The sequence below is a fragment of the Saccopteryx bilineata genome, chromosome 5 (assembly GCF_036850765.1).
Source record: "Saccopteryx bilineata isolate mSacBil1 chromosome 5, mSacBil1_pri_phased_curated, whole genome shotgun sequence".
NCBI lineage: Eukaryota > Metazoa > Chordata > Mammalia > Chiroptera > Emballonuridae > Saccopteryx > Saccopteryx bilineata.
The window spans coordinates 34380851-34525029 of record NC_089494.1 but is presented as its reverse complement, the minus strand read 5'-3'; the positions used below and the strand labels follow the sequence as shown (position 1 = coordinate 34525029).

The 144179-nt window shown below is 42.8% G+C and overlaps 2 protein-coding genes across 4 annotated transcripts in view; both read left to right on the top strand.

Annotated features, from left to right (window-relative positions):
• Window positions 1–42404, top strand: part of LOC136338196 (aldehyde oxidase 4-like) — a 75333-nt gene extending 32929 nt beyond the window's left edge. The window contains exons 13-35 of one of the 2 annotated variants that reach the window (XM_066280314.1): window positions 371–480; window positions 5197–5378; window positions 7733–7895; window positions 11638–11730; window positions 12460–12629; window positions 12949–13063; window positions 13583–13705; window positions 15859–15955; window positions 17226–17350; window positions 19276–19409; window positions 21205–21292; window positions 21605–21691; window positions 21880–22071; window positions 23513–23740; window positions 26710–26805; window positions 28167–28295; window positions 33068–33142; window positions 34000–34052; window positions 34499–34613; window positions 34810–34875; window positions 37991–38176; window positions 40495–40662; window positions 42103–42404. In XM_066280314.1, the coding sequence (XP_066136411.1) occupies window positions 371–480; window positions 5197–5378; window positions 7733–7895; window positions 11638–11730; window positions 12460–12629; window positions 12949–13063; window positions 13583–13705; window positions 15859–15955; window positions 17226–17350; window positions 19276–19409; window positions 21205–21292; window positions 21605–21691; window positions 21880–22071; window positions 23513–23740; window positions 26710–26805; window positions 28167–28295; window positions 33068–33142; window positions 34000–34052; window positions 34499–34613; window positions 34810–34875; window positions 37991–38176; window positions 40495–40662; window positions 42103–42156 (2849 nt within the window). In that variant the 3' untranslated portion in view covers window positions 42157–42404. The remainder of the gene's footprint in view (window positions 1–370; window positions 481–5196; window positions 5379–7732; window positions 7896–11637; window positions 11731–12459; window positions 12630–12948; window positions 13064–13582; window positions 13706–15858; window positions 15956–17225; window positions 17351–19275; window positions 19410–21204; window positions 21293–21604; window positions 21692–21879; window positions 22072–23512; window positions 23741–26709; window positions 26806–28166; window positions 28296–33067; window positions 33143–33999; window positions 34053–34498; window positions 34614–34809; window positions 34876–37990; window positions 38177–40494; window positions 40663–42102) is intronic. The other variant, XM_066280315.1, reaches the window with a different exon arrangement.
• A 7223-nt stretch (window positions 42405–49627) lies between these two features.
• LOC136306390 (aldehyde oxidase 2) lies at window positions 49628–139817 on the top strand. Of its 2 annotated transcripts, none has more exons than XM_066232960.1 (36): window positions 49628–49833; window positions 52374–52431; window positions 54098–54194; window positions 55396–55504; window positions 57145–57271; window positions 59486–59547; window positions 62671–62760; window positions 65911–65991; window positions 67319–67463; window positions 69343–69435; window positions 75360–75511; window positions 77761–77854; window positions 79942–80051; window positions 81390–81574; window positions 82244–82427; window positions 84178–84270; window positions 85363–85532; window positions 86134–86248; window positions 88162–88284; window positions 91708–91804; window positions 92575–92699; window positions 93683–93816; window positions 95830–95917; window positions 99366–99452; window positions 99639–99830; window positions 104000–104227; window positions 108200–108295; window positions 113772–113900; window positions 115604–115678; window positions 116471–116523; window positions 117959–118073; window positions 121004–121069; window positions 121350–121538; window positions 123820–123987; window positions 135989–136065; window positions 138286–139817. In XM_066232960.1, the coding sequence occupies exons 1-35, from the start codon at window positions 49780–49782 to the stop codon at window positions 136040–136042; spliced, it is 4038 nt and encodes a 1345-aa protein (XP_066089057.1). In that variant the 5' UTR covers window positions 49628–49779; the 3' UTR covers window positions 136043–136065; window positions 138286–139817. The 2 variants fall into 2 exon arrangements, with proteins under 2 accessions (XP_066089057.1, XP_066089056.1); XM_066232959.1 differs by having other exon boundaries at window positions 117956–118073.
• The last annotated feature ends 4362 nt before the right edge of the window (window positions 139818–144179 follow it).

The following is a 144179-nucleotide window of genomic DNA, read 5'->3' as shown; positions in this document are numbered from 1 at the left end:
GCCTCAGTTCTCCCACTTCTGAAATACATTCTACCAATTTCCCATTTGTGAAACTGGGTTATTTCTATATAGCTTTAAAGTACTTCAAGGCTAACTAACACTTGTGAAAGACATATAAAGGTCTCTAAGAACCAGAAAATACTTTTCAGCTTATTTGGTCCAACTCTTTCATCTGCAAACGAGGAACCAGAAACCCCAAAGTTTCTGTGACTTGCCTAAGGTGATGCAGCTTGGAACCTGGAACTCGAACCCACCTCTTCTGGCTCCCTGCCTGCACTCTCTCTTTTTCCCCAGATACATCACATCAGCCCTTTGGTGGACAGTCTCCAATATGATAAGTTCATTCTAATCAAGGTCATTTCTCTGATAGAAGGAGAACGGCAGATTCCTTTAGACGGCCATTTCCTTGAGAGATCACCTGAAGCCAGCCTTAAGTCGGAAGAGATCCTGTTATCTGTTTATATTCCCTACTCTACTCAGGTAAGGGCTCCCTGGCCCAACCCCCACCCCTAGGGAACCCCACTTACCCTGTACCCCGTGCAGAAGCCACACACAGCCTCCCGGGACAGTGCCATCTCTGGTTCCAACCAACCGCTGCAGGGAGAATGTGGGGGCTGCTCTCAGGAAGGAGTAGATTCCCAGATGACTGCTTCATTCGCTTTCATCAGGCCCACATTGGGGCTTTTGTGGATCTTAGACACTTTTGCCTTCATGGTCCCTTTCGCTATAATGAATAATGAGAAAATCAATGACCATCCTATCATAAAGATGAATATAATCTAGGCTGGATTCAGTGTTTGTTGGGCAGATAAAATGTATTATGCTCACTTTGTTAGAGATAACACGAGGAGGCCGTGGCCCAGGTGATATTAATGTGTGTTGGGGTGGGCTAAAGGCAGGCAGAATCCTTGTAGCCTGGGGCTTGGTTTTGGGATTAAGCCTTTCCTACCCTTTTTGCTGTGGGGTGGTACAATCCAATCATGCCTCGGAGAGGTGACTTTGTATTGGAGACTTCCCTATTTTGTATATTGGATTAAGGGTTTGGATTTCTACACTATAAAATGGGGATGGAGCGGGAGCTTGCACTCTTGGTTCCTGGGATGATTAGCATGAGAGAGCAGAGGGAGCAGAGCAGAGAGCAGAAGGAGGCCACGTGGAGGAGGCCAGGAGAAGCAACCAAGATGGCGGAGTGCTGAGTGAGATGCCAGTTTGTGTAGAGTTTGTATCTGGGATAAGGAAGGAGATGGGGAACAGAGGTGAATAAGTCTGGTGAGCTAGAAACCTTTGATTCTAGGAAACTCGGATAAGTCAGTAGCTTTGTGAGCACTGAATGTGACTGGGTTTTGGAGCCCAGTGTGTATTTTTACTTGCCCACCGGGTGCAAGCTAGAATTAAAGACTATGGCCCATCAGTTTTTGGCTCCGCTGTTTCTTTACCGACTGTCCGAATCCAATGCGAACCTGCATGGGCCGGGCTGCTGTGATGGTGGCCCTGGCCGTGCCTACTGGCTTTACAGTGTTATATATTCATTGTTACTATACAGATTTTTTTATTTCTTATTTTTTAATTAAAATAAAAGTGTTTTGTGGGCCTTACCTCTCTGCAAAAGAAGAATCTTTTATGAGATAAGCTGATTTTTTGTTTTCAGATAAATATGCATCTTAGCCAAAATTGAGTCAAACTATTGTCAGTTTCATCTATATTAAGTTTCTGGTAAACTAAATGTTCATCATCATAAAATACTTCCAAGTCATACAACATCTATTAACCATACATTTTAAATAAAATTATTTGTTTATTATCTACCTCCCACTCTGCAAACCAGGCACAGGGCTAAATCCAGAAGGCACTACACAGGTTTCTAAGAGACAGAGTCCTTCTTCAAAGTTCTCTAAATCATAGAGGGAGGGCTTGAAAGAGGAAATATTCAATCCTCTTAGACAGGAAATAAATGGACAATTAGTTGGAGTAGTTCCAGGGATGGGGTGAGCCCTCCCCTGATGATGTTCAAAGGGGAAGAAAAGCAGTTGGAATCCAGCATAGATCAGAGGAAGGAAGGAGGTGGGAGTGCAGCAGGGAGGTGGGGGTTGGGGGAATGGCAGCTTGGAGACCAGGCAGCAGGGCAAGGTGGCTGGAGGAGGCCCAGGAAGCGAGGCTAGGCGGGAGGCTGGGACTCCGTATCAATTGCTTCAGCAGGCAGCTTGTACGTGTTCTAGCAGATCGCAGGCACCAGTGAAGGCTTTAAAGCAAGGTAAATCCTTAATGAAAGTGGCATTTTAGGAATATCAATCCACTGGAAATATAGAGGGAAAATTGGTTGGAGGATACGCTGAAGGTTGATGAATGGTTAGGAGACTAATGGAATATTTCAAGTTGAAAAAGTACCATATTCTCCCAAATACAAGATGCACTCTTTTTCAAAAAATTTGGAGTCTAAAAGCTGGGTGCATCCTATACAATCATTGTAGATTTTTTTACTTGGATTTCCCGCTTTCTGCGCTTGTTGTCTTTGTGCTCATTGTTTTGCGCTTGTTACTGGTATATTATGATAGGTTACGTTTTGCCATGTTCTGCCCAGAAATGGCTTAGAAAAGATTTTCATACAGTCCTGAATTCAAGTTAAAAGTGATCCAGTTTGCAAAAGTGAATGGAAATCGTGCTGCTGAACATAAATTTGGTCCTCCTCCCACTGAGAAATCAATCTGAGACTGGCTACAGGAAGAGGAAACCCTACTGAAAACACCAAGGCAGAAGGCAATGAAAGGCAAGTCAGCAAAATGGCCTGGTTTAGAGAGGACATTGAAGATACGGATTGAAGAGCAAAGGACAATTAGAATTCATGTGTCCACAGAGATGGTTCAGCATGAGGCAAGAAGAATTGCTGATGAAAAAGAAGTTACTGATTTCAAAAAAGGACACAATTGGTGCTTCAGGTTCATGAAATAGGATGGACTCAGCATGCGTACACACACCGGACTTGCCCAAAAGATGCCTGAAAGCTATGAGGAGAAGGTCCTTGAATTTCATCATTTTGTCATTCAATGTTGGAAAACACATCTGTTTGAGTTAGGACAGATTGCAAATATGGACAAAATCCCCCTTCAATTTGATGTCCCAAGTAACAGAACTGTTGATAAGAAGGGGGTGAAAACTGTAACTGTGAAGACAAGTGGACATGAAAAGAGCCATTATACAGTTGTTCTAGCTTGTCGTACTGACGGAACCAAGCTGCCTCACATGCTGATATTCAAACTCAAAACAATGCCAAAAAAAGACATTCCTCAAGGAGTGATTGTCCACGTTCATGACAAAGGTTGGATGAATTAGGATATGATGAATATCTGGTTTAAGAAAGTTTGGAGGAGACCAGATGGGCTCTTATGTCAACCTGCCTATTGGTGCTTGATCAGTTCAGGGTACACATAACAAAAAACATAAGGAAGGTTGCTGCAGAGCAAAAAGCAAAACTTGCCTATCATACCTGGAGGCTTGACATCCCAGCTCCAACCACTTGACATCAGCATTAACAAACCCTTCAAAGCTGCCATGAGAGATGAATGGAACCAATGGATGAAGTCTTCTGGGGACAACTTGACACTGGCAGGAAGAGTGAAGAAACCAATTGTAGGAGAAGTTTATAACTGGGTGAAAAGATCCTAGGATAATATCATGATTGAGATCGTTGTCAAGTCACTAGAGAAGTGTGGCATTTCAAATGCTATAGATGGAACTGAGGACAGGGCAATATATGAAGACAGTGATTCATCATCGGACACAGATGAGGACAAGCTAATGGATGGGAGTTTTGACAGTGATGAGGAGTTGTATGAATTTTATGTTCAATAAAACTTGAGTTCGCCTGACCAGGTGGTGGCGCAGTGGATAGAGCGTCGGACTGGGATGCGGAAGGACCCAGGTTCGAGACCCAGAGGTCACCAGCTTGAGCGCGGGCTCATCTGGCTTGAGCAAAGAGCTCACCAGCTTAGACCCAAGGTCGCTGGCTCCAGCAGGGGGTTACTCGGTCTGCTGAAGGCCCGCGGTCAAGGCACATGTGAGAAAGCAATCAATGAACAACTAAGAAGTCACAACGCGCAACGAGAAACTGCTGATTGATGCTTCTCATCTCTCTCCATTCCTGTCTGTCTGTCCCTGTCTATCTCTGCCTTTGTAAAAAAATAAATAAATAAAATAAAATGTAATGTTTAAAAAAACTTGAGTTCAATAACTTTATGTAATACATTTTTTTTTTCAAATTTTAGGCCCCAAAATTAAGGTGCGTCTTACATATGGGGAAAGACAAATGCTGACGTTGTTTGCATTTGTATTTCCCCATTCCTGTTGGCAGCAGGAATGGAGTACTCCACTAATTACAGTGCAGTAAAGGAGATGTGCATCTCAAACACTGCTTCATCACCTCTGCTTTCTGTATCAGAAATGTTTTATCCTTGATAGGGTCCGTGATGGTAAAGTTAACCTCCTTCTCACCCCCACAGAGACACTGGCCGCACAAATAAGTTTTCTCTCATTTTGTCACTCTAATGTTTAACACTAATAATAAGCTTAACTGAAAATGATAAAAGTAAACCGGGAAAACACTTTGGAAACCATTTGGTGTGGTGATTTTCAAGCTTTTTCTTTTTAACAGTAGAACTCTTTATTTGAATGAAATTGACACAGAACACTAAACTAGTTTAAAATGGAGGTTTGGCAGTTCTCTCTGAGAAACACTCCACCTCCTGATATTCCCCTCATCCCCTGAGACACTATCTGATCAAACCCAATCTTATTTTAAAGAAAATTAAGACCCAAGCATTTAAGTCACTTGCCCTAGGCCAACTGTGCTGATTTGAAGTTGGAAGTAGATAGTGTAGACTGTAGAGCCAGACTGCTTGGATTTGAACCCCAGCTGTCACTAACTATGCAACCTTGTGTAAGTTGCTTAACCTCTCAGTTTCCTCATGAGTATTTGGAAATAGTTTAGTTGTTATGATGATTAAATATTAATGAAGATTAAATATTAATATAAATCAAACACATAGGCCCGCACTCACATGTAGTCAGCACTAGAGTAAATAACCATGAGAATTCAAGTGCATTTACAGGATCCTTTTTATTATTAAGAATCATCTAAGTCATGTCTCTTTGTCAGACAGGAGAGCTAAGCATTAAACGTTCTGAGGGCTTTTCTATTTCCAGTGGCACTTTGTGTCGGGACAGCGAATGCCCCAAAGTCAGAATGCCTTTGCCACCATCAATGCCGGGATGAGTGTGAGGTTTGAAGATGACACAGACACAATCAAGGACCTTAAAATATTCTATGGAAGTGTTGGCCCCACTGTGATCTCTGCAAATGAAACCTGCAAGCGGCTCATTGGGAGGTATGTCGCAACACCTAGAACATAGAGTCAGACATTTCTATTTTAATATTTTAATACACTAGCACTTAGAAAATTTTCTATGATTATAAAATATACATATATAGTCATTTAAAAAATGTAAGCACTGCAAAAAAGTATAAAGACAATAAAAGTCACCCAAAATCCAATGTCTTTTGAGGTACTTTTATCATACTCTTTGTAATAAGATTAATACACAAATTGATATAAGTAGATATAACCTTCAAATTTTCATTTTTAATTAACCTGAAAAGTAAGTAAATATTTCTATTACAGTGTCCTAAGACATCTGAAAATCTCCTTAAACACATAAAAAGGATGAATGTGTTAAATGGCTGTCCAAATGGTTAAATGGCTGTCTTCTTGTCACTCTCATTTGGAGAGTAAATTTTTAAAATTCTCCTAACTAGTGTTTACACAATAATTTTTGTTCACCAATAATATTCATTGTCAACAATTGGAACTTAATGCAATTTTTTTCCCAGTCACTAAAATAACTTGATGCTTCCAAAGCATGATATAGAAACTTTTATTTGTGAAAAACCTCACAACTCTAATCAATATTCAGTCGTTTACCAGTCATTGCCTGTATAGTGTGTGTGCCGGGCCTGGTCAAGTTGCTAGAGATACAGCAGTGAACAAGATAAAGTCACAGACCTTGGGATTCTTGACTTTAGTACTTTTGTTACCCACGCTTATCTGAGGTAAATCAAAATTCCCAGGCCATGACGTTAAAAAATAATAAAAACATCCTGACCAGGCAGTGGCACAGTGTATAGAGCATTGGCCTGGATGCCAAGAACCCAGGATCGAAACCCCAGGATCGACAGTTTGAGTGTGGGCTCATCCAGCTTGAGTATGAGATCATAGACATGACCTTATGGTTGCTGGCTTGAGTCCATCGTCCTTGACTTGAGTACAAGGTGTCTGGCTTGAGCAAGGGGTCACTCATTCTGCTGGAGGCCTCTGCTAAAGGCACATATGACAAAGCAAACAATGAACAACTAAGATACTGCAATGAAGAATTAATGCTTCTCGTCTCTCTCCCCTTTTGTCTGTTTGTCCCTGTCTGTCTGTCTTTCTCTTTCTCTCTCTTTCTCTCACTAAGAAGAAAATAACAAATAAAATAATCCAATTTAAAAATCAGCAAATCTGAATAGACATTTCTTAAAAAAAACATACAGATTGCCAATAGGTACACAAAAAGGTGCTCAACATCACTAAATTATCAGAGAAATGCAAATCAAAACCACAATGAAATATCACTCACACCTATTTGAATGGCTGTCATCAAAAAGACAAGAACTAATAAGTGCTGGAGAGGGTTTATAGAAAAAGGCACCTTTGTGCTCTGTTGGGAATATATATATGGGAATATATATTGGTGTAACCACTATAAAAAATAGTATAAAGATTCCCCCAAAACTTAAAAACAGAACTACTTTATGATCCAATGATTTCATTTCTGACTATTTATCCAAAGAAAATAAGAACATTACCCCAAAAGATATATGCACCCTCATGTTCTAAATAATACCTTGATTATTTAGAATATTCAATATATGGAAGCAACCTAGGTGTCCATTGATGATGAATGGACAAAAAAATTTGTTCTATAGATATAATGGAATATTATTCAGTCATGAAAAGGAAAGAAATCTTGACATTTGCAACAATATGAATTGACTCTGAGAAATTACACTATGTGAAATAAGTCAGACAGAGAAGGACAAATATATAACCTCACTCATATGTAGAATACAAAACAAAACAAAAACTAAACTCATGGATACAGAGAACAGATTGGTAGTTGCAGCTCGGGAAGGGGGGAAAGATGGGTGAAGGAGGTTAACAAGTACAAACTTCCAGCTATAAAATAAGTAAGTCATGGGAATTTAATGTACAGCATGTATTTAAAGTTAATAATACTGTATTATATATTTAAAAGTTATTAAAAGAGAGTAGACCTTAAAAGTTCTAATCACAAGAAAGAAACTGTACTACATGTGATGATGGGTGTTATCTAGACTTATTGTGGTGATCATTATACAATATAGCATCCAACTATCGAATCATTATATTGTATACCTGAAATTAATATAATGTTTATGTCCATTATATCTCCATTAAAAAGTAAAAATAATAAAAAAGATTTAAATAATAAAAAGGAACTTGGTAAGGAAATTTGGGAACCACCGCATCAGATTCTAAAGAAAGCTAGTGAAACATTTGAGTTGAGTTCAAAGATGGATCCAGATTGCTGTCCACCTTCCTATGTTCTATCGCTTTAGTCTGTCTTTGCCGCTCCTGTGAAATGCTGACATCTTTCCTCCCAGGCAGTGGGATGACCAGATGCTGAGTGATGCGTGCCATTTGGTGCTGGATGAGATTCACATTCCACCGGACGCTGAGGGCGGCATGGTAGAATATAAGCGCACCCTCCTCATCAGCTTACTCTTCAAATTCTACCTCAAAGTGAGGCGAGGACTGCATAAAATGGTAAGTGACTTCTCGGAGCTCGGGGTGCCTTGCCGTTCCGAGTGCGAGTCCGCATATGAAGGCCTTCCCCTGCCTGGTTCTGATACTACAGCGTGGGTACCCGGGCTGTGTCCTCAGCGTAGTGCGCAGCTTCCTCCTCGCCCTCCTGCGTTCCTCTCCTTCCCTTCTCCTTCACTCCTGGGCTGAGAAGGGGGCCACCTCCTTACTCCATTTGCCCTATAATTGGTGTGACAAATATTAATATGCAATTTGACCTGCAGTAGCAAAAAAAACCAACCCCTTAATTATAACATCTTTCCTCACTTAATAACATTTTTGTTAAAATAATACCAATATTAATATTTAGAAAATGTGAATAAGCCAAAAAAGAGGAGAAAAGTAATTTGTAATCCTATCCCCATAGTGAACCACTATTAATATTTTGGTGTGTATTCTTCTAAACCCTTCCCTATGGATGTGTATGTAGATATGTCACACATGGCCATCAATAGAACTGTTTAGTATAGCTTAGTTCACTTAGTAACATATACATCTTTCAATGTCATTAAATATTGTTCAGTGACATCATGACATATGGTTGCATGGCAAGTTTATAAAACATGGATCATTATTTGCCCTATTCTTTATTTTTAGACATTTCCAGATTTTTGTTAACTATTTTCTTTCCTAGCCTAGTTTAAAGTGACTTCCACTGCAGTTTCTTAAAATATGGGCACATAACTGAGTGTCCCCTTGATACCCCTATGAGCTGACTCAAAATTAGAAAATGACTACAGCCACATTTCTTGTATGGCTGAGAATTTTACTATCTTAGTTCAGTCAGTCCTTTTTAAAATTATTTATTATTAGTAGTATCATATTCTGTTCTATTATATACTCTATTATGTGTTACATAATATTTCAGTAATTAATCTGTCATCAAGAAACACCTCAAAGACATACCCAGAAACAATGTTTGACCAGCTCTGTGGATATAATATACCCCAGCCAGGTGGACAGAAAATGAACCATCCCATAAGTTGCTGAATGGCTGAGTGAATCAATGAATGAATGGCTCCTGAAGAGGAGGGCCGAGGTGCCTGCAGCGATCCACCATTTCTTCGAGGCCTTGTGACATCCAGCGTCCATGGGCAGTGATGGGAACACAGACCCCATGAAGAGGAAGCTTTGGGCATCTCTATCCAGAGAGTCCGTGCTCTGCCCACAAGGACCTCTGAGCTCCGCAGCCTCCCTGATAGAAGAAAGAAGGAACTTTGCAACCCTCAAACTGACCCTCAGCAACTTCCCAAGCCAGTGACATGGAGTTCATTGGGGAAAAAACATTCTTGAAGGTTAAAGAAAGTGAGAGAAAGGAACTGAGTCCCTGGTGTGCACTTAAAGGATTTAGGGCTCTTACTGTTTTACTTAATTTCACAATATAGTGTTGGTTTCCATGTCTTTCTGCTCTTGTAAAGTATGAACATCTTGAGGGCGGGGCGGTTTGTCTGTGACTGTGTGCCTCCTCCTCTCCTGGCCTACAAGCTGTCCAAGAAAGCCAATTACTACCCCATTTCACAGATGAGGAGGCCACTGCTGAGAGAAGTGCCACCTGTCCAAGACGTAACACAAGTGCCAAAGTCAAGACTGGGTGCCAGACTGCTTAGCTCCAAACCAGTTCTTCCCAGTTTGACACAACAGGTGACAGGACACACTGGGGAACAGGAGAAGCTCCCTGCAGTGAGGAACTCTCAGCCTGAGGACCCAGACAGGGGAGGAAGACAGAGGATGGGCCCACGCCGAACCCTCCCTGAAAGCTCCGAGGGCTGCACCCCCCAGGACACCTACCCAGCACAGGTCCCGCCAGCCTCCCCAAAGCACATTCAGACTTCACTGTGGCTTCCGTCTCACCCTCTCCTGCTCAGTTCTCTGCATTGGGGAGAGAGCCGAGTCCCCAATTCTGGGTGACCAATAACAATAAAAAACATTAATAGCCACAATTAAAAATATAATCAGTATGTATCTAATATATTATTATATATAAAGGATGGGGTAAAAGTAGGTTTATAGGTATTCATATAAAAATAATACAATAATTTAAAAGTAATAATACAAGAATAAACTTTCACATACAACTGTAAACCTACTTTGCCCCACCCTGTAATCTATTAAATATATATTTCTTTTATATCTATTGTATATTATCATATATTCTCTAACATATCACATATTCTGTTATGTTATATATTCTATCATTAGAAAAGAATTTAAAATACAGAGAAGGAAAATTAAAAAAAATCAACACCAATTTAGTAATCTTACGATTAACATTTGAATGTATGCTTTTATACTTTTTAAATAAAGAAGATATCACTTCTTTAGCTATTAGAGAAATGCAAATCAAAACGGCAATGAGATACCACCTCACACCTGTTCGATTAGCTGTTATTAGCAAGTCAGGTAATAGCAAATGTTGGAGAGGCTGTGGAGAAAAAGGAACCCTCATACACTGTTGGTGGGAATGTAAAGTAGTACAACCATTATGGAAGAAAGTATGGTGGTTCCTCAAAAAACTGAAAATAGAACTACCTTATGACTCAGCAATCCCTCTACTGGGTATATATCCCCCAAACTCAGAAACATTGATACGTAAAGACACATGCAGCCCCATGTTTATTGCAGCATTGTTCACAGTGGCCAGGACATGGAAACAACCAAAAAGCCCATCAATAGATGACTGGATAAAGAAGATGTGGCACATATACACTATGGAATACTACTCAGCCATAAGAAATGATGACATCGGAACATTTACAGCAAAATGGTGGGATCTTGATAACATGATACGAAGCGAAATAAGTAAATCAGAAAAAAACAGGAACTGTATTATTCCATACGTAGGTGGGACATAATAGTGAAACTAAGAGACATTGATAAGAGTGTGGTGGTTATGGGGGGGAGGGGGGAATGGGAGAGGGATAGGGGGTGGGGAGGGGCACAAAGAAAACAAGATAGAAGGTGACAGAGGACAATCTGACTTTGGGTGGTGGGTATGCAACATAATTGAACGACAAGATAACCTGGACTTGTTATCTTTGAATATATGTATCCTGATTTATTGATGTCACCCCATTAAAAAAATAAAATTATTTAAAAAAATAAATAAATAAAGAAGATATCATACTGTAAACAAAGTTTTGTAATTATTTCTTTCACTTAACTGTATTTCATGAGCATTTTTCAATGTCAATAAATACACTTTTACAAAATCATTTTTAATGACTGCAGAATATTATATCTTATGGATATACCATAATTTGTTTAGCTATTTCCCTGTGGTTGGGTGTTTAGTTTAATTTTAGTTTCTTCACTATCACAAATCATCTGTTATTAGAAATCCTTGTGCATGGCTCACAAGTCATCTTTGTCCACTCCCTCGGTTGTGTCTTTGAGATACATGCCCAGGAGATTGGGGTGGATTTGAAATTACAGTCTATTTAAAAGTGTGCATACTTCCACTCATTCGAAAAGGTGACCTTGTTGTGATGTGAAACTCTTTACTTCCTGGATGTAACATTCACTTTATGGTGTGCATAAGTAGATGTAGTGTTCTTCAAACAACTGCTACCGACCTAGGAAACTTGAAGCTCAGGGCTCTCTCCCAACAGAACTAGAATCTAATTTCTCAGATAACCATATTTCTATATATGTTTTTAAGCAAGTCACTCAGAATGTAAAATTAAATGTGATAATAATCTTTTTTAAGGATCCCCAGAAGTTTCCTGATATCCCAGAAAAGTTCGTGAGTGCTCTAGAAAATTTCCCCATAGAAACACCCCAAGGAGTTCAGATGTTCCAGGTTGGTGGGTAGCGTTTTTGTTTTTTAATCTGTTTATTCATTCAGATGTATACATTATGCATGTACTTCCTTTTTTTCAATAGCTATATTTTGTATTACTTGTAAAGATAAAGTCTACTAACCGAAGTTGATGTTACCCAATGTCATCCACACGACATTTTTGGTTTAGCTTTTATGCTTTCACTTAAGACTAAACAAAGAATTCAATTGTGAATATCCTTTCTTCGCTAATTTCAGTTTTGTAGCTTAAAATTTCCTCCTTTTCCCAGCCAGTGTTGGTCCATTTTTTGAAACCTGACTCAACATTTACTACTTCTAAAAAGTCTTCCCTGTTTTATTACAGCCACCCTGAGTCTCCCAGGAAACTGTATTTTCCTTGCACCATATAAGTTATGTGCATTATTCTCTAGTACTCTATGAAACCGATCATATTATTTTAATGTATGTGTTCTTATTTCACAACAAAGTTGTAGAATTCTCGAGACAGGAACAATGTCTCCTTTTGGGAAGGAGAAGTGGGGGCCTGGAGAGATGAGGGGAAGAGGCTGTAACCAAGAATATATTCTTTACTGTAATTCTCAATGGGTATTTGTTAACTCTCACTCATGGATATGGATACACAATTGCCTCTAGCTTCTCATGACTTACATTTAAACCCAATATATCCGACCCAATTTTCAGTGCAAAAGCCTATCCGGCAGTGAAATAACATGCTCTGTTCATTAACAGTGTGTGGATCCCCACCAACCCCCACAAGATCCAATCGGCCACCCAATCATGCACCAGTCAGCCATTAAACACGCCACCGGGGAAGCTGTGTATGTTGATGACATGCCCCCCATCGCCCAAGAACTCTTCCTGGCTGTAGTTACCAGCACCAGAGCTCACGCAAAGATCACGTAAGGAAATCAAAGATGTTCCTATAAGTTACTGAAATGCGTTAACAATGTTATAAACAAATTGAGAACTTACTGAATATTTATGTCAATTTAAGAGTGTTTATTTCTTTTTCTGGATGGGACTCAGTCTTTTGAAAGTAGTTAAGATAAAAACAAAACAAGAAAACTTGTGACCAAGAGTCAGAACACCAACGTAGAATACTGCCCCATGATTTATATGAGGTCCATTGTAGTTTTACCATGTTTGAGAAATCATTTGTGCGTTACCCTGAACTTACCTTTGCAACTTTAATGTGTACTTTAAAATATCCTCTCCTAGATCCATTGATGTTTCAGAAGCCCTGGCACTTCCAGGTGTTGTTGATGTGATCACCGCAGACGATGTTCCGGGAGATAATAATTATCACGGAGAGGTTCTCTATGCACAGAATGAGGTGTGTGATTTGTATGCGGCTTGTGATTCAAATACTTTGCTGAAAATGGCATGTCATACATTCAGAGAACCAATGACTCCACCTCAGTGATGCTCAAATTTATTTGGAATTGTAGACCCTTGTGAGCTTCTAACAAAAACCATAATCCCTCTCAAGGGAGGTTTCTTTAAAAAGTCATAGGAGTCAGAGAAGCAATATAGGACAACATCGAAGCAATAAAAGAACCTTCAGAACTTCAAGAATTTCAGGAGGACTGGAGTACCATGGGTGATCTGGGAATGGGGAGGAATGCAGCAGAAGACAATCAAAGGCCAGATATTACTAAGTTCTGCATCCAATTTTTGTACCCCCTAAATCCCACTCAAGCCTCTGTTTTAAATTTATTCTCATAAGTAAAAAAATAATGTTTCTTTTGGTCACAGGAACCCAATGGGTAAACGTAAAAACTTGTAAACAATAGGTCCTTTTTAGTGATTCTATGTTCAGCTAATTAACATACTACATGTGGCTTTTCTGCAGGTCATTTGCGTGGGTCAGATCATCTGTACTGTCGCTGCTGATACCTATGCGCATGCGAAAAATGCCGCTGAAAAAGTGAAGATTGCTTATGAAGACATAGAACCTAAGATTATCACAATAGAGGTATTCAGGCCACTTTGTATTTTCAAGAATGACTAGACCTGACTAGGTGGTGGGGCAGTGGATAGAGCCTCAGACTGGGACACAGAAGACTCAAGTTTAAAACCCCAAGGTTGCCAGCTTGAGCATGGGTTCATTTTTCTTGAGTGTGGGCTCACCAGCTTTGGTGCAGCGTTGCTGGCTTGAGTGTGGGATCATAGACATGAACTCATGGTCTCTAACTTGAGCCCAAAAGTTGCTGGCTCAAAGCCCAAGGTCACTGGCTTAAGCCTAAGGTTGCTGGTTTGAGCAAGGGGTCACTCACTCTGCTGTAGCCCCCCAGTCAAGGTACATATGAGAAAGCAATCAATGAACTAAGGTGATGCAACAAAAAATTGATCACCTCTCTTCCTTCCTGTCTGTCCCTACCTGTCCCTCTCTCTGTCTGTCTCTGTCACACACACACACACACACACACACACATGATTAGGAGGGTGATGTACTTTCGGCATATTTCAATCCAGAGAGTCACAAAATAGTATAAGTTGGGCTCTGTCTATACTTTGTTTAGTGTCACCTGCAGTTTTAGGGAGAAAGCTTCAGCACTCTGCACCCTGAGACATAATACTAAGAATTTTCTTGCCTGGTGTTTCTTTCCTTCCTGTGTCCACTTCTCCTCTCATGGCCTCTGGCCAAAGCCTAATGTACAGATAAGCAACTCCAGAGGAAGGTCCTTATGGCCTCACATACAAAAGCAGTCAGTGGGAAAATTCAGAGCGCTGTGAAACTTAGAACATTGACCCTATTACAGCTTGGGTCTTCTCTGTCTCTTGCCTACTTCCTGCTTAAGCACAAGCTCTGGAGATAGAATACTCAGATTCACTTAATAGGCTATCAAGTCAAAGCTTTGACAAATTACTTTAAATCATCATATCTCAACTTTCTCATCTGTAAAATGGGAGCTATGAAAGTATCAATATCAAAATGTCATCACAATGAGAGAATACAAATAAAATGCTTAAAACATCACCTGGGATGTGCGATGCTTTGAAAAAAGGTTAGCTTTTATTTTGTTTCGCTTATTATTAATAAGGTCAAAAACATGTTCATGGTGTTTATATCTCTGGTGCTTAGCCAAACACTAAATGCACAGTAAGTATGCAGTAAATGGCTGCGGTGGAGGGATAGATGCATGCATAAGCAATATGAAACCCGGCCAAGTGGATACAGTCTCCATCATCCTCTTTGATTCTTCCTTGTTCTTCCCAACAGTTGCTAAGTTCAAGTCTTTTTCAGCTATCTTTTAAATGCCTCTTAAGTTGGCCCTTTCTTTTTATTCTCACTTTTACCCCTTCCCACCCTCCATCCCAGTCCTCACCACCTTTTTGTCAGATTTACTACAATAATCACTTAAAGAAGCTCTTGGACTTTATCTCAAAATATTTACCTACCACATTAACTTTCTAACCCACAAAGTTTATCACATGACTTAAAAAGACAGACAGACACACACACACACACACTCAGTATCCCTTAGATAAGGTTCTTGTATATGGAACTCAAGGTCTTTTATATCTAACCTCACTTCACCTTTGAAGCTCATCCAACTGCTTCTTAATAGAAAACCTCTCCCCAGCCAGCCTGGTCTTTTTCTCATCTTGGCCCCTCAGCTGAGCTTTAACCTCAAACCACTTATGAGGTGCCCTTGACTCTCGACTCTCGTAGTCTCTTCTTGAACTGTCCTAATCCTGTGCAGTTCAGCACCTAATTCAGGTCACCTACACAGGCCATTCCAGAGCATTCCCTGCCTCACCAGGCTCTTCCTTTTTGGCCTCTCTTTGATCTGTTATCTGCCCCTTCTCCACAAAGTTGGCACTTTAATACCAAACAGCCTAAGGTCATCACTCAGCAAACCAGAGGATAGGATTGTGTTTTGTAAATCCTTGTTCCTGGCCCTGCTTCCCCGCCAGCTCTTCCTCCAAGCCCTGCACAAGACTAAGTAGTCACCAATGCCTGTAAAGCATTGTAACCCAATTTCTGTGACTCCAGATTGCTCAGATTGTCTTGGTGTGTGAAGATCTGATAGAGCAGGAGCATGGCATTTTGATGGGTTTGAGTGGCTTGTTAGAATGTACAAAAAAAAGGGTATTTTGTTTTGGTTTATTTCTTCCCTACAGCAAGCCCTAGAATACAATTCATTTCTTTCTGCTGAGAAAAAAATTGAGCAAGGCAACGTAGAACAAGCCTTCAAATATGTTGATCAAATCATCGAAGGTAAGTGATGTTGAGCCAAAAAGTAACACTGAAACTCTAAGGCAGAACTTCTCAACCCTAGTATGATTTTTAAATCACAATTTAAAGTGCACAAATAATAAGTTTATTTACTTAATTAAATAAACTATTAATAAAGGGGGTACCATTTGATGAAATTTTACATATGTAAAAATCTATGTAAATACTGCCCATAAAAAGATATAGAACATTTTCAGCACCCTAGAAAGCTTCCTTGTGCCCCTTCTCACTCAGTAACCTTCCAAAAGGTCTTATTCTAACTATCATCACTGTAGATCAGTTTTAACTGTTTTGAACTTCCAATAAATGGAAACTAGTTTGTCTGTTTGTTTTGGGCAGCTTGCTTAACTTTTCCATGTCTCATTTTTCTAATATATGTTTCATAGGATTGGTATGAGGATTAAATGAATTAATTAACAGTAAAATGCTATACCTCAGAACAATATCTAGAATACTATAAAAACTATGAAATTGTTAAATAAGTTGGGGTTTAGATTAAAGTCAGTATCTGCCTACTAAAAACAAAGAGGTTTTTTGAAGCATTTTTTTGCATGACTCACATATATTGTCCCAAGAAATAATTTCAAGAATTCTTTGAATCCTGGAAAAACAATTCACTTATTTTAACTACATAAGAAATTTATGGTTAGATTTAAAATAAAAATACTGTCTTCCAATATTTAAAAATAAGTTCAAATACTTCTCTTGGTACAGCCAGCAAAATGATTAGGTTGTTTTAAACGAGTCAAAAACCTCAGATGAACCAGTAAGAACAGGCTGTCAAATGGGTAGGGAACAGTTCTGCCATTTTAAACCTTTATGTTCTTTAGCAAGCTACTTATCCTCAGTGTGACCCAATGATCCTAATGTGTCCTAATGGAGGTAACTATTATTATTACCCACATTTTACAGATGAAACTAGCCTTTAATAACTTGGAAAACTCCCTGAGCAAGAAGATGACAGAGCCTGAATATGTAGCCAGGTTGTCTGTTTGTCCGGGTCCAGCACATCATGATCTCACCACCAACTAGACAGAGGAAGAAACTGACACCAACAGAAGGGGATGAATTACCCATGATCACACAGCTGATTGGCATAGTGAGGATTAATTAGGAAAAGAGGTTTAGCCAAATGATATAAAGTCCAGTTCTCCATAAGCTGAAACAACTTGCTCTTTATAAACCAAACACCGTTGAGAGTCTCCAATGTGGGACTTCTAAGTAAACACTGTCCCTTGTTTATGCTTTTCAGGTGATGTCCACGTGGAAGGACAGGAACATTTTTACTTGGAAACACAAAGTATCCTGGCTATCCCAAAAGAAGAAGATAAAGAAATGGTGTTACACGTTGGAACACAGTATCCAGCCAATGTACAGGTAATAGGGTGTTTTGGAAAATGAGACTCCAGATGGCTCTGCGGGGTGAGGCCCTTAGAGCCAGGCATTGCGCTCCAGGGACCCTGTGATCTCTCACACTCCCACGTCTCACACTCCCTGAGCACTTGACTCTCGCTGACCTCCAGAACGAGAAAAGTGGGCGAATATTTTCCTAAAAGGGCAGACTTTTTAAAGAGATCTGAAATTTTGCTCCCTTCCAAATACAAGTCAAAGTTCATCTTACCCTATAACAATTGATGATGATGTAAAACTTAATCTCAGGGAGGTCAACACCTAGTGTGACATCTACATTTCCCCTTGTGGTTCATCTGCATTGTTTTTCTCTGTGAATTGGTAGTACATGTGTGTTTAAATTTTCTTCATGGTTCCTTTATGTTGCTCCTCTCTATGAATGTGTCCATGTATATGTATGTGGTGCACCTGTAAGGTCATTACATTTTAAGATATTTTATCCCAGCACAAGAGCATGTGAATGCCAGGCCTTTCTGGTAGTTGGCATATAAAGCATTGTGATACTCCCGAGTCTGTCGGCCAATACAGGCCAGCTATCCTGGCACTCTCTGGCTGGTCACAACACTAGCTGGCCCCCAGGAGCCTATTGTCACTGGCCCCTGGCCTGTCACTATACCAGCTGGACCACAGTTGCCTATGGCAATACTTCTGGCCCCTAGCTGCATATTGTGATATTTCCTGGCCTGTTGTGACATGGCCCACTTTATCTCTGCCTGTTGTGATGTTGTCCAGCCCCTAAGCAGCTACATGATCTACATCAAATCATTTTCTGTAAATTGAGGAAGGTGACAAAAATCACCTCTGATGTCCCTTTTAGTAGACAGTATGTGTCTCGAGGCTCTGACAGATAATGTGTACGTCCTAAGGTCACCATTAATATTGACCATCAACATGTCTTAGAGTACAACCAGTCAGTGCCATACCAGCAGGCATTTTCCAGGGGTGATCAGGACATTGGTACCCACAGCTCACAGCCCAGAACCTGGAGCAATATCAAAAGCAGGCTCAGCAAAGGATTTGAATAGACATTTTTCCCAAGATTTCCTGTGAATATCTAATAAGCACATGAAAAATCTTCGATATCATTACTAAGAAATTCAAATCAAAACCATAGCAATGCCATTTCACACCGCCTAGAACAGCTATAATGAAAAGGACAGACAATAACAAGTGTTGGTGAAGATGTAGGAATTTAGAAACTTTCTATGTTGCTTTTGGGCATACACAATATCACAGTTACTTCGGAAAATGTATTGCTGTTCCTCAGGATGTTAAAACAGAATGACCTTATAACCCAGCATTTCCACAACTAGGTATCTACCTAAAGGAAATGAAAACATATGCCCACAAAAAACCATACTAGTGAAATCCTATAACAGCATTATACACAGTAGCCAAAAGTAGAAACAAAACAAATGTCCATCAACTAATAAATGGATAAGAAATGTGATACTATCTATACAATGGGATACTATTCAGCCATACATGAAATGGAGTACTGCTACAGCATGGATGGAGCTCAGAAACAATGCTAAGTAAAAAAAGCCAGTCACAAAACACCACGTAATGCAATATTTTAAATAACATGTATATGAAATGTCCAGAACAGGCAAATATATAGAGAAACAAAGCAAGTTAGAAGTTGCTTAGTGCTGGGGCATTAGTGGAAATTCAGTTTGGGAGAGATTAGAAGTGACTGATTAATAAATTCAAGGTTTCTTTGAGAATGCTTAAACTATTCTAAAATTAGATTGTGACGATGGTTGCACAGTCTGTCCATACTGTATTTGTTGAATTACTGAATTTCCTTTACTAGGCAGAGGGAAGTATGTGGATGAGGAAGTAAACTATTCAATTGCACTTATGTGGCTTTGCGGACTTACCTCTTTCAGGAATTTGTGGCTGCAGCACTTAACGTCCCAAGCAATAGAATCGCCTGCCGCATGAAAAGAACCGGAGGAGCATTTGGGGGAAAAGCAACTAAGCCTTCTCTGCTAGGAGCTGTCAGTGCTGTGGCCGCCCACAAGTAAGAGCCGCAGTGACAGCTATCAATGTCAGAAGCGCTAGCAGGGCGGGGACCACTCACATCCTTCCAGCACTACAGCCCAGTGTTTATTCCACTGGTCATAGCCTTTCATTCCAAAGGGTGTGGTTAGCATGTGGGTGAAGGAACACGGGACCCGGAGCCAGAGGACCTGTGTTCAAGTTCCCACTCACTCACAAGGTTACCTCAGGCAAGTCGCCTCAGTTCTCTCACCTATCAAGTGAAGAAAGTAATATCTATCCATAAATTTCTTATGTAGTTAAAATAAGTGAATTGTTTTTCCAGGATTCAAAGAATTCTTGAAATTATTTCTTGGGACAATATATGTGAGTCATGCAAAAAATGCTTCAAAAACCCTCTTTATTTTTAGTAGGTAGATACTGACTTTAATCTAAACCCCAACTTATTTAACAATTTCATAGTTTTTACAGTATTCTAGATATTGTTCTGAGGTATAGCATTTTACTATTAATTAATTCATTTAATCCTCATACCAATCCTATGAAGCATATATCTATTTTACAAGAGAGTTGTGTAGAACAAATTTAATCATTATAAATGTTGACTGGTTGCACAGATATAACTGTGTATTATTTCTTCATGAACTGCATTGGCTTTCACTCTTTAAAATGTTTGTTTCAAATTGTTAAAATAGGCCCTGGCCGGTTGGCTCAGCGGTAGAGCATCGGCCTGGCGTGCAGGAGTCCCAGGTTCGATTCCCAACCAGGGCACACAGGAGAAGCGCCCATCTGCTTCTCCACCCCTCCCCCTCTCCTTCCTCTCTGTCTCTCTCTTCCCTTCCCGCAGCTGAGGCTCCATTGGAGCAAAGATGGCTCTGTGGCCTCTGCCTCAGGCGCTAGAATGGCTCTGGTTGCAACAGAGCGACGCCCCAGAGGGGCAAAGCATTGCCCCCTGGTGGGCATGCCGGGTGGATCCCAGTTGGGCGCATGTGGGAGTCTGTCTAACTACCTCCCCGTTTCCAGCTTCGAAAAAAAAAAATTGTTAAAATAAATCAAGGTGAGGTGGCTGAATGGAGGGAGAGTCAAAACCCCAGCCTTACATGGGACACATTCTGTCATGAAGCACAGCAGGGTCTGCTGCTGCCTGGGAACGTTCACTTAGCCTCCACGTCATCCGGATAGAATAACCAGACATAGTAATAGCCATGATTTTGTGAACCTTTTACATTCCAAAGTTCATTAAGTATGTTCAGGAAAAATTTAACGTATCCTAGGCTATAGCTATGAAAAGAAACCCATGAGCATCTGAGTTCACTGCGCTTTCCAACAATGACAAGGACTGAGCTGTAAGTGCAGGAGAGCAGGCCCTGGGAGCACTCCCGCAGAAGCCAGGGGAGTCCCTGATGGGCTTTATGAAAGGGGAGTGTGAACGAGAGGGGGTAGAGCTCAACAGAGCATTGGTTCTCAATCCTTTCAGCCTCACACTCCCCCTATGGCCAGTATTTTAATGCCCACTTTAATATCCAAAGTGACATCATAATTAAACAATGCTTTAATTTGATGTAAAAAAAATAAAAGTAAAGTAACTTGTAAGCAAAAAATGTATTATTTCAACATCAAAATTCTCAGACACAACTAAACTAGATGATAATAGTAATTGTTTGTTTTTACATTTTAATGTCACAACAAATGTTTAAGATATGTTACTTCCCCCACTGAAAACCACTAAGCTAGACTATTTCCAGTCCCCTTTCACCTTCTCCATATTTCTACAACTTTATGAAACATCAATGTATTAACAGAGTCACTTCCTGTAGGACTGGCCGGCCAATCCGGTTTGTTCTAGAGCGTGGTGATGACATGCTGATAACTGCTGGCCGCCACCCACTCCTCGGAAAATACAAAGTGAGTGAGAACAAAAATGCCAGGAAATTGCCTACAACCTTGTCCAGTGATAACCATCCAATAGTAAAGACAATTACTAACTACCATACTAATTGAAGAGGATATTTGGATGCTACTAAAGCTAATTAGAACTTTCTGTTGGGGTCATATGGTCAGCCTGGGTACCATCCTCAGTGTTCCTCTGTTCAGTGTCACATCCAGTCATGTTCATTAGCTATGCACGGACTGACAGTTCTGATCAGATGTATTTGTATACAGCATGGTCTGGTGTAAAGACTACTAAGAAAATGGTTTTATTATATCACTTTGCAGATTGGATTCATGAACAATGGAGTAATCAAGGCTGCTGATCTTGAACTTTATATCAATGGAGGGTGCACTCCTGATGAGTCTGAGACGGTAAATAAGAAATATGTCCTTCCTGTAGGTTACCAGTTGAGTTGTGTGTGCCATACTTGATTTGCATGAATATTTATCTTATAAATTGAATACATTCTGTGAAGGGCTTGCATTAGAGATAAAATTTAGATAAGTGGTTTTGAATATTTGATAGATGTGAAATTTTGTTTTGTTTTGTTTTAATTTAGGTGATAGACTTTATCGTGCTGAGATCTGAAAATGCATATTATATTCCTAATTACCGGTGCCGAGGTAGGGCTTGCAGAACAAATTTGCCATCCAACACTGCCTTCCGAGGATTTGGCTTTCCCCAAGTTTCAGTGGTAGTTGAAACTTACATCACTGCTGTGGCGTCTCAATGCAACTTACTCCCTGAAGAGGTAGGTAATCGGGTGAAATCCCCTAACTAAACTCTGACATCATTGGTTCCAATATATCTTGAGCACCTACATATAAAATTGTGTCAGATTGTAAGATTCAAAGAAATAAAGTATATTATTTATGTATCAGTAAACTTTTGCTATCTAACAAGTTAACAAAAACTTAGTGGATTAAAATAACAAATAGTATTTATTTCTGATTCTCTGGGTCAGCAAATGGGTAGCTCTTCTGATCTGAGTCAGCTAAATTAGAGTTTTATGGTTTAAGACAGTTTCACTTCCATGTCTAATGGTCATTCACTGATTAGTGTAAGCAATATCTCAGCTAGGAAGGCTAATATCTACTCCCCCGGGTCTCTCATCCTCCAGTAGGCCAGCCCAGATTAGTTCTCATGGTGATTCATAGATTTTCCAGGAGTGGAAAGAACATGGCAAGTCCTAGTGCATGAGCACTTTTCAAGTCTACGCCTGCATTGCATGTGTTGTCCTATTGCCAAAGCAAGTCACAGCACCAATTCCAAAGTTAGTGTGCAACCACCCAAGGGCATGTATTGGAAGATTGGTGTTATTACAGCCATTTGTGCAAATATTCTACCACAGTTCAGATTTTGAGGAGCCAATGTGAAAACAGTTAAGAATAAAAAACATTGTGTAGAAGTTTGAGCCAGGCTTGACCAGGCGATGACACAGTGGATAGAGTGTTGGTCTAGGATGCTGAAGACCCAGGTTTGAAACCCCAAAGTCACCAGCTTGAGCACAGAATCACCTGGCTTGAGCATGGTCTGACCAGCTTGAGCCCTGGGTTGTCGACTTGATCATGGGATCATAGACATGACCCCTGGCTTAAGCCCAAAAGTTGCTGGCTTGAAGCCCAAGGTCACTAGTTTGAGCCCAAGGTCTCTGGCTTGAGCTTAAGGTTACTGGCTTGTGCAACGGGTCACTGGTTCAGTTGGAGCCCACAAGTCAAGCCATAGATGAGAAAGCAATTAATGAATAACTGAAGTGCTGCGACAATGAGTTGATGCTTCGCATCTCTCTCTCTCTGTCTGCCCCTGTCTCTTCCTCTTTCTGTCTGTGACTCTTGCTCACTCACTAAAAAAAAGCACCAAACAAAAAAAAACGTTTGATTCAAAAAAATTGTCTCAACACTAACAAAATTTTTCACAACACTCATAAAATACCTACTATTTCTCAGGGTAATTATAAGGTTGATTGAGATAATATACTTAGTATACAACCTGGAGCATATATAGTGTTCAGTACTAGTTTTGTTATTGTTATCATTAAGTTTACATAGTTACATCTGCACTTGCATATTTACAACCATTTAAATAATTGTTTCCTTTTTAAGAAAGACTTTCTTTATATCAAGTACATAACAAAAACACATGCTTCACATATGGAATACCCTATATCCTTGAAATGCTTTTTTTTCTTACAGGTTAAAGAAATAAACATGTATAAGAGAATTAGCAAAACAGCCTACAAGGAAATATTTAATCCAGAGCCCTTGCGAAGATGCTGGAAAGAGTGTCTGGAGAAATCTTCCTTCTATGCTAGGAAAAGGGATGCTGAGGAATTTAACAAAAATAATTACTGGAAGAAGAGGGGACTTGCCGTGGTCCCCATGAAATTTACTGTTGGAATGCCCAAGACCTACTACAATCAGGTGAGGTTATGAGAGATGAGTTCCCAAAAAAAGCTCTTCTTCCCTTCATGGTTAGCTGTTAGAAAAAGGCTGTTATGAGCCACTAGCAGACATGACCACCAGACATGGAAATGAGGTGTCTTCCTCTCTGGAGAAAGAAAAAACTAGGAGAGTTTCTTATGAGAGAAAACAAAATGGGTTCAGACAAACATCAGAGACCATTAGTATCAGGGAAGACCTGGTGTGACACAGTGCTAGGGACCTCAGAGAGCAATCATCTGATATAGTCCAGCTCAGGGGGGTCTGGCCTTGGGGAGGGCTCCAAACATGAGCATTGAGGTATGGGGTCCATGAAAGGATTTTTGGGAAAAGAGGATCACTTTCTCTCATTCATAATTCCTTAGTGACAACAGTAAGGTCATTTGAAGACAGAGCTTTTCAAAACACATGAGAATAGACAGAGCTTCTCTATTTACACAGAAACCTGGAATTATAATTCTGAGGCTTCATGACTACTGTGCCTTCTTTTTAGTTTTTTTTTTTTTTTTTTTTTTTAATTTTTTTTTTTTTATCTTTTAATTATAGTTGATAACTTTATTTATTTATTTATTCATTTTAGAGAGGAGAGGGAGAGACAGAGAGAGAGAGAGGAGAGACAGAGAGAGAGAGAAGGGGGGAGGAGCTGGAAGCATCAACTCCCATATGTGCCTTGACCAGGCCAGCCCAGGGTTTCGAACCGGTGACCTCAGCATTTCCAGGTCGACGCTTTATCCACTGCGCCACCACAGGTCAGGCCTCTTTTTAGTTTTATCTTAAACAGTTTATTGTGAGTTTCTGTTTCTGATTCTACCATTTACTAACTTACTTACTTATTTCTAGTCCCATCAATCTCTGAAATATCCCCATAAACAAACCTACATAAAAAAATAAATACAGGTCCCCTCATGGTGTCAGTGAGAAATGCCTAAACTGTCTCTTACCAAAATTACCTTCTGGTCACTCCTTGGATTCCACTAACCAGGTCAAAAGCAAAATGATACGGAGGATGGGCGAGGTCAGAAGTGCTTCATGCCTGGAGCAGATAATCAGTACTTCTTTACCCGGGAATATTTCTGAAGCCAGAATAACATTCAAACCCCAATTGAAAAGAAAATTTCTGTGGACTCCCAACACTGCTTAAATTATTTATTTTAATGTTCTTTTATTGCTATGTATAATCACAAAGAATAAGTTTCTTAGCTCTCATATCTCTACAAAACACTAATGAATTAGGAAATTATATAAAAGTAGTACAAAAATGCCAGTAGTCTTCAATATAGTAACATTAAGTTAATATGGTGGGTGATGTTACTTTTCCAAAACTGAACCCTCACTCACAAAGGATAGTGGTCCTGGCTGCTGGCTGCTGCTGCAGTTCGAGTGATTCTAAGTCTTAATCTTAAGTGTTTGTGTAAGGTGTGATGACTCACTGTCCTAGCTCTTGTCTCTAATATGCCTCACCCATGAAAGTAGTCCTCCTAGGTACTTATACAATCATCTACATAAAGTCTAACGTGGGCTCTGAAAGCATGTGGCCATTACCGTTAAATATGCTCATCTATTACTCTTGTTAGGTGATCATGAGATGAAAATACCAACTTTAAAAGTTCCTTTAGAGACCTTGCTAGTTCTGAGACTATAAGTCTTACGTCCAGGAGAAAGGTGTAGCTAAACTAGCTGATATTTTGAATTTGTAGTGGTAAGAACACAGGCATCACCAGGAGGATGGAGGTTCCCAGAGGGGAGATGCAGGGTTCTGGGCCGTGTGCATGAGCATGTGATGAGGATTTCTAAAGACAAGTTCTAAAGACTTGCAGAACCACTGGACAAAGTGCAGCCTCCTCCTTCTCTTTCTAATCAGTCTGGTTACTGGAGCCTCACGCCCAGCCGCAGAGAGGGACAACAGCCGTGAATCTGAAGGAGGCAGCAGAGCGTAGATGTGGAGGACTCTGAGCTCAAGTTAGGACTTGCGGGCTCCATTCCTGACTTTACCACAAACGAGGCACTGGGTTTAGCCACGCCTCTTCTTCTTTAGGCCTCTGTTCCCTCACATACAACGTGAAGAATTGGGACTAAATCTGTTGATTCCAAATATGGCAAATCATCAAAATCACTTGGGAGCTTAAAAAAAGGGGGTGTTAGGCCCAACCAGGCAGTGACACAGTGGATAGAGCATCAAACTGGGGTGCGGAGGACCCAGGTTTAAGACCCCAAAGTCACCAGCTTGAGCGTGGGCTCATCTGGTTGGGCAAGGTTCGCCAGCTTGAGCCCAACGTTGCTGGCTTGAGCAAGGGGTCACTCAGTCTGCTGTAGTCCCACGGTCAAGGCACATAGAGAAAGCAATCAATGAACAACTAAGGTGCTGCAACAAAGAATTGATGCTTCTCATCTCTCTCCCTTCCTGTCTGTCTGTCTTTAACTGTCCCTCTCTCTGTCTCTCTCTGTCTCTGTCACACACACAAAAATTGGTATTGTGGTTCCACCTCCAACATTAAACCAAACTGGAATTTGGCTCTGAAGTCGAGCAGCATTTGTAAACTATTAAAACATCTCAAATTTCTTCCAGCTCCTTTAGGATCCAGTGGAGACTTTGCCTGGAAATTTACATATACAGGTTCCATTTGCTTTAAAATTAATTTTTGAGTTCAAGGAGAAAGAATAATAAAATATTCTATGAGTGGTGCTTTGGGGAGGTAGCTTCCGAGGCAACCACACAAGGCCTCCAGTAGCAGGAGATGGTGGGAGTGGAGGTGAGCCACCACTTTGATCTACAGTGGTGGTGTTCAAGTCTGGGGTCATTGAAAAGAGTTGTCTGTGGCCAACAATAATGGCTTTATTCTCCAGTATAAACAACAAGAAGGTGACTCAGTGAAGCAAACCATTCATCTGGCAACCTAAGCAATATCTGGCTGTATGGGTTTCCACACTGGTATTACAATTATCCCCAACAGGCCGCTGCTCTCGTCCACATCTATACTGACGGCTCTGTCTTGTTGACTCATGGAGGCTGTGAAATTGGACAAGGCCTCTACACCAAAATGGCCCAGGTGAGATAAGTATCCATTTTCTCTACTGTGGAAGAGTATAACTCTGTACAGTCAGTTTTACCGGCTTTTGTTGTTGTTGTTCTTGAGCAGTAGAAATACCATTACACCAAATACCATTACACAGGTCAATTATAAGATTCATTTTAATATCAGGAACATAAGAATACAGAGAGCTGATGAAATTGAGAAAATATGTTATAGTGTCCTGACTGCACTCTGAAGCACCAAGTCCATAAGTCTTCTGAGAACTGTGATTTCAGTTTTCAAAGATAAACTAGTTTTTATCTTTATGGCAACTGCCGAAAGCTATACAATATTAATTCAAATCTTCATTAGGCTGATGTGCTCCAATGGAGCTATCCTCAGCAACCAGGGCCACAATTGAAGCAATCAAACCACTAGCTGCCAGAGGGGTTAGGGAGAGAAGGGGGAAAGGTGGGGGAGTAGCAGATGGCTACTTCTCCTGTGTGCCCTGACCGGGAATCAAACACAGGTTATCCATATGCTCAGCGGTCCGTACGCTGGGCCAGTGCTCTTTCCACTGAGCCACCAGCCAGGGCCAGATCTTGCTTCTTTTAAATAAAACCTTTGTTTCTACAAAGTGTCCCATGAAAAATCTAATCTGCTAAGTGTCTCTAAACCATGAGGAGAAGATGAAGGTAAAGCAGTAAGACTGGGACCTCAGCCTGGCTTGTATGTGTCATACTAAACCAGATGTCCCAGGGTGACCGTACTGACATGTGGCTTCTATGAAACTGGTATGAAAGTAAACACATAGTTGGCCACCTGTCTCTGAAAAGGTATCTTTCACAGTGCCGTTTAAAAATTTTAAACTCATAGTCTACATATAAGACCCAAGATGCTACCTTAAATGTTCATGCTGAATGAATAGGCAGGTTTTATACTCTGTTCAAAAAAGAATGTAGCCTGACCAGGTGGTTTCACACTGCATAAAGCAGGGTATAAACCCTGAAGTCACCGGCTTGAGCGTGGGATCAGGGACATGACCCCATGGACACTGGGTTGAGCCCAAAATTTGCTGGAATGAACCCGACATTGCTGGCTTGAGCCCAGGGTCACTGGTTTGAGCAAGGGGTCACTGGCTCAGCTGGAGCCTCCCAGTGAAGATTTGTAAGAGAAAGGAATCAATGAACAAGTAAGGTGCCGCAATGAAAATTGATGTTTGTTATCTTCTCTCTCCTTGTCTATCTGTCCCTGTCTGTTTGTCTGTATGTCTGTCTCTCCCCACCCCCATCTTCCTAAAAGAGAAAAAGACAGAGAGAATGTAAAAGTTTTTAATTTGCAAGGAGGGAGACTCAGAGTCAATGACATCAATAATGTTTCTTTTCTGCTTCTGGCAGGTGGCTAGTCGAGAACTGAACATCCCCATGTCGTATATACACCTGTCAGAAACAAGCACTGTCACGGTGCCCAATGCCACCTTCACAGCAGCATCCATGGGAGCAGACATCTTCGGGAGAGCAGTGCAGGTGACTTTTCTTTCATGTCTCAGTCATCCAGTGACAGTGATGGAAATAACCTTGTCCCACTCCTTCTTATACGGGAACTGAAACTGAGGCCAGGAAAGGTCAAGTGGCTGGTTTTAGGTCACTCTGCTAAGTGGTTGAGACTTCAAATGTTTGAAGCTCCCTGTGTGTGCTTCTTCATCTATCCCTTTAAATAAAATCTACTTGGCATTCCTCTAACCACTCTAAGATAATTAAAACCCCACTGATCACATTTATTTGCATAAACATCTCATTCAATAATTAAAATGTCTAGTCCTAAATTCCAAAACATATTTCAGCTTGCAGTTTGGGCCTGCAGGTAGAAAGGGGGTGGGGAGCGTCTCTCCATTTCCTTCCTTGCACTCCCCCCCACACACACACACACAAGCTCCTTAGCCTTCATTTCAGATCCTTGTAAAATCGAAGGAAGAACCTGACCTGTGATGGCACAGTGGATAGAGCGCCAACCTGAAACGCTGAGGTCGCTGGTACGAAACCTTGGGCTTGCCTGGTCAAGTCACAGATGACAAGTAAACAATGAACTAAACTGAAGCAACTAATACTTAGTACTTCTCACTCCCCCTCCTCTCTCTGTAAAATTAATAAATAAAATCATTGAAGTCCAGGAAAGAGAGCACAGAAGAAAGGCAGAACTTTCTTGGCTGGCTCAGTGTCACTTGGCCTTGTTGTATTGGACGCCTTCCCTTGTGGATGCCATTGTGAGCTCCTTAGACAGTCTCTCAGAACAACCATGATATGGGCGGTGCCTCTCCTATGGATTTAACCACTTGTAACCTGTCCACCCCCGCCCTAGCCCCAGGTCACTCCCAGCCTCTTTCTACTGAGGCACCTCACCCCTTGCAGGAAGCCCTTATACATGGGGAACTTTCAAAATCTGGACACTAGAGGGTGCCAGCAGTCAGGATGAGGGGCAAATGGGGAGTTATAACTTAATGGTTAGAACAGGGGTCCCCAAACTATGGCCCATGGGCCGCATGCGGCCCCCTTAGGCCATTTATCCAGCCCTGCCTCATTTCCGGAAGGGGCACCTCTTTCTTTGGTGGTCAATGAGAGGAACACATTGACCATCTCATTAGCCAAAAGCAGGCCCATAGTTCCCATTGAAATACTGGTCAGTTTGTTGATTTAAATTTACTTGTTCTTTATTTTAAATATTGTATCTGTTCCCGTTTTGTTTTTTTACTTTAAAATAAGATGTGTGCAGTGTGCATAGGGATTTGTTCATAGTTTTTTTTATAGTCCGGCCCTCCAATGGTCTGAGGGCAAAGCTGTGTCCAGCAAATTCAGAGAGTGCTCCTTGTAGGGAAAGGAGCGACAGCTTGTCCTCTGTCTGAACGCTCTTCAGGCCTGCAGCTCTTCGATGGGCTTCCGTGATGGGTTGATTATGAAGAGCTTTTGAGGCTCCATAAGACTTCCCAAGGCTCTAGATTCTTTGTCAGTCAACCATAGCTGCAGATTTTCAAAGGAAACATGCTAAGGTCTTGATGACAGCAAAGACAACAGCGGCTCTAGCCTTGACATAGACTGTCCATCACGTGAGGAAGATGAAGCTATTAATTTCAGATCCCAGAATTCTTTTAAATTCTAAGTCATTTATATGGGAGTAAAGACCAGGAAATGTCTATAAAAGAAAAATATCTTTTAGAAAAATCTGAAATAATTCCAAATCAAATGCAACACTTAATGGACCAGGTAAATCAATAAGCATTAGTATGTTTATGTCTAAGGACTAAGTGTTAAACACCACAAAGTAGAGAGAGCAGGAAATTAAAAAAAAATGATTCCATTTTGGCTTTGCCTTTATAAATTTTTCTTAAGTTGAAATGGTTAAATATAGAGGATTCAATAATATAGAAAAATTTAGCCCACACAGCACCCACACCACAGGTTCTGCTCAGACACCTGCCCCTTTGAAGGCCGTCCGGGATACAGCATCCCTCTGCCCAGAGATGGTCCTCGACCAGCCTGGGCTGCTGCAGGCTGTCTCTCACCTATAGTCTGTGTTCAGAAGAAGATGCAGGTGTGGAGGGTACCCCAACTCCAGGGAGTTCCTGTCAAGCTCTCTGGGTAGCTTTGCTGTGTCTCTCACTGGGCTTGAGATGGAGAAAGCCCTTCCTGCCCCTCCTCCCTGAGAAGTTGATCCCGGCACACCAACAGCCATTTCCGGTGGAATCTTCTCCCTAATTCTAACCTTTCAGTCTCCTCAGTTTCAACTCTTTGATACCACTGAGGTGGGTGAGGAATAGCTTGTGGGTTTATTTGCAAGATCTGCTTAGAAGGTAGAGAACCCCCATTTGGAATAAGTTCTATTTGTCACCTATTGTGCCAATCTCATCCTTAGCGTAAAAGTCAGAAAGAGTCCTTTAATCTCCCATCAATAACTAATAAAGCATGAAATAATAATAAAGAAAAAATTTTAAAATATATAATGGCAGGGGTCATGAATCAAAATAATAGAAGCTATGGAAAGAGAAAGTACAAATGTTAGCGTGGCCTGCTGGGGCAGCAGAGAAACCAGGCCACGCACTGATTGGTGACCTTTGAGCCTGGTCCTCAATGCAGAAAAAAAAGGAGCCATCCGTGTGGGTGCTTAGTAGCAGAAACTCACCCCCTGTGCTTGAGGAGCTGCAAGGGGTCAGTGTGGCTGGAGCACAGAGAGTAAAAGGGAGGGAGGTGGAAGAAGAGGTTGCACAGGCTGCTCGGGCTATAAATGCTCATTGCTGAAGCCGGATAAAAGGTATAGCGGGAAATTGTCCTATTCTTTCTACTTCTGTGTATTTTGAAATTTTCTATAACACAGAAAAAGCTATAAAAATTAATGTCTGAGACTTGGAGTTTCATTTCAACAAGGAAAAACAAGTCCCTAAGGAATATAAGGCGAAAGATACTCCACACACAAAAAGGAGCTCAGCCTGACCAGGCGGTGGCGCAGTGGGTAGAGCATCGGACTGGGATGCGGAGGACCCAGGTTCGAGACCCCGAGGTCTCCAGCTTGAGCGTGGGCTCGTCTTGTTTCAGGAAAGCTCACCAACTTGGACCCAAGGTCGCTGGCTCAAGCAGTGGGTTGCTCGGTCTGCTGAAGGCCCACGGTCAAGGCACATATGAGAAAGCAATCAATGAACAGCTAAGTTGTCGCAACGAAAAAACTAATAATTGATGCTTCTCATCTCTTCGTTCCTGTCTGTCTATCCCTATCTATCCCTCTTTCTGACTCTCTCTCTGTCTCTGTAAAATAAATAAACAAAAAATTTAAAAAGGGGGGGGGGGCTCAGATGTCACAAAAGAACGACAAATTTTCTCCTAAAGTGAGAAGATATCTTAGGAGACCATTAGGCTATTGAGCATGAAGTTATGCACAAGAATATGTTGTCAGGTCGTGATAAGAGGAGGAACATCTGGTATCTGGACAGGCAGGAACGGTGCTACTTGAGTTTGCCCTGGATGTGGCACTGTCTGGGAAAGCGCCCATTTCTAATGAGGTCAGTCACTGACGACTGCATGAAGCAGCAGAGATAGATTTATGGGTGCGGGCATCTCCCTCCTGTGGGAGAAGCCACAGGCCATTTCCCAAAGAGGCAATGATAGAACAGGAGGCACAGAAACAAGAGAGGGCATGTAGGGTGTTCAGAAGCTGAGATGATTAAGGTAAGGGTACACATGTAATGAGATTTGTATTTAAATTAAGAGAGGAAGCCAAGCTGGGCTCACTGACACCCAGCGGTCTGCAGATGTAATCTCAGGGGATTGAGATTTCATCGTGAATTTTTATTTTTATTTCAATAAAAACCAGCACGTTTGCAATATCAGAATGACCCCTTTATAAGGGAAGTGCTACCATGAGCTGTCCTTGTCTGCATTTGGGACCATGAAGTATACTTTGTGTCAAGGCAATAAGCGGGACTTCATACGGAAATGATGTTTTCTTAAAGAGTAGGTGGTGACACGGCATAAAGTGCAAATGAAAATCTAATGGCAACAAAGGTGGAGAGAAAACGACCCTTTAACTGGCCCATAACAGGCACGCTGCACACAGAAGTATGTGTGCCTCAGCGGTCAGGACTGTTCCACATTCCAAGCAGCAGTGTAGCTGCAGAAAACACCATTGTCAATCAACTAAATTAACGTGATTTTGAATTTTATTGGCATGTAGATTGGTCTGTACACTTTGTCATTTTGATTTTTTTGTTTTATAGTCATAAAAGAGCTATAATTCTAAAAGGCTCTACCTAGTCTTATGTTACCATGTATGTAAACATTATCATAAAAACACTGCGACTCATGGACATAGATAAAAGTGAAGTGGTTCTCAGGGAGAAGGGAATGGGAGGGAGAGGGATGTGGGGAGGGCGTCGGGGAAGGGTGTAAAGAGAGACAAATACAAGGTGACAGGAAGTGACTTGACTTTGGGTGATGGGTACACAACATAATCAAAGTTCAAATGCTATAGAAATGTTTACCTGAAACCTATGTACACTTATTGATCAATGTCACCCCGTTAAAGTTAATTTTCTAAATAAATAAAAAATAATAATTTTAACAATTCAAGAACCACAGGAATATTTGTTTCATTTAAAAGGGTTCCATACAATGCTCAAGTTTAAGAAACCTTGCCTAGAGGACTTGGAAGCAGGTTCACAAACTGACAGTCTACATTTGAACTGATTTAAATATTGAACAATTTGCTATTTCCTGTGCCTTTTATTTCCGATATAATTTCAAATACTTATTTTTAGAATGCCTGCCAAATTCTCAGGGACCGTCTTCAGCCAGTCATCAGGAAAAACCCAAAGGGAACATGGGAGGACTGGGTGAGTGTTCCCATCAGCCCTGCCAGGGAAACGCAAACACATCCAGATAGGCCCAAGTCCTAGGCGGGTGATCTGGTTGCTGGTGCTCATTCAAGACACAAAGCATGCATTAGCATTTACCTCTGCTTTTCCAAATGAGAGCGGCAGAGATGTCTGTGTTCATTAAGAGGCTTCGTTAAGAGCTTAACTTCTCAGAGCATGATAACAGCATTGGCTCTAGAATACAGCTCCCGGGCTGCTGGCCCAGCTATGTGGCTCCCTGTGCTGTGGGACGTGCACTTCCCCCACGCCTCAGGGCCTGGGTTTCCCACCAGGGTGATGGAGATAATAGCAGTCCTAATAGCAAAGGATTACTCTGTTTTTAATAATTATTACAATTACCATTAGTGTTATTATTTCCAGCTCTACCCAGGGAAGCTGATATAATATACCGAGACAACCAATTGAATAATTTGGGGGGGAAAAGGCAGGGTCAAGATATGTACATGCATGCACACACATACACATATGTACATCCACATGTGTGTGTTTGTATGTGCATACACACATACCTGTGTACATGCCTGTGTAAATAACTACATAAATATGGCCTGGCTTCTCCTTAATGCAAAAAGCCAAAAAAGTTTAAAATAATAAACTTTACTTCGTGCAACTCCAAAAGTAGAGGTTCACAGAGCACAGGTAGCAGCTGCCATCAGCACTGCGCTTGAACATGACCTGAGGCTTGTACAAAGCATAAACCTCGCTCGAGGTGAATGTGCGGAGCTTGGTGCCAACAACAGGGGGCAAGCATAGCACAGAATTTTTCATCACTTTCCCTAAACTTATCTGTCTTTGTAACCAATCATCTCTTCCAGATCGCAACAGCCTACGAAGAATCCATTAACCTGTCAACTACTGGATATTTCAAGTAAAGGACGCTTTCACTGTGGGGTAGAGTACACTGGGCAGGGATGGCATATGCTCATCGATCTGAACAGATACCTGCAGAGCACTGGAGCTCTGCTGAGCCCTGTGTTAACCCTCCAGTCGTGGTCCTGGGGTGTGGGAGGAGATCTGGGGAAAACCTGGTCACTCCTTGGGGCCACAGGCATTTACCAACCAAGAGTGACACCACCTCTGACCCATCCCAGTGACTGTGTGCTGCAGGGCAGCGCTCAGACACCAGTGGACCTTCTCCCCGTGTGAGCACCGGCACTCCTACAACTCTGACCACTGTGCCCCCCTTGTAGGGAGGGGAAGAGGCCTTCAGCCATGGGACGGGAGCTCTGGTCATCTCTAGGACCCACAGCGCCACAGGTGATCAGACCACTAGTGGGGAAGTGCCTTTCCTTCACTCCTGATTTCTCTTCTCAGAGGCTACCAGACATATATGGACTGGGAGAAGGAGGAAGGTAATCCTTACCCCTATTTTGTTTATGGAGCATCCTGTTCTGAGGTTGAGGTCGACTGCCTGACTGGGGCTCACAAGGTGAGGGTCACACTGGTGTTCACCATCTTCAGTGTTCATTGTTTTCAGAGAATACAAATATGGACACGTTTTCTATGCTATAAATAATAATCAACGTGATCCTTCCTATGGAATAACCAGGGACAGGTATATAATTATAGTAAAGATCTACTTTAAATGAATAACATTTTCTATATTATATTTTATTTTGGCACAGCTCCTTAGGACTGACATCTTCATGGATGCTGCTTTCAGCATAAACCCAGCCCTGGACATTGGGCAGGTGCGTGGTATCAGAGAACTTCACAGGGACTGTTGGTCAATTCCATGCAGAATGCTATGTCCCAGAATTCCACTAATGTTTATACCTGGTACAAGTATTCTGCAATACATTTCATATATTAATTACACATAAAAATATAAGATAAAAAATTGAAAGAAAATTCAAGAAAAAGTTAACGCCTGACCAGGCAGTGACACATGGATAAAGCGTCAGCCTAGAACGCTGAGGATCCATGTTCAAAACCCCAAGGTCACCGTCTTAAGCAGGGGTCCCCAAACTATGGCCCGCGGGCCACATGCGGCCCCCTGAAGCCATTTATCCAGCCCCCGCCGCACTTCCGGAAGGGGCACCTCTTTCATTGGTGGTCAGTGAGAGGAGCATAGTTCCCAATGAAATACTGGTCAGTTTGTTGATTTAAATTTACTTGTTCTTTATTTTAAATATTATATTTGTTCCCATTTTGTTTTTTTACTTTAAAATAAGATATGTGCAGTGTGCATAGGAATTTGTTCATAGTTTTTTTTTTATAGTCCGGCCCTCCAACGGTCTGGGGGACAGTGAACTGGCCCCCTGTGTAAAAAGTTTGGGGACCCTTGGTCTTAAGCATAGACTCATCTGGCTTGAGTGTGGGCTCACTAGCTTAAGCTGGGGTCATAGATATGAACCTATGATTACTTGCTTGAAGCCCATGGTTGCTGGCTTGAGCCCAAGGTTGCTAGCTTGTGTAAGGGGTCACTGGGTTGGCTGGAGCCCCCAATCAAGGCACATATGAGAAAGCAATCAATAAACAACTAAGGTGCCACAACTATGAGTTGATGCTTCTCATCTCTCCTTCCTGTCTGTCTGTCTGTCTCTTACTCTCTTTCTCTCGCTAAAAAGAAAAGAAATAGAGAAAAGAGAAAGTTAACAATGGTTGTATATATGTGGCAGAAATATAATATATATGATTTGTTCTGCTTTATAATTAATTCTCGATGCCTTCTAATTTTTCTTCAATGAATGTGAATAAATGTTTATAATTAGGGAATATTATATATGTACACACATAATAATAAATCTGCATGAGCATTCTTATTAATATTGAATTTAAACAAAATGACCAATTTAGAGAAATATAAGGGAAAAACAAATGCTTAAAAACAATTTCTCCCTCTTGCTGAATTTCTGATTTTTATCTCACAAGTAAATATATTTTTAACACACCCAAAATTTTTTAAACTTTAAGTTCAAACCTTTCCAGCTGTTGGTGCTTTCTTTTTTCCTCCTAGCTTTGTCACTCAAAGTGGGGCCAATGGCCAGCCGCATCAGCTCACCCCACACTCGCCCACCAGTGAGGAGAGGCAGCTGGTCCACAGTTGACCTGTGTAGCTGGACAGGTTAGGAGCTTGGCATCAAACCCAGCAGGCATGTTGGTTTCATCTGCCAACAGCATCCCACCTTCCCAAGGCCTAAGGAACTGATTTGCCTGGATTGATCGATGGGCTTTCTAAAGAACAATTTTTTAGATTCTTCAATGTTTCTCAAAATGCAATCCTCAGACTCTTGCAACAAAAGCATCTATAATGTTTACCAGAAATGTGGATTCTTGTGCTCACCCAGGCCCAGACTGCTCCATCATGAGTTTGCTGGGCTGGGACTTAGAATCTGCATGTTGAACGTCACCTGACATTCATCTTAAATCTGTCAAGTGAGACCAGCACAGCTAGACTCAGCCCCACCTCTCCTTCCCCTTCCTGTTCCCTCCTAGCAGCTTGTTCCTGCCTCTTTATAGCTTAAGTAAAAGCAACAAGGGGAATGTTATAATTAGGAAAACACTACATCTGTCCCATTGGGAATAAAAAGAAAACCAGTGTTAGACTGGAACTCCTGGACTGTGATCTTTTCCTTTAGGGACAAGCATTTGGAAATATCCAAATTTAGCATTTAAATTTGTTTATTTTATTCTGTAATTTTAAGAATATTTCAAAGTGTAACTCTCCTTCAGTGATACAACCTTGAGGCAGATACTCTTTTAAACAGGACCTTAAACCTTTTTCCCTAAGAGCATAATAGTCTATAAATAGGACTCACCGTGGCTTTTAAAAAAAGATATTTCACTTAATAAAAATATTTCTTCCAACCCACCTCATTTAAGATTGATCTAATCTCCATCAAAATTTTTAAAAGAAGTAAAGAAATCCAGACAATAATAGCACAGTGTCCTGGTTCCATTTATTCTAGTTCACATTCCTTTAATGTTAGCTTCTTTTACATCTAATTCAGCGGACATTTATTGAGAATTTATGTACCAGGCCCCTTATTAAAAACAGAATACAAGAAAGCCAGTCCTCAGAATGCTTACCAATCGGTGAGAGATAAGGTGAAACAAGAGTAAGAGAGAGAGAGAAAGATGTGAACAAAGAAAATGCCCTCGGAGTGCCGCCTGATGGGGTTCAAATGCAATGAACCCGGAGGAAGCAGCCCCTAAGTCCACCTGGGGCAGGTGGTCGGAGGCTCCAAAAGGCTCCAAAATGGCAGTTACTTTTCAGCTGGAACTTGAAGGAGGGATAAGGGTTTGCCAAGTGGACAAACTGAGGTGGGGAACAGTGAAGACAGTCAGCAGGAGCTGCCTTTACAAAGAAGTTAAGGTCTGAACGCCTCTGGGGGGCTTGCAGACTTACCCAGAACTTGACAAGTGTTGAATCCCTGGACCATTGGGTACCTGGGCCAGAAGAGCTAAGGAGGAAGCCAGGCTGGATGACAAGGGCCAGATCCTGAAGAACACTTTGTCAGGTTCCCCACAATCCTTTCTAGAATGGCTTATTATGATTCCCAGCTCCATTTTAGATCACATTGCAATATTTTTTCAACCAACATCATATGCTTATACTATACTGTGATACATATTGCCTGTAGGCCTGACCTGTGGTGGTGCAGTGGATAAAGCGTCAACCTGGAAATGCTGAGGTTGCCGGTTCAAAACCGTGGGCTTGCCTGGTCAAGGCACATATGGGGAGTTGATGCTTCCTGCTCCTCCCCCTTCTCTCTCTCTCCCTCTCTTTCTCCTCCCTCTCTATAATGAATAAATAAAAAAATCTTTAATATATATATATATATATATATATATTGCCTGTAGGTTGAAGGAGCATTTACCCAAGGCATGGGATTTTATACCACAGAAGAACTGAAATACTCCCCAGAAGGTGTGCTTTATTCTCGGAGTCCAGATGACTACAAAATCCCCACTGTCACTCAAATACCAGAAGAGTTCTATGTCACCCTTGTGCGTTCCCGAAATCCCATTGCCATCTACTCATCCAAGGTAAGAACTCAAGACCTCTCTATTGGTTTGCTAGGGCGACCATAACAAAATACCAGATGGGATGACTTAAACAGCAGAGATTATTTGCTCACAGTTCTGGAGGCTGGAAGTCGGAGATCAAGGTCTTATCTCTGCAGAGTCTTCTCTTTGGCTTGCAACGGCCCCCTTCCTGCTGTGTCCTCACATGATCACCCTCTGTGCACACACGTCTGATGTCTCTCTGTGTGTCCTAATTTCTTTTCCTATAAGAAACCCTAAAGGCTTCATTTTCACTGTTATCTCTCTAAAGACACCTCCAAATACTAAGATACTGAGGTACCAGGACTATGATTTCAACAGATGAATTGGAGGGGAGCACAGTTTGCCCCATAACCACCAACTCCATCGAGAAATAATGAAACTGCTCCCTGAATTTGCTTATTCTTTGGAACTGCAGCTCACAAAGGGAGATGGGAAAAGAAAAGCAAACTCACCGTAGAGTGGTGCTCACTGCCTTCAGCAGCGCAAGTAGAATCTTCACTCTTGAGAGTGATCATGAAACATATTTAAATCAAAGAAGAAGTGATGAGATTCATGAGATTAAGTACCATGGTGAGATCAAGCTGAAGCTGTAGGCAAATTTCATCACCCAGCGCCTTCTCTGCGCCCTCCCTGCATGTCCTCCAGACTCAAGTCTTTCTTGCTCATGCAGCCTCTCCCCACACCCCGCCCAAGTCAAAAATGGGCTTTCAGACTAGTTTCTCACTGAGGATTGATTCTCTCTGAGGTGTTAGTAACCACTGATAGCCCCTGATACAAGGTGTTGACTTATGCTCCCTGGAAACCAGAGGGTCAAACTGGCCCATATAGACTTATGGTGAAGATTCTCAAATACAAGTCTACAAAAAACAAAACTTCTCCAACTTAAGTGCTATTCTGAATCCACATCTGGCCAGACAGATGGCAATCTAACCTCAGGTTTTCAGGGAATTACCAGTACCTGTCTTCTTCAGGAGTAGATCAATGTTGGGAGGAAGGTGAGACTTTCCACATGAATGGCCCCTATCTCCACTTCTGCACCAGACTTTGTCCAGGGATTTCTCTAAAGACTGTTCTGACAAAATCCTACCTCTCGGGGTCTAGCTGTCTCCCTCCCAGTTCTGCTCCACACAGGGCACGAGACCGCCCTGCTGTCCCCTCCTCCTCACCTCAGAGGTGTCTCCCTCCTCCTCACCTCAGAGGAGAACCCGCCTTCTGCCAGCTCCACCTTTTCCTCCACATTTGCTTCAGGGTAAAAAGTTTATCTGCTTTGGGTCCTTTGTCCCATCTCTCTAGAAAGACCCTAGACACAGACCAAGCAGAATACTTTAAAGGAAGAAAGAAGAAAAATCAGTACAAGCAGCATTGGTGAACTCTTCAAAATATAATGCCTCCCACACTGGTCATTCAAAAGCAACAAACACAGGCCTGAGAAGTGAGCACGTATGAGAACTTCAACATCCCACCCTCCAGAGGCAACCACCTCACTGTCCTTCAAGCTCAGTTACAACAATTGACACCCCTTTGTTGTGGTTTGGGTTAAACACAAATGGTCCAGAACAGCAATTTTCCACTGGTGTGCTACAAGAACTTCTAAAATATGCAATACCTGCCTATTTGCTCAGGAGCGCTGCAGCAAGAAGTTAGTGAAATATTCAAGTATTGCTTTTTTTTTTCTTTTTTGAGAGAGAGGAAGGAAACAAGAGAGAAAGAGAGAAATAGAGAAAGAGAAGCATCAACTCTTTGTTTCACTCTTTGTTGTGCCTTTGATTGCTTCTCACATGGGCCCTGACTTGGGCTCCAACCTGCACCTTCACGGTCGAGCTGGTGCCCTTGGAATGGAGCCGGCAAACCTGGAACTCCACGACAACTTTTCATCCACTGCACCATTGTCCAGATCATAGGTATTGCATGTTTTAAGAATTCTTGCTGCACATTGGTTGAAAATTGCTGATTTAAAAGTTGTTGGAGTAGAGGGCACCAAGTTTTTTTAATCTTTTGACCTGGTCAGAGGTACAGACATTTCTAGCTGCCCCGCTGTCCTGATGTCCTGGGCGTTTTCATTAACTACTCCGAAGAGGACTGGCGTCCACCCCTGCACAGATCGGCATGGAGGCACAGATTCTGGCGATTCAGATGCACTCGATTCCGGGGGTTCTAAAGCCAGAAGTGTGTGCCTGAGAGAGAGAGAGAGAGAGAGAGAGAGAGAGTACATGTGAACACGGATTAGTAGTCCTAAATAAACCATGCATTTCTGAAATGAACCATGCCTTTCTGATGGCCTTTGCCCTCCTTCTCAGGGACTGGGTGAGGCTGGAATGTTCATGGGATCCTCCGTGTTTTTCGCCATCCGTGATGCAGTGACTGCTGCCCGAAGAGAGAGGGGGCTGGCCAAGTCCTTCACCCTAAATAGCCCAGCAACTGCTGAGTCCATTAGGATGGCTTGTGGGGATCAGTTTACTGACATGGTAAGTGTGGTGAGGAGAGGCTCCTGTTGGAATCCCCCTCACATGGGTTTTCACTTCTTGGTCCGAATTGGATAACTGTGACAACATTAGAGAGCAGGTTCATCTTGTCTAGTGAAAAATCTCATACTTCCTCCACTTGCTACTCCTGTATGTCTTGAAGCAACTGCAAAGTGAGGAAACCTCTTTATATGATGGTTTGGTTCTTTCCAGCCCCACAGAGAAGCACACTCACTTGGGTCAGTGCTAATCGCAGATGGGCCTGGTAGGTCATTTCTTTAAACATTTGGTCAAAACAGAGTTGATGTATTTAATTACCTCAATAATCAAATTAGATTAAATAGATATCTGATTTGGTCAATTATTCAGAAAGTGTCTGTTACACACACTAATAAAAATAATTTAAATGAAACTATCACTATGCACACAGTGAAAGAACATAATTCCACTGTCCAGCTGCTAAAGATGCGTCTAGAAGTTCCACCGGAGACTGTTCCTCTATTCACTGCTCACTGCAGCCCTCGATGAGTCTGGTATAAATTTAGGTTGCACTCTGTGCCTTTGAAGTTACACGGCTTCTGAGTAAGATATATTTTATCCCAAACATTGTTTATGAGAATGAGAAGATTTATGACTCAAGGGTTAAAAGAAATGAGAAATGAGAAAATTATATGATTTTATAATATGGACATTCACTTGTTCTTTTTTAGAAATTAATGTTTTTCTGAATTACAATATATTTCATATAACAACATTTTTTTCAACAAAAAAGAATTTATTTTCCCGAAAGAAGAAGGAGGTCTGGAGCCCAGGGCGGCCCAATGACGCCATAAGGGACCCAGGCTGCTTCCATGTTCCTGCTCCACTCCCCCTGGAGTGTGGCTCCCAGCTCATGGTTACAGGAGGCTGGCTGCACCTCAGGGGTCATGACCGGGTTCCAGGCCCGATAAAGGGACAGGGACAAGAGGCTCTCAATTTTAATGGCTCTGAATTGTAGAAGCTTTTATTTTACTGCAATGATTAAACAGATTTTCTTCTTTGACCTATTTAATAAGTTTTTTGTTTTGTTTTGTTTTGTTTTTTTAGTTACAGTTAACATTCAATATTATATCAGTGTACAGCGCAGTGTACATACAGCACAGTGGTTAGACATTTATGACTTACAAAGTGGTCCCCAGATGAAACTAGATGTAATAACTAGAACATACATAGTTATTACAACACTACTGACTATGGTCCCTATGCTCTACTTTACATCCCCATGACTATTTTTTAACTGCCAGTTTGTACACCTTAATCACCTCCCCTTTTTCACCCATCCCCCACACCTCATCCCATCTAAGCCATCACTTTGTTCTCTGCACCTGTGAGTCTGTTCCTATTTTGTTTGTTCAATATAACAACAATTTTTGAAAACTATCTTCCTTCTTTTGATTTTTTCAGATTCCCAGAGATGATCCATCAACATTTATACCTTGGTCCATCCGTGTGTCTTAATCTTATGTTTTCCTTGGAAAATAAGATTTAATGATTGACCTTAAAAATTTCAAACCAGAGCAGTAACATAAGTTGGCTCTCAAACATCAAGGGTAATTTTAGCATCTTTTAATTATTCTCTGTAATTTTGGTCACTTCATGATCATGTTTTAGGATGCGAATTTTCACCAAAAGGTATAATAAAGAATCAAAATTCTTCTTTTCATTTGCATTATATTGAAGATCTGCAGCATCATGGGGGTCTCATCTTAGTCTATTTGGAACTATAACAATATACCATAGACTAGGTGACTTATAGAATACACAAACATTTACTTCTCACAGTTCTAAAGACCGGGAAGTCTAAGATCAAGTCGCCAGCAGATTTGGTGTCTGCTGAGAACCTGCTTCCTGGTTCACAGACTGCAATGCTCTGACTGTGCCCTGATTTGGAGCAAGGGGCAAGGGAGCTCTCTAGGGTCTCTTTTATAAGGGTACTGACCCCATAGATGAGGGCTTTGTCTTCTCTATCTAATTGCCTCCCCAATGCCCCACCTCCTAATACCATCACCTTGGGAGTTAAGAGTTAATATATGAATATGGGAAGGGCACAAAAAGTCAGACTGCAGCATTCTGCTCCTAGCCCCCCAAAATTCAGGTCCTTGTATGTAGGCAAATAGCTCTCCAACTGTGAACCTAGGAAATGAAACATGTCATGTGCTTCCAAAATACTGTACATAGTGGGACAAGCACAAGATACACATTCACATTCCAAAAGGAGAAATGGGATAGTAGAAAGGAATTACAAGGCCCAAGCAAGTTCAAATTCTTAAGGCTTGATGACATTCTTCTCTGTCCAGATGTTCTTTCCTCCAGGCCCACTCCTCATACTCACCCAGACCCAGGGCAGGAGGGGGTTCGGCAACTCATTTGGCACTCCTGCCCTCCTCTTCACACAAATGTCAAACTTTCTCCATGCCCCATTGATACCCCAAAGAGCCAAGCTCTCCTCCAGATTCATGGTTCTCAGGGTGCAAATTTCCAGAAACTAGAGAGGGCCCACAAACCCAACTGCCACCTGGCTCAGCAGAGACATAAGCCCAACTGCCACCTGGCCCAGCAGAGGCAGAATGATTAGAGCTGGGAGGGAGGAAAGAGGGCTCATAGTCAAAAAGGTTGAGAGTAGAGGGTCTGAAGTGGACATTTAATGACCAAACCAAGAGCCTTAAACCTGTCCCACTCTTAGGCTCTCACCTGTGTTTCATCAGCAAGCAGGATTTGTCACAGTGTTCTCCAGAAATAGGTTTGTCTGAGTTGTGGGGGAGGGCAGTGTCATGTTCAAATATTTTGTCATAGAGTAACAAGGTTCTTTGATGTAACTAACTCATCGGACCTTTCTTATACAAATAAACAAACTCCTGAGTCAATAGATGGGAGTTTCTCCCATCCCCCAGTACAGTTCATTTAAAAGTGAAGAAATTCAGTCTTCCCTTTTCACTAAAGAGAAAAAGAAAGCCGTGGTTGTATGCTTCCAATATCTGATAAGATCTGAGAGAAACACTAGGCAGAGACAGGAGCCTACCTTCTTACTGTGGTCAACCCTTTGCTCATTCTGCCGTGAGTGATTTTTACACCCTGGGGTTTCTGAAGGAGAAAAAACCCGAGGACTTCAGGCCTCACCTCCAGCCCATGCAACAAAGCAGTAACATTTCTATTTCATGTGTCCACACTCATAAGATTTCATTCAAATAAAATTTTCCCTGGTTGAAACAACTTTGAAAATGTTATTTTTATTGATTGAATTTATTAGGATGACATTGGTTCAGAAAATCTCACAGGTTTTCAGGGTACAGCTCAATAAACGCCATCTGCACACCACATCGTATACCCTTCGGCCCAAGCAAAGTCTCTTTCCATCCTCACATTTCTCCCTTTTTGCCCACCTCCACCTACCCCTTATCCCCCTTTCCTTCCGGCCATCGGCACACTGTTGTCTAGGCCCATGTGCTATGCATGTAGGTGTTTTGGGTAATCCAGTTATCCAGTTCCCTCACTCCCCTCCCCTCTGACAGCTGCGTCTGTTCCATGTGCCTATGTCTGTTTCTATTTGTCCATCAGTTTACTTTGTTCATTAGATTCCACATATAAGTGAGATCATATAGTATTTGTCTTTCTCTCACCGGCTTATTTCACTTAGCATAATAATTTCCAGGTCCATCCATGTTGTCACAGAAGGTAGATTGTCTTCTTTTTTATAGCCACATAGTATTCCATTGTGTCAATGCACCATAGCTTTTTTATCCTCTCATCTATTGATGGGCACTTGAGCTCTTTCCAAATCTTGACTATTGTAAGTAATGCAGCAACAAATATAGAGGTGAATATACTTTTTTTAATTAATGTTTTGGGATTCTTAGAGTATATTCACAGAAATAGGGTCACTAGCTAATAAGCAGTTCCATTTTAAATTTATTGAGGAAACTCCATATTGTCCTCCAAAGTGGTGCATGAGTCTGCATTCCCACCAATAGTGCATGAGTGTTCTCTTTTCTCCACATTGTCACCAGCACTTGTTATTTGTTGATTTATTGATGATAGGCTTTCTAACAGGTATAGGGTGGTATCTCATTGTGGTTTTAATTTGCACCTCTGGTGATTTATAACATTGAGCATTTTTTCATATGTCTATTGGCCATCTGTATGTCTTCTTTGGATTGTTCATCTTCCTGGTGTTGAGTGTATACATTCTTTAGGAATTTTGGATATTAACCTCCTATTGGATTATCATTGGTGAATATGTTCTCCCATTGAGTGGATTGTCTTTTCATTTTATTGATGGTTTCCTTTGCTGTGCAAAAGCTCTTTAGTTTGATGTAGTCCCATTTGTTTATTTTTTGCTTTGTTTCCCTTGCCCAAGAAAATTTATTGGCAAAAAATATTGCTACAAGAGATGTCTGAGATATTACTGCCTATGTTTTCTTCTAGGATATTTATGGTTTTGTGACTTACATTTAAATCTTTTATCCATTTTGAGAATTCTTGTGTATTGTGTAAGTTTGTGGTTAAGTTTCCCTTTTTTGCATGTACTTGTTCAATTTTCCCATAACCACTTATTGAACCTGTCTTTACTTCATTGTGTGCTCTGGCCTCCTTTGTCAAAGATTAATGACCATAAAGGCATGGGTTTATTTCTGGGCTCTCTGTTCTGTTCCAGTTTAAAAACATTCTTGAAAGTCGTTCAAGGTCAATATTCAATTTCCCAAAAATTAACATATTTAGTTCTTTTGATCCAAAGTACTTTTATGTTTTCTAACTTCAATACCATAATCTGATTATAGAACTCTAAAGTACTCTTCTACATTTAATGCTTGTATTTTATGTTGACACTGGAAGACTTCTTCCTATAAATACTGTGAAACACCACGATCCATGTTCTTCGTTGGCATCGTTCCTGCTACTGTAAGTGGGAAGTGTGTGCTTTTGTGCTCACTGGTTTCCCTCTGTTAAGTGGCAAAGGGAGATTGTGAGGAGATAGTGGATCCTTTAAGGCAGTCCCTGTATCTGTTTTCCCCTAAGTACAAGCAGCTATAAGAAGGGCCTTCACCTCCACTCTCTCTTTCCCTAGCCTGTCCCTCCTCCATTCCCAGTTCTCACCGAATCAACTCCTACTCATCTTTCAGGCCTAGCTGTCCCTTCCTCAGGCCTTCCTCAACCTCCTTCCCCCAAACATATCTCTTCTCCATGTTCTCTTCTTCTCACAATGGTAAATATTTAATCCAAAGTTAATTTTCTCTCTTATTAAGAATTAACCCCTTAGAGGAAGAAAACTTATAGATCTTGTTTCCACTGTTTCCTTACCACTCAGCATACTTCCTGGTGCAAAGTGGGTGCTCAATATCTAGTGTGTGAGTGAATGAATGAATGAATGAATGAGTGAATGAGTGAGGGAGCAATGCTTTCTTCATTTAAAGTATTTTAGATAATGAGTCAAGCATTTATTAACCCCTGCAAAGAACAAATTGTCATTCATGCTGACCACTGTGATTGATACAACTAGCTATTCTTACCTCTAGGAGCATATTCCTTAACTGGAAAAATGAGAGACAAACATTAAAAAGATTACCAACTAGTTTCCTGGTTGATTAAATGAAAAGTAAAAAAAAAGTGATCATTTGGATCTGCAGGTGTTTTTGGCATTGAGGAAAAGGACAGATGGGAGGCTTGATGCTGCTTTTTGATGGTAAAGAGGGAGGGAGGGTGATCACAGCAGGACAAGAACAGGGTTGTCCTTGCAGACTTGGAAGAGCCTCTTCAGTCATTCAACAAATATCTGTTAGGCATTTACTATGTGGTAAGCACCATTCTAGGCTCAGGGACACAGAAATGTCCCTGCCCTCATGGAGCTTACATTCCAGCTGAGAAGGCATATAAGGTGAATAAGGTACTACCATGTCAGGCGGTAATGAAAGCTATGAAGACAGTGAGACAGGGTGGAAGAAGAGAGCATGGCGGAGGTGTGACTTCACCTTCAAGAAAGAACTTAGACCCAAATAACAAGAAGGCACCAACCCTGCCAAAGTCTGAAGAAAAAGTCAAGGCAGAATACATAACATGCACCAAGGCCTTGGAACAGGAAATTACTTAGCACATTCAAGAGACAGGGAAAGGGTCAATATGGCAGAGATTGTGAACAATGAAGATAGTGGCTGACGATGTGCCCAGAGAAGGGGTGGTGCCGACCCCAAGGGGCCTCCATGGAAAGTTTATGGGCTTTGCTAAGTGTGATGGGAAGCCAGTAAATGGTGTCCAGTGGAGAAATGCCAGATAAATTAAGGCAGAAGAATGATGAGAAGAGTAGTTTGGCTGGAGCAGGAGTTGTTTGTGAAGAACAAAAGAGCCTGAGACCAGAAACAGACCCAGATTTCGAAGGGCTTTCAACACTGGGCCAAGGAATTTGGTCCTCATGCTCTCAGCCTCAGAGAGCTACTGGGGTTAATTTTAGCAAAATTAGCTTATGCAAAAAAAAAAAAAAAAAAAAAAAAAAACATCTGATCTGAGGCCCTCCCTATTCACAGCATCATCTCCAGCTTCTCCTCTCATAACCCTGTTGTGTATTTATTCAGCAATGTTATAACACATACGAAACGCTCACATACACGCACAAACACATGCACACATGTATGAACACTCATCTCCAGTTACACGAAGATAGGTATGCCTGGCTCTTGTGTAATCAGAAAACAAAGCCGAATTCTGGGTTACCCGTCACCCTTAATGCCAATAAAGAGAGACGAGGACCTGGAAGGAATAAGCTGTGTCATCAATTACAACAACTGAGAAGGCAGGTGAGTCCCGTTCAAAAACCTGCCTTAACACTCTCCTGGTGCTGGTGGGGTTTATGGGATTCAGGAGCAAAAGGAAAAAAAAGAAAAAAGTCCATGCTGTTAGTTACATAACAACATGCAAAAGGCGGGGGTTCAGCTGCAGAAACATCTCCTCTGCAAGGTCTTCTGTGTAGCACAGACCCAATCAGCATGGTCCCACCTAGTGTCCTTGGTAAATCCTCAAGACAGCCACGGGCAGGTGTCTCCCAGGAACAGCTGGGACCCGGAGCCTCTGAGACCGTTTGCCTCTGGGAATTATGTGTGAAAAGACTCCCTGTTTTCTTAGGATACAAAGTAAATATTTAAGATTGGTGAACTAAGGCCCTGGCTGGTTGGCTCAGTGGTAGAGCGTTGGCCCGGCACGTGGAAGTCCCAGGTTCAATTTGTGGTCAGGACACACAGGAGAAGCAACAATCTGCTTCTCTACCCCTCCCCCCTTTTCTCTCTCTCTCTCTCTCTCTCTCTCTCTCTCTCTCTCTCTCTTTTCTCTCTCTTCCCCTTCTGCAGGCATGGCTCAGTTTGAGCAAGTTGGCCCTGGCTGCTGAGGATGGCTCCACAGCCTCACTTCAGGCCTTAAGTGGTTTGGTTGCCAAGCAACAAAGCAGCAGCCCCAGATGGGCAGAGCATCACCCAGGAGGGGGCCTGCTGGTGGATCCCGGTCAGTAGGTCCACTGGGGCGCAGGCAGGAGTCTGTCTCTGCTTCCCTCTCACTTAGTAAAAAATAATTTTAAAAAAAGGATTGAACTAAATTTCTAAATAATTTACAGGCTTTAACTTTTCACAGTTAATCCTGTGGCAGGGATTTTATAAAAAACTATTGTGATGTAAACTCCAGTAATTGTCAGGTCCCTCCCCAATGTAAGCTTTTCCTGACATTCTTATAAAGGTAAACTTTGTGCTTCATTTCAAAGTAAAAGCCAGGGAGCCATTAGGAGAGACTAGCAAGCAGATGATCTAGTTCCTAACCCTTACATATCTCCCATTCACTACAACTAAAAGTTACTATTGCTGAAGCCAAATATTTAAGTTTTGGGCTCCCCTATCACCTAGGCATTAGAATTATAAAGACAGTTGGGAGCTTCCAACTGCATTTGATTAGAAATGATTCTGGACTAGCTCTGTAATGTAAAGAAGTCTGAAGCCAATTCTGGACCAAATGGGAAAGAGCTTCCTTAGTTAGCCAGGTCAAGAGGGACACCCCCGTATTTGCTGTCTCTGGCCTGAGGCACTGTCACACAAAGAGCTTGCCTGAAGACAAAGAATTGACTCTAATGAAGGCATGCAAAGGCTCCACACATGCATGAAGAAAGTATTGGGAACAGAGAGGTCAGTGTCCTCTGCCGAAACCGGACCACCTGAGTGGCTATCTGCACCATCCGCATGCAAGGCCAAGTCTCGGGCATTGCTTTAGCTGAAAGAATATGACCTGCTTGATTTTGTCTACAGATATCTAACTAGAGATAACCATAAGGATCAAAAATGATATTTTTATTTTTATCCAGGAACCTGTCTATACACTCACAGTTGATTTAATTCAGGAGATCTTGGTTTTAGTTCCCACTTTGCTACTTACTTTCTGCATGGTACTGAGTTACTGATCTTAGCTATCTGAGCCTCTGTTTATTTATCTATAAAATGGTTGCCTTGACTGGATCACTATTTTCCAATGGACTAACCCTGCAGGTGAGGGAGGAAGTAGGGAGGATATAGAGGGGCTGGATGGATGCAACACCTCACATCTCCACTTTAGGGCACAGATGGGAATTATCCCTATGTTTTCCTACGAGGAGACATTTCTGCAACTAGAATAAGATAAGAGCTGGGGAAAGTGGGAGATCAGCTTCTAGTTCTCTTTGAAAAGAAAGAAACCCATCCAGGGTATATTCCTGGGGCTAAGGCAGTGTACCTAGTGGGTTTAAGCTTAAATAGTTGTTTATGGCTTTTACACTGGAGCCTTGTCACTTCAAAGAAAACAAGAAGAGGTGGGGACCGTGCACAGAGCAAGCTCTGAGCCAGGATTGGTGGGAGGCAGGGTGAGCACGAGGTGAGAGGTGGAGCCACACAGCCACCGTTGACTTAAAAAGCCGGGAAGCCAAGGAGTCTCCTCTTCCTGTCCGGCTCCCTGGGACTCTTAACTGCCAGCTTCCAGATAAGAAAGAATTTCAGAGCTTGGACCTAAATTCTTTGTGCTCAGTTCCGTGGCTGATGCCAAAAAGCATTCCCAGCTAGAGTTGTAAGACGAAACCTATTTATAGGTGCAATGTCTTCTGTATCCAGATCGGATGAGTTGGTTTTCTTTGTGAATGGAAGGAAGGTAAGTGTTGGGTGTTACCACCATGGCTTGAGCCAGATGGAAACTACTAACTTGAGAGGAGTTTTTGTGGCCCGTTTGCATTGAAGCCCCTTCAATCAGGGACAAGAAGCCAGGGACTGGGAACCCATACTAATTGGGCCTGTTTCCCACTAAGCCGGGGCTCAGCCTCTGGGATGTGGGGAGGCAGTACAGAATGGGGTCCATTGCATGTGTCCTGGCTTCAATCCAGCTCTGCCATTTACTGTGTGAACTTACGCAAGTTCCTTCTCCTCCCTGAGCCTCAGAGCACCCACCCTCAGAATCCACTTCCAACAGTGGCTGTCAAGATTAAAAGAGAGATGCCCCTTTCACTGATTAGGAATCCCATCAATGTTTGTAAATCACTTTACACTGAGCCTGATATACTGGAAGCACTTTATGTAGTATTATCTAATAGGATATCTTTTTTTTTTTTTTTTTTTTTGCAACAGATGGGAAGGGAGAGAGATGAGAAGCATCAACTCATAATTGCAGCGCTTTAGTTGTTCATTGATTGCTTCTCTTAAATGCCTTGACCTGGGGGCTCCAGCCAAGCCACTGACCCCTTGCTCAAGCCAGTGACCTCAGGCTCAAACCAGCAACCTTGGGCTTCAACCCAGTGACCTTTGGGCTTAAGCCAGCAACCGTGGGATCATATCAATGATGCCACACTCAAGCTAGGAGCACATGCTCAAGCTGGTGAGCCCATGCTCAAGCTGGATGAGCCTGTGCTCAAGCCAGTGACCTCAAGGTTTCAAACCTAAGACCTCAATCTCCCGGTTCGGTGCTCTATTCACTGCACCACCACTGGTCAGGCTCCAGCAGTATATCTTGATCTTCAAATTCAGGAGGAGAAGAAACAGAGCATTCTTTTTTTTCTCTTAATCCACTTAATTTTTCTGTTGTGTCTCTGTTATACAGAATTGGTTGAAAGGTAATTGCCATCCATTTTGAGTACCCTCTTTCCCTGGGTTATGGTTAATTTTCAGGAGGAACCTATATGACAAGGAAAGGGGGGTCTCCCTTTGTCAGTTTCCCTGTCATCCTCCCCTCCAGTCCTCACCATCAGTCCACACAGGCCACTAGTTAACTCTCTGTCCTCTGCCAGGCCCCCTCCTCTCCTGAGTCCCTATCTGTTTCTCAGTGGGACCATTCTGTAGCTCCCAAAGCAGGTGGCTTCTCTGGGGTCTCACTCGCTGTCCTCCAGGGCCCCCAGCCTTCCCCTCCCACAAACCTGATTGGAATTTGGTCATGTCCCTAGAATTCCCCTTTCTCACACTCTATCCTGAATCCAGTCTCCACAGCCACAATACATCCACAAAACGATCACTTATGCGCTGGGCCTTACTCACTTGTCCACTGCCCTAGACTTCACAACGCCTTTCTCTTCCTCTATTTTCTGTTCCATATTCTCTGTGAGCATAAGCCCAAAATAAATTGGCTGCAACTAAAATAATGAATACGTCAGAAACTGGAGAAGATATAGGGGTGTGTGGTGGGAATAGGAGTCAGAGAGATAATAAAAAATATTATCCAACCATGTTGTCAGTAGACGTTTTTAAAGGACCTGAGGTGGCTGGCAAAGAGGGGCTTCTTCTTGTGTTGAGTAAGATCCCCCTATGGATCCAGAAAGCTGTTGAATTTCAATATCTTCACTTGAAAGCATCTTCCTGTACTGTTTTATTCTTTGAGGTCTACACAAGTTCATGTTTTTCTTCTGGAGAGAATGGAAGAACCTAACATGATTAGCTGTATCTTTCTTTCCTCCAGTGCAAGAGAATGGCTGGAGGTGTTTGCAGGACACCCCAATACAAAGTCAAAGGAAATATCCCCAAATAAGCAAATGGAAAGGAACTGCCAAGCAAGATCCCTCCATGGCTTTTAGTGCTAAACATCCACTGTTTAAGATGAGGGAGGGCGAAATTCTATTGTTCCACCAAAGCTGCCCTGGGTCCTGAGCTGGGGAAACAAGGTTCACCTCCAGCTCCTCTGCCATGCCAGCTCCCCCTGGGGCCTTTCCAGGACCTCAGTCCTCTGCACCGCCCCTTTCTGCCTCCAACTCTGTCATCCCTGATGTCAGCCAACGTACTCCCCACTAGAGGTGTCTCAGAGGCACCAGAGTAAGAAACTTTCTACCTATCTTTCTTTCCAGAACCCTCCATTAAACATACACACACACACACAGTTTAAACTATTTCAAGAGTATGAAAGACAGGGTTGGAAGATTCCATAAAAACTGATAGTGCGGCAAACATGAAGAACACAGCTCGCAGGCACCTTTCCACAGCAGTGGTTCCTAGCTCTCATCATGTCAAAGGGCATAGTTGCCGCACTTGCGTGCCAGACTCCTGCTCTGCGAATGTGTGTGAAGGCTGTAGGCCCTCAGATCACAAGAAAGCAGGGGCAGATGGAATCAGGCCATATATCATATCACAGCCCCTAAATCAAGCGGACCACGACAGACATTCCACTGGGCCGGTGATTGAGTCCCCATAACAATCTTTTTTCTGTCTTCGACACAGGTGATAGAGAAGAATGCAGACCCAGAAGTCACGCTGCTGACCTTCCTACGACAGAACTGAACCCTTTTGATCAAAGTTTGACCATGTCTATGTTTGCCTTAAAAATCAGGCCGACTGTGATTATGAAAGCTAAGCAAATTCTCCATTCCCAAACAGTCGGTCCCCCTTGACCCTTGCTCTCTCTCTCTTTGCTATTGGCAATGATTTTAGAGATATTAAGATAACTGAGCTATTTACAGAGGATGAAGTTTTCCCAGAGTTTCTTATATCTTGATTTAATTGCAGTGAAATAAAAACTAAGCTCTTTATTTCAGCACTAATTACCCCTTTAAGGGCCTTCCAGACCCCAGGAGAGTTGTTATGTAATAGAGGCTTGTGTTTCACGGTCTCTGCTCTGGAAAGAGACCAAATTTTTCAGATTCACAAAGACTCTATCGGAAAAAGACTGCCTTTTCCTACATCTGTTTCCTTGCAGCAGATTTTCCCCCATTTTATATTCTCAAATTTATTTATTTTTTTGGAAATATTTTTTAATTGATCTTTAGAGAGAGAAGACAGGAAAGAAACAAAGAGAAAGTGAAGCATCAGTCTGTTGTTTCATTTATTTATACATTCATTGGTTGACTCTTGTGTGTGCCCTGATCGGGAATCGAACTCACAATTTCCGCATGTTGGGACAACACTCCAACCAATTGAGCCACCCAGCCAGGGCCTTATATTCTGAAATTTAGATCTTTATCATAGTAAACATATTTCAATTGATAAATCTGATAGATCACTCAAGACAGCTTAAAAAGAAATTATAAATTAAGGGAATCGGCCCTTAAGCATTGGTTAAAAGCCCACATAGTTTTTAATTTAGTTGTCAATGTTTAGAAATTAGGAAATCTTATATTAGAAAAAACAAACAAACAAACAGGATTTTTAGCTTCTCATAAAATACGTGAAGATAATCATTCCTGCATGGCTACAGTCTTGTTTAAAGGTGAGTGGGGACTGTCCCTAGTCCCCAAAGTGCAGCATGATCTCTCCTGTTACACCTGCTCCACTCGTTCACATAATCTCTCTGATAAACATTTGAGATTATGACTCAATTTAAATGAATAAGCTCTGTGACCTTAAAAAGAAGTCAGCGATGCCAAATCCCCTAAATTTTGTGGAAATGGACCCACAATTAGAGAGAAGGCTGACTAAAGAGAGGGTGCAGATGTTGAGCCTACACCTAGAATTAAACCTGGACCACGCAGGCGGAAAGGGGTATTCAGGGTGGTATATGAAAATAAGTCTGGGAGTTCTCCCCGAAGGATCACTCTCATGCATACAGATCACTGGGCAAAACTAGCAATGCACTCGACTGCTCAGAACAAGCTCTCTTCTAACTATTTGATTAGACCCCCAAATAATACTTAAAATAAAATAGACTTTTTCAAAGGGCTTTTACTTTTACATCCCTTATCCTATGAGATGCTTATAAGCATGCAAAGATAAAGTAGGTATTGCTTGACCTCTCTGCAAGTGAGAAAACAGGCAGGGAGAGGACGATTAATGTCACACAGCTGGTAAGGTACGGAGTGGCTTTTACTGAGACTTGGAGGTGAATGACTTTTCAGACCCGGAACCCCCACACCCAAAGAAGACTTTCCCCACTCGTGACAGCCTAGGGGGCAGCTATAATGGATGCAACATGTCTACCTTCGCATCTTCTCCTTGACCACCTCCTCCAGTAGGTCTCACAGGAACCAAGTACGCCTGCGGAAGAGGAGGCTGTGGGGCCTGTACCGTGATGGTGTCTAAGTGTGACCCTGTGTCCAAGAAGATCAGGTATCCTGCCCAGAAACCCCGAGGCCAGAGAGGGCTTTGCTTCTTTGCCAGGCTTGTATTCTCATTTCACAACTAAAGCCGGTCTCCAAGGACCTCCCAGTCTTGTGATTCTCAGTATCTCTGGATCTTAGATCCCTCTTAAAATCTGATAAAAAGTATATACTCATACTCAGAAAATACACAAATTAATTATATCTTGCACACAGTTTCAGAGAGATCATGGATCTCCCAAGGCCCATCTATGCATCCTAAATGTAAAAACACCAATTTAGGTCAATCATTCATTTCCTCAATCATACAGATGAGGAAACTGAGGCTCAACAATATGTAGTGACTTGTTCAAGGTCATACAACTAGTAAGTCATAGAACAAGGATTTGAATGCATGACTTTTTGGCTGACACTAACGCCCTTCCTACAGTTGGACTTCACTAGACCAACCCTGCAGAGCAGGGGCCTGGGCCGTAATTCCATTGTAAGGACCAGATTCCAGGACTTGGGCTGCTCCCAAATCCACTGGCCCAGGAAATCAAGAAACGACCTCAGAACAGAAGCCATCCAATACTGTTGAGTGACCTTATCCAGCAGGGGTCCCCAAACTTGTTACACAGGGGGGCAGTTCACTGTCCCTCAGACTGTTGGAGGGCCGCCACATACAGTGCTCCTCTCACTGACCACCAATGAAAGAGGTGCCCCTTCCGGAAGTGTGGCAGGGGGGCCGGATAAATGACCTCAGGGGGCCGCATTAGGCCCGTGGGCCGTAGTTTGGGGACACCTGTTATACAGAGTTAAATTAACAAGCAAAAATATTTCACAAATATGGGTGAAAGATATAAGTGTGCTTTTTGCCTGTTATGGGATCAATGTCTTAATGAAAATCCTTTGAGGTCCAGCCCTACTCCTTGTAACACAAATCCACTCCCTTAAGCCCAGACCCAGGTAATCTGTTCTGGGCTGGGAAATTTTTTCTAAAGTTCAGAATGCCCATATTCCCGCTGAGGGTGCCCACCTCTCACAGATAGCACAGAGTCAGCAGAGGGGACTCTTAAGTTCTTCCTCCCTGTGGCCCCTTCAGTTCTCCATCTCCCAGGCTGAGTGATAGGCCTGGGGGCGGGGGTCCTGCTGCCCTTCTTGGTTCCCAGCTTCCCCAGGAGGCAGACTGTGCTGCTCCCCTTGATTTTCCTTGTCCTTCTCACCCAAAGGCACTTCTCCGTCACTGCGTGCCTGGTGCCCATCTGCTCTCTGCACGGAGCTGCTGTCACCACTGTGGAAGGTGTGGGAAGCACACAAACCAGGCTTCACCCCGTGCAGGTAAGAGCCTGTGCTGATATCCTCACTTCTTTACTGTCTCTTTGTAACCAATGCTGAACTGACAAGGCTGCCTCGGGCTGCTCGGTGGAGGCCAGGGGTGAGCAGAAACTTTGGCTGCCTGTTGGTCAAGATAATAGTATCTGTTAAGTGGTTTAAAGGAAAGCTGGAAATCCATCGTGTTTTCTTAATGATCATCTTTTTATTTACTTTTTCTACTTGAATGATAAGAAGGATTTTCAAAACCTTGATTAATGCCTACTGGACTATGATGCAGAATAAATAAAATAAATGTCTCAGAAGCTAACAGGATAAAATTCAGGACTATTCCCTGTGACATGGAAGTCTTGGGAGTAAATCTGGAATCAAGGGTGACTGCACCAGAGCACCTGCAATTGTTTCTCCAAAGCTGACCTCGAAGCTGGAGCACAGAGTCCGGCTTTAAGAGTCCTGTGACATGTGTTGGTAGAAACACATTGATTCTCGTGACATTGTCGCAGGGGTTTGGAGAGTCATAGGTCCAGACCCACCAACGCTTTGAGTCCTTCAAGGCAGGAGGAGCCTGGGTTTACTTAACCATGTGAAATCGATTTCAGGAAGATCAGCTGAAGCACACAACCACACAGAGTGCATGGAGGATGTTTACACCACGGTTGATAAACCTGACTGCTAGGGTGACATTACATTGTGAAATGTAGAGCAGGACTTCCCAAACTTTAATGTGCTTACAGATCAGCAGGGAGCTATTTAAAATGCAGATTATGAGTCAGAAGTTTAGAGCAGAGGTCTGAGTGAGCTTGCATTTCCTACAAGCTCCCAGGTGAGCCAACACCTCAGGTCCACGGAATACATTCCAAATAGTGAGCATCTGAAACACAGACCAAAATCTTGGACCTGTGAAAGTAAAGTTCTTTTTGAAATGAGACTCAGAGACCTGGACAAGAGTGTGGGGGTTACGAGGTTGGCGGGGGGGGGGGGGGGGGGGGGAGAGGGAAGGGGTTGGGGGAGGGGAAGGGCACAAAGAAAACCAGTTAGGTGACAGAAGACAATTGGACTTTGGGTGACGGGAATGCAGCATAATCATGTCAAAATAACCTAGAGATGTTTTCTCTGAACATATGTACCCTGATTTATCAATGTCACCCCATTAAAATAAAAAAAAAGCTCCTTTGAGCCAACAAAAAAGAATTTAAATAAGAAAGTACCATAAGGTTAACAGTATATAGTCTCCAAGTTAATAAAAAAGACATGACCTATGGTCAGAACTAAGCTGGTCAAAATGTAGAGGTGTTTAAGAAAACTGTTTTTTGAAACTTATAGTTTCCTTATAATTACTGATTTCTGGAGACTTCTTCTCACTCTGGAAAGAGAGGCTGCACACTGCTGATTCCCAATTAGAAGGATCTGGGCATCTGAGCTGGAGAAGTGAGTCTAATAACAGAAAATGGCTTCTGCATCACTTCTCCCAGGAGCAGAGTAGGAAAGGGGACACTGGCCATCTCTGGTCTGGGACGGAGTGGAGGGGTATCTACTTAGGGAGTGAGCTCTCCCCAGACGGATGAGGGAGATGCAGGATGTGGGCCCTGGTGAGAGGTGCTGGCAGCAGGAAGGCAGGGCCTGTGACCACGTGTGTGTCCTTCCAGGAGAGAATTGCCAAGAGCCACGGCACGCAGTGTGGGTTCTGCACGCCCGGGATGGTGATGTCCATGTACGCCCTGCTCAGGAACCACCCCCAGCCCTCCGAGGAGCAGGTCATGGACGCCCTGACAGGTAGGTTTGACACAGAGGACACTCACCACCCCCACGGTCAGGTGGGATGTGTGCCTCGGGCTGCTCCACCCCACCCACAATGTCACCCCAGCCCCACTCGGGAACCCCCTTGGTTGTTCCCAGAGTAGCTACAATGCACCCAGGAGAGAAGAATGTCAAGCTATACCCTGTTTACCAGAGCATTTGCTGAAGCGACCTGCACAGAACTAACACAGTGCATGGGGACCACGTCTCCATCTTGACACCCCCACTTCTCCACGCAGTGACTATTCTGGCTGTCTTCACCAGGGCTGTCATACCAAACTACCACAAACTGGGGGGGTTAACACAACAGGAGTTTATTCTCTCAGTGCTGGGAGCTGAGGTTCTGAAATCAAGTCTGAGGGCCCCAGAGGAGGATTCTTCCTTGCCTCTTCCTACTTTCTGGTGGGCAAGCATCCTGACTCACACAGAGTCATCACTCCAGTCTTCAGCTCCATCTTCTCACGGCCATCTCCCTGCATGTCAATGTCCAAAATCCCTTTTCTTTTCTTTTTTCTTTCTTTCTTTTTTTTGTATTTTTCTGGAGTGAGAGGAGGGGAGGTAGAGAGACAGACTACTGCATGCACCCAACCAGGATCCATCTGACATGCCCACCAGGGGGGCGATGTTCTGCCCATCTGGGGCATTGCTCCATTGCAACCAGAACCATTCTAGCACCTGAGGCAGAGGCCATAGAGCCATCCTCAGTGCCCGGGCCAACTCTTTGCTCCAATGGAGCCTTGGCTGCAGGAGGGGAAAAGAGAGATAAAGAAAAAGGAGAGAGGGGAGGGGAGAGAAGCAGATGGACGCTTCTCCTGTGTGCCCTGGCCAGAATCGAGCCCAGAACTTCCACATGCCAGGCCAATGCTATACCCCTGAGCCAACTGGCCAGGGCAAAAATCCCTTTTCTTATAAGGACACTAGTCACTGGATTAGGACATGCTCTAATCCAGTATGACCTCAGTTTAACATGAGTATATCTGCAGAGACCCCAGTTCCAAATAAGGTCACACTTACAGAGTCCAGAGGTTAGGATCTCAATATATCTCTTGAGGGGACACAATTCGAGTCATACCAGCCCTTCACATATAAAAAGAATCCTTTACTATTTGGAATGGGTTTAAGTTACTAATAGAGGAGTTCATAAACATATCCTTTCTACAGGATTAGTAACATCATTTTTCAAGTGTCAATAGCCCTTAAACTAATCATTTGTTAGACCCACCAATTCTTAGACTGAGGTCTGAAATGTGAGTGCAGACATACTCTCCTAACCTGCCAGTTGCCAGTGGACTTCCTTTACTCTCTCTGCTTCATTAGAGAAAATCAGACCACGTCATCTAAAATCTCTGCCTTCCATGGGTCCTTTCACTGTGTGGCCGCACTCCTCCCCCTCAAATGTGGCCAAGCCTACCTCCTACACCAGGCACTCAGAGAAGTCCAACTGGCCTCATTAATTCATGATTCCTCCTCTGCTACCCAACTCTCTCCTGGCCAGTCTCCTCTCAGCCCCCAATTACTTTGCACATTTTTACTTCTGCACCTTTATTCATCTGCTCCATGAACCCTGAATGTCCCCTTCCTGCTCTCCACCAACCTACTGCTTGCTTATCCTTCCAGCCCAGGCTTCTTTGTGAAGCCTTCTTAAATGAATCGTATTTCACATTGACCCTCCTCCACACCCACCTTATGCCTTTATCCTTGGAAACCTGAGTTTCTCCAGTGTTACCATAGAGTGGAATTATTCTCAGACCTCGTGAGTGCTGATTCCTGGACCCATTCCAGTTCAGGCGCATATTTAATAAACACTTCAGGAAATTATAATGCAGTGATCTAAAAACCACGGAGGAGCCCTACTAACAAACTGTTACTTTGCTCATATAGTGCTTTAAAAATGGCCTAAATTTTCTGGATTTTAGGGTCCCCGTATCTTCCATAGTGTCAGAGATATAGTTGTTGTCAATAGATACATGCTGAAATCACCAAATAGACTATCGTCTTCTCTAAGACAAAGAATAAAACTGGAATTGAGATAGCGAAAAAGATAATATTCTGAGAAGAGAAAAAAACATTGAACAATCTGGCAGATATTCAATATTTAAATAATCTGAAAAATACCTGCATCTGTTTTAACTTTCAATAAAACCCAGTAAATATAAAGCCTACTGATAATCATGTTTCTTATTTTATTAGGTAATCTATGCCGCTGCACTGGGTATCGGCCAATTCTTGAGAGTGGAAAGACCTTCTGCATGGTGAGTAGGTGACTATGGGAACACCTTCCAGAGTAAGAATGACAATGATAGCTGGTTAAGGCTGGAAATATAGGAGTTGAATTTTTAAAACTGTCTAAACAAACTGTAAGGGAGACAAGTGAGTTAGCTCCAGCTTGACCTAAGGGAGTCACACCATAGGGGGAAGTCAGGTAATAGAACCAGCCTTCCAGACATCTTCCATGAAAGTTTAGCAAGGTATTAGAACCGGACAAACCCAAAGCCACAAGTAAGGGCATGGAGTTTCTTTAAGAGAGGCAAGTTTTGTTCCAAAAATCCAGCTGCAAAAGTGTGAGCAAATAAGGAAGCCAAATATGCAGCCTAGAATCCAAACTTCACCCCATGTCCAGAAGCACAAAATGAGGACACCTCACTGGGCTGATGTGAGGATCAAATGAGAAATCGTGGCCAAGCATGTCGCAAAGTCCTGCTTGGCACTTCAGAAGGGCTCAACAAATAGGTCCTACTGTTATTAATAATGTTGCTGACACTGGGACTAGCGTTTGATGAGGGGACCAGCAGGGCACATCTGATCACCCACTCTTGAGGGCAGGACTGTTGTGGGCAGTACCAACCTTAGACCCAAGCAAGGTGGACACCACACTTTGAAAGATTCCTCCCTGGTCCTCTTTCAGCTACCCCCAAGAGGCCACGGGTTCAAGGTGACTTGTTCACCTGAAGCCTTCACCTCTTTTCTGGACCATGACCCAGATCTGGTCTTGACCCCATTCCCAGGCCTGACAGAAGTCTCTTCCTGCGTCCATCATCCTAGAGCAGATGATAACAGCCAGTGTGTGTACCCCTAGGTCAAAGGATGGCCAACCACTAGTTGTTTTGGGGGCAAATGGACAGAACTTGGTCATTCAGGCTGGGGTACTCACAAGGCTGGGTGAGGCCCCTCACAGTACAGAACAAAGTCAGGGTAGGGAGAGAAGGGCCCCACGCACACCCCAGACTTCTGCCACACGGGAGAGCTGAAATTGACAAGCTGAAAAAATAAATAGCTATAAACTCATCAGACTGCTAGTGTAAATGGAAAAGCACTTGTGAAATACAAATAAAGAATGTTAAAGAAAGCTCTCTCCTTATGGAATCAGATGTTATCACCTTTGCAGGCACAGCCATTGAGAATAAAGGCAAAAATGTGTTAGAGACCCACCCTGCAGCCAGCAGGCCCTAGAAACTTCAAGGGGTGAAAGGAACCAAGCCCTGCCAGGGACACTTGAGGTTCTTAGCTACTAGACCAAGAAGAGACTGGCTTTTTCTGGCATCATTGACTCATGGCCCATCTGGAAGCACTTAGAGCAGGGGTTGGGAACCTTTTTGGCTGAGAGAGCCATGAACGCCACATATTTTAAAATGTAATTCCATGAGAGCCATACAACGATCCATGTATGTTAGGCATTATCCGATAAAAATTTGCTGTTGTCCCGGAGGACAGCTGTGATTGGTTCCAGCCACCCACAACCATGAACATGAGCGGTAGGAAATGAATGGATTGTAATACATGAGAATGTTTTATATTTTTAACGTTATTATTTTTTATTAAAGATTTGTCTGCAAGCCAGATGCAGCCATCAAAAGTGCCACATCTGGCTCGCGAGCCATAGGTTCCTGACCCCTGTCTTAGAGCTTTGAGTAAACAGGGAAGCACTCGTTGCTACTATGGCTCAGCTCTCTTGCTTTTCTTTTCTTTTCTTTTTTTTTTTTTTCAGGGAGAGAGATGGGAAGGTAGAGAGAAAGACAGGCAAGAAGGGAGAGATGAGAAGCATCAACTCATAGTTGCAGGGCCTTAGTTGTTCATTGATTGCTTTCTCCTATATGCCTTGACTAGGGGACTCCAGTTGAGCCAGTGATCCCTTGCTCAAGCCAATAACCTTGGACTTTAAGCCAGTGACCTTTGGGGTCAAGTCAGTGACCATGGGGTCATATCTCTGATCCCATGCTCAAGCTGGCGACCCCATGAGACCACGCTCAAAGCAGAGGAGCCCACGCTCACGCCAGGTGTCCAGGGTTTTGAGCCTGGGTCTTCAGCATCTTAGGCCAATGCTCTAACCACTGTGCCACTGCCTGGTCAGGCCGTATTGCTTCTTGAACAGAATTAGGAAGATGGCAGCATGAGACATTTGGTCAGAAACTGAGACTTGAGTGTCTGGAAGTATTATTTTGTTAGATATTTAGGGAAAGTATGTAAAGAAAAGGATACAAGAGGTGAGTTAGGAGGAAATGGGAACCTGCTTTAAAATTCATTGTCCATTTATTCCCAGTGAGTCCCATGCAAATCCCAAATGTCTGGTTACCAACATGTTTTTTTTTCATCTCTGTTTTTTATTTTTACTTTTCATTTTTTTAAGATTCTTATATAATAATATTCAATGTTGTTGAGTCTTACATATGCTAGCCAGAGAATGGATAGTTATTGCTCTGAAAAGCATCTTATAAATTAATTCTTCCACTAGAATTTTGCCTAAAATTCAGAGATATACACAAAGTTGTATAAGTAATGAACAGAAATGTTTACTATAATGTTATTTATAGTTATGAAATGTAGGGAAAAAATCTAAGTATACCTCAACAACAAATTTTTCATACGTTCATAGATATCCAGAAGATGAATTATTATGCAATCAGCAAATTATATTTTAAAGACATTTTATGATATGGTAAAAGTCTCCCAATATAAATAAACAAGTAGGTAAATAACAAAACAAAGCAATAGGCAAATAAATGAACAAAAAGAAAAAATGAAAAGTATATTGTGTTATAAATATAGTACAAATATATATTCTGTAAAAATATTTCCATTGGAATAGGTAATGATAGTTTATTTTTTATGCTTCTCTATATTCTGTATATTGTTTTATACTATAATTACATATTCTTTATATGTTATATATCTATAATTTTATATATTCTATATGTATTATTTTACTTTAAAAATAAAGCAGAAAAGAAGAAAGGTCTGGGGTGATCCCTGTTCCAATAGAAACCATCACAGTGATGAAAAATGTTGTCTCATTTAAATTGTCAAACCTTTCAAGGCACATGCCCATTTACTATTAAAAAAAAAAAAAGATTTCATCTCAAGGCATTTTACCTTCTTAGGAGTCAAATGGCTGTGAACAGAAAGGGACAGGAAAATGCTGCTTGGATCGGGGAGAGAATGATTCTCCCTCACACGGCCAGCAGAGTGACGTGAGTCCCTTTCTTTTGTCCTCTCCCTGAGAGTGCTGCTTAGCGCTGGCCCAGTGTTGACGCTGTGCTTGTTAGTTCTGCTGGTCATTCTCTGCTCTACTTATAAATATCGAAGTGCCCACACAAGCAAAGCCCTTTCAGCTGGGAGGTGGGGAAAGTGGAGATGCAAACAAAGCCCAGGCCTTGGCTTTCCTCCCGGCTCTCTGAAATCCTGCAATGACAAAACAAAACCCAGCTCAGATGAGAAAAAAGACCAACCCCAGACATGACGAGTCCGCATCTCAGTGGAAGTGTGTTCCTGTGCCTGACCCTTCTTGTGCAGAGCTGTCCCCTATCACTGTTCCCTCCTTTGCATGGAAAGGCCACTGCAGCCTTGGGAAGGCTGAGGACCCTGTCCAAAGTCACGTGGTGACTTCATAGCCCCACAGCTGGGAGGGCCGGCCTGCAATGTTCCAGTCCCTGGCCCTGCTCTCTCAGAAGTACTGGTTTCCAAAAAAGACCCACTGCCAAGTTCTTAGATGAACTATTTAGAGAAGCTGGAAAACAGGACAGAGATGGCTCCCTCAGTGAGGAAAATGAGCCCATCATCTCCCTCCTGAACTATTTCTACCCCTTAGACCAGGGGTCCCCAAACTACGGCCCGCGGGCCGCATGCGGCCCCCCAAGGCTATTTATCCGGCCCCCGCAGCACTTCCAGAAGGGGCACCTCTTTCATTGGTGGTCAGTGAGAGGAGCATAGTTCCCATTGAAATATTGGTCAGTTTGTTGATTTAAATTTACTTGTTCTTTATTTTAAATATTGTATTTGTTCCCGTTTTGTTTTGTTTTTTATTTAAAATAAGATATGTGCAGTGTGCACAGGGATTTGTTCATAGTTTTTTTTATAGTCCGGCCCTCCAACAGTCTGAGGGACAGTGAACTGGCCCCCTGTGTAAAAAGTTTGGGACCCCTGCCTTAGACCTACCTTGTCCCCATACTTGGCCTCCCACTGTCTCTGTATTTTGGTCTGAATAGGTATGCAATGAACATAAGGGTGTTGCAAAGGAAAATAAGCTGCACTCCCCCCCTCCCCACCCCCTGCCCCATGACAGTTTCACAGAAAATTAGTGCCCTGGAGGGGCCAGTACATTCGAAAGTCTGATCCTCCATTCTATGGCCTTGGATTTCAATCTGGGCAATGATGAGGCTCTGGGGATCACCTGACTCACTTTAACCAGACTCAAAGAACATGATGTTCCCTGATAATCCTTTATAAAGAGAAACACAAATACAAAGTAAATCTTATGATCACTGAGCCACATGTTTTTTCTCAATTATAAAAAAAGAAAACAGAAAAAAACAAGGATCACAGGAAATAAGATATGAGAAAGCTATGTTTAATATGTAAAATGTTACAAAATGAGAGTTATTGTTACATCTCTGTGTATTGCCAAATACACTGGCCTTTCATATTGTTAAGTTTTAAAAAACACACACACATAGGAAACCACAATTTGAGAAGGTTGCTCGGTGAGCATGGAGGCAGAGCAACTGAATACTCTTAGGGGGCAACATTATAGAACAGTGGTCCCCAATCCCCGGGCCGCAGACCGGTACTGGTTCGTGGGCCATTTGGTACCGGTTTACAGAGAAAGAATAAATAACTTACATTATTTCCGTTTTATTTATATTTAAGTCTGAACGATATTTTATTTTTTAAAAATGATTAGATTTCCTCTGTTACATCCGGTCTAAGATTCACTCTTGACACTTGTCTCGTAAGTTCAACAGTTATATTTTAAAATACCACAGTTTTTACATCGGTCGCATAGTTTTATTTTGTGCATTTATCCGTCCCACCCTAAAGGCCAGTCCGTGAAAATATTTTCTGACATTAAACTGGTCTGTGGCCCAAAAAAGGTTGGGGACCACTGTTATAGAAGACCCCTCTCTTCCACAGGGTAGACCTGATGTCTGCTTCCAGACCCTCCCTTCTCTCTAAGCTGTGTTAACATCTTCTATTGGGTAACAGTTATCTAAGCCCAGCGCCTGACAAGGGGAACTTCTAATTCCTCATGATGTTTATTTTACACTTTAACTCTCAGGCACAATCTTATTTCTAGGTTTTAGAAATATATCACATTATTGCTCCCAGGTACTGCCTACACTTCTAATTCCAACTAATACATAGCCCAATCGTTCAGATACTGGCCTATAATGCTTCAATTGGGAGTCCTACTAAGAACTTTTACAAAGAACCATTACAATTTTTTTTTCTTTCTAGACCCTGAGAAGATCACAGAGTGATAGAAAAACATGGGGAGTGCTAGACAAATGTCAGACCATTTTACCTAATTGTGACACCTCTCAAAATATTCGTCCAATTCCACAGGAGGTGTTAGAGTCGTGGCAGAGCTGAGAAGGAGCCCATATCCGTCCGCCTCCATCTCTCCTCATACTCTACCCTGTTAAACAGACCTCTGGTCCTGCTCCCACAGTGCTCTCCCCGTCTTCCTGACCTCTTCGTGCATGTTTGCTGGGAATAAGGACTTCCAAAGCTAAAACATACTGATTCAAATAAGATCACTGTTTGGGTAACTTTTCACTGTGCTTTTGTTTCCTAAGTGTTTGAAATGGAGATGATAATTTGCTTTTTTTGTATAGTCAATGGGAGGATTCCATAAACTACTAATCCATGCAAAGCACTTAGAAAATAGGCACTCCATTAACATTAACTGTGGTTATTCGAGTGAGTGGGGCATGCATGTGTGCTTACACTTGGGTGTGTATATTTCGGCTTATTTTTATTTAAGCTACAGGACCTCTCAGAGCTTTGAGCATTTTGAATCCTGACTTGACAGATGAGAGGATACTGGTTTGAATCCCAAATTTATTTAACCTCTGATAGTTTTTCATAGACTCTCTTGATATTCCATGGGGTACTATTTGAAATATCTTATAGAATACTTTTTTTCAGTATCACAATAGTGTCAAATCAATATTTCTCTTACAATAAAATTCTTAAAACAATTTGGTTTGAATGACTTCCCTGTACAAGGTGAGTAGGAGAGTTATAACTAAGTTCATTCTGCCTGGTTAGTGTAAATAATTACAGTGCTGTTTCCAGTTGAACTGGGCTGACAAGGTCATCTTCTTCTGCCCTTTATAAAGATTTCCACAGGGTTATTTACAAAGGACGAGTTCCAGCCCTTGGACCCTACCCAGGAGCTCATATTTCCCCCAGAACTCTTGGTAAGATGAATTGGGTGTTTTATGTGATTGTTTAAATGTCACTGGTTGTCAACTCAGTTTCTAAAACCACCCCGTTCCTTCCTGTGAAACTGTCAAATTGTGGTAAGGTTTGATCAGATCAACATGCTTGTCCCTGATCAGCTCACCAAGCCCTGGCTGATGCCCTGGACACATACCCCGAAGTCTCAGCTGAGGCTATTTTTTAAGTGACATCATCATTATACTCATCATTGTCATCTACAGTGTGTCCCTGTTAACTGCCCCAAGCCATACAGCTTTGCTCAACTTCTAACTTGGTCTTTTTGGCCACTCCAGTCCATGAACCCTAAGGAGCACTTGCAGCCAGGCAGTGGGCGCAGCAAGTGAATAGGAGTGAAGGGTGGGAGAATGCCCCTCCTGGTGAAGGGACAGGGCAGGGGCCAGCCTGGCTGGGAGGGGTGGGGGAGACCATACCGGACTTACGGCCTTCACTCTATGTGAGATGAGAAGCTAGCAGGGAGGGTGGACAGAGAAGGGGTATGCTCTTAGCTGCGCTGTAACAGGATCCGAGGTCGGGTTGGCTGCTGGGATGGGAGAAGCGTGCGAAGGGGCGAGGACAGAAGCAGGGAGCCCAGTCAGGGCACTGAAGCCATCCTAAGAGACCACCAGGCTGCCGGGGGGCAGGTGGTGAGGAGGAGGTGGAGTCTGGATATATTTTGGAAGAAGAGCTGACAGGCTTCGCTAGTGGGTGTGACGTGGGGTGTAGGAGAGAGGAGTCAAGCCTGACTCGGGGCTTTGGGCAGCTGGAAGGTGGCCATTTACGGAGAAGGAGAAGACCTCCCTGGGAGCAGAGTAGTCTTTCTTTGGGAGGTTTTTGTGGGGCGTGGAAGTGGATGAAATATGAGGTCTTGGTTTTGAACATGTCAAATTTGAAATGCTTATTCCACATCTAAGAGCAGACATTGAGTACTCATTCAGATAAATGAGTTTGGACTTTAGAGGGAAAGTCCAGGCTGAATATATTAACTTAAGAGCATTAGTACAATTGTGCTTTTTAAAGCCATGATAATAAATTCTGTTACATTAATCTATACTGAAGGCTCAATGACAGGTGCCAGTTCATATTGTCACTTGTCTCAAAAGAGCTACATATTATAAACAAGTCTTAAGCTAAAAGAGTAAATATGTAATTATGAAACTTTAAGCCTTAATCGATGGGTGTAGTATCTTTTTGGTCAAGTGGACCTCCTGAATCTGGCTAGATGGAACAGACCTCCATCTGGGGTCTTGCCTAACCTGGGGGACTGGTGTGCACATGTGCTCACACACACTTGTTATTTGCTCTTAGAGAATCGCAGAGAGTCCAGAAACAAGAACTCTGACCTTTTATGGAGAGAGGGTTACCTGGATCTTCCCTGGGACCCTCAAGGATCTCTTGGAGCTGAAAGTGAAACACCCGGAAGCCCCTCTCATCCTGGGCAACACCTCACTGGGTGAGTGGTCACAGCGGTTCTTGTGCTACCATTAACACCAGGCTGGACTTACCTGCCCCTACTGTGCTTTCAGTCTAAAACACTGCTTTTAAGGATAAAAACCTCATCCTTTATGATAAAAATATTAACACATAATAATATATTATAATTACATATAATTATATAATTGTATATAAATTATACATATACATGAGTTGTAATAATTATAACAACAATATAAAAAGTATAATATAAGCATTGTTATGTTATACTACATTACATTATACTATAATGGTCTCCACAGTTCAAGACCCTGAGACTATGTGGGCAACCCCTTGAGGTGTGGAAAGAAAGTATTAGAGGATTTTTTTTTATTGTTTACTTTATCTTGTCCTTTTTTATGTTGATTTTGCTAAATAGTGAATAGATATAATAGAATGTTATAACATATGCATGAGTATATTAATGATGCACACCCAGTTATCACCCACCACTAGTTTAAGAATAAGAACTTGGCCTGACTAGGCGGTGGCACAGTGGATAGAGCATCGGCCTAGGAAACAGAGGACCCAGGTTCAAAACCCCGAGGTCACCAGCTTGAGAGCGGGCTCACCAGCTTGAGCACAGGGTCACGGGCTTGAGCATGGGATCATAAATATGACCCCATCCTCACTGGCTTGAGCCCAAAGGTCACTGGTTTAAAGCCCAAGGTCGCTGACTTGAGCCCCAGGTCTCTGGCTTTAGCAAAGGGGGCTGTAGCCCCCTTCCTCCATCAAGACACGTATGAGAAAGCAATCAATGAACAACTAAAGTGCTGCAATGAATTATTGATGCTTCTCATCTTTCTCCCTTCCTGTCTGTCAGTTCCTATCTGTCTCTCTCTGCCTCTCTCGCTAAAAAAAAAAAAAAGAACAAGAACTTGACTAACTTCCTCTCGAAGGGACTCATTAGCCCAAATGTGGTGCTGGTCAGTCTCTTCCTTGTTTTTACAGTTTTACCATATGTTTGAATCCCTAAGCCAGGGGTCGGGAACCTTTTTGGCTGAGAGAGCCATGAACACCACATATTTTAAAATGTATTGTAATTCTGTGAGAGCCATACAACGACCCATGTACGTTATGCATTATCCAATAAAAATTTGGTGTTGTCCCAGAGGACAGCTGTGATTGGCTCCAGCCACCAGCAACCATGAACATGAGCGGTAGAAAATGAATGGATTGTAATACATGAGAATGTTTTATATTTTTAACGTTATTTTTTTTTTATTAAAGATTTGTCTGCAAGCCAGATGCAGCCATCAAAAGAGCCACATCTGGCTTGCAATCCATAGGTTCCCGACCCCTGCCCTAAGCAATACATCATTTAGTTTTACATAATTTTGAACTTCACATAAATGGATTGACACAACATTATGCTTCTGCAGTTTGCTATGTTCATTGAACATTGTTGAGCTGAGATTCATTCACAGTGTAATCGTGCTTGATTTCATAGTATGACTATGGCACAACTGATGCATCCATTGTCTTATTCTATTGTTGAAGGACATGGAGTGCTTTTCAAGTTGTGACTATTCAGATATTCTAATATATGTCTCCTGTGTGCACATGTAAGAGCTTCCTCAGAACCTCTCATCCATTTTGCTTCCTATTTTTATATACATGCAGTGAATGTATAAATAAATGCACACACTGGAAGCGTATGTGCTATAAAATGACTTGGCTAGAAAAAATAAAAGAAAAAAAATTGACTTGGCTGGGTACGTAGCCACTTCTTCACATCTGTATACATTTATTATCAATTATAAAATTAGTACCTGAACATTTTTTATTAAAAACTTCCAATGCCAAAAAAGGCATTTTCTCTTTTCTAACTCTCTCTAAAATCTATATTTACTTTTCAGGACCTGCAATGAAATCTCAAGGACATTTTTACCCAATTGTCCTCTCTCCTGCCAGGATTTCTGAGCTGAGTATGGTGTCTAAAACCAGTGAGGGTGAGTTTCTGGTGATGTTGTAAAATATCAACGAACCAGTCCCTGCACTAAACTTCCACTTGCTAAATAGTTTGGAAATTCTTCATGCACTTATCTTGTCTGGCTTATTTCTAGCTCTTTATCTTTTTTCTGATGTACACCCCACTATGAAAATTTACCATCAAAACCCGTGCACAGAATATGAGGCATTCAGATAATATGTATATTATTCAAGACCTTGTAGTCACCCGCAGGGTTTTTGCCTGTTAAATGCCATAGTGACCTAGAAGCAATAAATCTGCTGTGTCACTTTGATGGAAAGACAGTAAGAGATAACTGGTGCTATCCATCGGTTGGTTGAATAGTCCATTCCAGCAACCAAGGCTGTTTGCAGAGAGAGAGTAGGAGAAATGTTGTCTAGCCATCAAATACTGTTTGTCTAGTGGGGACGATGGCAAGAAGCCAAATGGGACAAAAACCTGCCTGGGCAAGCATCCCCAGTCACTTACAATATCCTTAAGAGCCTACTGTGTGCATATATCATCAGGCAAGGTAGCACTCACAAAGTGGCGGAAGCCTGCAAGACTTTGCCTTCAAGATGCATGGTAATCCTCTGACAAAAGTAACTTCACTTTTCTCTTTTCTGCAACCTCCCAAAAGTTCTAGCATAAATGTACATGTCTGTGAATATTGTGCATGCATATAAGTGCCCAATGACTTAATGGGGAAAAGAAACAAATAAATGAGTTGGTCAGGAACTTGAATTTGGGATGCAGTGGTAATAATGACTTCCTGAACTTAGGTGACAGGGAGGGTGATTGAACTGAAAGCAAGCCACTGTGTGTTTGTGGGGTCAGTGGTGGGCAGCGGAGGGGACCTGCCTTGGCTCCATCACTGCCATCCAGGAGTCCTAGCTTCCTGGCCTCTAACCATCATCAGCCAAACTGGGACTGTGCTGCAGACCAGCAAGCCTGCCCCGCCCTAGCCTCACTCCACCCGACTGCAAGAGAGGGGACCCTTCCCGGTTCTGCTCAGCACCAGGGCTCCCCAGCTCAGCCTCGGACAATCAATGCAGTAGCACACCTGAGGAGCCTTTGACCCTCCCTTTATCTCCCCAAGAGATTCAGACAGAAACCTGCTTCAGGAAGGAGATCTTAAGATGCTGCCTTAGCCTAATTTGAATTAAGTATGGTAAATAAAGGGCTTCAAACAGGGGTTTGTTGGCTAGATACCCCCTGCGCCCCCTTTTTTCTGAGTTGCCCAGCAAGAACTCTCCTGCCTTATATGTTCCACTTTACTCAACCACCTGTAAATCACCCATTCTCGCTTCTGAAATCTTAAAACCCCTTTTACCTTTTTTCATGTTTGTCCAAAGTGTCTTACATACCCAGTGGTGCCTCTGTCTTTGGAGTTTTCCAACCTATGTGATTTCTCCATACGCATGTATTTATATTATACTTTGATTTTCTCCTGTTAATCTCTCTGTGCTAATTTAATTATTAGCCCAGCCTAGAAAAACTAAAAAGATGGGAGGACAAGTATTAATTTATTTTACCCCCCGCAGAGAGAAGAGGAAGAAAAAAAAATGGGTGGGTTGGGAGTTTAGCCAGCTGGCTTGAGCAGCAGGTTCGGATGGAAAGCCCTTCCTCTCATCTTCGCCCCGGGGCATCGCTTAGCCCATGTTTTTCAAACTTCTCTGTAGCACCACAACCCTGACTTCAAGCAAGTCTTAAATAACTAAATGAAAATAAGCAGCTTTGTTTGAAAAAACGAAAAGAGTTTCCACCATCACCCTGTCCCCAAGCTTCCTATATACCCAGTGGTGGGATTCAGCCGGTTCACACCAGTTCAGCAGAACAGACCGTATTTCCCATGTATAAGACGCACCCTGTTTTGAAAAATTTGGGGTCTAAGAACTGGGTGTGTCTTATACAGTGGTTGTAGATTTTTTTTTACTTGCCATTTCTCACTTTTTCATGTGGATGAGGAGTTGTATGAATTTTATGATGAATAAAACTTGAGTTCAATAACTTTATGTAATACTTTTTTTTCTAATTTGGGGCCCCGAAATTAAGGTGTGTCTTATACATGGGGAAATACAGTACCTAATTTTTTGTTGAGTTTGGCGAACCAGTTGTTAAAATGGCACTTGTCATCAGGGTTCTCTCTAACTAAGGTGGGCGCCTGGGCAGCTGCCCAATGTGGAAATCACAAATTTACATTCCTTACTCTTCTTTAATGTTCATCTGTGTAACAGTGTATTCTAAGCGCCCCTAGTAATGTTCATTCAATCCCTAGGTAAAAAAAACTGCAAGTGAGGATGCCAATCAAGAGGTAATGTGGAAATATCTTGGCCCTGGCCGGTTGGCTCAGTGGTAGAGTGTCGGCCTGGCGTGCAAGGGGTCCCAGGTTCGATTCCCAGCCAGGGCACACAGGAGAAGTGCCCATCTGCTTCTCCACCCCTCCCCCTCTCCTTCCTCTCTGTCTCTCTCTTCCCCTCCCGCAGCCAATGCTCCATTGGAGCAAAGATGGCCCAGGTGCTGGGGATGGCTCCTTGGCCTCTGCCCCAGGCGCTGGAGTGACTCTGGTCTCAACAGAGCAATGCCCCGGAGGGGCAGAGCATCAAAACTCTTTCTTATAACATAATCTAGTTTTGTGTACCTCTTTTATTGTTCTTTAATTTAATTAATTTATGAATTAAATGTATGAAATAATAAACTAACCATTCGGTATATCAATTTTTAAAACTTTAAACAGTCATTAGGGCAGAGAACTGGTTGTTGAATTATTTGAATCCCACCACTGTCTATACCTGCCCCTGGCTATTTGAAAGCCCCCTCAGTTTGGAGTCTGCAGGAAGCGGTAGAGCCAGATTCTGAAATCTGAGGAAACAAACCTGTGCCTTGTCCGTGGCCTCTTAAAATTAAAGTGTGAGTGCCCTCTAGTGGCCTCCAGGGAGGTTTCCCAGGATTCTTGCCCTTCCTGAGGCCCCAGAGTAAAGGCCACTGGTGGGGCAAGGGTACTCTGGAGCCAGATGTGCCTCCCTCCCCATCAGCACCCTCAGAAAGTACATTTTTGTGATGGAACATGCTTGTTGGATTTTGCATGCTAATTTATGATGTGTGTGTGTGTTTAGTTTACATTTTATTCCACCAAAATCTTTAGTATAGTAAGTGCTCCAGAAAGTCACGGCATCTTTATCCCATAGAGCCATGACCTCTGAGACGCATGGAGTTAAAGCAAAAACTCACATTCTGAGAAGCAAACCATGTTAAAGCTCTTTCCAATTCCACTAAAATACAAGCTAGGTTTTGTGACCAAAGACGAGATAAAGAGAATATTCTCAGGATAGAGGTGTGATGCCTAGCCCAAAGTGAGGGGGTTGCGTGAGCAATGGAAATGGCCGAACAAAAGCCCCAGCAGATTGCCTGGCTTGAACCTAAGTTTGAAATCTATACTTATGAGGACTTACAGAGCAGACAGCTGGTGTTGTACTCTCCCATGGGGCTGAACTGCCCTTTTCTACCTGTGTCCAATAAGGGATGGTCCCGTAGGTCTGTGTGATGCTTCTGACCTAAAAAGACAATAATAGCCTTTTTGTTTCTGGTTTCTTTCCTACTAATAGGATTCTGGGTAGGAGGAATTGTATGAAGCAAGCTCGGTCTTCCCAGCCCTCCTGTGGGCAAAGATAAGGCCAGGACTTTTGCAGAAGTGAAAGACCAAGCTCCAATGGAACCTGTAGTGGTAGGAACTAACAGAGCATAGCTGATGGGTCCGGGAAGGACCGTGTGTAATGGAGCGCCTTTTATGAGATGCTGAAACAGAAACAGGATGAGGACTCTAGGTGGAGACTTTCTATGAAGGAGCAGTTTATTGCTTTTCGGCAAGACTTGCTAAGCAAAAGGATAATAAGGAACAGCTCATGGTTTCCATAATCAAGTACAGCTGAGATTATTCAAGCATTGGGGGGTGTTGTATGGTTATGCTGGAAGAGGAGAGGGAAGTATTGTGCCAGGACATTTTTAATGTTGATTAAAAATAAAGTTATGTGAAGGGGGGTTAAATATTTTCAAAGATTAATCCACAAGAGAAAAATCAAAGACCAGCCTGCAACTGGCTGTTAGAACCCAGCCCTAGAAGTGATAAAATTAGACTCTATGTGCTAGTGACTCACTCTGCAAACCTCAGAGAAGTAAGGGTTGAATTTTTTTAATGACCAAGGCGATTTTATTTTAGGAATATAAGAAAGATTTTCCTTTCTTATATTCACAGAAATTCCACATAGGTGGAATATAAAACTGAGACTCATGGACAAAGATAAAAGTGAAATGGTTATCAGAAGGAGAGGGGTGAGGGGAGGAGAGTAAAAAGGGACAAATATATGGTGACTAACAATGATTTGATGTTAGGTGAGGGGCACACAAGATAACCAACAGTTCAAATGCTATAGAGATGTTCACCTGAAACCTTTGTACTCTGATTGATCAATGTCACCCCATTAAATTTAATTTCAAATTAAAAAAAAAAAAGAAAAATATTTTACATTAGAAAGTCATTCCCAAGGTCACCTGCTTGTGCATGGGCTCATCTGACTTGAGCTCAGGCTCAACAGCTTGAGCACCAGGTTGCTAGCTTGAGCACAGGATCATCAACATGATCCCAAGGTCACTGGCTTGAGCCCAAAAGTTGGGCTTCAAGCCCAAGGTTGCGGACTTGAGCAAGGGGTCACTGGCTCAGCTTGAGGGCACCTCTGACTCCATCCAGGCATGTACAAAAAGCATCAATGAACAATTAAAGTGACGCAACTATGAGTTGGTGCTTCCCGTCTTCCTTCCCCCCCCTCTCAAAATGAAAGAAAATCATTTCGTTTTTCACATTAACATAGTAAAAGATCAAAATTTTGTAATCACCTAAATAGATGGGAAAAAGCCTTTAATAAAAACTTACTCATTTATAATATAAATTCAGAGCAAACTAGGAATATAAGGAAACGTTCTGAACCTAATAGTGAATGTAGGATTAACTTTAAATGACTAAGTCATCTCCTAATGGTCTGGATGACTTCTTCACTTTCAAAGATTGACACGAACCCTTTACATCCTTGCTATACAGAAACCCCAAAGCAAGCTCTAATACCCTGCCACTAATCAAAAGTATGGTTGCAATGTTTATTAAAATTTTTAATTACTTCCTTGCCAGGTAGCAAATAACACTGCTCCGATCTTCCTGGATGCCCTCCCATTGTGGCTACTACTTTCCTGGGTCCTCTCTGGGAACCTTCCCAATGTCCCTACACCCAGCAACATCCAATGTAATACCTGGGGCAGCTGCTGCCATGGGCTGTATTCATTCTGATCAGCCAGAGCCCGTCATGCAAATGATTGCTGAGGATTTTGAGTATCAAGACTAGCTGTACAGGTACATATCAGCAGTCAGAGCATTTCCGATTTTTAGATAATGACCTAGGCGATTGAAAGCACTTTGTCATTATTTTAATGCCATCAAATTTGTCCCCCTTAATTACAAAATATTTTTGGATAGCATGACTGTAGTCAGCCAGTAGGCCATGGGAAGTTTCAGTAGGGTCTGCTACCTGCTAGTGGTTACTGTCATTCCTTCTCTCCAGCTTCTATTCCCTTGTGTTTATTCCAACAAGAATAGACCAGCCCAGAGGTCCTCGCCCTGGCTGCACAGGAGAACTGCCAGGGGAGCCTTGGAGAAAGCCCCAGGCCCAGAGATTCTGATTTAATTGCTCTTGGGAGGAGCCTCTGTGCTGTTTCAGTTCCCGGTGATTCTCTGGGCAGCCGGGGTGGGGAGCCACTGTGCAAGAAAACACTGTGGCCCTGGAGTCATGATTACAACTTAGCTGCTCCTTCCACGTGCTCTGTAAAAACAATTTTAAAAATGTTTGAATTGAATTTACCATGTAAAAATCTGCTTTCCAGGACTGACAATAGGTGCTGGCTGCAGTCTGGCCCAGGTGGAGGCCATCCTGGCTGAGAGGGTTTCGGAGCTCCCAGAGGAGAAAACACAGACGTACCGAGCCCTCCTGAAACACCTGAGGAGTCTGGTGGGCCAGCAGATCCGGAATATGGCGGTATGTCCTCCAGCCCACCATCAGGCACCCCGTACCTGTTCCTTAATCTCACTGAAATGGTGAAGTGGGCATTGGCAGAATCTGTATGCAGAACGGTCTCAGCAGATTGAAATAACAGGCATGATAAACAAATATGATAAACTGCTCACAACATTAACTCAACATAAACAAACATAAACAACCTTTAAAAAAAAGGATAAACTCCTCACAAAAATTAAGGATATTTCAAAATGAACATGAAGCAATAAAAAAAGAAGCATTTGGGTTTTTTTTTTTTTATTAAACAACATAGAAAAGCAAACAAGTCAAAGAAAGTTGTTCAATTATGCAAATGAGATTCAAAACCAACTTTTATTTCATTGGTGAAAATGCACTACACAAAAGGCTGAAAGTACTGGAGTATCTGCACATTTTCTGAACCCCTAATTTTTGTGAGCAGTATAGTTAACTAACATTATTTAATAATGTATTTAAAGGGGGATTCGAAGTCAAGTTTAACTGAATAGCCAAGTAGTACTGTAGGTGGGAAAAGGACTTCATGGTTTTGCTAATTTTATGATAAGACTGTCAAAGAAGACCCTGGCTGGTTGGCTCAGCAGTAGAGCGTCGGCCTGGCGTGCGGGGGACCCGGGTTCGATTCCCAGCCAGGGCACACAGGAGAAGCGCCCATCTGCTTCTCCACCCCACCCCCCCCTCCTTCCTCTCTGTCTCTCTCTTCCCCTCCCGCAGCCAAGGCTCCATTGGAGCAAAAGATGGCCCGAGCGCTGGGGATGGCTCCTTGGCCTCTGCCCCAAGTGCTAGAGTGGCTCTGGTCGTGGCAGAGTGACCCCCCCCCCCCCCGAGGGGCAGAGCATCGCCCCCTGGTGGGCAGAGCATCGCCCCTGGTGGGCAGAGCATCGCCCCTGGTGGGCGTGCCGGGTGGATCCCGGTTGGGCGCATGCGGGAGTCTGTCTGACTGTCTCTCCCCATTTCCAGCTTCAGAAAAATACAAAAAAAAAAAAGACTGTCAAAGAACCTAATTTAGTTTAAGGCTGCATTAACAGAAGTGTAGTACCTACAATAAGGAGGATAACCTTCTCTGCTCCAGACTGTTAAGACCACCGCTGCAGAATAACGCTCAGATCTGGGAAACGCGGTTTCAGGTCTGCTTCCTTTTTACTGCAGGAGAAAGCAGAAGAGATATGATTCCACTTTCAAAATATACATGATCTCTCTCCTGCATATTCCAAATGGTGTATTAGAAATCATTGGGATCTAGGGAATTGGGGGAGGGCATATTTATTTGAAAAAGCTCAAGTGATTTCAAAATGTTCTGTCCCCGTCAAGAACGCTGACCAACACCCGGGGCCTGGCAAGGCGATGGTTGCAGGAACCTGAGGGGCTGGAAACCACGTCAGAAAGAGGAGTGGTGGGGGTGCGGCAGTCAGAGGGGTCCTGAGAGCTGCTCTCAGATACTTATAGGTTCCTGAGGACAGAGGGATTCACTCTGCAATCAAAAGTGAGAGTCCAGGGAGGCAGATTTCAGCTCAGTAGAAACAAAAACTTGCCCTGTCCTCACCAGTGTTACAGCCCAAACGCAGCACCCTGGGTGGTCACTGCAGATTCCATCACTACGGGAAGGAGGGTATTGAATTGAACGGCTGGTCATTACCCTCCCAAGTTCTGAGATACTATGCGCTCAACCCAACCCAAGTGGAGTCTTCCAAAAAGAAAGAGAAAAGGCACCTCACTTTCAATAGTATACGTGCCCAGAATCCAGACATGGCCCACATGAATTCCGCACTGTGGCCAACACTGAGGAGGGGATGAGGGATGATTCAGAACTGACCACGGAGCATCACTGCTTGGGTTTGAATCTCACTCCTGCCCCTTTCTAGCTGGTAGACCTTGGTCATATTTCACAATTTCTCCACACCCCAGTGTCTTCATCCATGGAAGGGAGAAATGGCATCAGTCTCACTGGGTTGTTGTGAGGATGAGTAAATACCTGTGGAAAGGTCAACAGCGGGTAGAACACACCAAAAGCTATATGAATGTTAGTCACCGTCAATTTTTCTCAACTCAGAGTAGCTAGTGGGAGGGGCCTCCGGAATGCGCTCCCAGGCGGTGTGGGTGTGAACTGAGTCCCCTCTGCGAAGGGGAACCTGGCTCCTCAGCACTCTTTCCCCGCCAGAGAGGACCATATGCAGATGCCTAAGGGGCAGAGGATTTGGGGTAGAATGACCCAGGCTGTAACTCCCTCTCCTTAGTCTTTAGGGGGACATATCATAAGTCGGCATTGCTATTCGGATCTGAATCCGGTTCTGGCTGTGGGCAACGCTACCCTCAATCTGATATCAAAAGGTAAGCTACCTCAGAACACTCGGAACAGCACCTAAAGATTTTTTTGTCTCTTTTTAAGGATTCTCTTTAAGTCAGAGCCCATGTCTCTGGCTCTCACTGACCATGGGAAGCTCAGGCTCCTGGAGGAAGGCACTTGGATGAAAGGGGGTAGCAGGTGCTTCCTTCGGGCTCTACCCAGACATGCCCACGACACCCACCCTGCACCACAGCTCAGTCAGCCACGTGTCAGCCAGGGGTGGGGGCACGGCTGAGGCAAAGGCTCTCTGTGGCTTGAGATCCGCTCCCTCCTCCTCTCCAGGCACCCCCACCTCCCGCCCCCAGCTGCTGTGTGAGAAACCACAAGTTGGGTGAGGACACACTGCAGACATCTCAGACCCTCTGAGGGCAGGAGGAAGGCAATGACTAGTTCTGCATGCTGGCTGAGAGGAGCATTCCTCTGGGGATGCTCCATGCTAAACTACCCGTGTCTCCCTGGAAGAGCTCAGCTCCCACACTGCCTCAGGCAGCTCCAAGGATGCCCTTAGTGGGCACTAACTGTATGCCAGGCTGACGGACACTTTACACACAGCATGTCTAATCCATCCAACTACCCACCTGAGGTCACCCGCAGAGAGAGGCACGTAGGGTGCGGACTCCAGCCTGTCCAATTTCCAAACAGGTGTGCCCGCCTCTTCTCCGTTGGGCCACCTCCTAGGGCCTCTAACTCGCCCTCCCTGTCCCTTCATACACAACCCATCACATCCTCACTCCTGCTGTCCATCCCATGCGGCCCAGCCATTATTTAGCCCTCCACGAGAGGACACGGGCCCAGGAACTGGGGTGCACAGGAACCATTATTTAGCCCTCCACGAGAGGACACGGGCCCAGAACTGGGGTGCACAGGAAGCAATCACAGCCTGCCCCCATGTGAACTTCGGGGGGAGTGTCTGACCAGGAATTCTGTCCCAGGCATCGTCAGCCTCCTAAGGGGTCTGCTGGCCAGCACTATCCCATCCCATCTCAGAGTGTTGGGAGAGACTTGGTGGCAGAGGAAAAGCTCTCCTGTCCCCATTCAGTCTTACATGGGGCTCTCCCAAAAAGACGGAGAAGACAGGCCTCACCCCTGCTGGCCCATCGGCCGTTTTGCAGAGTCCTCCAGGCCTGTGATCCAGGAGGACCCCAGCTAACCCTCAAAGACCAGGAGAGTAGAGCCCAAACTCTGGGGTATCCTGATAGGAAGACAGGTTGGCCAGCAGCAGGCCACCTCCTGCACTAGCAGTAGGAGTGGTGAGAGTGACTGAAGTGTTCTCCTCCAGGGCTGTTGGTTGTTACTCCCAGCCTAAGGTCTCTGTTCTCTCATCCCTGCCAACACACCTGTACCCCGAGCACAGCCCAGCTCCAGCAAGGCCAGTGTGGGAGCCCACTGACCAGCAGCAGGGCGGGCCAGCAAAGGTCCTCTGGGGAACCCTCAGGGAGCCCCGGCCTTCTTCTCTACTGCCCTGTCCCGGCCAGCATGGTGCTGCCTGTGTCCGGAATGGAACCCAGACTACTGGGCTGTAGTTTGATCTCCTCATTGAGCCTCCTGTGGAACCACAAGCCACCTGTCAAAGCCAGAAGGGACTGCTCAGACCACTCCAGGATAACAGTTGGGCTGAAAGAAGGTTAATGCATTGTTCCCTTTGCTTTAAAGGTGTATGCATCTAAATTAGGAGCCAACAATGGCAACAAGAACAAAAGTACACCCAATGGTTTGACCTCTGTAACAGTGGAAACAAACCCTGTCTCAGCAGAAATTATGCCTTTAACCTGATCACAGAATTGAGAAAGTTAGGTTTAGTTAACCAGCCTCTGAGGAAAGATGGAAAGCCACATGGGCCTGGCAGCCCTTGGAGGTGGGAAGAGCCCCGGTTCACATAACGTGTGTGCTGATTAGGGTAAATGTCATGAAGCTGCCACCACCCCTCCCTGTGAAGGGGACAGGAGAGTCCTGACTGTCGCACACTCATTCCTCTGTGTCACTTTCCTTCTTTGCTGCCAACATTTAGAAGTACAGAATAAATCTCGCGTTCTCTGTGGCAACAGTGCAGAAATGTCACTTTCTTCCACAGAAGGCGCACGGAAGATTCCTCTAAATGCAGATTTTCTTGCTGGGTTGGCACACGCAGGCCTCAAGCCAGAGGAAATTTTGGAATCTGTATACATCCCTCACTCTCAAAAGGTAAGAATTCCCCTGGTTGCTTTTGAGAGTTGTTTTCCCTTTTCATCACTGAGTCCAGTCAGCTTTACAACTTTGAAAACAGAAGAAACATAACTCTACCATGAGAATAATAACTTCCTGTTCACAGTGACCTGGCGCGGCTCCCGGGGCCTCAGACATCCTGAGCAGGCAGCTCCAGGGTGTGGACTGAGGGTGTTGTTTCAGCTGTGGGGTGGGGCTGGCCCAGGGCCTGCAGCCTGCTTCCTGTGTCCACAGATGGCCTCTGGGAAGCAGAAGCTGTAGAATGAGCTCTCCACCTGACCCACAAAGAGATGGAGGCTGGGCGGGGCCTCCCCGCTCCTCATTCCAGCTCACCCCAACAGTTGATGGAGCATCTGCTAACACAAGAGCCTGGGGGTGATGTGGCCACCACCACCCCCCAGCTAGGGAGGAGGCCCTCTGCCCTCGCTCTCTGTTCCCTGAGTCTCTCCCAAAACTGTACCTAAATCCAAGAGGATAATCTTCCCAGAGAGAAGCTATGTAACACACACACACACACACACACACACACACACACACACACTGATCAGCTGGGTTACACAGGAAATCTTATGGTAAGTCATGCTTTCAGCCATATATGATCTCCAGTTATTTTTCCTGTGGAATAAAAACTTTGAGTGTGCTCCCGGTCAAATGTGCATCTGTGTAAAGACCCCAGGCAGACTCAAACACAGCACCCACCGTGGCCACAGATGGAAACACGCTTGAGTTACAGGCTATCTCCGTTAACCCCGTGGCAGCACGCCAGTGGGCATGGCGCTAAGAGGTCAGAGGGGCACCCAACCCCCTCCTGACTCTTGTTCCTAACACGAGATTACTTAGCCCACTGTTGGAAAGGTCATTTTGATTCCCTTATGAGCTATAAAAAATGGAAAGTGGTAATTTCTGCAAACCAAGAAAGACAGTGGATCGTTTTTGCACTTTGGGCAAATCCTATTGAAAAGCACTGGTGTTGGAAGAGCTCCTCCCTCCTCCCTGAAGACTATGGGGAATGGCACCTGAAAATAAGAGCCTATGGAAATGATCCAGGAGTTCTGTGCGGAGGCATCCTGACTTCCGAAGAAAAGGGTACAGTGACCCCTGTCCCTTGAGGGGATCAGGCATTGGGGATGCACCCTCAGGAGGACACTATTTCAATCTGAGTGAGAAGGCAGCCAAGTTGCCCTCCAATCATGCCAAGTATCCTTTATGTCCCTTTAGATTGAGTCTAAGTGATTAATCAGTGGCACCAAGAAGCAGAAACCATGCTCTCAGTTTTGATGTATCAAATAACTCTAAACAGTTTTTTTGTCTCCACAGTGGGAATTTGTGTCAGCCTTCCGACAGGCTCAGTGCCAGCAAAATGCCTTGGCCGACGTGACTGCTGGCATGCGCGTCCTCCTCAAAGAAGGCACAGGCACCATTGAGGACCTGAGCATCGCCTGTGGAGGGATCGGGCTGGCCCCCATCAGTGCACACAAATCCTGCCAACAGCTCCGAGGGAGGTAAGCAGGGAACCCTGCACCTTGAGGATGAATCAACATCAAAAAAATAAAGGAGAAATTTGGCTCAAGCAAGTGTTGATAAAGCCCTAGGACGATGGAAACTCCTATCTGTAGAAACACTGCTTGTTCTTTCCGTAACTTTGCTAAATGAATTAAAATTTACTTGACTTTGATTAATTAGGTGGCGCTCTTTGGGTGACGAGTTCAACAAAAATGGTGAGGACTGCCTTGAGTCCCAGTCCTCTCAAGACATCAACACTCCAGCAAACGCACACCGGGCAGCGTGCAAGTGGCACCTGCCGCTCCCTCTGCTCGGGTGCGATCTATTTCTTCCTCAGTAAAAGCTGCACCAAGTCTGTGTCTTGTCCAGCTCAAAATGGAACTGGCCCTAATGGTCTATCTATTTAAGCCGAGGTGCCAGCATGTTCTGGCTCTTGAACATGTTTGGTTTGTGTTCAAGTAATAGGTCCCATCCACACAGTGCCATGACCCTCAGCCCACCCCTTGCCTTGGTTTTCCTGAAGGCCTTAGTTAGGTGATTTCTAAGTTCCCTTTCAACTCATTAAAATAGACTCCGGGTCTCTAAATGAACGCCATCCACTATCTAGCACCTGTCACGTGATTGAAACAGCCCTTTAACTGCTTCTTCCCCACCCACAACCCCGCCAGGTGCTGGAATGAGCTGATGCTAGATGAGGCTTGCAGGCTGCTTCTGGATGAAGTCTCCATCCCGGGCTCAGCTCCAGGCGGGAAGGTGGAGTTCAAAAGGACTCTGGTGGTCAGCTTCCTCTTCAAGTTCTACCTAGAAGTCCTGGAGAAACTGAAGAAGCTGGTGAAGCAGTCCTCGGCGCCTGTAAGTGCTCGGGCTTGCACGTGCTCCTGGCAGCCACAAGTGCCCAACTTCCTCACTGCTTTTGCAAACTGTCTTGTGTTTGGCCTGCACCATGACCTGCCACCTGTTCTGGATCAGGCCAGGTCTGTTCCCAGCCGTCCATCCTTCCGGATTCATGAGACTCAGATGCCAAACTGCCTTCAGTTCACAGACACTTAACGCCTGCCCCAAACAGTGCAACATTATGGCGCTCCTGCCTTGCTGTCCAATTATTTTTTCTTCAAAACCACTTTACGAAAGTGTAACTACATATAATAAAATGCACCTTTTTAAATCCAGTGAGTTTTGACAAATGTGTAAACCCATGTAGCCACCACCTCAAACAAGATATTTAGCATTTGTATTAACCCAAAAAGTATGCTTTTGCCCCATTTTAGTCAACCCTCCCATCCCTGCCCTCAGACAACTAAATTTCAATTTCAATATGGAGTGTAAACTAAGATTTTATTTTTCATATACCAACTATACTTAAATTAAAAATAAATTTTTTAAAATAAAAAATAAAGCCTGACCAGGCAATAGTGAAGTGGTTAGAGCATTGGACTGGGATGAGAAGGACCCATGTTCAAAACCCAAAGGTCGCTGGCTTGAGCACAGTCTCATCTAGATTGAGCATGGGCTCACCAGCTTGAACGTGGGATTGCTGGCTTGAGTGTAGGATCATAGACATGGCCGCATGGTCACTGGCTTGAGCCCAAAGGTGGCTGGTTTGAAGCCCAAGGTCACTGACTTGAATAAGGGATCACTCACTCTGCTGTAGCCCCCTGGTCAAGGCACATATGAAAGAGCAATCAATGAACAACTAAGGAGCTGCAATGAAGAATTGATGCTTCTCATCTCTCTCCTTTCCTGTCTGTCTGTCCCTATTTGTCCCTCTCTCTGACTTTCTCTCTGTTTCTGTCAAAAAAAATAAGAAATAATTTTCAAAAATACTAAATTTATTTGCATGTTAGTCTCTAAGTAGCTTCTTGCTAGATTTTCTGATTATAAATTTCTGGAGTAATTAAGCAAAGCCAAACATTCTTTTTCTCTCCCCTTCTCTCTCTCTCTCTCTCTCTCTCTCTCTCTTTCTCTCTCTCTCTCTTTCTCTCTCTCTCTCTCTCTCTCTCTTTCTCTCTTGCCCTACCTTACACTCCACCCCCAACCCAACCCAACCCAATAGTCCAGTGGTCCTAAAGTGTCTGATTTTCATTTACTAAGATGAAGACCCTCACCAACCACATTCCCCGGGATAATCCTTGCTGCTATTTAATTTCTGAAGAAGACATTTGATGTGTTTCAGTGACACACAGAGAACCTTCCCAATTTTACTGCTCTCCCGCAAAAGCCAGGCCACTGAGAAAAACAATTAGTGTATGAGCTCTTTTGCATACAGCAAACTCCAGCTCATTTTGCAATGGCTTGTTTAAACCCAAATGTTCTTGCTTCTTCAGTCTGCCAGCCAGCCCCCCAGACAGGCCCTCCCTTCTCAGGGTGGCTTGAAGATCAAATTCAAACCAGTCCGTGCGGTTCCTCAATATGTGGAAAGAGGGGGGACAAGAAACTCTTAACAAAAAGTAAAATCCTAGGAGGTGATGGGGATTAGGGTTATCCAGGTACACTGACCATACAGTTTTGCGGATACTTTAACCAAGTCATTTTCACATAAATCAAAGCCCACCTTAATCACAGACTAATCAGCTTATATGTATCATTTTGAATCTTCATTCAGGACTGCCTTCGTTATCCTGAAGTTTCAGATGGATTCCTAAGTGCTCTAGAAGATTTCCCGGTCACTGTACCCCAGGGAGTCCAAAGGTACCAGGTCAGTGAGTCTAATTTAACGGAAACTTAGATACTAAGAGATAAGCTGTAGCTGAGTGAACAAGCAGGCAGTTGAGAGTTGCGATTTTTAGTTCTGACTTTGCAGTTTTTGCCAGCACATTGGCCCTTTGTTTAGGCCAAGTCAGGGAGATACTGGATCTAAGATCAGGCTTGATTTACCTACCACTAGGTGCACTCAAGGCTGAACCAGCCCAGAACAGTTTGACATCTAATAATAGCCGATAGTCTCTTCAAACTAAAAAGCTGATGTTCTTTGGGCATATGATTGAAGAGCAGCTGAGCCTGGTGTGGGGCAAGGACAGCACGGGAGAGTGGCAAGGTTCAGCCTTCAGACCTGATTGCAAATGTTTAATCTCAACAGCAAAACAAGAGCCCTGCAAGTAAGGAACCCACGCTCCTTGAAGGACAACTTGGAAAGCATCGATTATTATATATTTACTAGAGCACAACCCTTCCCCCCACCCCATCTCCACACACCACACACAGATGTTCCTTGAGAAGAGTTTCAGAGTAAACATCTTCTGCATTGCCTTATACTCCCAGGGATGTGTTTATCCCCCTTAAAGGGGCAGCCAGGGCACCTTAGTCTGGATCTGGGCAGACCCCATTGCATTTGCTACCCCCCAACCCCTGGCCAGAGGTTCTGCTCAAGTAGATAAGTAGGCTTTGGCATGATTTTGGCCCTTCACCCTCAGGAATTATACCACGTTAGCCTTCATCATCACTTTATATGTGAACAGGTTGATTATTAGAAAGGTCAGTACACAGGACAGGAAGACCCTCTGAATTCCAGAAGAAAGGGGTACAGAAAAAAATTGCCAAAAGTAGAAGCTGGGGTATCCCTTCACCTATTTCACAAGTTTGCCAAAAATCTGGCCCTGTCTAAGGTGTTGCCACATAACTGAAATGACCAGTTACATTGTTAAATTGCCAGGCTCTTTATCTGACCCACTCAAGTGTTTGTTGCCCAAGGGTGACTGTTTTCTCAATTCTAGATCAGGGGTGTTGGTAATTGTCCAGGCCACTTCTGAAGATTGAACTTCTTCAGGATAACTCTTGTCTTCCTCTGTAGAGTGTGGATTCTCGCCAACCCCTCCAAGACCCAGTGGGGCGCCCTATAATGCACCTATCAGGTCTTAAACATGCCACAGGGGAAGCTACGTTTTGTGATGACATCCCTAAAGTGAATAAAGAACTTTTCATGGCTTTAGTGACCAGTACCAGAGCCCATGCAAAAATCAAGTAAGTAAATTAATAGCTTTCAAAAAGCCTTTTAAAAGCACACCTGGGGATTTCCTCAGAGGAATGTGCCCTTCTCCTGCAATGCCCTAAACCCAGAGAACCAAATATGGAAAGAGTCAAGGTCACCAGCCCCAGGAGGAGGAAGGGAGAGTATTTGGAAATGAACACTGTGGAAAATAGAACAAAAATTATAGTTATGGGTCTCTTGCTTCCATTCTAACTTCACAGCACCTCATCTCCCTGCTGTAGGCTTAGGCAAGGCTCAAAGGAATAACTCTAAGGAGAGCTAATATTAAGCTGGTGATAAATTACTGAAATACTTCATTACTGAATGATAAATTGCCTAAACTTCCTAAGGACGCCCCCTTGCAACAGACACACTGGTCCCTCCAACAGTTCCCCTCCCAGCAGCTAATGTATTACTTCCTGGCCCAGCAAGGGTCCTCCTGGCCCCTATTCTATGGCAAGTCAGCTATGATCAGGGCCTAAGCTGGACCAGTTGTTACATATTTTGATTTTCAACCATGCTCTATCCCTCTTTCAAGTTTGAGGCCCTCAAAGCTTGCTGATTTCTACCTCTTAAATATTTCTCTTTTTTCAGATCAATTGATTCGTCCAAAGCCCTTGAACTACCCGGCGTGGTTGATGTGATAACTGCTGAGGACATTCCAGGCACCAATGGTGCTGAAGATGACAGACTGTTGGCTGTAGATAAGGTACAGAACATGCCTCTCCAGATGACTTGTGTAGATAATCACTGCGGTACCACCTGCAGTGGGCTTCCTGCATCTCTCGGTCTCTCGGGGTAGAAGTGCCAGCTTCTTTCTACCTTTAACATCTTTATTCAAGCAGATCTACTCTTCTAGAGTCAGGAAATAACATAATAACAAGGAAAGTTATTCTGGAAAAACAAGTCTTGGTTTTCCTACTGTGAACTCTTGAGTCAATTTATCCTCATCTGAAAAAAATTAAAATGCAGGAACTGACTTATATCAGGATAGAATAGAAAGCTCTAGAAAAGAAAGTAAAAAACAAACAAAAAAAAACCCCAGCCACTCCCTGTTATTTACACTGAACTCCCTTGCTTCCTGGATCAACCCCTCCCCACTTTCCATTTACCTCACACCCTCCATTTTTAATAAAGTTGCTCTTGTCATCTTTGACCTTTGATCAATTCTATAATCATTCACTGAGTACTTGTGTCTGGAGCCAGACTACCTTGGTTCTTGTCCCAGCTCTGCCACTCGCTAGCTGTGTGTGTCCTTGGGTGTCATCACCTGTAAAGTGGGAATAATCATAGCACTCACCGCATTGTGTTGCTGTGAGATTTAAATAAGTCAATACACGTGAAGTGTTTGCAGCAGTGCTCGGCACACAAAGGCTCTGAGAGTTAGCTGTTATTGCCACATCTCAGTGAGTCCCACAAGACAGCTCCTCCTCCAGCCATGGAATGAATCACTGTTCTTTTGGTTGAACTCCAGATGAAGAAGTTGGCTGTCATTTAGAAATTGTATTATCTGCTCGGGCTGATGTAACAAAATACCACAGACTGAGTGCTTAAAATACAGAAATTTAGTTTCTCACAGTTCTGTAGGCTGAAAGTCCAAGATCAAGGTGTTGGCAGGTTTGTTTCTCCTGAGGCCTCTCTTCCTAGTTTGCAGATAGCCATCTTCTCCCTGCATCCTCATTCGGCCTTTTTGTCTGTGTGTGAGCCTCCTTGGTGTCTCTTCTTCTTATAAGGACATCAGTCATTGTGGATTAGAGCTCCACCCTTATGACCTCATTTAACCTTCATTACCTCTTTAAAGGCTCTATCTCCAATACAGTCACATTAGGAGTTAGGCCTTCAACATATGAATGGGGGAGGGAGAACCATGTTCTGCAAAAAATGTTTTCCTCACCTTTAAACTCTAATACGACACCATGAAGGTGATATCTATGAACCTAACTTGACAGGACAGAGCAGATTTAGGTCACAACCAGTCTCCCAGCCATTCTGGAGTTTACATTCATTGACTAAAATGGCCAATGGAAACATCTGTATTATTTATTTATTTTTATTTTTCCCAAAGTGAGAAGCGGGGAGGCAGACAGACTCCCACATGTGCCCGATGGGGTTACACCCGGCATGCCCACCAGGGGGTGATGCTCTGCCCATCTGGGGCGTTGCTCCACTGCAACTGGAGCCATTCTAGTGCCTCAGGCAGAGGCCATGGAGCCATCCTCAGCACCCGGGCCAACTTTTTGCTCCAATGGAGACTTGGCTGCAGGAAGGGAAGAGAAAGACAGAGAGAAAGGAGAGGGAAAAGGGTGGAGAAGCAGATGGGCGCTTCTCCTGTGTGCCCTGGCAGGGAATTGAACCCGGGACTTCCACATGCCAGGCTGACACTCTACCACTGAGCCAGCCGGCCAGGGCCCACATATGTATTATTTAAATTATTTTTTATTTAAATTATTTTTTAATTTAAAATTTTTTTTAATGTTTTAGCCAACTCGTGCAGTTGAATGTGACTTCAATGTGGTTATTATTACTCAACAATAACAACTAAGACCTTAGCCACTGGTAAGGTTGAACTAAGCCTACTCCGACCCAAAATTTTCTATCTGCTTTATGCATGTATTTCCACAGGTACTTTGCGTGGGCCAGATCGTCTGTGCTGTGGTTGCAGAGACAAAGGTACAGGCAAAGCATGCAATTGAAAAGATAAAGATCACCTATGAAGATCTGGAACCTGTAATCTTCACCATCGAGGTAGAGCTATCTGGTCTCTCTCTTAAGGTTATAAAATTGAAAGCACTTTTATAAATATCTTAGTTTTGGGCTGGTATTTTGTTTTTCTTTTTAAGTGAGAGGAGGGGAGACAGAGAGACAGACCCCCACAAGCATCCCACTGGGTCCACCTGGCAAGCTCCCTACTGGCAATACTCTGCCCACCTAGCTATTTTTAGCACCTGAGGCAGAGACTCCAGAGCCATTTTTAGAACCAGGGCCAACTTGCTCAAACAAATCAAGTCGTGGCTGCAGAAGAAGAAGAGGAGGAGGAGGAGGAAGAGGAGGAAGAAGAGGAGGAGAAAGAGGAGGAGGAAAGAGAGAGAGAGAGAGAGAGAGAGAGAGAGAGAGAGAAAGGGGGAAGGGTTGAGAAGCAGATAATGGCTTCTCCTGTGTGCCCTGACCAGGAATCAAACCTGGGACATCCACATTGCCAGGCAACACTTTAACACTAAGCAAATTGTCCAGGGCTACTATAAATACCTTAATGCAAGACTAATTCAGAGCTCTATTTTTTTTTAATTTTTTTTTTTTTTTTTTTTTGTCACTGGCTTGCTCTGAGAAACTCAGCTTTCTCTAAAAGTTATTACTTAAATTGAAATTAGCTTTGGCTCCAAAAAGCAGGAAATAATAATAATACAAATTTATTTTACATTCAAAAAGTCTAAAAGTAGTCACTCTTGGGCCCATATGAAATTCTATGTATCAGGGATCTGGCTGTTTCTAGCTAGTTGCTCATCACTCATGGTTTCCTTTCACACTCTGGCCCGTGATGGCTACTGAAGCTCTGGTCATTAAGTCCACATTCTGGATACCAGAGACAATGAGGTGATGACCTAGAGCATATCCCTCCCTTTAAGGACAGGCCTAGAAGTTGCACATACCTACTTATGCTTCATTGGTCATGCCATGCCTAACAGCAAGGGTTGCTGGGAAATAATAGATTTTATTTCAAGTGGTCAGGTATCTACCAAAAATCAAGGAAAATAATGAGATTGAATATTGGAAACAATCATGTTTTTAAAATGGAGCTCAAAAGCAGTGGGACTTTCATGATAGAATTCCACAGAAATTTTCAGTCTCATTTGTAGGTCTGGATGGTGGAATGCAAATGAAATCTAAGTAAGAATAGAAAAGCCTGGTGTGGGCTGGAGTCTGCAGTTTCTAACTCAATGAAGGACAAGTTCAGAGTAATTAAATTGAGAATAGCTTACTTATCTGTGTACTTATGACAGAAAATAACATTTTTTCAAAGTGAACAATTTGAACATTTTTAAAAATGTGTCTAAAAAGTACAATATGCTCAGTATTTAAACTGTTTCTTCATCTTTCTAAACTCTGATCTGAATTCCCATCTTGCCAAGTTTGCAAAAAGTCCAGGCCATTTTTCTTGGCTCTCTCCCCTTCCTAGGGTTGTATTGGGATCCTAATATGGGTTTTTCAATTTCTAATTCTAACCTCATTACCTCAAAGGGGAAATGACCCACCCATAGGACACACCCATGAAATATCCTGGGACTCAGAGGGGTTAGAGATCCAGAATTCCCTCAGACTAGGACTGTCTAGAGTCAGCAAAAAAATTCTTTTGTGCCTGACCAGGCCGTGGCGCAGTGGATAGAGCATCTGACTGAGATGCAAAGGACACAGGTTCGAGACCTCGAGGTTGCCAGCTTGAGCGCGGGCTCATCTGGTTTGAGCAAAGCTCACCAGGTTGGACCCAAGGTCGCTGGTTCCAGCAAGGGGTTACTTGGTCTGCTATAGCCCCACGGTCAAGGCACATATGAGAAAGCAATCAATGAACAACTAAGGTATTACAACGAAAAACTGAAGATTGATGCTTCTCATCTCTCTCCGTTCCTGTCTGTCTGTCCCTATCTATCCCTCCCTCTGACTCTGTAAAAAAAAAAAAAAAAAAAAAATTTAAATAAAAGTAAGTAACAAAATAGTCATATATACCAATATTTATTCATCCATTCATTCAGTTATTAAATGACTATACATATGTGAGAGGCAGGGTAGGGTAGTGGCTAAAAGCACAGATTCTAGACCAAACTGCCAGATTTGAATGCTGATTGTACCAATTATTAACTGTGTGACCCTAAGCAAATTACTTGGCTTCTCTGTACCATGGTTTCTTCATCTGTAAAATGGGGTTAATAATAATAATACTTACTTCATCAAGTTGTCCTAAAATTAAATGAGTTAATTCATGTAGAATAGTACTTGGTTTATGGTTAATGCTCACTAAATATAGCATATACTATAATAAAATTATATTATTTTATGACACATTATAATATGGCAATTAACATACTTCCACATGGGCTAAGGTGACTTATTGAGATCTTGGTATAGCAGAAAATGAAAATTTGACTATATTGTTTATTTTCTGCAAAATGTTTCTGAAAACTAAACCTGGCTTGAAAGCTGCTTCCATCGCTTACCGGTATTTTCAGCAACACTTGGAGAAAGTTTTATAACTTCTCTAAACCCAGTTTCTTCATCTGGAAGATGGAGATCATGATAGAAATTACATAAGAATGCGTGTAAATACACTGTATAATGGAGATCATGATAGAAATTACATAAGAATGCATGTAAATACACTGTATAGTGTACAGTGCTTGGCACAAAGCAAGCACTAAATAAATATTAGCTACTCTCACTATTCTCATTATCACCCTTAGCAAGAAAAGAAATGACTGGAAAGCTATTGGAGAGAAAGAATGCAGAGACAGGTGCCCTTCTGAAATATGGAAAATTATGTTGGTCTGAGGGTAAAGTGAGGATCAGCTGTCAGTAGGTTAATCCACAAAACCCCAAACAAGGTGGCTCCAGTCTTCATATGTGAGTTAGTTCATGTTATTATTAGAAAGAAAACAGAATAAAGAACTAGAAAGGCCCTGTGAGATATGCCAAATACTCAAAGAAATGAACAAACTTCCTACAGTGTCTATTGGGCCTGCCCAAAAATGCATTAGGACTTGAGTTTTCTCCCTCACCATGGCCTGTTCTTTCAGAGCCCAGAGTTAGAGGTTCTTGTACCTGAGGTACCTCAGTCTACCTATTTACCCATACTGCACTTGGACCTGTCACCTGTTCCATGGAGACACTGAAAGAGGAATGAGTCGTTATCATGCTGGACCATTATAGTGCCTCCAGATCTCAATTCTGAATGTTTCTCTAATCCTTGTTGGTTTCCTCTGCAACCTAGAAGACATTCTCCACCATCCTGCCTCTGCCGCAAGCCCACTACGCTTGGGCTTCCTTGCTTGCATGGCTTCTTTGATGTGTCCTAGTAGATGCCAACTTTGGGGAGTTTACTGACTTTTGATTAAGGGGAGGGGAACTGCCAGTGGAAGAAAAATACAAAGAATTGTCTTTGTGTTGTTTTCTGTCACTCAGGACGCCTTAAAACACAACTCATTCTTATGCCCTGAAAAAAAACTTGAACAAGGAAACGTTGAGGAGGCATTTGAGAAAGTGGATCAAATTGTTGAAGGTAAGAGACTCAAGATAGTTGATAGGATCTTTGCAGGATTCTATTCCAAAGCACACATTGAGAGCATGTGATTTCTCCCCAGAAAGACCACCTTCTAAAGCAGGGTTCGGGAACCTTTTTGGCTGAGAGAGCCATGAATGCCACATATTTTTAAATGTAATTCTGTGAGAGCCATACAACGACCCGTGTACATTACGCATTATCCAATAAAAATTTGGTGTTGTCCCAGAGGACAGCGGTGATTGGCTCCAGCCACCTGCAACCATGAACATGAGCAGTAGGAAATGAATGGATTGTAATACATGAGAATGTTTTACATTTTTAATGTTATTTTTTAATTAAAGATTTGTCTGCAGCCATCAAAAGAGCCACATCCGGCTCGCAAGCCATAGGTTCCCGACCCCTGTTCTAAAATCTTGGTACTTTGCCAAATTTCTGTTAGATCTCTTCTTTCCAAATTGGGGGGGGGGGAGCTTTTGATGGTGGGAGGTAAGGAACAACAGAATAAATGGAAGAAAAACTTCTAAGATTTTTGATGAGTTAAGGGAAGAGCGAGGAATAGAACCAGCCACTTTCAACTTGTTATCCAGAACTATAGTCTCTGAAACAGATTGTCAGTTGCCACAGAACAAATGCCTGATCTATCTACTCTTCGGTCGGGACAAATCCAGGCCGGCCAGTTCACATCTTGCCTGCTTTCGAATTCTCCAACATGGCAATTTCTAACCAGCACACACCTTCAGAAATTTCCCTGTGCTTGCACTTAACAGGAGAGGTCCATGTTGGAGGACAGGAACATTTTTACATGGAAACACAAAGAGTGCTTGTTATTCCAAAGACAGAGGACAAAGAGCTGGACATTTATGTGTCAACACAGGATCCAACCCACGTGCAGGTGAGGTCCAAGACCACCCCCACCTCTGTCACTTCCTAACTCTATCATGGCCTTTAATCCCCACAGGCTCGTCGCTGGCAGGCATTTTGCTTAGAATACAAGTATTGGACATCAGTAGAGAGCCAAGACCGCAGATCCCTTTTGTTTTTTTTCTGGTTTTGTGAAGTCAATAAAAGGACAGCCACAGTCACTTTAAGATTTAGAGAGTACACTCATGGACATAGATAAAAATAAAGTGGTTACCAGAAGGAGGAGGCTAAGAGAGGGTAGTAAAGAAGGACAAATATACTGTGACAGAAAATAATTTGACGTTAGGTGATGAGCACACAACACTATCAGCAGTTCAAATGCTATACAGATGTTTATCTGAAACCTGTGTACTCTTATTGATCAATGTCACCCCATTAAATTTAATTTGTAAATAAAAAAAGATTGAGAGAGTACATTCACTTAGAATATGCTGAAATGAACCCTATGATTGGATGAAAACACTAAGTTATGTCTGTATTTGCTTTTTCTCTGAAATAATTATTATAGTTAACCTTTGAAGTAAACACCTCAGTTTATAGTACAATTTCATTCCCCCAGTCACAGAGTGCTCTGGGTTTTAGCTACAAACATATATCTTATTCTTCAACAGGTGATCAGGATTTTTTGTTTCTCACCTTGTTGGGATGTTATGTCTAGGCATTTGTCTAGGATTTCAGCTTCTAATAGAAATCAAGGACTCTGACGGTTTCCCTTCTGAAAAATGCTATTTTTCTGCCGGAAAGGATGTTCTGTGACAATGAGTCATGTTTATGAACTCAATAGGGCTCCGCAAGACACATTCAGACTATGTTAGTCTTTTTTTTTTTTTTTTTTTTTTTTTACTAACAGTAGATGTGGGTGACTCTAGCTGTGATACTATGTTAGAACAGGAAAGCAAAGTGTTCTTTGCCATTTCACTCTTGTAAAACTTTCCTAATATCTAACTTTTACAGAAAACAGTGTCTTCCACTTTGAACATCCCAGTCAACAGGATCACCTGTCATGTAAAACGAGTGGGTGGAGGTTTTGGCGGGAAAATGGGAAGACCCGCTATATTTGGGGCTATTGCGGCTGTGGGCGCTATCAAGTAAGTGCCCTTAGGGCTACAGATGGGCGGGAAATGTCAGAGCTGAGGGCAGTTCAGTGGCCTGAGAAGTCACTTGGCCTGTTCTGGGGCAACTAAGCCTCCTGTCTCTTTTTCTTTTAAATCCTAGATATAATACCTACCCTCCTAGAGTAATTATAAAAGTTATATGCAGATAGGATTTTGAGTATACTAATTTCCTATAAAAAGAAAAAGTGGTATTATTCGTTGAACACCTCCAGAGACGGAGCTGCCCTGTCCCTGAGTTTCAGATAAGGTGACCCATTTGGAGGCAGGGCAAGTCACCTGCCCTAGTGGAGTGCCAAAGGGGAGAATGCTCCCCCACTTTTCCTTCCTACTCTCAGCTGAAGAAAGGTTGGAGTGAGGAAAGAAAGTCCCCTGCCTTCTACCTCCCTGCACCTGGGAAGGGCCGGCTTTTCAATGTGCATTCAGTGGATGGAATGGATGGATAACATCTACAAAAGAGAGCTCCCAGGCTAACCTCAACGGAAGGCTCGCTCTTTCACTGTTCAAGTTGTGCATGGTGCTGGCTTTGCTGTTCCTTGTTCACTTTCTCTCTTTCTCTCTCTCTCTTTCTCTCTTTCTTTCTTTCTCCTTCTTTTTCTGTACTTTGTCAGAGTCCCAATCAGTCTCTTAACAGCTAACATCCTGCCTCCTTTAGCAACTTCTGTCTAGTTCAGAGCTAAGTCCCAAGACACTCAGATATGTGTCTCTTTCCACACTTAGATATGTCTCCTTCTGCAATGAGAGGTAGGAAAATGCAGGATCTGAATATCACCTACAATTCTTTTCGTAATGAACCCTTCTCTATTCACATCCACCAGGGACCCAGGAAGGGAGAATCAGTTCATTGTATTCCCATCAGGCTTCATGCCCTTAAGACTTCTCAAGCATAACTGCACTTCAGAATCATCTCAGGAGTATTCAGATCTAGCTGCTTGGGATGCCCCCACCCCCACCCCCGCATACTGACCCAGCCATCATTATATTTTAAAACTTCCCAGTGGTTCTACTGTTCAGTCAAGTGTGAGAAACAGCATCTTAAGCCACACTGTACCTTAGCACACACCTGCCTTGTGTTAAGTGGTCCCCAGAACAATGCTAACAAAAAGCTGATCATAAGAGTCTCCTGGGCTCATAGAAATTCCTGCTTCCCCATTCCAGACCAACTGATTTAAAATCACCAAGGAATGAACCCAGAAACTGAACTTAACTGATGCCCAGGTGGTCCTCACCATTAAAGAAGACAAAGAAATTCTGTTAGAATCACAGTTTTCAACATATACTTGAAGACTCCATCAAAATCACCGAGGAAAATGCAGATTCTGGGGCTTCTCCCTAACCCATTAAATCAGAGTCCTAGCGCAAAGGCTCGGGCATCTGCATTTTCACCAGCACTCCACAGGACTCTTCCGCACTCCACATCCTGGGAACATGTGCCCCTGAGATACAGAAAGGCTGAGGCTCCTAGCTACCCAGAGGTCTAACTTTGCCAACATCATAGTAGTCACGGGTGAAAATGGAGATCCAAACCCAGACATCCTAAGACGACTGTTGGCCTTTTTTTGCAGTTGTGTTAGGTTTTTCATTTATCTGTTCACACTCTTTCTCCTTTGTTACTAGTGGTGGGGATATGCAAAAATGGCTGGATATGGATGATCGTCAGAATTAAAGCCATACAACACAAGTTAACTAGCATGTGAATTAACCACTTTAGCTAGATCTGAATTATAGGTCACAGAGACGATAGTAATTTAGTCATATATTAATTCAATAAATATATATATGGAATGGATGGGTGCTTAAATAAACGGTTAAATAAAATGAGTGGGAGGGTGGATAGGGGATAAATGACTAGAAAGGTGGATAGATGAGTAGTGGGTAGATAGTTAAATGAGGGAATGAATAAATAGGTGGGTGGATACTAGATGAGTAGATGAATGGATGGGTGAGTGGATGGGATGGAGAATTTGAGTAAGATTTGTTTTTTTTTAGAACTGGTCACCCCATTCGTCTTGTTCTTGATCGTGAAGATGACATGTTAATAACCGGAGGAAGACACCCATTTTTTGGAAAATATAAAGTGAGTGAATGTTAAATATGAAATTATCAAACATTTCATTTTATTTAAATGGTTTTATGTTTTATTATTTTGATTTTGCTGAATCCTGAAAACAATAATCTTTGCATCTAAAATATTAAATGAAGACGCTGTGTATTTGAATACTCATAATATTTTGTGAGGAACTTTTAATCTAGTATAGAATTATGAAGATGAATAATAAAGATACAGGATAAAAAACACTATTGAATGAATAAAGATTTACACTAGTTGTTCCTCAATGACAAAAAAACCTGCCTGACCAGGCGGTGGCGCAGTGGATAGAGCCTCGAACTGGGATGCAGAGGACCCAGGTTCGAGACCCTGAGATTGCCCACTTGAGCACAGGTTCATCTGGTTTGAGCAAAGCTCACCAGCTCAGACCCAAGGTCGCTGGCTCAAGCAAGGGGTTACTCAGTCTGCTGAAGGCCCGCAGTCAAGGCACATATGAGAAAGCAGTCAATGAACAACTAAGGTGTCGCAACGAAAAACTGATGATTGATGCTTCTCATCTCTCTCTGTTTCTGTCTGTCTGTCCCTATCTGTCCCTCTCTCTGACTCTCTCTCTCTGTCCTTGTAAAAAAAACACAAAACTGAAAGAAGCTACAAATATTGTTATGCCAAAACTTCGCTTTACAAGTGTTTCCACTTAGTGATTATGAAAACGTCACAAAAATTCTTTGCAGCCTCACCAGGCAGTGGTGCAGTGAATAGACCGTCCTCCTGGACTTAAGTTTGAAATCTTGGGGTCTCTGGCTTGAGCGTAGGATCATAGACATGACCCATGGTCGCTAGCTTGAGCCCAAAGGTCACCAGCTTGAAGCCCAAGGTCACTGGCTTGAATCCAAAGTCACTGGCTTGAGCAAGGAAGGGGTCACTCACTCTACTGAAGCCCCCTGGTTAAGGTACACATGAGAAAGCAATCAGTGAACAACTAAGGTGCCACAACTATGAGTTGATGCTTCTCATCTCTCTCCCTTCCTGTCTGTCTGTCCCTGTCTTCTATCCCTCTCTCTCTCACTTGCTAAAAAAAAAAAAAAAAATTACTTGCAAATAGAAAAATTAAGCCGCTAACAAGTAGTTTTAAATTGTTTTAAACTACATTAATTGTGTTTTTATGCAACTATAGCATAAACACTATTAAAAGATACTTGTTGACAACAATACTACTTTACAAATTTGTGACTGAGATCTTAGGATAGTTGTAATATAATGTTCTTATCAAATATGCTTTATTTGGGAATTGCTTATAGTGAACATACAGCTGAACCTTCTATCTAATTTTGTCATTGCCTTAGGTTGCTGAATTGTCACATTCTCTGGGTTAATAAAGTCACGACTTCCCACACCACAGCACAATTTTATTTCTTCCATTGGCATTAGTAATTCTTATTTTTCTTTATTTTTTAATATTTTTATAATTAGAGAGAAATAAACCATAGTTGGCAATTAAACTTTGTATTTGCCTTCAGATGCACAGGAATTAATACAGATAGTGTTAGATTCTAGTACCAAGAGCACTGCAGAGGCACATTCTGGGATTGTGGCAGTTGGTAATTATGGTGGTTAGTTGAGTTTTTTGGTTTAGGCCTAGATTATAAATCCTGATTTATTTATATTACGTTTATGAGACTGCTTTGGTATTAGTACTTCTTAAGAAGATTCTAGACTATAAGTATTTTGGTAATTATAGTAATATAAAATATAATTAAAAAGAGGGAAATAATCAAACTTTTTTTTAATTCATTTATTTATTTTATTTACTTATTTATTTATTTATTTATTATTTTTGTACTTTTCTAAAGTTGGAAACGGGGAGGCAGTCAGACAGACTCTTGCATGCACCTGACCGGGATCCACCTGGCATGCCCATGAGGGGGCGATGCTCTGCCCATCTGGGGCGTTGCTCTGTTGCAACCAGAGCCATTCTAGCGCCTGAGGCAGAGGCCATGGAGCCATCCTCAGTGCCCGGGCCAACTTTGCTCCATTGGAGCCTTGGCTGCGGGAGGGGAAAGAGAAAGACAGAGAGGAAGGAGAGGGGGAGAGATGGAGAAGCAGATGGGCACTTCTCCTGTGTGCCTTGGCCAGAAATCGAACCTGGGACTCCTGCACGCCAGGCTGACGCTCTACCACTGAGCCAACCTGCCAGGGCCCATTTTTTTTATTTTTAATGAAATATAACAATACGTGTGTATACATGTGTGTATATATCCCCATCAAACTTAGCTAACAAAGTTTTGCTTATTTGGAACTATTTGTAAATTAGTATAATAGGTATTTATGTGTGACAGGTTCTTACAAAATTCTTTAAAAGTTTTCAGACAACTTAAGAATTCTCACTGCTAGCTTTATTTAGCAATGCTTTCTTTATGAAAAGTTAAAAGTAAACTTCAACCTAGCTTTTCTCAAAATTACCATAAATTCTGAATTTTTGGATTATCCCACATGTCCTAACTGCTCTGGGTTACTATCCAACCTTTCTGTGGAGTAGATGGTAATAGCCATAGAGTTGTCTGGTTTCATCTATTGTATTTATGTATTTATCCCCATTTTCAGAAGGACTGAAGGACCAGAGCCGATCCTTTTTTGGTAGAAGTACAACAGGGACTGGAGATTTTTTCTTTTCAATCTGAGCTCTACAGACAAACTGGACTAGGTGCTGGGAGGGGAGTGGAAACTTCCAAAAAATCCCAGGGGCCTCTGTGAGTCCCAGTACGGACAGCAGCACTAGATCACATTTATGTCCATACCAATTACAAAGCACTGCCCAGCTCAGTACAACGAGAGCCGTCACTCCAGGGTCCATTTCCGACCTCCGCTTCCGAAGCTTTCCTGTAACAAAATGCACTGTGATTCATCCCAATACACTTTGGAATTTCAGAGACTTTTCTACAGGGGGAAACCACAGCCTAAATTAGAAGGAATACCAGTAAAAAGTGAAGGAGAATCTTCTAAGAATAAAGAAGAAGAGGGTAGTAATTACATGTCTAGAGATAAGCAGGGACTTTAGAATTTCATACTAACTGTGAAGCCAGAAAATTACACATTGAAAGGAAAGGGCTCAGCAGAATTCAGGTCCGAGGAGGCCTGTGTCAGCCAAGTGCTGAGAAACAAGGGAACAGCCACATCTAGGACCCCACTGAGACATGGGAGCGGTGTCTGACTGCAGTCCTGCCCAGGAGCGGAACTAGGCTGTGTTTCCAATTTGGCGTGTAAATTTTCTTTTAATTTTTTTAAATTTATTCATTTTAGAGAGGAAGGGGGGGAGGAGCAGGAAGCATCAACTGCTTTATGTGTCTTAACCAGGCAAGCCATGGTTTAGAACCAGCGACTTCAGCATTTCCAGGTTGATGCTTTATCCGCTGCGCCACCACAGGTCGGGCCTTGGCATGTAAATTTTAAACATAAAATGTCCATCATTTGATGACAGGTGGGATTCATGAACGACGGGCGAATCAAAGCTCTGGACGTTGAGTGTTTCATTAACGGCGGGTGCACACTGGATGACTCAGAGCAGGTACGTGCATCAGACACCAGTGTCCTGGATTGTGAGAGAATGCAGAATTTCTGAATGAGTCTTTACGGAGCATGCTTTCTCAAGAACGTAACAAGTTCCACAGCAGCTTGACTCTGTGTGCTTGACTTTTAGCAAAAAGAAAGAACTGTTTTCCACTATATATATGAATATCTTCTATTCCTTTAGGTAGCAGAATTTCTCTTACTAAAGCTGGAAAATGCGTATAAAATCCGAAACCGCAGGTTCCGGAGCCGTGCGTGTATGACCAATTTACCATCCAATACAGCCTTTCGTGGATTTGGCTTCCCGCAGGGAGGCCTGCTGGCAGAATCTTGCATCACAGCTGTGGCAGCCAAATGTGGCCTTCTTCCAGAAAAGGTAAGGTTGCAATCAAGGTCACAACCAAGACTGCTGAAGAATCAGACAAGGTGGGGGACCAGCTACTCAGGGAAATAGCCTAGAGCAGTGATTTTCAACTGGTGTGCCACAAGAATTTTTAAAACATGCAATACCTGACCATTTAGTCAGGAGCACTGACCTCTTTTCCCTTACAGTGTCAAATAAAAAATGACAACAGCCTGTACTCTGAGTGTGTTCTAGAGTGAAAACCATATGCAAATGACCTAACGATCTAACGCCTTCTGATTCAGAATTCATGCAAAGCTGCATACTATAGGGTAGAGCGAATCACAGCAGGGTGTATTCGCCTTGTAGGAGGATGGCCCAGGGGGCAGGGGGTTCATATCTAGGCCAAAAGGAACTGTGCAAAACTTCTTGCTTTTTCTGTTCCAGTGATCAAATGACTGAGGCCACCAACAGAGAGCTAATGTTGGAGATGGGCTAGAACAGCCCGATCCCAGGGTTTGCAGCAGTTGCCTAGTGTTAACAAGGAGCAGAGCAGGGACGTGTGGAGGGCCAGCTGAGACTTCTGCTGGGCTGTTGCTCAGGGTGGGGTAAAAAACACCCTCTTGGGCCCTGCTCTGTCAGGAAGCCTGACTTCAAACAAACCTGGGTGGGGCCAGAGGCCTCTGTGTTGATCTCTACAATAAATGGAGAAGACGGAAAAAAAAAAAAAAAAGACAACAGCCAACCCAACAATAACTGTCTGGTGTAAATGAATCAAAATTATACTGATTTTTTGTCAGATCAGCAAAAACTATATTTTTTGGTGTGCCGCAGAATTTTAGTAATTAGTATGTGTGTGCCATGAGATAAAAAAGGTTGAAAATCACTGCCCTAAAAGAACCACTTAAAGTAGCCCTGGTTCAGAATTCAAAATATATCCCGTTCTGCCTAAAACAATTTGTTTCCCTCCCCTTTATCCTCCAACCTTCTTGTGCAAAGATTTTTTTCCTTCTTTTTTTAATTTGTACAAATTACTTTTTAAAATTCAAACCCCGCTGAAGTGATTAAAGTAAAAAGTGAACATCCTTTTTTATCCCCTCATCCTTATTGGTTAAGGGTAACACTTGATAACAGTCTTGTATTAATTGTTCTAACCCTTTTTTCTGGGTATGCATCCAACTATGTCTACACACACATACATAAACATTGTCATATGTTCATATGGATGAGCAAATATACAGTTATTTACCAAAAAATGGGGCCATAATAAATACCTTAGTCTGCACGTTAGTTTTTCTACTTGCCAATAGCCTTGGCCATCTCCCTGTGGCAACCGAATAATCTCTTTTCTTCTTTTCCATGACTGAATATAGTACTACGTGATACGAATGTACTGTGATTTATTTACTCATTCCACTATTGGTGCACATTCAGGTTGTTATTCATCTTTGGCTATTAAAAAATGTTACAGTAAACATCTTGGTACAGATGAACCAAAGGTATAGCTTTTCCCTCTTATGTATAGGGTAAATTTATAGATGTGACATTGCTAGCGCACTTGAAAACTTTTGAGAGATACTGCTAAAAGAATGCCCTCCAAAAATATTATTTTGTGTGATACTCTAAAAGATGCACAGTAGGCCCTGGCCGGTTGGCTCAGTGGTAGAGTGTTGGCCTGGTGTGCAGGAGTCCCGGGTTCGATTCCCGGCCAGGGCACACAGGAGAAGCGCCCATCTGCTTCTCCACCCCTCCCCCTCTTCTTCCTCTCTATCTCTCTCTTCCCCTCCCACAGCCAAGGCTCCATTGGAGCAAAGTTGGCCCGGGCGCTGGGGATGGCTCTATGGCCTCTGCCTTAGGCGCTAGAATGGCTCTGGTTGCAACAGAGCAACGCCCCAGATGGGCAGAGCATCGCCCCCTGGTGGGCGTGCCAGGTGGATCCCGGTTGGGTGCATGCAGGAGTCTGTCTGACTGCCTCCCTGTTTCCAACATCAGAAAAATACAAAAAAAAAAAAAAAAAAAGTGCACAGTATGTGCAATGGGCCAGGCCAGAGGGGGCAACCACCGGCACTTCAGGTCATGTTGACAAGACTTTCTGCTCCTCATGTATTCCAATCCAAACCCAGCCTACTTTTTACATTTCTATCCTGTTTCCTCAATATAGACCCTCTGCTCCAGCAAGGGCTCTCTGTGTATTGTCCTTTGAACTTCTTTGTCCCTAAATTCAACACTGAGGACTACCAGGTTTATAATTTGTGATTGTCAGGGTGCTTCCTACACAAAAGGGAACACCTAAATATAAAACAAGGAAGACAATAGTTATCCTAAGCGAAGTCACATCAACTATCCTATGGGGACAAAGGAGGAAGGCATCCCATTGGTTTGGCAGGAGGGAAGTCAGGAAGAACTTTCTGGAGAAGATGGCACTTGAGATAGGCTTTGAAGCATGATAGGCACAGATAATGGAAAGGTAATGAGGCAAGTGGAACAGCTTGAACAAAGGAGAGGCAACTTCTTTGTGGCTTAGTTTCCTTATCTACAAAATGAAGACAATAGGACTCACTTCACAGAGTTCATGCAAGAATCAAATGGTTTAGCATTTGTTAAAATATTTGGGGGTTTTTAATGGGATAGTTATTCCAGTGTTGCTACTGATGCTAATTATCTTGTTATTAGAGTGTGATGGAGATCATGAAAAGCTCCTGAGGTATCTCAGTGGGTTCTCCTTCTTTATCATATTTCGGGCATCCCATGACAGGACTTACCCATATTCAGATACATTTTCAAAAAGATTTGACCTGTTGACATTATCTAAGCCAAACTGATGACATATGCCAGGCAGCAAGATCTCGAAAACTCGGGGGAATAAGTTTGGCAGCTTCTTTTATGCATTTGAGGTTAAGGAGGGAATGTGAGGAACATTACGTGGAGGTGGGAGAAAGCAAGGCTGTGATTGTGTTACAGGGTAGTTAAGACTATACATTCTCTTGAGGGTGGTTACAGCTTACTTCAAAGGTGTGTTAACTTAGATCAGGGGTCCCCAAACTACAGCCCGCGGGCCGCATGCCGCCCCCTGAGGCCATTTATCCAGCCCCTGCCGCACTTCCGGAAGGGGCACCTCTTTCATTGGTGGTCAGTGAGAGCATCCTGTGCTCCTGGAGTACTGTATGTGGTGGCACCGCAAAGCGAGGCATCGCTCACGTACAGTACTACTTCCGGTGACGTGGGACACACACATAACGGCTCCAGAAGCACGTCATATCACTTGTTACGGCTAGCAGTGACAAATATGGAACTGGATATTGACCATCTCATTAGCCAAAAGCAGGCCTCTAGTTCCCATTGAAATACTGGTCAGTTTGTTGATTTAAATTTACCTGTTCTTTATTTTAAATATTGTATTTGTTCTCGTTTTGTTTTTTTACTTTACAATAAGATATGTGCAGTGTGCATAGGGATTTGTTCATAGTTTTTTTTATAGTCCGGCCCTCCAATGGTCAGAGGGACAGTGAACTGGCCTCCTGTGTAAAAAGTTTGGGGAGCCCTGACTTAGATGCTCAGAAACAATGGAGAGGGCTTGCTTAAGGTAAAGATAAACCTTTTAGTAAAAAATTATATGCCTGGGGGCACGATTTGTGATCAGATCACCCTGTGAGGTTACTTCCCATAGCACCTCTTTTTTCACCCACCAGCACACATTGCAAAGGCAATTGGAAGGCTGAGAGACCCGCTCTTTGTCATTAGCTGCTGGGCTATTTCTCTCACAGAATGAATCTTCAGTTACTACACTGCTCACAAAAATTAGAGGGTATTTCAAAATAAATATGAAGCACTAAAATATCCCCTAATTTTTGTGAGCAGTATATATATACTAAACCCTTGTTTTTCTGCTCTATCTCTGAACCCTGTAAGTTAAAGAGAAAAATCTGTCTCACTGGGCTCCTTCATCCCACTGTCCTTCACAGACCGGTCACTGCCTTCCACGTTCAGGAGGGAGAGCCCCTGACTGGTGCTGTGAAGAAGGGGAAGAGTTAAGAAATAATATCCATTATTTCTGCAAAAGCACATACTGTTGAAAGAAAAAGAAGGAAGGCCCTGCCTTCTCCCCCCACTCCCAAAGTTTGTGCGGAGGCTTTTCAAGTCTCTGTTTTGCAGTCGTTTTCTGTCTTACCGTAACTATTGACTCAATTTTCCACCCATTTCAGGTTAGGGAGAAAAACATGTACAAAACTATCGATAAAACCATCTACAAACAAGCATTCAACCCTGAGACCCTGACAAGATGTTGGAACGAATGTCTGGACAACTCTTCTTTTCACAGCAGAAGAATGCAAGTGGAAGAGTTTAATAAGAAGAATTATTGGAAGAAGAAAGGCATTGCTATTATCCCCATGAAGTTTTCAGTCGGCTATGTTGAAACAAGCTTTCATCAGGTAAGGTCCTATACGTTGTAAATAACCAACATGTCAGACACTCTCCTGGCCCAGTCAGCTTGTGTTGACTTTGGAAGAGTGTCACTTTCCCAGGGCACTGAGTCACCCCCTCCCCTGTCCAAGCCCCTAGAAGAAATGTGCAGAACTCTCCTGAGCAGCACCCATCGGCAAGCATTTTCAACACAGTGCAGTAGGAAAATGCCTCGGTGGCAGAAAGCAGCATCAGCAACATAAGACCTGCAGCTGCATAACAAGATGGAGCATTGCCCACCCCACTGAGCCCCTATTCCAAAAGGGAGCAGGAGCCCACAAGGCCTGTAGTACTGTGCCTTCTGAGCTCAAGAGTCCCAGGGCTTAAGCAAGAATGGGGCTGTCACTGATCTGTGTCCCAGACCCCACAACACTCTTTGGTGCACCCTAAGTCTTAGTAGACAGAGAAGTCATTCCCTGTTACCCTGACCAGCTATTTGCTTCAAGCCACCTCTCCCAAGAATCTAAGTCCATTCTGATGGGGAAATGAAAGTGGGGGCCCAAAATTCTCCCAGGTAGGTTTTCAAAAGGAAGAGGCAAGTCATTCAGAGACCCTCTCCAGAATGGAGGAGGAATGACAGCGTGGAGATGAGTCTATGAAATAGCACAAGGACTGGTATTGTTATCAAGTAGTGTAGTCTGTGGGTTACATAGAGACACCAAGGCAGGTTACAGAAAAATTTTAGGAGGAGCTTTTATTAATAATGATATTAAGCCAACAAGGCATACACGGGGTATTGCTCACCCAAATCGTGCAGCCCAGATCATAGCTCTGAGGCTGGTTATATAGACACGATCACATACTGGTTGGGGGGAAAAGGAGAGGGAGCAAAGGTAGTAAAGTCATTTACTGATAAGCTTGTAACATTTATCTATAGGATCTATTAAAAGGAAAAACATTCCTACACATCAAGACCACGAGATAACACAGTAGGGAAAAATATTTTTATGTATCAACATAGTAGTGGTAAATGTTTTACATATCAAAGACTTTCCCAAATTTTCTAGGGTCCACCACCTATCCCTGTCACCACAATAGTGAGAAATGAAATGGTTAATTTAGGATAAGGAGAGAAGCTAAATGAAATTACCTTTGCTTATTAGGAAACCTTGCTTCGTTTATAAGTTTTATACATATTTAGAATTTCAAAAGGGATGATTATTAGAAAGCATATAAAATGTTACAGAATACAGGTTTTTCAAGCAAGGGGAGTGGGCTTGTGATCCCTTTGTCTAGAGGTATATGTCACCCTCATGACTCCAGGAGGGGAGGAAGAGTTATAGGAATTTTTAATTAAAATATGTAAGCATTATCTCCTTAAAAACCTAAAGGCTTTTAAGATGGGAGAAGAGGAAGGGGTTTTCAGATAAGTTCTACCTTCTTTGCTCTGTCTAGCACATGGTGTCAGTCCTTCCAGAGAACTCTAGTAGTTAAACTATGATTTTTGCCCCTTTAATCTCTTTCTCTTGGGGTTTTTTTTCTCCTCAGAAAGGAGGGGTAAGGGAGGCCTGGCTCTTCTTTTTGAAAAATTATAAGGTGTTTCATCTCAAGAAGCAGCTGATGCAGAGGGTACAGAGTCTGTTGCAGGCCTCTCTACCTTCTTAAAGATTTGTTTGTTCCAGGCTAGTCTGGAAGGTTGGTAACTTCTTCTCTTTAAAAATCTACCAATAGCATTGCAAGGCATCCATAACAGCTCTGTAGACCTTACTGAATCTGTCATCACTGGGTCCTCAGCTCGAATTTTTGCCAACCCCTCCTCTACCATGGAAAAAACCTTCTGACAAACCCTTGGTAGTAAATCTTTTTGGGTTCTGGGGTTTCTACCTCTTCTGATCTCTTTATAATGCCTAATTTCACTTCCATCGTGATGGCTTTCCTCTTCTTCGAAGCGCTACCATCTGAAGACTCTGACTTTCATTTAGGAGCCATGATAAGGGCCCAAAAGTCACCAAACAAAGCAACACAAATGGAACACTTGCACTTTTAATGGTCCAAAATGGCATAGGTAAGCGTACTGGGGGACGCCAACTTCCTCACTCACATGACACATTACTGCGTATTCTTCCGCCACGCACAGCCAAACTAGTTCAGCCAGCTAGTCTGTAAGTACGACGCAGGCGGTGTAAGCCAAAACACTCACGTTTCAATTTTTTTTTATTTTTATGGGAGTGAGCATTGTAAACCCGAGACATCATGTGTCGAGACTGTCGTAACCCGAGGACCGCCTGTACTTATTTTTTTTATTATACCACAGCTCCCCTCACCTTTAGGGCTGTCCCTCACCTAAACCACAGTCTACTTCCTGTCAACTGCCCATCTCACCACAAAAAACTTCTTTGACTCTCCGTCTGAAAGGCCTCCAGCTTCCCCACAGAGCTCCAAATTGATGCACTCCAGAAGCACCAGGCTAGGAGCTGCAGCATGTCATTCCAGGTCAGCTGATGACTCATAAACCTGGAACTCCTACTCCCTAATCTAGGCGAGAGAAGCACCGTCCTCACAGGGAGTGAAGAAGGCCCACAGTTATTATTAGAACCTACAAGTCTGGATGCCTGGAGCCTCTCCAAGCCACCCCGGGCCTCCAGGCATCTCCAGACAAAATAGGTTGAAGTCTTAGTTTTTCGTCTCCCTCCTCCCTCCATTCCCCTCCTCCCTCCACGTCTCGCCCCCCTCTTCATCGTTCTCTAAAGAAAAACACCACATTTCCATTTATCCAATTTAACGAACGTTTATGTAATGTCTCTGTAGTTCAGACCTACTCAAAGATGATAAAGACTAGGTGCCCTTCCTCCTGGAGACTCTCACAGAAGACCTGTCACCCCCTGTATTTCTTTCCTGTGGCTACAGTAACAAAGTATAGCAAACCCAGTGGTTTAAAGCTACAAATGTATTATCTCAAAATTCTGGAGACTCAAAGTGCTGTGCTCCTTCCTAAGGTTCCAGGGAAGAAGCCTGTCTTCCTCATCTTAACTAATTACATCCGCAAAGGCTTTTACAAATAAGGTTGCATTCTGAGGTTTTAGATGGACAGGAATTTGCAGGGGACACTGTTCAACTCAGCACATCCCTTTAAGAGTAAGTGCAGAGAAGGGGGCAATCGATCCTTCCCAGGGGAGAATGAGGAGTATTCACAGAAATTTTAACAGAAGAGAGACCATAAGGTGTGGGTCTGAAAGCTGGGAAGCAAGCCAGGAAGAGAGAACAGCATAGGCAAGAATACAGGTCAGTAAGAAACAGTGGTAATGCCAGACTTAGAAACAAGTCAGGAAAAGACAGGCAAGAAACTGGAAAAATACAGGAGACCAAATCCCACAGGGTCTGATATTATAATAAGAAGCAGGGCTCTCTCTTACAGACAATAAGGAGTTTTTGCCCAACTTGCCCAGGTGGCAAACGGTTCTCCCCTTCATGATTCCATTCAGTGTCACTTTGGGGAACCCTTCTCTGCTTCTGCAGAAGCAGCTGGATCTGTCCTCCCAGGTCACCGGGACCTTTTATGGCACACCTACTGGTATTGTTTTTTGCATCCCAGTGTAGTACCCCACTGCTCTGCAAGCTAGAAGCACAGCTCATTCATCTTCATATATAGGTAGAGCTGAACCTAGGTTGGCATATAATACATGCGAGTATTTACAAATGTTTAATTCACTGCTTGAGTGGTTTGCCAGAGATTTGAAACAGGGGAGTGACTTTCAGATAGTTGCAGCCAATACTCACAACTCCTGAGTATTCCAAGCGACTCCTACTAAAACCAGGTTCCTAAGAATGTCTGCACAGGTGACTTCTGCACAGAAAGAACCCAGCCTCAGAATCCTACCAGGAAAACTTGCCCCTCTGCCCCTCCCCACTCCACGAGACTGGTATTTCACTGCCCCGTTTCTTACAGTGAACCTTGCCAGACTTGCACTGAGCTGTGCCTTCTGCGTTGGTTATTTTTCTAGGCAGCGGCACTCGTTCATATCTACACAGACGGGTCTGTATTGGTCACACATGGAGGCAACGAACTGGGGCAAGGTATTCACACCAAAATGCTACAGGTAAGATAAATAAAATGAAGGCATGAATCTCTCTATTCATTGCTGACATGATTGACATTGGCACTAATGTTAGGGGAAGTGACAACTCCCTGAACTCAAACCCTATGGTGTTTACTATTTGAAAAACTTCTTACCAAGCAAATAGAATGAGTGAGGTGGTGGAAATCACACACATGTGATTCGAGCTTGGCCAGGTTCATGGGTGGAGGTGGTTGTAGTAAAAACACCAGAGCTGAGCCCCGGGAGCACGGCGGCAGGCGGGCGTGCAGGCTTACCTAGATGGGAGTTTCTCAGCTTTTCTATTTTGAGACCAGTATGTTTAATTTTTAAAGTTTGAATAACAATATTAGCATATTATTTTGACAAGTAAGGACAAGTATTTTATTACTATTATTCTCCTATCATTTTTTTTCTGTATTTTTCTGAAGTTGGAAATGGGGAGGCAGTCAAACAGACTCCCGCATGCGCCCAACCGGGATCCACCCAGCATGCCAATACCAGGAGGCAATGCTCTGCTCATCTGGGGCATTGCTCTGTTGCAACCAGAGCCATTCTAGCACCTGAGGCAGAGGCCATGGAGACATCCTCAGCGCCCGGGCCACTTTTTGCTCCAATGGAGCCTTGGCTGCGGGAGGGGAAGAGAGAGACAGAGAGGAAGGAGAGGGGCAGGGGTGGAGAAACAGACGGGCGCTTCTTCTGTGTGCCCTGGCCGGGAATCGAACCCGGGACTCCTGCATGCCAGGCCAATGCTCTACCACTGAGCAAACCAGCCAGGGCTCTCCTATCATTTTTAAAGAATATTTTAACCACACATATACATCCACACAAAATAGGAAGATATGATTTCAGAAAAATAAAGAATAATTCTTTAGATTGAAAAAATTTAATTTTATGACAAATATATTAGATTGTTCTAGTGTGTATGTCAACTTTGTCTATCCAGACCCTTAGCTACTTGGGAATGCACTCCCACATTCCACATGGTTCTGAAGGACTCTGCAGTTCTGGTGCCTCTCAGCCGCATCTTCCTCCTGCTAGCTGACAAGGTTTATGAGCCTCAGTGATTAAAAAAAAAAAAAAGAACCAATAGTCAAAACATTAGAGTCTGAAGTAAAGGAAAGTAAATTGAGAAAGCTAAGCTCAAGAAATGGGGATGTGTGTATGGCCAGTAGCCACAGCCATCATCACAGCCACCTGGCCCATGCAGGTTCTCATTAGATTCAGACAGACGGTAATGAAACAATGGAGCCAAGAACTGGTGGGCCATTACCTTTAATCCTAGCTTGCACCCAGCGGGCAAGTGAAAACACACACTGGGCTCCAAAGCCCACTCATTCAGTGCTCACAAAGCCACTGACTTATCCGAGTTTCCTAGAATCAAAGGTTTCTAGCTCACCAGACTTATTCACCTCTGTTCCCCATCTCCTTCTCTCTGCACAAACTCTGCACAAACTGGCTTCTCACTCAGTACTCCACCTTCTTGGCTGCTTCTCCTGGCCTCCTCCATGTGACCTTTTTCTGCTCTCCTCTCTAATGCTAATCTCAGGAACCGAGAGAGAGCAAGCTCCCAGTCTGCCCCACTTTATAGTGTAGATTCAAAACCTTTAATCCAATATACAAACAAGGAAGTCTCTGATACAAAGTCACTTATTTGAGGCATAATGGGATTCCTCATGAGAGTGTACCACCCCACATCAAAAAGGGTGGGAAAGGCTTAGTCCTAAAACCAAGCCCCAGGCTACAAGGATCCTGCCTGCCCACAGCCTGCCCTCAACACATATTAATATAATCACGCCCATCCCAAGCAAGAAGGGCAACTAATATCATCACCTGAGCGGGCTTCCACATGGGCAGCGCCATCTTTAACAAAGTGAGCATAATATATTTCATCTGCCCAACAGTGTGTAAAGCCAGTAGCCACAGCCATCATCACAGCCACCTGGCCCATGCAGGTTTGCATTAGATTCAGACAGACAGTAATGAAACAATGGAGCCAAGAGCTGGTGAGTCATTAGCTTTAATCCTAGCTTGCACCCGGCAGGCAAGTAAAAACACACTCTGGGCTCCAAAGCCCACTCATTCAGTGCTCACAAAGCCACTGACTTATCCAAGTTTCCTAAAAATCAAAGGTTTTAGCTCACCAGACTTATTCACCTCTATTCCTCATCTCCTTCTCTCTGCACAAACTGGCTTCTCCTTCAGCACCCCGCCATCTTGGCTGCTTCTCTTCTCCTCCACGTGGCCTTACTCTTCTCTCCTCTCTAATGCTAATCTCAGGAACTGAGAGAGAGCAAGCTCCTGGTCTGCCCCACTTTATAGTATAGAAATCAAAACCTTTTAATCCAATATACAAACAAGGAAGTCTCTGATACAAAGTCACTTATCTGAGGCATAATGGATTCCTCATGAGAGTGCACCATCCCATATCATGCAATCGTCAAGGGTGTGGGGAAAAGCTTAGTCTTAAAACTAAGCCTTAGGCTATAATCACCCTGCCTGCTTATAGCCTGTCCCCCACACACAATGCAAACTATAAGTGAGCAAACATATATATCAATTTACAAACTTATTTGACCAACAGGGTGCCTTACCACCTCAGCAAATCTATCTTTTTTCTTCTTCAACAAATCCATTTTAAGAGAGCCCAGAATTCAGTCGTCTTTTTTTGTTATCAAAGAAAGGGACAAGGGACAAAGCAAGAAGTAGGTGAGAGCCATAAAAGCTAGCCAAGGTAGCCTGACTTGTGGTGGCGTAGTGGATCAAGTGTTGACCTGGAAACTCTGAGGTCACCAGTTCGAGGCCCTGGAGCTGCCTGGTCAAGGCACATATGGGAGTTGTTTCCTGCTCCTCCCCCCTTCTCTCTCTCTCTCCTCTCTAAAATAAATAAATAAATAAATAATACTTAAAAGCTAGCCAAGGGAGAGCTTGGAATTTCTAAGTCTCTGTTCCCCTGCTGGTGGTTGGTCCCTTGAGCCCTGCTGATTTGAGTGACCTGGAAACTCCCCCCATCCTTTTTTTTAAAGAGAGACAGACAGGAAAGAGTGGGTTTGGGGTTGGGGAGAGATGAGAAGCATCAATTCATAAACTCATAGTTGCTTCACTTCAGTTCTTTATTGCTTCTCATATGTGCCTTGTAGGGTAGGGAGGTGGGGGAGATAGCTGAGCCAGTGACCTTGGGCTTCAAGCCAGTGACCTTGGTTGGGATCGTGTCAATGATTCAGTGCTCAAGCCAGTGGCCCCATGCTCAAGCTGATGACCTCGGGATTTTGAACCAGGGCTCTCAGCCCCTACACTATCACTGATCAAGCTGAAGACTTCTTTAAATCAGTGGTCCCCAACCCCCGGGCCGCAGATCAGTACCAGTCCATGAGCCATTTGGTACAGGTCTGCAGAGAAAGAATAAATAACTTACATTATTTCCATTTTATTTATATTTAAGTCTGAATGATATTTTATTTTTTTAAAATGACCAGATTCCCTCTGTTACATCTGTCTAAGACTCACTCTTGACCAGGGGTCTCAAACTCAACTCAGCATGTGGGCTGCAGAGCAAGATCACAGCCGTTAGGCGGGCCGCACTAGGTCTACAAAAGGCAACTGTTACGCAACACTTTTCTCACTGCAGTTGAAAACAAAAAAAAATCAGTACAACAAGCACAATCGTACATGCAGTTTACTCAGTGTCACAAAACGACCAGAAACTGTAGTTCACATCACAACTGCTGTTAACTAAGCTAATATCTAGCTAGGATGCTAGAGAAATGAAAAATACAAGTAGGCCCCTAGGCTTACTTAATTTTATCCAAAATATTTTGAACTTCGTGGATTAGTCTGTGGGCCGCACAAAATTGTTCGGTGGGCCGCATGCGGCCCGCGGGCCGTGATTTTGAGACCCCTGCTCTTGACGCTTGTTTCGGTCACGTGATACATTTATCCATCCCACCCTAAAGGCCGGTCCATGAAAATATTTTCTGACATTAAACTGGTTTATGGCCCAAAAAAGGTTGGGGACCACTGCTTTAAATCTTTGATAAACAGACATTACTTTTTACCTATTTTTCTAATTCTTCAGGAAAGGCCCCATCTGACAGGGGACTGCCTGCCTTTGCAAAAACTCAAGCCTCAAGCAGAATTCCTTTAGTTGATCAGCATATCTATAGCAGGAGCTATTAGCCTAAAGGCCACGGGGAAAATGCAGGCTAGAATTTAGATAGTCAGAGAAAGCAAGCCTTTCACTTTGATACACTCCGTGCCTAACATCCACCACAGATAGAGGCACAGGACCACCTGGCCAATCATAGTTCCTGAATCCCGGTGGATAAAAGGGTTGATCCAGGAAGAAGGCTCATGTTCACGCAAGGCCAATCAGAGCCCTTTCTTAGGACTGATGTGCGGATCCTGGGAAAAAAGAGCTATCATTGCCCTGTGGTTGTTTAGTTACTGTGCTACAGGCCAGAGGGGGTCATAGACGAGTTTCCTGTGCTATGGAGGAAGCCTGTCTATTGTTGGAAATAACGTGGCCATCATAGAAAGAAAAACCAGTGTGAAAAGCTCTGAGAGGACCCTCATGAGACCATAAAGCCCCCAGATACAGACATACATGAAGCCAGTTCTTCCCAGTTTTGTGAACCAATAGATTCTCTGCATTTTAATCACCAAGAACCAATAAAATTGTCATTTTTTTTTCAAGTTTCTAGGGAAACTTAATCATTGAACTGTATTAGTCTGAAGATTGGCATTTGGGAACAGGTTTATACTTCTAGATATTTGATGAAAGTGTTTTAGGGAAAGAAACAAACAAAAAACACAACATCTCCAAAATAGTGCTTTTTTCCCCTGCCTTACCTCCCTTCCTTCCTCTATTTTTCATTTCTTCTTGATTAAATATCTTAGTTTTTACATGTGTCTGCTGGAGAAACTGGAAGGAAAACAACGGAAAAGAAAAAAGTGAACAACAAATACTAGAGGAACGGAAGGAACAAACAAAGGAACAAACAGAAGAAGAGGGAGAGGAAGCTGAAGTTAAGGAGGGAGCGAGGGCAAGAAACAAGACAGGCCCCCCAGGTCATTTTAAGTTTAACTGATACGGATACCAACAGACTTAAGACCAGATTCTGAGCCAGTCAATCTAATCTCTCTCTTCCTGCGTGGTCACCAAATAAACATGAATAATGTCAACTTGGCCTAGTCTCTACACTTAGGAAAAAATGTGAAAACTTAGAAAAAATGAAATTTTTAACATTCTAAATGCACTAACTTTTAATGAAAGAATCACTGAGGAATATTACAAAAAAAAAAACTACTTTAAAAATCAACATGAGGCTCTACTAAAATGTGGTTCTAATTTTTATAAGACTTTATTTTAGGCTTTAAAAGATTTATGAACATAATAAAAAGAATAATTTTTATTAAGAAAAATGATTCAAATCTTCATAAATCTCCTTGCCGAACCTGAAAATATTTCTTTTTCTCATAGGTGGCCAGCCGTGAATTAAAAATACCTTTGTCTTATATGCATATCTGTGAAACAAGTACGGCCACAGTGCCCAACACAATTTCTACAGGAGGATCCATTGGTTCAGATGTCAATGGCAGAGCCGTGCAGGTGCTTCCTCCTGTCTGTCTTGCCTTGGGTACTTTTACTACATCTCTGGTTTTCTCAGCTGGATAGAATCACAACTGTTTGGTTTCAGAGAAGTCACTGTATCACTAAACATAGGGCTTAAGTTAATCAAAATATAAGGAAAGTGTGTTACTTGGAGTAGGCTAAATTAAAGTGACAGACCCAGAATGTAATGGCTGAAACACAACAAAAATCACTTTCCTGTTACATATAAGAGTCCAGAAGGAGTGTTCAGTCATTCAGGCTCCCAGATTGTTGGCATTCTTTCATCTCCAACATGTGGCTTTCAAGGTTGCCTTGAGCATTATCATCCAATGAGCCAGAGAAGGGAGAGAATATGGAAGGCAGACCTGGCAATGCTACAAGCCACTTTCACTCATCATTTGTTGGCTGAGTCAATCTCAGGTTGCAACTAACTACAGGGAAGGTTGGGGAAAGGTAGGGTAGTGAGAAACCACGTGTCAAGCAACTGTGGAAAAAAGTAAGAATGGATTTTGGTGCACAGGCAAAATCCCTCTCCTTGGGAGATACAGAAGGAATCTCAGTGCCAGGTAATGTAGAGCTGTGTGAGTTTCCCCTGACCCAAATAAGTTCTTGTAGGCAGGTAGGCAGCAGAATCCCAGCCAAGAAGAGAGGGTACATGAGGATTCCCTTAGAGGCTCAAAAATTAGACATACTTTTTACTCAGAAAAAAGTGTGGGAAACCTCAAATTCATGAGATCCAATCCTGGGTAGAATCAAACACAAGTTAAAAATAGCTCAGTGTGTATGAGAGTTGTCAACCCCAACTAAGTGTTAATCCATCTTCTAGGACAGCAATTTTCAACCTGTGTCACAAGAATTTTTAAAACATGCGATACTTGACTATTTAGTCACAGACATTGACCTATTTTCCCTTAGATTGCCAAAAAAAAAAAGACAACAGCCCACACAACAATACCCGTCCACTGTAAAGAATCAAAATCATACCTATTTTATTTTTGTCAGATCAGCAAAAAAAAAATGCCTTTTGGTATGCTGTGGAATTTTAGTAATTAGTTTAAGTGTGCCACGAGATGCAAGAACATTGAAAATCACTGTTCTAGGACAGTGAGTTTTAGGTTTCAGTCTTGAGTATTAGAAACTTTGTAGATCTAGGTTATTATAAAAACAAACTTAAGTATTTTCTCACTTCATACCCAAAGCAAAGACCATTGCAGTGCTTTGATGATGGATGGATGAACAGACAGAGGGATGGACAGAGCTGAATAATGTTTCAGACCCAGAAGGATATAGGCATGTCATTGTTGCAGATTGGGAAACACAAATTTGAATGAAAATAAGATGTTTTGTTTAATTTATTTAATGGCTAAAAGATACAAAAGAAGTATAAGTCAAAAATATGAAAAAAGAGAAGGAAGAATCAAGAAAATGAGTATTTTTAGAAAGGGGACCTGAGAGTAGCAATTTAGCTGAGTCTGTGTGTTCATAGGAAGTGAAGCAGGAAGGGAGAAATCCCTCCAGCAACTTACAGTCCTCTCAAGGTCAGGGGCTATGTAGTTATTGTCTCTGGGTCCCCAATGTGTCCCTATCAGGCACTCCATAAGTATCCACTGACCTAATCAATTATCAATTAATATTCTTTCATACAAATCCTAACCTCTGGGCTCTTCTCTAATGGGAATTCGCTTCTTTATTCCTTCAAGAATGCTTGTCAGATCCTTGTGAAACGCCTTGAGCCTATCATTAAGGAAAACCCAGAAGGTACATGGGAAGACTGGGTAAGTGTTCCACTCTGTTACTACAAATGAGAAAACAGTTCAAACCAGTGCCAAGAGCACCATGGCAGCACACAACCACACCGGGTGGTGTGGGGACAGTTCTTCTAAGAGTGGATTCTGTCAAAGGGCAAGGTCACCAAAAGTTGATGGCTGAGCCAGTTGTTCCATAACGTATACCAGGTATGCATGCAGAGAGCACACAGGAAACAGCATCACTGAAAGGAGGGATGGAAGTATGTGAAGGACCCGGAAAGCCCTACCCACACTGCTTAAGAAAGAATAGGAAAAGACTGAGCCTTCCTCAGCCACACACGCGCGCGCGCGCACACACACACACACACACACACACATGTGTACGCATGATGTGCTGAGTAAGGAAGAAAACTAAGACATAATTGCTATTGGATAAGTTTCAAGGGAAATGGCTCATCTAATCCAACTTTACAATACTCTGTGTACTATTTCATTAGCACAATTATCTCAAACATGCACACACACTTCCTAGAGTGTGAATATTGAGAAACAAAACCCAAATACCTTGTGAACTAAAACCCATACATCATGGACATGCAGCAGGTTCCATTTTCATTTAGATTTCTAAACTCAATTGGAAAGAAATTGTTACCAGCTGAGGAAAAAAATATTTTGATAAATTCTATTATTTGGTAACAAAGCACCAACAGCAATGATCAGTTGTCAATTTTGATACATATTTTTATTGTTTATATTCTCATTTTCACCTATCAGATAATATATTTATTTTATTTTTAACTAAATATGCTCATTCTGCAGATAAAAGCTGCTTTTGAACAAAGAATCAGTCTTTCAGCCACTGGATACTTCAGGTAAAAGTTACAATAATAATGTCTTGACTTTTTTATTATGTGATTTCTGAGGTCCCTTTTGGCCTCAAATTCTATGACCTCACATAAGTCTTTGAGCTATATCCAAAGAAATATTAAATAATAAAATACCCCATTGGGTAAAAAAAAAATTATTTTGTGTGTGTGTGTGACAGAGACAGAGAGAGGAACAGATAGAGACAGACAAGCAGGTAGGGAGAAAGATGAGAAGCACTAATTTGTTGTTGCGGCACCTTAGTTGTTCATTGATTGCTCTCATATGTGCCTTGACTAGGTGGCTACAGCAGAGCGAGTGACCCCTTGCTTAAGCTAGCAACCTTTGGGCTCAAGCTAGTGACCATGGGGTCATGTCTATGATCCCATGCTCAAGCCAGCAAAAACAATGCTTAAGCTGGTGAGCCCACGCTCAAGCCAGATGAGCCTGCGCTCAAGCTGGCAATCTCGGGGTTTCGAGCCTGGGTCCTCTGCGTCCCAGTCTGAGGCTCTGTTCACTGGTCAGGCAGGTAAAAAATCGTTAAAACATGACTTACAATATCTAATCATTATTTACTTTTCTTTATTGTGGAAAAAAATAATATTCTTTATTGTAAATAGTAAAAAGAAATTGCCTGCAACTCAGTTTTACAAGTTTTCCTTCCAAAACCATAAAAATCTTTATGTTGAAGCTTCTTGCGGGACAGGAGGAGATGGACAGGATGGTCGTCCGCAGTCATCATGTGGGCGGAGTCTGTTGGTGGAAGGCCCTCATCAATGCGGGTTAATTGTGTGAAGCACAGAGTGGAGAGCTGTTGTCAAATTCTGGAAGTGTATGACATTAGTTTAACAATCTAATATAACAAATCACTAAACGAGAGAGAGAGAGAGAGAGAGAGAGAGAGAGAGAGAGAGAGAGAGAAACAGTAAAACAAATCTGCATGAAGATAAAAAAGATGCAAAAAAGAAGGTAACAGCCCAGCCCAGTGCCCTGTACGCTGAGTTCTAAATTCCTAAGTTCAGTTATCAAGAAGAGAGCAAATCAGTCCCTAGGTGGGTACATCTTTCATTATAAATTAATGTATTGGATTGCCAGTCCCTCTTGAAATGTTGATAAAATCAATTGAGGTTCTCAACATGCTCTAAAACACAAGCCTAAACCATCAAAATATAGAGCTAGGAGACCCAAACCAAAATGGTCTGTTGACTTCTCTCAGTATTTGACATCCTAACTGCAGCAAAAATGGAGGCAAAGATTAGTATTGCTATAACTAGCGAGGTTGTAAGTACAGGTAGCAGTTTAAATAAGTTTAAAAAGCAGTTGAAACAAACAGCAATCAAATGAAATGCTATCACAGTTTTGGTAAGTTTTAAAATGAATCAACACTGTTTGCATACACACATACACACACCCCAAGCTAAAGAGCTTTATTTTTTCCAGCAGGGGCTACGAAGCCTTCATGGACTGGGACAAAGGGGAAGGAGACCCATTTCCTTACTATGTCTATGGAGCAGCCTGTTCTGAGGTGGAAATCGACTGTCTGACAGGAGCTCACAAGGTAATGTAACTTGGCAAGTTAAAACACTAACCAGATTGCCTGACCTGTGGTGGCGCAGTGGATAAAGCATTAACCTGGAAACACTGAGGTTGCCAGTTCAAAACCCTGGCTTGCCTGGTCAAGGCACATATGGAGGTGATGCTTCCTGCTCCTCCACCTTCTCTCTCTCTCTCTCTCTCTCTCTCTCTCTCTCTCTCTCTCTCCCCCATCTCTAAAATGAAATAATAAAAAAATTTAAAAAACAAACAAACAAAAAAACACTAACCAGATTGCATTGCACATTAATAGCCCAATTTCATTATGTAATACTTGTACACAAGAAGAATAAGATTCTTTCAATTCTGTGGGACTGTCTAGAGATCCAGCTTTATGCTGAATTTCCACTTAAACAGAAATAGTTAAGAAGGAATTGCTCGTGACAACCTGAAATTCAGTGTTTCTTATTCTATTTCAGATAACAAAATCACTTTTCAAAGTTTTTCCCCCCACAAAACAAAAAACGTTCTGTTTCTAAAGGAAGATCAAGTAATCTAATCTGAAGGACTCAACCTTGGTAAAAATACAGTAAATCAATAAGTAATTTATCAAACTGCCTTCAGTAAACGTTTTGAAAACATGTATGATAATGTTTCTCCCAAGTCAACTATTCCAAGGGTACTACATACTGTATCTAAAGAAATAGATTGGGGTTGGGGAGAAGAAAGGGAGGGTTGTCAAAATAACTTTGTGTTTGCTTTTAATTGGGCATCCCAAGAGACCTCCTATTAAAGGCAGGGAATCATATTTAAGCAAAAATTAATACCTTCCACTATAAAGGATAAACCTGTGAATAGACCCTTGTAAGAGATTACAGAAACCTTAAGTAGAATACAGTATAGTCCAAAGCATAGTAAATTGTTTGGAAATGTACAGCATCTTGAACCATTTTGCCCCAAAATAGAGATGGTCAATTCATCTAAAATAGAGAGTATTTTGCAAATACTGACTTGGAAATCTTATCGAAATTTTTTTTATTGCACTATTGTTGGCTAACTTGTCCAAAAATTAAATATATAAATAAGATTTTTTACAATACAATAAATGAAGGGTTATCCCGAGAGCAGTCACCTTCACATTTCACTCGTTTGTCCATAGGAGACATTACTATGATGTTTTATTCTCATAACAGTTCATTGGTTAACACATAAGCTCATGAAATTAGCATCACAGATGGCTCAAACTGTGTTTTCTAATGGTTTTCACACCGTGACACACAAATAATTGTAATGTTTGCACAGCACAGTGTGGTGACCAAGGAGGTTGCGGTTGCCTGTGACCAGCCTGGCCTCTGAAGGCCCAGATGTCAGTGTCACTGTCCAGTCTCAGTGTTGGCACCTCTGTAACCTATTCGAGGCATCACACCAAGTGGGAAGCTGTTCTTAGGAATCAACTAGTTTTCAGATCCTCCACCATGAAGGTGGTGTTGCCAGACTCCGCAAATAAAAATACACAACACTCAGTTAAATTTGAATGTCAGATAAACAACAAAATAATTTTCTGGTATAAATATGCTCCATGCAATAATTGGGACATACTTACTATATCTGATCATTCCACCTGAGGGCATTGGTATAAATCTCTGAAGAAATTATCCTCATGGGATCTTCCAGAATTTATGGTGCCTCCCTTATTACAGTTTAAGGTTTAGTCATTTCAGGATCAATAGCTTATTTTTTTCATTAAAGAGAAATCAAAGAAATGAGATGACCGGCCTATTGCTTCTGGTTATTTGTGATTGGTCAACTAAAACATCTGACGATTCAATTAGTGCACAGCCATCTGTTCCTGTTGCCCAACACCCACAATGCCAAATAAACCAGGTTTCAAGACGGGAGTAAATTGAAGGCCATCTCTGAGGTGTGTCCAGTCTCCCGCCCTATCCGGGTTGTGAATGGATGATGGCGCATCCCAATGCCCATAGTAAGTTGTATGAGAGGCCAGCATTTTAGTCCAAAGAGAGTTTCTCATCCATAGAACTAGCTACAAAGCAAAGCACCCAGGTTTGGGGACCAAACAGAAATTGGTGATATTATCAGAACAACCCCAGACATGGAGCGGAAGGAAAGCCCAGAGATATTTCTGAGCTAGACCACAAGCACTTAGGGACTTTCTGTGGCTCCTCAACGCCCTGCACACACATGCCCAGTGCCAAAACAGAAGGGCCGGATTAGTGTGAGCTTTCTCAGAGAAGAAACTAGATTAACATCAACCTGGAGCACTGACGTCACCAGTTTGAAACCCCAGGCTTGCTTGGTCAAGGCACATATGGGAATTGATGCTTCTTGCTCCTTTCCCCTTCTCTCTCTTTCTTTCTCTCTCTCTCTCTCTTCTCTCTAAAATAAATAAATAAAATATTAAAAGAAGATTCTTAAAAAAAAAAAAAGTAGATTAGCAAAGTCTAAGGCAATCTCAACATATGCCCTTACTATGTTTCCAGACCTTCTAAATCCCTGAATTCATATACACCACTATAGCTATATGATTTCCTCAGTAAAACATGACAGAACCACCTACATTGAACCATCATGAGGACTAGAGGAATTTATGAATCATTTTAGAGTAATAAATCCAGGTTGAGAATCAGATGAACGATCAGGCTTAGTTATTTATGAAGTTAGACTCAAGTACACCAGCATGCATGCTGTGGACTTTAGAGTCACTTACGAGGAGTCAAAACCATGAATGCCTAAGACCCTCTGAGGTCATTAACCGCCCTAGCACTAAATCCGTAGAGCTTTGCAGATGTCTTACCACGTCTAATGTTGATGGAATTCAATGCAGTATTAATTAACTAGCAGGAGTTCTAGAATAATTTGGGACTATTTAAATAAACCTTTAAATAGTATTTCTGATTCAAATTTTCACATTGAGATCATTTTAATTTTTGACAGAAAATCAGAACGGACATCGTCATGGATGCGTGTTGCAGCCTAAATCCAGCCATCGATATCGGGCAGGTAGGTTCTGGCCCAGGGGACAGCTGTCCCTGAGTCCTGGGAAAGGCCTTCTGAAAAGCGATACCACAGACCTGACCTGTGGTGGTGCAGTGGATAAAGCATCAACCTGGAAATGCTGAGGTCGCTGGTTCGAAACCCTGGGTTTGCCTGGTCAAGGCACATATGGGAGTTGATGCTTCCTGCTCCTCCCCCCCCTTTCTAAAAATGAATAAATAAAATTAAAAATTAAAAAAAAAAGATGAAAAGCAGTACTACAGAGCTTGACATTTTTCTCCTTCAGATCGAAGGTGCGTTTATTCAGGGGATGGGCCTTTATACGACTGAAGAGCTGAAGTATTCCCCAGAAGGTGTCCTGTACTCCCGAGGCCCAGATGAGTACAAAATTCCAAGCATCATGGATGTCCCAGAAGAATTCAATGTCTCCTTGCTGTCATCATCCCAAAACCCACTAGCCATCTATTCCTCCAAGGTAAGCACCCACACAGGCGATGAGTCAGGCAGCATAATAATGAATGCAAGGGGACAAAATAAAAAATAAATGTCAACCATTAACAGGACCAAATCAAAAGAGACTGTTAGAACCTAGAGCTGAATTGTCTAGCGAAAAGTGAGAGTCAGGCAAGATAAATGACCCATCCGATGGCAGTCCTGAGCGAAGGACTTCCTTTATTAAATCCTCTTTCACTGAGAACTCTAAAATTCAGCAAAAAGCTTCAATTAGATAGAATAACATTTTCACTTAAGAACCTGATGACTAAAACATTAAATGGCAATGAGGTCACAACGCTACTGAAAGCCTCAGAAGACCTGGCACCTGCCCCAGCATCACCGACTCTCTACAACTTAAAGCAAATCACTCACCTCCGAGGGGTTCTGGGTCCCCAGCTACACCCAGAAATAATCTAAAGCAATGTTTCTCATTTATGGCAGGAAGGTGTAGGGGATTTTGCCCCTCAGGGAGTAACAGGGCAAGTAGGACCCTTGAGTTTCCTGTGGCTGTGGCCACCCACAGGCAGACCTGCAGGAAAATCATGGGTAGGCAGGTGTGCCAGGAAGTGTACTAAGTAATGATAACAGGGGCCTACCAGGTACCAGGTGTTGTGCTAGGTGCTTCTGTACTTCTTGAATTCACAAGAACCTGTGAGGTAGCCAGTTTGCCTGCATCTCACTGATAAAGAAAAAGGGACTCAGAGAGATCAGCCAGCCAGGAAAGCACAGGGAGTAAAGGCAAGGATTCAGATTCGGGCTCTAGCTCAGGGGTTGCAAACTGGTGCCACTGGACAAGTCTAGACGACAGACATGTTATTTATTTATTTTTTTTATAGAGACAGAGAAAGAGTCAGAAAGAGGGATAGACAGGGACAGACAGACAGGAATGGAGAGATGAGAAGCATCAATCATTAGTTTTCATTGCGCATTGTGACACCTTAGTTGTTCATTGATTGCTTTCTCATTTGTGCCTTGACTGCGGGCCTTCAGCAGACCGAGTAACCCCTTGCTGGAGCCAGCAACCTTGGGTCCACGCTGGTGAGCTTTTGCTCAAACCAGATGAGCCCGCGCTCAAGCTGGCGACCTCGGGGTCTCGAACCTGGGTCCTTCTGCATCCCAGTCCGACGCTCTATCCACTGCGCCACCACCTGGTCAGGCCAGACATGTTATTTTTAAGTCAGGTAATTTTACATGAAAATACAGATATCTAAATTCTCTTGAAAAGTTGGATGATCTGATCATTTTGGCTGCATTTCTGAGAAGCCACAATTGGCTAGAACTAAAGAACAGCTGCCTCCTTTAGACAGGACACAGGCATCTCTATTTCACCATAATCTCCACTATTCTTTTCATATCACTCATTTATGTTAGCTATTTCTTACAGGTGGGGGGCTTGCCACCCATCATCTAGTACCAGCATCTGTCCTCTATCTTCTAGAGTAGCCTGCCTCTCTCTGGGCCCTGGACTCATAATGAGCCATTTTCTCTTTGCTCATGAAGCTGGCCAGTTCAACCCACTGAATGTGATTTTATTTTATTTTATTTTTTTGTATTTTTCCAAAGTGAGAAGTGGGGGTGGGGGGTGAGGGGGGTGGCAGACAGACTTCTGCATGTGCCTAACCAGGATCCACCCAGCATGCCCACCAGAGGGTGATGCTCTGCCCATCTGGGCCATTGCTCTGCTGCAACCAGATCCATTCTAGTGCCTGAGGCAGAGGCCATGGAGCCATCCTCAGCACTCAGGCCAACTTTGCTCCCATGAAGCCTTGGCTGCGGGAGGGGAAGAAAGAGATAGAGAGGAAGGAGAGGGGGAGGGGTGGAGAAGCAGATGGGCGCTTCTCCTGTGTGCCCTGGCCAGGAATCTAACACGGGACTTCCACATGGGACTTCCACACGCCAGTCCAATGCTCTACCGCTGAGCCAACTGGCCAGGGCCTGAATGTGTTTTTCTAAATAGGGTATCCTCCCTCACCACACACACACACACACACACACACACACACACCTCTTTCCCATAGAACAAAGACTTAACCCAAAGAAGATTAAAGATATGGGAAATTCATGTGATACTGGGATTTTAGGAGTACACAAGCTTCACTCAGTCAGTAAGTCAGTCAACAAGCATTTATTGAGGACCTACAGTGTACAAGACACTGTGCTAGGGTTGGGAAGACAATGGTCAGCAAGATCTGGCCCCTGACTTTTAGAGACTTATAGTCCAGTGTACTAGAAGCTTCTAAAACAAATGCGCGTTCTTGCAGGGCGTGGGGGAGTCCGGCTTGTTCCTGGGGTCGTCTGTATTCTTTGCCATCACTGATGCTGTGACTGCAGCACGCAGAGAGAGAGGCCTAGCCGAAGACTTCACAGTGAAGAGCCCAGCAACTCCAGAATGGGTTCGAATGGCCTGTGCGGATCGTTTCACAGAGATGGTACCTAATTACTGTTTATTTGCCTAATAGCTGATTTTTCTTTTTCCTGTTTCTCATACCTTTTAAGTATATTTATAACATAATCTGAGTCTAATCAAATTATAACATGAAAGTTAAAATCAGCCATAATCCCACTAACCCGAAATCACCATAACACATACGTACATTTTTTAACCATCTGTTTTTTTTTGGGGGGGGGATAAAATATTTATATATAGATACACAATCTTTACACACCTCTGGGATCTATCGTTAGTCTGAAAGCCCTCCACTCATCTTGTAATTCCTATATATTTATATGTTAAATATACCTTATTTATATACTCTTTTTGCAAAATCATGATATCCCTGGCATAAATGTTTGAGAGTATTTGAACAGTGTAATTGGGAGTGACTCTGTGAGCCTTCATTCACAGAAAATCTATATTGAGAAGATACTTTTTCCCATGAAAGATTGCTCAAAAAATATATAGTTGCTTAAACCCAAAAAGGAAATAACCAGCCAAACTCATTTATCTCACAAACTCATTATCTTTATTTATAGTCACTGGCATAAGTTTTGGAGACCAGAGCAGGGCAGAATATTTAACTTCTTTTTTCTTTCATTTTTATTGATTGATTGATTTTAGAGATCAAGGGAGGGAGGGGAGAGGAAGGGAGAGAGAGAACTATCAATTGTTCTTTCACTTATTTATGTGCTTATTGATTGTTTCTTGTATGTGCCTGGACTGGGGATCAAACCCACAACCTTGGCATATTGGGCCGATGCTCTAACCAACTGAGCTATATCTAGCCAGGGCCTTAACTTCTTGATAATAAGCCCCTTGTTATTAAGGCTACTTAGACCATGTTGAGAGTGACCTTCACACTTATCCTGACGCTTAATCTTCCTAGCCATTCCACTGACCTCATATATATTTGAAACAATGAGAAGATAAGCCCTTCAAATCCTTGAAGAGATTTTATAGACTCAAGAGTTACTCTGTTCTAGCCTCCAGACCCCCATCCTCTGCTGGACACCAACAGAGAAGAGAACTGGGAGTTAGCCTTGAGCGGAACCTCCCAAGGGAAGCAGAAAGGAGAAGTCTTGACTCTTAGTTTAACAAAGAGGACCAGAAGGACACAAAATATAGATTCTTCTGCTACTTCCCGTCACAGGAAATGGCAGCACTCCTCCATCCATGTAGTACCACAAACCAGAAACCAGCGTTGGCCTGCCATTTCTCTCTCATTCTCAGTAGCCTGTCCTTCACCAGGTCCTGTTCATTTTAACCCCTATTTCTTGCACCACTCTATTTCCTCCATTTCTAACCACAATGTTATGTGTCCATTAAACAAACATTTGTTGAGTATCTAATAGGTGCCAGGCATCATGCTAAGTGCCAGGAATACAGCAGTGAATGAAAGAGCTATTTCCACTTACTCTCTAGAGACCCGAAGTCCAACTACGGTCTCTCTAGCCTCGGTCAGAACAGTCCTAATGGTCTCCCTACACCCACTGCAGCCCGAGATTTGTGGTGTGATAAATATGATCATGTCACTCTAGCACATATACAGGGTAGAAAGGTTCCCATTGCTCTTAGGTTAAAGATAGCATTTTTCAATTTGCCCTGCCAGGTCTAGAAACCTGTAAAGCCTGTATGGCAGGCCCCCACTCACCTCTGCAGCCACATGTGGTCCCCCACTTGGCTTCTCTCTCAACCCCAGCCCCACTTACCTTCTTCTGTCTGTTCCTCGGATCAAGGACAGAGGTGTCTGCCATGCTCCTCTCTCTGCTTGGAACACTCTTCTTTCTTTTCCTCACCTGGATAAACTCTTCTTGCCTCTCATATTTTAATCATATTCAAGAAAGTAAACTGATATTTTCCTTATTGTATAGTTTGAGGAACCAGGAATATAGTGATGAACCAGATACAGGTCCCTGCTCTCAGCTGTTTACAGTGTAAGAGAGGAGAAAGATGAACAATTACTGTTCATTATAAGTGCTTGGCTGACTCTGAGTTATCCATGTGCATCAACAGAACAAAACTTTTCCAACTTTGCCTTAACCTTTTCTTAAAGCCAAAGGACTCGTGGGTGTGGCTCCAGCTTTGATCATTCATCATCTAACATTTATTCAGCCCCTTCCATGTGCCAGGCACTGCTGGGAAACTAAAGAAATAGTGAGCCAGTCGGTCCTTGCCTGTGTAGAGCTTACTTTTTATTGGGGAAACCAGACAGTTAACAAACACACAATATAATTTCAGGTTGTGATAAACACTATGAAGCAAAATAGAGGAGTAAAATAAAGAAATTTATCTAGATTATTTTTATTTCCTTTTATTTATTTTTTTAGTGAGAGAGAGACAGAGAGAGACACAGAGGGGGACAGACAGGGACAGACAGACAGACGGAAGGAAAGAGATGAGAAGCACCAATTCTTCATTGCAGCACCTTAGTTGTTCATTGATTGCTTTCACATATGTGCCTAGACCAGGGGTTGGGAAACTTTTTGGCTGAGAGAGTCATGAATGCCACATATTTTAAAATGTAATTCCATGAGAGCCATACAATGACCCGTGTATGTTATGCATTATCCAATAAAAATTTGGTGTTGTCCCAGAAGACAGCTGTGATTGGCTCCAGCCACCCACAACCATGAACATGAGTGGTCGAAAATGAATGGATTGTAATACATGAGAATGTTTCATATTTTTAACGTTATTATTTTTTTTACTAAAGATTTGTCTGCGAGCCAGATGCAACCATCAAAAGAGCCACACCTGGCTCATGAGCTATATAGGTTTCTGACCCCTGGCCTAGACCATGGGGCTACAGCTGAACCAGTGACCCCTTACTCAAGCTAGTGATCTTTGAGCTCAAGCCAGCAACCTTGGGGTCATGTTCATGATCCCATGCTCAAGACGGCAACTCCACACTCAAGCTGGTGAGCCGGCGCTCAAGCCAGATGAGCCCATGCTCAAGCCAGTGACCTCAGGGTTTCGAACCTGGGTCTTCTGCGTCCCAGGCCAATGCTCTATCTACTGTGCCACCACCTGGTTAGGCTATTTTATATCATTTATTGAGAAGTTTTCTCTGGGTATTCACATTTAAGCTGAGGCCTGAATGAAATGAGGAGCAAGCATAAAGCTACTGATGCCATGTTTAAGGCAGAGAAAAGACAATGCAAAGGCCCTGAGGCAGTTTCAGTGGATTAAAAGTAGCCTGGGACTAAGTAGACCTCAAAAATAAATATATTTCTTCTTCAGTCTCTGACCTTGCTTCTCTGGTAGAAAAACTTGTAACTATAAGGCTGTAATGGTTCTCCCTGGCAGAAAGAAAAAGGAAATAGAAATCTGTGGCCACACCGCTCACCTTGAAACCAGCAGGGTGAAACCTGGATAGTGCTGCCAGTCCACGGCTTTCCTGGCAACTAGTTTCTGTCATGATCCAGGTCTATTCTTCAGATCCTTAGAAACTAAGTTTGCACACACAGGCGGCTTCCTGAATTCTCGTAGTCTGGATCTTCATATGAACCACTCTCCTTAAAGCGTCTTTGGACAAATCTGAGCCTGAATCAGAATTTACATTTGATTGAACATGGTTTTTAAATCAAAATATATAATGATTCTCACTCCTATATAATACTGTACTATACAAAAAAAGTTTTTTAAGAAGCATAGATACTGGCCCTCGCTGGTTGGCTCAGTGGTAGGGCATTGGCCTGGCATGTGGATGTCCTGGGTTCAATTCCCAGTCAGGGCACACAGGAGAAGCAACCATCTGCTTCTCCACCCCTCCCTTCCCCCTCTTCTCTCTCTCTTCTCCACCTGCAGCCATGGCTTGATTGGTTTGCATTGAGTGCATTGGCCCTGGATGCTGAGGATGGCTCCATGGAGCCTCCACCTCAGGCACTAAGAAGAGCTCGGTTGCCAAGCAATGGAGCAACAGACCCAGATGGACAGAGCATTGTCTCCTAATGGACTTGCCAGGTGGATCCTGGTCAGGGCATATGCAGGAGTCTGTCTCTCTATCTCCCCTCTTCTCATTTGGAAAAGAAGAAAAAAAGAAACATAGATACTAACATTCACTGCATTTGCCTTTGAATGCTGTTGTCAAAACACAATTTGTTCTGCCCTGGCCAGATAGCTTGGTTGGTTAGAGCAGGGGTAGTCAACCTTTTTATACCTACTACCCACTTTTGTATCTCTGTTAGTAGTAAAATTTTCTAACCACCCACTGGTTCCACAGTAATGGTGATTTATAAAGTAGGGAAGTAACTTTACTTTATAAAATTTATAAAGTAGAGTTACAGCAAGTTAAAGCATATAATAATAATTACTTACCAAGTACTTTATGTCAATTTTTGCTAAGTTTGGCAGAATAAATCTTTATAAAACAACTTACTATAGTTAAATCTATCTTTTTAGTTATACTTTGATTGCTCCACTACTGCCCACCATGAAAGCTGGAACGCCCACTAGTGGGCGGTAGGGACCAGGTTGACTCCCACTGGGTTAGAGCATTGTTCTTAAGGGCAGAGGTTGCTGGTTCAATCTCCAACCAGGGCACATACAGGAACAGATTGATGATCCTGTCTCTCTCTCTCTAATTAATAAATAAAACACACACACACACAGTTTGTTCTGACATGATAGAAGATGAGAGGGCCAGAATATCTGTATATTAGAACACGAGCAACGGAAAGTACAAAATCTCTTCTTTTAATAAGCTCCTTATAACCATAAGGTAAATAACAGCCTGACTGTCTATTCCTTAAATAGAGCTGGCAGTCAAGCACAGTACTCTTCCTTTTGGAATTAAATAAAATATGCATTTAAATATATGTAAAAACACCGTGCAAATACAAGTCACTCTGTAAATATTAGAGTCAGGGTCTTCATCAAATACCCATAACTATTAATGACCTCTTTCAAAATGTGTCCCTCCAAAAGGCTTTAAGAGTTTCCACATCAAATCAAGTTGACTTAGTGAGGGCAGAAAAAATAACTCCAGACTAGCAGCCACAGTTCCACGGATAATTAGCATCAAGCTTCAACGAAAAGCAGGCATTAGTAGGAAGCCTAGAGCATTTTTGTTACAAAAACTTCTATTTGAACAAGCATTTACTGTCTCAAAACTTTTTTTACATGTGTGGCTTTGGTCATCTTGCTAAGAGTTGTTGCTTTTCTCCTCTGGCCCTTTCTGAGGTAACTGCGGGTCAGAGCGGTGGTGTTGATGGGACTTCTTTCTGCACAGGGCCCAGCAGAGCAGCCCAGTTCGGCCAAACGCAGCTGCAACAGCATAGTTATATATGACTTCCTTTTGAGGAGTGGAAAAAGAAAGAAAAATGTATCTTTTGGAAAATGTGTTTTTAAAGTCATTTAAACAGTGACTATAATTTGCTTTAAAAAGGATGAAAAAATTTTTATTATGATTAACACTTTCAAATTAGGACTTTTCCTTAGAACAGTGATTTCTTTTTTTTTTTAATGGCTATTGGTTTTGATAGTTTTTTGGGAGGTTTTTTTTGAGAGAGAGAAAGAGAGATAGGAAAGGAAGGTGAGAAGCATTCAACTCATAATTGCTTTCACTTTAGTTGTACACTGATTGCTTCTCTTATGTGCCTTGGCCAGAGCCAAGCCAAGCCAATATTCCCCAGCTCAAGCCAGAGACCTTGGGCTTTTCATGCCAGTGACCTTCAGGCTCAAGCTGCTGAGCTTTGAGATTGTAAAGCCAGTAGCCATAGCCACCATCACAGCCACCTGTCCCCTGCAGGTTAGCATTTGATTTGGACAGATGGTAATGAAACAACGCAGCCAAGAACTGGTGGGCCATTAGCTTTAATCCTAGCTCGTACCCGGCGGGCAAGAAATACACACAGTGGGAAAACACTTCCCTTTCCATTCAGGGCTCCCAAAGCCACTGACTTATCCGAGTTTCCTAGAATCAAAGATTTCTACCTCACCAGCCTTATTCACCTCTGTTCCCCATCTCCTTCTCTCTACACAAACTGGCTTCTCCCTCAGCATTCCGCCATCGTGGCTGCCTCTCCTCTCCTCCACATGGCCTTTTTCTGCCCTGTTCCTGCATGGGCTCCTCTGCCCCATTTTATAGTGTAGAAATCAAAACCTTTGATCCAATATACAAACAAGGAAGTCTCTGGTACAAAGTCACTTATCTGAGGCATAATGAGATTCCTCATAAGAGTGCACCACCCCCTATCATGCAACAGTCAAGGGTGTGTGAAAAAACTTAGTCTTAAAACTAAGTGTGGAAAAGCTTAGTCTTAAAACTAAGCCTTAGGCTATAAGGACCATGCCTGCTTACAGCCTATCCCCAACACCCAATGCAAACTATAAGGGAGCAAACATATATATCATATTTACAAACTTATTTGACCAACAGGGATCATGTGGATGGTTTTCCCACTCAAGCCAGCAATCCCACACCAACAAGCCCGCATTCAAAGCCAGCAACCTTGGGATTTCAAACCAGCAAACTCAGTGTTCCAGGTTGACGCATTATCCACTGTGCCGCCACCAGTCAGGTGAAACAATGATTTCATTTTTTAAAAAATCATTAGGATTCAGAGACATGAAAGCTTTCACAGCCTTAAGAATTAGAAAAATACTACCTTGAAGAATTTGGCAGTAAGACAAATACAAAAACCTTGTTACCTTGTTATCACTAGCATCAAAATGTATTTATTAAAGTAATTACAGCCTGACCAGGCTGTGGTACAGTGGAGAAAGTGGTGGCCTGGGACACTGAGGACTCAGTTTCGAAACCCCAGGGTTGCAGGCTTGAGCACGGGGTCACTGGCTAGAGCACGGGATCATAGACATGACCCCATGGTCGCTGGCTTGAGCCCAAGGTCTCTGGCTTGAGCAAGGGGCCACTGACTCAGTTGAAGCCCCCCCACACACACACACCTCCATCAAAGCACATACGAAAAAGCAATCAATGAACAACTAAGGCGCTGCAACTATGACTTGATACTTCTCATTTCTCTTCCTTTCTGTCTGTCCCTGTCTGCCCCCCAACTCTCTCCTTCACTAAAAGAAAGAAATAAAGTGACTACAGAACCATGGTGTGTGTGGGCTTCCATAGTGGGAAGTCATGTCAAGGCAATTAGCAGCTTCAGTTTCCCTCTCCTGGAAACTAAAATCAGACAATTCAGCTCAGAAACAAGTTTGTAAACAGCTTTTAGCTCACCTCACATTTTGAAGGGACAGCTTTATAATGCTGACTCGTAAGGAATCTTTGCAACCACAGCAAAGAGCAACGTCTTGTGTTAGACTGAGCCCTGATTTTATAGTAACTTGATGGGAAAAATCTTTTCGTTCTAGACCACTCCCCAGCTCACAGTGGCCATACCCGGCCTCCCCTGTTATCCTGTAACGGTGATTTCCAACCTTTGTCATCTCACGGCACACCTAAACGAAGACTAAAATTCTGCAGCACATCAAAAACTATACTTTTTTGCCAATCTGACAAGAAAAATAGTATAATTTGGCTATTGTTGTGTTGGCTGTTGTCATTTTTTAATTTGACAATCTAAAAGAAAAGAAGTCAGTGCCCCTGACTTAGTAGTCAGGTACTGCGTGTTTTAAAAGCTCTTGTGGCACACAGGTTGAAAACAGCTGCTCTGAGGCTAGCAAGTGTCTAGTTTCTGAAGGCCTTTACCTTCCCCATTCTGCAAACCCTACTCCAGCCTCCTCTCCTATTCTCCTCCCTCTACATCACTACCCCCCCCCCAAGTTTTGTGTTTCTAGATGCTCAGACTCCCTGGGAACGGGCAGCATTAAAGTGCCACCTGTTCAATACAGAGAACGGGCAGTATTAAAGTGCCACCTGTTCAATACAGTAAAGGCAGCCCTCCTTGCCAGATGTGGGAGGAGAGGCAAGTGAGCATTTCCTGTGCTGCAGGCGGCCTGGTTCACCTACACTCCTCTCTGCTGGTTCGCCCCCTATCCTATGCACAGCCTTACGTTTCTCTTAGCTGGGGGAGGTGTGCAGCCCATCCTACAGACTGCTTTCTCTTCCCTGTGGTCCTGGAACCTACCCCCACAACACGTAGACACATGCAGCCTCCTGACTTTTCTGCTGAAAGCTAAGTTAAGATAATTGACAGGGTCTTAAGGCAGCATAAACATAGCCAGTCACATGGTTTCTCTGAAATGAAACGCAGATGCAGACTGCAGGACTCAGGAGACAGCTCAGAGTGGAGGTGCCCTCCTCAGAGTGCTAAGCCTACATCCCATTCCAGCACAGTGCCTATGCCCGCACATGTACACACACACACACACACACACACACACACATTCACAGCATCCTTCTCCCTTCCTCTCATGCTGTCTTCGAAGAGGTTTATTGGCACTGGAACAAGCTGTGAAAATGGTTCTATTTGAACAGGCTTATCCCAGGATGCAGATACTGAATCTGATCTCTTCAATATGCAGACTCTTGATACAGTGGCCTTTCTTACTACCAACGGTAGATTATCAGATACTGTTATTAAATGTATACTTTTGTATCTAAAAACTTTCCTACTTGGTCTCTGGAAGGTTACTCCTTTAGGTGGGACGATCAGGGGAAGAAGAGACATAGGGGAATCACTAAAAAGGAAGAGGACAAAGCTGGAGGCATTCCTCAAATTAAGAGAGGGCATGAGCATGCAGAATGTGAAACAGGGAAAAGGGAGCATTTTACCTGGTCAGGGAAAGGAGTCGTGAAGCACTGCTTTAATAAGTTAAGACACAGCCTGGGAGTCTGAGGGACCTAAGTTGAATTCCAACTCTACCTCTCATGATTTATTTACTTTCTCTGACCACTCCATTTCCTATCTAAACAATGAAGGAAGAGGTATGTTGAGAAAATAATTATAATTACTTCACAGGGTTGTTGTACAGTTTAAACAAGATAACACATAGCCTGACTAGGCAGTGGTGCAGTGGATAGAACATCAGACTGAGACACTGAGGACCCAGGTTTGAAACCCCAAGGTCCCCGGCTTGAGTGCAAGCTCACCAGCTTGAGCACAGGGTCACTGGCTTGAACCCAAAGGTCACTGGCTTGAAGCTCAAGGTTGCTGGCTTGGGCAAGGGGTCACTGGCCAACTGGAGCCCCCCCAGTTAAGGCACATATGAGACTCAGTCAATGAACAACTAAGGTACCACAACTCCAAGTTGATGTTTCTCTTCTCTCTCCCTTTTTGTCTGTCTCTCTCTTCAATTAAAAAAAAAAAGATAACAATTGAAATGCACTTAGCAGTTGAATACACATAAGAGTGGTCAGTACACATTGATAATATTGATGATTAAGTCAGAAATTCCCAAGCACAACCTTCAGTTTCAATGACTCACTGGATGTACTCTCAGAACTTAGAATGCTGTTATAGTCATGGTTATGGTTTATTACAGAGAAAAGATACAGATTAACATCATCAAAGTGAAAAAGCAGATAGGAGTCCAGGAGAGACCAGGACAAGCTTCCGGTTGTCTCCTCCCAGGGAAGTCACATGGACAGCACTTCATTCTCCCAGCAACAGTGTGTGAGATGTACAAAGTAGTACCAACCAGGAAGGAGCTCACCTGGGTCTTGGCATTCAGGGTTCTTATAGGGACCAGTCACATACATAGGTCACCTGCATAGCTGACCTTAGCTACTCAGGGTTCAGTCCTCTCAGAGGTCAGTGATGCCTCTTGGCCAAAGGCCTCAAGTAAACAAAGACACTCTTATCAGGCAGGATGTTTCAAGCACTCTTAAGTGTTATCTCCCAGGAGCTGGTCAAGGGCTAAATCTTTCTGTAGAATATGCAAGGTTTGGACAACCCAGGCCTGTTGAGTTAATCCTTTATGACACAATAATAATGATGAAGATGATGATGAAGAATTCTGGATTGATGGCAGCTGCCACTGCCACGAGGTTTTGACACTACTGAGACTAGACCAGACATATCTCAGAAGCTGAAATTTAACTAAAAGTGAAATCAGTCTCGATGGCCATCATGAATATATCACCTTCATTATAGCTATAGGAACCAACCAGGGCCCTGGCTGGATAGCTCGGATGGTTAGAGTGTCATCCTGATACGTAAAGGTTGCCAGTTTGAGCTCTGGTCAGGGCACATACAGGAACAGATGTATGTTCTTATCTCTCTCTTTCTCTCTCTCTCTCTTGCTCTCTCTCTCGCCCCTCCTCTTTCTCTAAAATCAATAAATACTTTTTATGCAATTACTTAAAAAAAAAAAAGAAAAAGAAAGAAAGATAAAGAACCAATCAGAAAGAAAGGAGTGGAGGGAAAAAAGGTTTGATGGCACCAAGCAAGTGCGAAGATAAAGGGAAGACCACCAACAACCCCGGCAGAATAGCCTGAGTCCCAGGTCTGGATCTCTGAAACCAAAAAAGAAAGTTATGCCCTCACTGAAGGAGGTAGGGAGAAGTAAGACCCAAGAAGACTGGGGTAGCAAGACAATGTGCATTGAGCAAAGCCCCAAAGCAGATTGGTCCTCCAGGAACCCAGGTCTGGTGAAAAGGAAACAAGCTTTGGAAGAGACTAAAAATTGCCATCACCTTTAGCAGAAGAGTTGACCTGAATCTACCTTAGCCTAGACTGAGCTTTGTCCAATGTCCAGCCTAGCCCAGCCCAGACCAGGTGGAATGATCTGATTCTGATGCTAAATAAGATACCCATAGTAGCAGCTAAGTAGAGAGGGAAGTCCCCTTGAGAAGGAAACCCAACCTTCAATTTACGTTTCAATATAGATTAAGAGCAAACAGTAAGAATAGAACTTGTAAAGATAACCTGATAGGAGTTGGATGGTTGTTTTGTCTTCGTTTTGTACTTTTGTGAAATAAATATTGGGAGAAAAAGCTTTTCAGAATCCTCATAACTCTTCATTATTTATTGGAAGTTTGTGCTTTTAACACTTTCTTAACTGAAAGTCAACTCTTTGGACAAAAAACATGACAACAGCAGAGGCAAGGAATTCAATTTCTGCTTTCTGGCCAAACCTTAGGGAGAGAATTTCTAGCAGAGGAAACAGGAATTGAGGACCACAAGAATGAAGGATAGGCCCTGGCTGGTTGGCTCAGTGGTAGAGTATCGGCTTGGTGTGTGGAAGTACCAGCTTCAATTCCTGGCCAGGGCCCACAGGAGAAGCACCCATCTGCTTCTCTACCCTTCCCTCTCTTCTTTCTCTCTATCTCTATCTTCCCCTCCCACAGCCAAGGCTCAATTGGAGCAAAGTTGGCCCGGGTGCTGAGGATGGCTCCATGGCCTCCACCTCAGGCGCTTGAATGGCTCTGGTTGCAACCAGAGTAACATCCCAGATGGGCAGAGCATCGCCCCTTGGTGGGCATTCCGGGTGGATCCCGGTCGGGCATATGCAGGAGTCTGTCTGACTGCCTCCTCGCTTCTCACTTCGGAAAAATACAAGGAAAAAAAAGAATGAAGGATAAACAAGTCGAGTACTTGGGGCTTTTTTCCCCAAAAATTGATAGAAACATCAATTGTTTTTCTATTTTTTTTTTAAATATATATTCCCAGGATAGTGAAGCACCTGGGGTTTAACTAGCAAAGGTTCTATACAAAAATCATTTTGCTAAATGTGTAGACAGAGCTGTTCTCAAATCACTGCACAGAATCCAGGTCTATGGGCTCCAATGCAAACAACTCTCAGCCTAACCATTTCCTTTTTCCACCCTTCTGCCCCTGAAAGTGTTTTCATAAGATACATAATTCTCTTTGAGATTCACTTCTTGGAAACAAAGAAAACAGGTAGTTAAGCTAGTGCCTTCTTGCTTCACAACATGAAGTGTAGCAGAATTTGCAACACGGGGCCCCAAAGTCTTTTCAGAGCTATGGGAAAGGACGGAAACAGTCCCATTCCCCAGGAAAATCCTGCCTCCTCCCTTCAGAACGTTTTCCCATACCTACAGATTTGATATAATTTTTCGGGTGAAATATTGCAACGGTATTATGATACTAAATTTTGGAATTTGCTTTTTTTCTTAGATCCCAAGAGACAACCCTAAGACATTTAAACCTTGGTCTATCCAAATAGCATAACACTGCTGTCATTTCTTGAAAAGGTAAGTTCAATAAGCTGAAAGAAAGAAAAAATAGATCAGCCAGTCCTTTGGGTTCTATGGAAATTTAGGATGGCACAAATGTGTAATCTAGTTTCACCTTTTTTTTTCACTTTTAAATCTTATCCAATATGTTAATCTTTTCACACTAAACAAGCATGACTTTGGATGCTGACAAAGGCAAGTCATGGTGCTTTACCCAACATAGCAGTTTTCCTTTATATTTTAAAGTAAGTTAAAAATGAGAATACTGGGGATTAAGATATTTTAAAGATCCAACTCCCTGACTCTTTGGAGAATCACAACTTGAGTGTAAAACATCACTATGTGATACACACACACACACACACACATACATATTACTGCATTTATAATTAACTAGTGCTGTTTAAAAGAGTTACTCAATTGTATTTATTGAGTTCTATTGCTACAATTTTGTGCTGCCACTTAACACAAAATGCTGAGCACTGAAGGCTTTGAGGATTTGATCCTGAAACTACCTGGGAAATATATGCTGATAAAAAGAAATGTATTTTCATTTTTAGAAAATGAAACTTCGGTTCGAAACCCTGGGCTTGCCTGGTCAAGGCACATATGGGAGTTGATGCTTCCAGCTCCTCCCCTCTTCTCTCTCTCTGTCTCTCTTTCCTCTCTCTCCCTCTCTCTCTCCTCTCTAACAATGAATAAATAAAATTTTAAAAAAAGAGAGAAAATGAAACTTCTGCTTTTCTGCACACTCAGTGAACAACATTAGAAAACCTGAAAGCAGAAGAGAACTACACCATAGACTGAGAAAAACAATGTTTTCTCATCTAACTCTAGTTTTCCAATTAAATGTCTAAAACAATTCACAGTATTAGCATATATATGTTTACTTCCATTGTGCTTTGTCAGATGCAAACTTGCATTGATGGTTTAGCTAGATCAGACTAAATTAATTGATGAGGTTTTTGTTTCTCCTTTCACAATAACAAAAATCAAAATAGGCAACACTTAAAACTATATTTTAAATATTATAATAATTTAAAACATACACCCAGGAATGGAGCGCAGATACCCATACCTTTTTCTTTCTATTGAAGTTAAATGTGGATATGATGGTAAATCCACTCTAATTTCTATATAAAACAAGATATATGAAGTACATAGCACTGTGCCTGACACTAGTACTCAATAAAAAATAACTGCACACACACACATACTCAGATGTGCTAAGTATCAAATTTTAACAACTTGGAGACCATCAATGAATGAACAGACTAAAATAAAGACCATCCTTAGACTGCAAGACAAAGTTAAAAAACAAAACCAAAAATATTCTTGCCATTTCCTCACTTACAATTACTTCTGTGTGCAGAATTTCCTCTATGGTGAGCAGTTAGAGCAAAATGTGGGTATAAGTTATACCGAGTCCTTAACTATCATCTGTGCCCCACAATTTCAAATTTTTGCATTCTTCAAAGCAGCATAATTATTCTATTTGCTTTATAAGCAAGTGTTAAACATTGACCTTATTAAATTTATACAACACTAAAATTATATATATATATATGTGTGTGTGTGGTGTTCCCAATAGCATTTTAAACCACTGCTAAAATGTGCAAAAACCTGTGATTTCCTCCAGCTTCTTGTTTTATGAATGAAGACATGGAGGCCAAGGGAGAATGACTAACTACCTAACTGTATTTTTTTATGTCCATAAAACTTACCAGGCCCTGGCCGGTTGGCTCAGCGGTAGAGTGTCGGCCTGGCGTGCAGGGGACCCGAGTTCGATTCCTGGCCAGGGCACATAGGAGAAGCGCCCATTTGCTTCTCCACCACCCCCCTCCTTCCTCTCTGTCTCTCTCTTCCCCTCCCGCAGCGGAGGCTCCATTGGAGCAAAGATGGCCCGGGCGCTGGGGATGGCTCCTTGGCCTCTGCCCCAGGCACTAGAGTGGCTCTGGTTGCGGCAGAGCTACGCCCCAGAAGGGCAGAGAATCGCCCCCTGGTGGGCAGAGCGTCACCCCTGGTGGGCATGCGGGGTGGATCCTGGTCGGGCACATGCGGGAGTCTGTCTGACTGTCTCTCCCCGTTTCCAGCTTAAGATAAAAAAAAATAAAAAATAAATAAAAAAATAAAAAATAAATTACCAGTCCAAATTCTCAACCATTTATTACTGCTCTGACACACAAAGTTGAGAAATTTTACACACTTATATAATCATTCTCTTTTCTTTTTTTCCAGGAGTTTCAGTTTTTCACAAGTGAAAAGCTGGCTTATCAATCCTAACTGGACTCCACACTGATATTCTTATATTGTTATGGAAAAAAAAAGAAAGGACACAGAATGTAAAAACATTATTCAAGTCTGACTGTATTAACAAGATGAATCATTATTTACAAATTATTAACTTAGACTTTCTAGCCTAGAGGCCACCAAACTACTACTGCAATAGTCATAGTAATCAAGTTTCCTGCTAAGTTGTTTCTGATAATATCATGTAAATATTGCTGGGAAAGCAAATTTTCCCTTTGTGCCCATCCAATCTAACTGGACTGGTAATGCCGGTTGCAATCCTATTTAGAATGAAAGATGCTTCTCAGTAGATAAACATGTGATTACTTTTCCCAGGAATGTGTTTGAGTCAGTAGCCACAGGTAGGGACACTACAGAGTTCTGCAAGGTTTGGTTTTATCTCATTTTTACTGTGGATTAGCTATGAGTCTGTGTATGTACCTTTGACAGAAAATGAGTGGTATTTTCCTCACATGGATTAGCTGTTCAACTGGTTGATATTCTGCAATTTGGAGGGCAAAAGCAATGTAAAATCATTTTCAATGTAGTTCCACAAAAACCTTCTACTTTTTAAATTTGTTTATAAAAAACACATTGATCTGGTATCAGAGTTTCAGAAAGACTTCATCGTCCAGTTTCCAGTTACCATATATTGAAGTAGGTAATACACAGCAAAAGAAATTCTAAATTGTTATCACTCCTGTGTTGAAGTTGAAAACATGCAGGACCCACCAAATTTCATTACTCAGTTTTAAAGGGCTTCAGGGAAGGAGAAATGAGCATATGAATTAGACCTTATTTGACCCGAAAGTCGGGGAATAAACTGATACTCTATCAGCCAGAATTCACTTGAATCAAGCTCACCAAGCCTTCCACTGCAGTGACTCCTGGAAGTGAACGAAGGATGGCCTGAGCTTAGGGTACTTGGTGATTGGATAGAGAAGGTCAAGACTAGACGTGCAGATAGCCTGGAGGAGGCTGAGGGTCTTGGGTGGCACTGAGCCTGGCTGATGAGGGACTGGGACACAGCTGTCCACATGCCCATTCGCTGACTTTGGAAACTCCACTAGGTCAGGAGTCCAAGGGAAAAAGTGGGACAGGAGCACAAAGAGAAAGGAGACAGGAGCAGAAGGGTCATGGACGGGACAAAATTTACACAAGATTTTTGAACACATGAGCAGAAGAGTTGGGGAGCTTAGTAGGAGCAGCTGGGGTGAAATAAGTTGGAAGTAAAAAAAAAAGATGTCTTAAAAATATAATTTTTAAATGTTTTGGCTTTTGAAAATAAAATTTGTAACTGTGTAATCTAATACGAATGTGATAAATTTATCATTTGCATAATTTTAAATGATGGTAAATAGAATTTATAATTTCAAAAATTTGGTCTTTTAGGGCTTAGGATGACTACTGGGCATTTATTTTCCATTTGTCATCATACGACACTAGAAATAGAGGGATCTGAATAAAAATTATTTGTGCGAGTTGGTGCACTAAAATCTGTATGGCATTGATAGGAATAAAACACTTGGGAAAAAAAACACACATCTGAAGCCACATACTTTAAGCCAGTACTTTGAGCTCAATAGCATTGTTAAAAGATAAAACTTACTAAATTTTTTGAATAGGTAATACAGTCACATGGTTCAAAAATATGAAAATGTATGCAGTACAAGGACTTACTCTCAGACGATCCCCATCCAGCCAAATCCCACACAAGCACAATGTAACCGCTTTTATTAGCTGCTTTTTACTTTCCCCTTCAGGAATAGCTGGTCTCAGATTTCCCAGCCACTCTTGTCAAAATTAGAGCTACTCTTGGCTAGTCACATATGGATGTGACACAAAGGCCCAATGTTGGGATGTTCAGGGAAGTCTAAGGTGAAAGGATAGCTCCTGGTTCCGGTCTCTGTTACACCAGCTGGACCACTGAGCAAGATACTGTTGCCCCTCTCTCTGTCTGGACAATAATACCTCCTTCCCCGTGTCAGCAGTACCCTGGGGCCCAAAGAGTGAAGGACTGTGGCCCCGAATGCTCTCTTGGCTCTGTGGATCCTCCTATTTCTCCCCCCAGGGCCGGAGGTGCACAGGAGGTATTTTACTCTTGCCTTCTGAGCCTGGGTTCTCTGAGGGGGTTTGCTCACATGCGGAGGAAAAATAACCTGCTCCCAGTTCCACCGCTGGAACAGTGAAAATTAACACGTGACCCGTCTCATATAATTGGGTAAATAGCAAAAAAGATACGCTTTCTGATTCAAATAGCCAAGAAAAGAAGAAAAAACAATAGGTAGAAGTAGTTGGAGACAGAAAATAAAGGTATTTATCTTCTCAGTCTCCCTGCACAACATTGAATGAGTTGATATTAAGATATCACTGAACGCAAAACAAGTGTTCACTCTTTGGCACAACCACCCTGGCAGGACAGACACCCCCATTCTCTCTTAACTTCACATTAGACGATGTCACCGTCTAGCTGGTCTTGCTCCAAACCATTCTGCAAAAGCTGCCAGGATAATCTTTCTCAACATCTGTAACCACCCACCCTCACTGGGTACAAGACTAGCATTCAACCAGTTTCTTCTCTCAAAAAAGGATTGTTCTTTCATTTGTATAGTGGTCACCTGTTGTTTTTATCCACATGAGGTCTTTTCCTTCAGGAAGTTGCCTGTCATTCACACTATCCCAGGAGGGCTGCTGGGAAAGGCCTAGAATAAGCTGAGTCAGAGTCTCTCTCCTGAGAGAGTGCTGAGTAAGGTACACAGGTCAAAAAGGCACCTGGAGGCCCTGGCCGGTTGGCTCAGTGGCAGAGCGTCGGCCTGGCATGTAGAAGTCCCGGGTTCGATTCCTGGCCAGGGCACACAGGAGAAGCGCCCATTTGCTTCTCCACCACCCCGCCTCTTTCCTCTCTGTCTCTCTCTTCCCCTCCCGCAGCCAAGGCTCCATTGGAGCAAAGATGGCCCAGGCGCTGGGGATGGCTCCTCAGCCTCTGCCCCAGGTGCTAGAGTGGCTCTGGTCGCAACAGAGCAACACCCGGATGGGCAGAGCATCGCCCCTGGTGGGCGTGCCGGGTGGATCCCGGTCGAGTGCATGCGGGAGTCTGTCTGACTGTCTCTCCCCGTTTCCAGCTTTGGAAAAATACAAAAAAAAAAAAAAAAAAAAAAGGAAAATTAAGGAAAAATAGAAAGGGAAAGAAAAAGGTAAATAATATAAAAGTAAAAGAGAGGTCTGACCTGTGGTGGCACAGTGGATAAAGCGTCAACCTGGAAACACGGAGATTGCCGGTTCAAAACCCTGGGCTTGCCTGGTCAAGGCACATATGGGAGTTGATGCTTCCTGCTCCTCCCCCCTTCTCTCTCTCTCTCTCTCTCTCCCTCTCTCCCCCTTCCTCTCTAAAATGAATAAATTAAAAAAATAAAAAATAAAAGTAAAAGAGAAGGGGAAAGACAGAAGAGTGGGAGACAGAGAAAGAGAAGGAACGATTTAAGGGGATAAAAGAGAAAGAGAAGGACAACAACCACGTCTTGGCAAAGCCCCTCTTTGAGCCCCCAGAGAAGAATAAGCAGATCCTAGTGTTGGGCATGGATGGAGCAGGAAAGAGCAGTGTTCTCCACTATCTTGCTTTGAACAGAGCCCAGCACAGCAAGGCATCCATCCCAGGTTTCCATGCAGTGGCATCAACACTGAAGACAGACAGATGGAGTCCCTGGAGATTGACAGCAGTGAACCTTTCTGTTCCTGTTGGGAAATTTATGTGTCCAGAGGAATAGTCCTGATCTTTGTTGTGGATTCAGCAGATCAGAACAGATTACATGAAGCCAAAAAACACCTTCTTCAACTAATTGAAACAAACCCCATCATTCCTCTGTTGTGTTTGCAAACAAAGGGGATTGGGAAGCAGCCTATCACATTTCAGATATCCATGAAGCTTTGGCACTATCTGAAGTGGGAAATGACAGGAAGAGGTTCTTGTTTGGAACCCAAGTGACTGAGAATGGCTCAGAGACACCCTCCAGCATGCAGGGTGCCAAAGACCTGACTGCACGCCTGAGTGCAGATACGCCGTCCCCGGGCCCAGGGCCGCTGTGCGGCTCATGGGCTACCTGTCACCAGGGAGTGCGGAGTGGCAGGCTTCATGCCAAAGTTCCCACTTTCAAATAAAAAGTAAGTTCTTATTTTCTGAATGCATGGCATATATATAAAAATGTTATCTGACCAGGCAGTGGAGCAGTGGATAGAGCGTCAGACTGGGATGCTGAGGACCCTGGTTCAAAACCCCACGGTCACCAGCTTGAGCATGCGGTTGCTGTCTTGAGCGTGGGATCATAGACATGACCCCAAGGTCACTGACTTGAGCCCAAAGGTCGCTGGCTTGAAGCCCAAAGTTGTGCTGGCTGGAGTCCAAGGTCGCTGGCTTGAGCAAGGGGTCACTTGCTCTGCTGGAGCCCACCCCACTCCCCCATCATGCACATATGAGAAAGCAATCGATGAACTAAGCCGCCATAACAAAGAATTGATGTTTCTCATCTCTCTCCTTTCCTGTCTGTCTATCCTTGTCTATCCCTCCCCCTCTCTCTCTGTGTCTCTATCTCTCTCACTAATAATAATAATAATAATAATAGCATCTTTTTATTTAGATTTTGAAATTTAAAACTATTGGTAAAACAATATATGTATTTGGGGGACTTTGGTTTTTTATCAACAAAATTAAAGTGAACATCAGCAAGCATTATTCTATTTGCAGTTTTTCAATAACGAGAGTTATATTAAAATATTTTAATAATTTTTTCCTTTTCAAGTAAAAAAACACACACAAACTGAACATTGGATTTAGGGCCCATACTAATACCTGTAAAGACCCTACTTCCAAACAAAGTCACATTCTGAGTTTCCAGAAAGACATAAATTTATGGGGACACCATTAAACCTAGTAGGTCAATAGACCTCTCTAAGGCTAACAGATACAATTTCTGGGTGGAAGTAACACTTTTTCCCATATGCCCCTGTTGTACCTGGTTTTTCTATCACACCACAGTTTTATATTTATACCCTCTCTTTCTAGACTAGACTGCCCATTGATGATGGCAGGGACTATATTCATCCTTTATGACAGGGTGTATCTCAGACTGATACATGTTTAACTAAGGAAGAGCGAACTAATGTGCTTTACTGAAACAGAAAGTATTTGTGAAACCTATACTGTGTAACTCAGACACCCATGAGCCAGGAGATTTAAAGAAGATATAAAAAGAAGCAGCAGCAGCAGCTATAGTTCTTCACAAAAAAATCAAGCTTCATAATGTCACTGGATTTTAACTCATTGGAGTCTCTATATATTTCACTTGCACATGTTAAGAAAAATTTTCCAAATCTTGAAAACAAGAAGAAAAATATATTGTGGGCTCTTTCAATGTTATATCCCAGCACTAATAAATCCAATAAAGAGCAATCTGACCAAACCAGGCTGCAGTGCAGTGGCTAGAGCATTGGTCTGGGACACTGAGGATCCAGGTTCGAAACCCCAAGGTCACTGGTTTGAGCAAGGGGCTGCTGGCTTGAACATGAGATCAGAGACATGACCCCAAGGTCACTGGTTTGAGCAAGGGGCTGCTGGCTCGAGTGGAGCCCCCAGTCAAGGCACATATGAGAAAGCAATCAATGAATAACTAAAGTATTGCAACTGTGAGTTGATGTTTCTCATCTCTCTCCTTCCTGTCTGTTCCTATTTGTCTCCCCTCCCCCCCCCAAAAAAAAAAGAAAAAAGAAAAGACTAATCTGATGCTTTAGGGCTTCCCTGTCCAATATAATGGCCACTAGCCACATGTATTTAAATTTAAATTTAAAATTTC

Excerpts from the sequence above, each read along its gene's own strand:
- LOC136306390 (XM_066232959.1), top strand. The coding sequence starts at position 49,780 with ATGTCTTCTGTATCCAGATCGGATGAGTTGGTTTTCTTTGTGAATGGA. Across the intron at positions 52,432-54,097 it reads GACCTTCCTACGACAGAACT|TAGGTCTCACAGGAACCAAG; the intron begins GAACCCTTTTGA and ends CACCTCCTCCAG. Across the intron at positions 123,988-135,988 it reads CGGATCGTTTCACAGAGATG|ATCCCAAGAGACAACCCTAA; the intron begins GTACCTAATTAC and ends TTTTTTTCTTAG.